Here is a 142,411-nt window from a genome sequence, read left to right as displayed (position 1 = left end):
GACGTTGTGGAGGATTGAGGGAAGGCAGCTGACAATGCTGTGGATTTAGGGAGACAACTTGTGAAACAGCAGGAAACCAAGGAGAGGACACCTGGACCTCCTGCACTCCTGCTTCATCTTCAATCTTCTGTTTTGTCTGCTGCTCTCTTATAAACAATGCTCTGTTTCCATTTGTAGCTGGACTTGGATAGCCATTGTTATTATAAACCAACATCATTTTTGGAGGGAAGTAACTGTTTGGAATCAGAGCTAAATGTATATGTATACAGCATGTGTGCGTGTATATATAAAATGTCAATGAATAATGGATTCTCATGACATTCAGCAGCATTTTCAATGAAAATCAAATGGAGAGAAGTGAATTAATACATTGAAGATTTTAACCTTTCACTTATTGTATATTTTCATGATTGCATATAATTGGTTGTCTTGGTTGTCGTTTCTCCTGACAATGACTCTTGCCACTTTAACTAAAATAAATGTTGTAGAGTCTTTCCAATTCTGAAAGACAAGGTATCAATGAAAAATCTAGAAATGGGATGAGCAACATCAACAAGTTCATACTTTATCCACTCTTCCATTGAAATCTATTTGTGGCAAAATGTGTGCCTCTTTGCATTCTAGTCTTTGTCAACCAGCCCAACATAAAGGTAGGTCTTCCTGGAAAAAATACAATGTGACAATATACATCTACAAATGGGTGACAAATTAAGGGAAAAAACCTGAATAAATGAGTAAACATAATGAATGAACATAACGGATGCAGATGCCTCCAAACAGGTGTACTGCATGATACAATTAAGCAATTAACATCCTATCATGCTCTGTGTCATGTATAAAGATGTTGAGCAGGCCCAGTTTACCTCAATTTTTGATCAAGATGGCAAGAGGAAAGGATCTGAGTTACTTTGAAAGACGGGTCATTATTGACGCATGAATGGCAGGAGCTTCAGTCGCAAAGACTGTTTAACTGGCTAGTGTTCTGAACAAGTGGGTGAGTGCATGTGTGGCGACACCAAGAAAACGGTACAGGCCTGACTGCTTGACCCCTACAGTGAAGGGGGTCTGGAAGCTCTATTATGCTGTTGGGGGGGCATTTTCCTGGCATGATTTGGGTCTACTTGTCCCCTTAGAGGGAAGGGTCACTGCAAATCATTACAAAGTGATCACCATTATCCTATGGTGAAACATTTCTATCCTGATGGGAGTGGTCTCTTCCAGGATGACAATGCCCCCATCCACAGGGCACAAGGGGTCACTGGATGGTTTAATGAGTATGAAAATTATGTGAATCATATGCTATGGCCTTTGCAGTCTCCAGATATCAACCCAATTTAGCACCCATCATCAAAACACCAAATGAGGGAATATCTTTTGGAAGATTGGCAGTGTGGCACTTTCCCCCAACAGAAAGATCGTGCACTTGACAGAGTTTTAGAGGACTCATTTGTGTTATGCTCGCCTTCTATATCTATGAGAATACTACAAAGCACATGCCCTATGCATACAGTTTTAAATGCATGTCTGTCAAGTTAGATTGTGAGTCTCTAACCATGGTGTAAGAAACGTGCCTTTTAGATTTAGCTTTTAGAGTGTATTTGTTTTTAGTTTAAACCTTAGCAGTGTGCTCTTGCTTCATTTAGCATTTTATTATTCTACATTCTATGTGTCTATTTAAGACTATAATTACTATTGGATTGCTATTAAGATCGGCCTTTCTTTTGATGTACAGCTCTGTATTAACTTAACACTCTGTAACCAGCTCTGTCTTTTAAAGGTTTTAAATTCTAGTTTGAACTTATTTTAGATTTCTTAATGGGAAAAGAGGAGTCAGTGTATAGAGCTTCATAAATTGGACTTGGGGAATCCAGACTTCTTATAATCTAGACTATTAGGAGAAATGTTTTATCGGGACGCCTTTTTGTATGATGAGCATGGGTTGTGTATTTAAGTTGGTGCCGGGTTTTGTGATTAGTGATTGAATTGAGTGGTGCATGTTACTGAAGGTTGTGTTCTAGGCTTAGACTGGAATATTGGATATCAAAGCACGTTTAGTGGCACTTGTTTTATTCTCCCCCATTGTCATCCTGGGTTCTGTCCTCTCCCCTTTGGAAGTCAAGGAGGACTCGCTAACCTTCAACTAGACTGCTGGGTGTTTATCATTAGCGTGGACTCTAGTCCTCCAGGACTCTCCTGTTTTATTATTTTTGTATTTTATCCCTTTGTATTAATTTGTTTATTATTGGTTTTAAATTGGTATCCATCCTGTGCATGTTGTTGTATTGTGGTCCTGATTCAACTAGGGATATTCGAACCAGAGGTGTGGAAGAGCAATCAAAACAAGCAAAGGTTCCTTTCTGGGTCCTAGTGCCCTAAATTCACTAGCTGGCATAGCCACAACTACAATCGGTTATTTATTTGTGTAAGGCTCCACTCGCCTTGTGATAGTACCCACCTCACCCCCGTCACACATGTAAACGCAAGATATTTTAATAACACCGTGAATTCAGTCTATAAAACCCTTCACTGGTTAATTGTTCAGATATGGTACACTATCAGGTCCCAAACAATCATTATTTTAGAATTGGTACAAAGCATTTCTTACATGTTACCATGTAACTGTTTTAGTGTTAGTAGTCTTTGCAGAAAACAATACACATTGGCCTGAATCCTCCTGTAAGGCAAGATCCAACTCATAGCCTTGAGTGAAACCAGTAACTGTAGGAGAAATGCAGACTCAAACAGTGGCTACACAGATGCTTGAAGTCGTATTTCAACAACCACTGAAAAAACATTTAAGATGCCTTTGGAATCTCTTTTAAAGGCTGCTGGTGTAAACCCACAAACGTCAGGAATGTGAACACAAAGGGTCACATTTACAAGCTTTGCAAGGATTTCTCAGAATGTTCCAATGCGCATTTATAAAAGGGAAACCAGACAATCTATTAAAGTTCCTAAACGAATGTTGAAGAACATGCCTGTTAAGCTGTTAAAACTTGCACAACAAACACATTGCGCACAGAGATGAGACGGAATGACCGATTGGTCTGATTATTAGCCATCTAAAAAATAAATGCATTGACATACACTCACCTAAAGGATTATTAGGAACACCATACTAATACTGTGTTTGACCCCCTTTCGCCTTCAGAACTGCCTTAATTCTACGTGGCATTGATTCAACAAGGTGCTGAAAGCATTCTTTAGAACTGTTGGCCCATATTGATAGGATAGCATCTTGCAGTTGATGGAGATTTGTGGGATGCACATCCAGGGCACGAAGCTCCCGTTCCACCACATCCCAAAGATGCTCTATTGGGTTGAGATCTGGTGACTGTGGGGGCCAGTTTAGTACAGTGAACTCATTGTCATGTTCAAGAAACCAATTTGAAATGATTCGACCTTTGTGACATGGTGCATTATCCTGCTGGAAGTAGCCATCAGAGGATGGGTACATGGTGGTCATAAAGGGATGGACATGGTCAGAAACAATGCTCAGGTAGGCCGTGGCATTTAAACGATGCCCAATTGGCACTAAGGGGCCTAAAGTGTGCCAAGAAAACATCCCCCCCACCATTACACCACCACCACCAGCCTGCACAGTGGTAACAAGGCATGATGGATCCATGTTCTCATTCTGTTTACGCCAAATTCTGACTCTACCATCTGAATGTCTCAACAGAAATCGAGACTCATCAGACCAGGCAACATTTTTCCAGTCTTCAACTGTCCAATTTTGGTGAGCTTGTGCAAATTGTAGCCTCTTTTTCCTATTTGTAGTGGAGATGAGTGGTACCCGGTGGGGTCTTCTGCTGTTGTAGGCCATCCGCCTCAAGGTTGTACGTGTTGTGGCTTCACAAATGCTTTGCTGCATACCTCGGTTGTAATGAGTAGTTATTTCAGTCAAAGTTGCTCTTCTATCAGCTTGAATCAGTCGGCCCATTCTCCTCTGACCTCTAGCATCAACAAGGCATTTTCGCCCACAGGACTGCCGCATACTGGATGTTTTTCCCTTTTCACACCATTCTTTGTAAACCCTAGAAATGGTTGTGCGTGAAAATCCCAGTAACTGAGCAGATTGTGAAATACTCAGACCGGCCCGTCTGGCACCAACAACCATGCCACGCTCAAAATTGCTTAAATCACCTTTCTTTCCCATTCAGACATTCAGTTTGGAGTTCAGGAGATTGTCTTGACCAGGACCACACCCCTAAATGCATTGAAGCAACTGCCATGTGATTGGTTGGTTAGATAATTGCATTAATGAGAAATTGAACAGGTGTTCCTAATAATCCTTTAGGTGAGTGTATGTGTGTACACATTCCAATCGTAGTTGGCAAAACATATTTCACACAATATTCACACCATTTTTAATGTTAAAAATATCAGGCCATAGTTAAACATATCTGAGGATATAATGTTAACACAATATAGTGTAGTTGCCAAGTATTTGTATTTTATGTGTCGGTGAAGTCTGTGTAATTGATTCAAAGACTATGCATTTTTGATTACATAGACGTTTGGTTAAATATAACACAGTGAAATTGCCATTTTCCAAAGGTGTATGTGAATTGCTTTGGGTGATTACTTTTTGTTCGTCTTTCTTCCCCTTTTTCAAATGAAAAACTACCAAACTCACTCTGTTATAACCTCTGAATGATGAAAGCAATTACACCCACGGCTTTTCATAGTCTCTTCACACTCCAAAGATTCTTTATGACATCTGCAGATTTTTAATTGAGTGTTTGATGTTCTGCAAATATATAACTCTCAGGAATAATAATGTTCATACCCATTTAGAAAAAGCTATTTGCAAACTCTGCAGAATTTCCACACACTTTATTTATGAGAAATATATTTATTAACACATTTTATGCCCCTGAACTTCCTTGACTAAAATAATCACGGAGATGACAATTTTGTGTCCCTGTTGAAGCACCTTACTAAACTGTTAAATTGTGGGTCATATGATTTGTACAAGAGATTGCAATCTTTGGGGTGGTCATATCATGTCAGCCCCAAATGACTATGCTTTGTGCTCGGTAGATGTGGTAAGACTAGGGATAACAGTTCAGATAGTTTAGATGGAAGGATGTATGGTCTCTGAGTTGGACGTGCGCCAGCTCCAGGACCCGGAGCCGTAGCGGAGCTGGACAGTTTTTGTTAGTTGTGCTCCGGAGCCGGAGCCGAGCTGGAGCTGGCATTGGTGGAGCCGGAGCAGAGCTCATCGGAGCACTCCGGAGCCTGGAGCCGGAGCTGAGGTCATGGATCTGCTCCACTCTTTCCCCTTCCCCTTCATTAAACTCACCCAGATATTAAGTCCAGTTTTCTTGAATTAACAAAATATATAACTTCATAGGTATTGTTGTTTGTTGGGGGTTATAAAATAAGATCAGTTCTCATTCCAGCTATTAGAACATAATACATTATTTTTTATTCATTGTAATATGACACCTTCACTTTCTCACTCTGTTCAAGAAATGATTCTATAATCTCAGGGCATGTCTCTCATAAACCACTTGCAAAAGAAGTAAAGTCCATTTTAGCTCTAAAGTTTTAAATATTTCCAGATTATTTTATTCCAACCAAATTCTTCATCTGCCTAAATTAACCTAATTTTATAGCCATCTGTTATCTGAAATGTCCTGACTAGTTTGTCCAAAAGTTGGTTTGCCAGGGAGTTAAGGTCACATGCAGAGTGGTACCTCCTGCACCTTGTTGGCCACTTTTGAGATACGAAATACCAGACCCCTGGTGGGGGGAGGTTTGCAAAATATCAACCTAGAAAGGGTGCTGGCAATTAGACAACGATGGGGGGAGGTCAAGGGCAAATTGTACACTGATAACATTTTTAAGGACATATCCAATAGATTACAGTACTTAAAATAACCAGACATCTTCCAAAAATACCAGACAGAGGGTCAAAGTACATACATTACATCACCAGAAGTATGTGGACACCTGCTCGTCAAACATCTCATTCCAAAATCATGGGCATTAATATGGAGTTGGTCCCCCCTTTGATGCAATAACAGCCTCCACTCTTCTGGGAAGGCTTTCCACTAGATGTTGGAACATTGTTGAGGGGATTTCAGCCACAAGAGCATTAGTGAGGTTGGGCACTGATGTTGGGCGATCAGGCCTGGCTCATAGTCTGCTTTTCCATTCATTCCAAAGGTGGGATGGGGTCAGGGCTCTGTGCAGGCCAGTCAAGTTCTTCTACACCAATCTCGACAAAATATTTCTGTAAGGATCTCACTTTGTGCACGGGTTGTCATGGTCAAACAGGAAAGGGCCTTCCCCAAACTGTTGCCACAAATTTGGAAGTGAAAAATCATCTAGAATGTCATTGTAGGCTGTAGCATTAAGATCTCCCTTCAGGGGGACTAAGGGGACGAGCCCTGAGACCATTATTCCTCCTCCAAACTTTACAGTTGGTCTATGCAATCGGGCAGGTAGTGTTCTCCTGGCATCTGCAAAACCCAGATTCCTCTGTCAGACTGCCAGATGGTTAAACGTGATCCATCACTCCAGAGATTGCATTTCCACTGCTCCCAGGTCAAATGGTTACACCACTCCAGCCGACGTTTGGCATTGCATATGAAGATCTTAGGCTTGTGTGGCTGCTCGGACATTGAAACCCATTTCATGAAGCTCACGAAGAACAGCTCTTCTGCTGACGTTGCTTCCAGAGGCAGTTTGGCACTCAGAAGTGATTGTTGCAACCAACAATAGACTATTTTTATGTGTTACATACTTCAGCACTCAACAGTCCCATTCTGTGAGCTTGTGTGGCCGACCACTTCATGACTGAGCTGTTGTTGCTCCTAGATGTTTCCTCTTAACAAAAACAGCACTTACAGCTCAACAGGACAGCTCTAGCAGGGCAGAAATTTGACAAACTGACTTGTTGGAAAGGTAACATCCTATGACGGTGCCACGTTGAAAGTCACTGAGCTCTTGAGTAAAGTCCATTCTACTGCCAATGCTTGTTTAAGGAGATTGCTGTGTGGCTTGATTTTACAGTGGCTCTCAAAAGTATTTACCTCTCTTGGACTTTTCCACATGTCATTGTGTTACAACATGAAATCAGAATGGATTAAATCGGGAGTTTTTCCCACTGATCAACACAAAAAATTTCCATAATGTCACAGTGAAAAATATAATCTGCAAATTGTCTAAATTAATGACAGAAAATAATTGAATGCATAAGTAATCACCCCCTTCAGTCAATATTTGGTAGAGGCACCTTTGGCAGCAATTACAGCCATGAGTCTATGTGTATAAGTCTCTACCAGCTTTGCACATCTGGACACAGCCTTTTCTGCAATTCTTCTTTGCACCATTGCTCAAGCTCCATCAAGTTGGATGGGTACCTTTGGTGAACAGAAATTTTCAACACTCTCCACATATTCTCAATTGGATTGAGGTCCGGGCTTTGACTGGGCCACTCCAGGACATTGACCTTTTTATTTTTAAGCCGCTCCAGTGTGGCTCTGGCTGTATGTTTGGGATTGCCCTGCTGGAAGATTAATCTTCTCCCAAGTCCCAGGTCTCTTGCAGACTTCAGCAGGTTTTCTTCCAGGATTTCTCTGTACTTTGTTGCATCCATTATGCGTGATGCTGCCACCACCATGTTTCATGGTAGGGATGGTGTTCTCGGGATGATGTGCGGTGTTAGGCTTGCACCAAATGTAGTGCTTAGCATTGAGGACAAAAAGCTCTATTTGGGTCTCATCAGACCATAGAATCTTCCTCTACTTGGTCTCAGAGTCTCCCACCTTCTGGCAAACTCTAGCTGAGATTTGATGCAAGTTTTTATAAACAATGGCTTTTGTTTTGCGACTCTCCCAAAAAGGCCACTTTTGTGAAGCACCGGGCTATTGTTGCAGTATGCAGATTCTCAGCCATATCTCTCCATTTCTTAATAATGGACTTTACTATGCTCCAGAGGATATTCAATGCCTTGGAAATGTTCTTATATCCTACCCCTGATTGGTGCTTTTGAAGAACCTTATTCCGAATTTGATTTTAATTTTCCTTCATCTTCATTATGTAGTTTTTGTTAGGAATTGTAATAACCAACTATGGGACCTCCCAGAGACAGGTGTATTTAATCTGAAATCATGTGACACACCTCAATTGTTGGATTATGTGACTGTGGAGACAACTGGTTTCACCACAGCTCAATCAGGTGTCATAGCAAAGGGGGTGATTACTTATGGCAAAAACTCCTGATTAAATCCATTCTGATTTCATGTTTTAGAACAATGACATGTGGAAAAGTCCAAGGGGGTGAATACTTTTGAGAGCTAAAATAGCCACATCCACAAATTAGAAGGGGTGTCGGCATACATTTGGCCATATACTGTACAAATACCGGACAGTCCAGTAAAATACTGGCTGGAGGGCAACCCTAATCGCCACAGACATCTTTACAATGTTCTACTTTTTCATGTTTGAATGGTTAAACAGATGTTTGTTATTCATATTTTGGTTTTGTTAAACAGTTATTTACATAAAAGTAAAAAAACAAACAAAAAAAAAAACATATAAATAATGATCCCATCCTAGTTTTTGTGGCTCAGAAGCTGGAGCTGGTTAAAAGCAGCTGGAGCCGGAGCTGCAGTGTGGAGCTGCACTGGAGCCACTCCGGAGCTGGAGCAGGGGGTCTCCATCAGCTCTGGAGCCAGCCTGGAGCTGGAGCTGAACCTCTGGAGCCACTCCAGAGCCGGAGCCAGCAAACCCGGAGCACTGCCAATGCTAACTGTGTGGACAGTAGCTTCTGCAGTAGAAACAGATTCACACAACAGGTTCTTGCTAGATGTCTGATCACAGGTCAGAGAACAGCAGGGACTATGGAAGATATGAAAACCAGACCAGTCAAAGAAAGGTTTGCTTTTGACTTTTCAGGGCACAGTGACCCCTACAGTCCTGAAAACAAACACGAATCCCCTTGGGACTTCAGAGAAATCTGATTTGGTTGATTTAATGATTATGTCTTATCACTTTCATAACATTTAACTTGTGTACTTGTTGGATAAAAGGATGAAAACAAGACATTACATATTACACATCCTTTATTATAAACAGGGCTTTCATATAATCAGCATTTATTTTTCCAGTTGTGTAACATGTCTTTAAATGTAGATTGGATCAATTAACTTTCTTCATTAATCTCAGAAAAGCAGTCAATGTACAAAGGTTTTACCTTTTTACCTCATCTGAGATGCCGATTCTTCACCCAGTAATGTAAAATCCTGTGGTCTGATCACAAATCTCTTAAAGAGTCTTTAAATAACACGTCTCTTGTCTGCTACAAAAATCCAAAACTCCTGGAAGCAATTAGCCTTTTTTTGTAGGTAGAAAGAAAACACTTTTTTGTCAATTTTTTATTTTACTGGGGCCATTGTATAGCAAGCCCCCGAAGGCCAGCTGATTGTTAGCCAGGGAGACAGTAGCCAACTGGAATCAAAGTCCTCCAAGTCCACTGTCTGCTGGCTCCCACTCCCCAGCTCAGACCTGTTGGCTTGGCTACCTGCCTTTTCAACAGCATCATTTTCACACCTAGTAGTGCAAACTTTATTTTGTCCAGCTATGTATTTTTGTAAAATGCTCTGCCTTCTTTTCACAATTGTCAAAAAAACTGTTTTCAGAACACTGGCTTTCATGTGGCGGCCAAGTCTAAAGCACTCTCAGCCTCCCCCCCCAACACACACACTCTTTCCCCCTCCTCCTCCCCACATGCCCACCAGAAGCCCATATGTTGCAAATAATGATCCGTCGCTGGCATATTGGGGTCACAGTTCCTACTATGCACACTGTCCATAAATCTTTCTGGATAAAAATGCAGAAGTGACTCTACAGTGAGCAGATGGGGAACAGTGTGCTCTTACTACCACTGTTGCACCACTGTGTGCAGGCATTGCTGTATTTACAGTTACAATCTGTCCATTTGCTCCCTCAGAATCTATGTGGACCTGTTTGGTTTCATTGTTAGGTAATGATAAAACAAAAATATCCAAAATCACACACTGTTACTCTGTAATCTCTGCACAGTTCTGGACAAAGGTTTGCACTGAAACTGACTGAGATGGCGGAGAGAAGCACAGTGTAGGCCAGTCAAACCATTTATAGAACAGTCAGCAATATTTGTTTACATGCATCTAATTATGATTGACATTGATGGACTAGTGTAAGAAATTCCATGCAAGATCTTTAAAATCTCAGTAAGCATTAGGAAAAAAAGCTTACTATCTTGTTTTATTTCCAGTTGGGAGGTTGCCAGTGTTGAAAATACCAAATTACCCTTAAGCACAACTCTGGTAAGAAAAACAAATAGAAAAAACTTCACTTCAAACCCACTTTGTCTTTCTTCAGTGAACTTTTTCTTTTTTGCGTCCCTCAGTATTCAAGTCTTCTCAAGACAGAGTTCAGAGTTGCACTGTGGGCTAAATAAGCTTTTTCAGCATACGAGAAGTGCTCATCTACGATAAGTGCTCTTTAAATGTCACCAAGCTCTCAGAACATAGGCTGCCACCTTGCCTGCCCTCCTATATTCAGCCAATTACTTTATTCTCAATGGTCTCTCAGACCTTACCTGCCAAGGGAAAACTGTGAATAATGATAAAAGGAGTTCCAGAAGCAAAAGTGATGTTCAAGATGTAGAAATACAACACTAACCATTTAATTGTTTAGCCAAAATACCCAACATGAAGGATCACTAGGACCCTAACACAGAATCAGGACAGTGGCAAAAGTTTCATTACAGATACGGATTTAGTTTAGCATCCAGTCAGTATTTGTATACCAACAAAAAGTTGTGTAAATTTGCCCCTTTGTCACCTTCCCTCACATATCTTTGTGTTGTATGTACCTTTCTCCATGCCTAAGTAGAGTTAAAACCGTGTCACCCAGCATGGCATCACAGTATATATAATGAGTGGATAAGCTACAAAAACATGGTATTCAAAGATTTTCTAAATATTTCTAAAATTATTTTTTTTGTTTCCAAATCAAACCTAGATGTAACAATGTCCGATATGCCTGGCATTTCAAGGACAACAGACGGTTCATTCTTTCAGCTTGGTAAATTACAGCTTAGATTTCCACTGAGATGCATTAGGAAAGAAAGACTGTGTGCCAAGGACAGTACCTGGCCAGGGGATAAGGAAAAACAATACATTTAACAATTATTTTTGTATTAATTAACAAATACATTTTTTTAAAGAAAGAATGAAAGGAAGAAACAGAAAGCAAGAAAATTAGTTAACGTCCTGGCTAGACCCCATAACCTTGATTCCTCTCTCAGTGCCTCTTCTTAAAAAATGGTCAACAAGCATATTTGAAAGATGATTTGATGTTTTCTACTGTGTGGAAAGGACAACAAGCAACATCAAGGGAACCACAACTTCTTACACTCGACTACACAGGTCTGAGTAAACATTGGCACAGTTTTTTTACACATTTTGTTTACTGTGAAAAATAATTGAACTTGACGCAAAACATGAGTGAAAAGACTTAGGGTGAAAACCAACAAAAAGTGTGTATCAATCATGTGTCTCAATTTTAAAAAGGCACACTCAATAAATCTGTGTCAATAAAGAGCAGAAATCAAAATCTGCACAGTTTGTGTCCATCAAAGCAAGTTCAGCTTGTAAGCCTGGCTGGTCTTTGAATACTCCTTTTAGGTGAAGATTTTACCTCACTATGCATTGTCTTTAAAGGCATTCCAAATTCAACTGCAGACTAACCAAGACAATTACAAATTCAGAATGTAACAGTCGAACACACATTAGAAGTTAATTCAGCCTAGAGAAAAAGAGAACTTGCCTTTATGATTGAACGCTTGTGCCAAATTACTGTAGAATCACATTTTAATTACAGCTGAATTTATCTGGGAGGTGGACTGCAGCTAATACGATATCTGGCCAGGTTTTACAGGACTGTTTGATTGGCAAAAGAACAAACGGAGCCCAGTACAGCCAGGGAGAAGAGTGCTCACCTTGGTAGAAGGTGGTCCACCCCTGTAAGAAGTGGCACACACTGTATTTGGAACAGCTTGGCACAGCTTCTAGTGGCTATTTTGCAGCCTGTGGATAAGAGTTCCAATCAAAGCAAAGCATTCATTTATTCATTCTACATAGCTGTTTGAAGGGCAGACTTTTTTTGTAACATTCCACTTCCTATCCACGGAAATCTGTTGGAGCACTGATGCTAGTGGGGGCACGCAGGTCTCTCATGGTTTGGTGCCAAGGCCATACCAGCCCTCCCCTTTGAAAAGAGAAGAGGGCCACTCTCTGTGTTTCTTGGCTTCGTCACTGAAGACATCTAGGAATGTTAGAAGCATTACCAGGCAGTATTTCATTTCATTTTATTACTATTATGATTACCCTTACCCTATGACTAACCCTTCATTTAGCTTTATTTTAAGAAGTCTTGCCATTTACGTGGAAAATTACTGGTTTTCCTTCCTTCTACGAAAATTGCCATTCATTACTGTCAAGGATTTATCAAGTGTGGTTAAATATTTTTACCGAACACAACAACAGTAAAAAATCCCACAACAAAACAAAACACGAAACACAATCTGTTGGAGTTAAATTACAATGCTGCAGTTTAACCATATGGTTAATGCAGAGATTCACAGAATTGTTTTGCTGTGTCCCACTTAAAATAGATAACTTTTTCCTGTACTACTGCGCCAACCAACAATCCCCAAGCGACGACCCCCCACCACCCATGACGGTGTTGTTTGTGTGGAAGTGCTTGCCAATAATAGCCTAAAACCAAATAAACTAACATGGTATCTTGAGACTAAACACCCTACCCTAAAAGATAAGCCACAGTATTAATTTAAATGAAAGGGCGTTATGTGCAGCGATATGTAACTGCATTCAGGCCATGTCTGTACTTGTTCTTTATTAAATATATCAGTTTATTTTCTATTGTCTTGACTGGCATTACATTATACCTTAATTTTGTTAGATATACCTAACTTTATGTTAAAAATAAAATGCTCAAAAAGTTTAGACTGTTTGGTGTGCAGTTAACAACACTAAGGAGAGTAGAAAGTCAAAGGGCGTGTTTATTTCTGAAAATAGGTTAGACGTGGAGATGCGGAGGTGAAGAATTGTCATTTAGTAGAATGTGCCTCTTACTTGATTATTTTTATAAACTGTAAAGCCACACCTCTGGTTTAACATCTATGTTTTAATCACTATTATTATTATTATTATTATTATTATTATTATTATTATTATTATTATTATTATTATTATTATTACTGTAGTATAAAGTTGTTATTATAATGATGACATTTTGATTCAAAATGAGACAAAGATTTAAAATTAACTAAAATGATCTACAGCTGGTGTAGAGACATTTACACACCCTTGATTAAATGTTTTATCAAAACGATGACATCCAAGGAGGTTTGAACCCACAAGTACAGGACCTGACTGTAACACAGAAACTCAGAGAACACACAGATCACTGAAAACCCTTTTTGTGCTATAACTCATTCAACTTTCTCTATAATATTGATCTATAATATTTTGATTTCTGGGTAGAATATTTAACCTTTAAACTCACATCAGACTGTACCTGTAATACACCAATCTAATCTCGTGGGCTGCTCAGCACTTGACAGAGTGACAGTGACACACCCAGAGCCAAGCTGCATATCGAATTTGCTTTTTGAGTTGGAGTATGCCAATTTAGCATGAATGGACACATTTTCTAAGCATACTTATATTAAAAGTTCTGTTATTCCAGTAGAGATCTGGTTATTGCAGATTCACAAGATAGTCACACATTGCAGGAAACAGCCAATCTAAATAGTCTACATGAATGTAACGGAAGCCTTATCATAATTTGTCTGTCTTCAACATTCACAGAACTATCAAATAAATACTTGCAGTAGGCTAGAACTAATAGAAACAGCTTAGTTAAAAACCTTAGTACTTGAAGACAAGCATTTCGACCTGTTTTTAATTAACTTCTGCCTATTTCTTTCTTTTTTAATTTTAAATTTTTCACTGTAATGGTTCCAAACCACATTTTTAGGGGAAGTGTGTAAACAGACCTTTAAAATGTTACTGCTAGAAACTAGAACATTTCTCATTCATGGAGAGTTTACCTTCTCAAGCTGACTTCAGAGAGTGACAGTGACACACTCAGAGTCAGGTACAATGGCGTGTCTGAGTGCCAGCCCAGCGCTGCTCCAATGACAGGAGAAGCACTGTTCTCAGGTTGTCAGCATTTGGCTTGCTTCTATCTGCTGTGCCATCTGCCTGCTCCTCACAATGGGAAACAATTAATCTCCTTCATCTCGCCAAACACAGTCAAGCCACTCTCCTGGACCCTGGCCGTGTGCTGGAAAAATTCAGGCTTCAACATCCGCTGACAGGTACTTCAACGGATTTTACTTTCAATGGCAGTGGAGGGCGATGTTTGGATCAGCTAGCGTGCTTGTTTATGGAAGCCTCTTCATGCATGTGTCTGGGAGCAGCGTGTTCCTCGGTGAACCCCAGAGTGACCTCTCACCTCTTAGGAAGCCCTTAATGGCAAGGGGCCTACTTCAACAGCCAGACTAAGCCACTGAAGAAAATTCAATACAATATTGTTTATTCTTTACTGTGGTTTGTGGTTTACTGTAATAAGTGCGCAAGATACTTTAGTAGTGGTGATATGCTAAACATGGTCCCCCCTGGTGTGTATCACAGTGTACTATTATTTTCCATAATTCTGCAGTGCTTGACTAGACTTTACTATGCTTTTACCACAGTATAGCACAGGAAGTATTTTGAAAGGAATACTAGATATGCACTACCTTTACACTCCTGAGATTGACTGTCACTGTAGTTATAACCCACTGTTCCCAAAGCTCCTTAGTCATGATATGTTCTAATTCATATATTTTCCACGTTAAATGTTTCCACTTCATTTAGCACAGTCTTAGCGTTCATTTACAGGACACAGATGTTCGCGCTCTCTTTCGGCAGAGGAGTCCTGAGCTGCGAGAAGCAGGCATTCGCTCTGTGCAGTTCTTGTTTCCCTGGGCTCTACAGCGTCCGACACCAAAGGTTGTCCTTCGCAGTGCAATGTCAGGGTGTGAAGTGATGCGCTGTGAATGAGGGAGCCATCCAGTTACATGTATCCTCCGTCTGACGTTTTAAAGATTTGCTCCAAATTGGGATGAATTGCTACATGTTACATGCTGCAGAGGCTTGACTGTACATCCATTTATATTCATTAGTAGGACACCAAGTCTTCCGGGGTGTGAGGATTACTTCTTGGGACAATAGAAGTATGAGAGTGCATGTATAAGGCTTCCCTTCCACTTCTACTAGGGTGAAAATCTAATAAGGACTGGTAGAGCTCTTCAATTGTAAGAATTGTCTACAGACATATACAGACTACAGATGTGGAGTAAACCCTGGTATATATGTAATATGTAAGGTCAAATAAAAGAGCAATGAGTCTGTGAAGGCAGTGACAAATCTCCAATATACTTCTTTTGAGTTGTATTTGGGAGAGAGTCTCTATAGGTGGTTTTACAGCTTTGTCAGTATTGGTTTCCGGGCTGTTATACAGAGTCTGTCAGTAAGTGATTGACAGCTGCTGACATGCGGTCACACTCTGGGCGGCAGCAGGGGGGTGGTGCCTAACAGCATGAACCTCCAGTCTCTATCCCTGTGCTCTCCAGCATCAAAAGCCAGCCTCACTTCATTCTATCAGGTCCAATTGTAAGGCATCTTATTAAGGCACATTTCCACACAGCTGTCAAAGACCCGTATTGTCTGGTGACAGCCTGCATGACATCTCATTTATATCACTCTGAGAGGAGCAGAGAGCATGACTCGATGCCTCAGTTAAATATAAAGTAAAAAAAAAGTTGCTTTTATTTAAAATGCGGAAGAATGCTTTTTTTTTTTTGTGTTGTTATAATGGGAGGCCTGACTCCCCACGACTCCCTCGTGAACAAGCAGGTTTAGAGGCAATCTTGTAGCCCTCCACAAACTATCTAGTTTTATTGCCTACTGTATACCGTTGCACTAATGGAGAAAAACCCTGTAGAACTGTTCACATCTGTACCATAGATCAGAATATAGATAGAGAGCTTATATTCTCTTTACAAGTTTACTGAGATTTGCATATACATATTCCTTTACATTTCCTGACTAGTAAATCTGTATCTGTATCTAAAGAGCTGATTTCCAAATCTATGTATCCTTTAAGAGGCTTTTCAAAAAATAATGAATTACTTCCAAGTCTTGAATTTGAGACTGTATTCTTTTCAAGGATATATTTTAACAAACAGTACTGGTACATTTTAATTAAAAAAAAAAAAAAAAAAAAAACAATTTTCTAAAGAATGTCTATTTTTTTTCTCTTTCACATTTTCTTTGGCACAGCACACAATATCCATGGAGGTTTCTTCACAAAAAATAATAGGGATTTCTTTGCCCTGTTTTAACTCACAAAGCAGTTCTGTGTTTCATTAATGCGTTTAATTCACTTAAACTGATCACTTGCTAGAATTAAACTACTATTAAACTAAACTGTCCTAGGAATTTCAGACAAAAACATTGTTTTATATATTTCCTTTGGCAAACTGCACCTTTATCAGTGCCAGTTTCCTCATAAAAAGTGTTACACGCACAGTCAATTCTGCAAACACTTATCTTTGTCACTGTGTTCATTGTTTTTGCATGCCACTGCAAAGACAATGGAAGAAACACATTATTTTGATCTTTGATCAATGAGCACAGACTGTAGCATATTCATTTTACTAATCTTGGAAATCCTAGTGTATGCCAATATCTGTGTAATAGTTGCAGTATTCACCAACATAATGTTCTAGAATCTTTAGATTATAGGCTCATGTACAGTAATGTTTTTGCAGTTTCTAATAATTGTTATACGCTATTGTGTCTAAGGAACTCATACGGGACTGGTATTGAACTCTATTGAATTAGCAACCTAATTCTTGGACACAGTTATTGCTGAGGCTATACAAGGAGCCTTCTCAGACAGATCTCAGCTTTCAGTATTGTGGAAAAGAAGAGTACTTCTACTGTTGAATCCACTTTTCAGTTCTTCGTCTTTAGAAAGGAGGTATTATCTGCTTTTCTCAAACTTTTATTGTGGTATTAGGTTTGCATAGTTTAATATTGATGATATAGAAGTGCGGAATATTCTTATAGTGTAGGCAGGGCTTTTGGGTCCCTGGTATCATCCATTTATTCCTAATTGAATGAATGATATGCCCACTGGACCTTTTTAATAGTTACACAGATCTGAAATGGTTAGGGATTCAAAATGATGTAAAAAACCTTGAAATGTGCAGTTTTGTAGCAGCTGAGAACAACAGAAAAAGTGTAATTACATAATTTAAGGTTTCCATTAAAAAATGTATTTAGCTCATTTGGAATCAAAAACTGAACTGACAATGTAGACCCAGGGACCGGGAAAGGGGGAAATCGTAGGGTAGTGCACTGAAATGCCTTGAAGAGGCCTGCAATCGGCCGGGCATTCATAATTTCTGATGGGCTGAGGCCTTGTCATTGTGTCATGAGATTTTTTTTTTACAGAAAAGAAATTAAAACCATCACTCTAAGGAATGGTAATGTATACCAAATATAAATCATAGCATGTGAACAGAGCTTGTGATATATTGTCTCCTCACTCTGATGAATGAAGATGATAAGTTATGGAATGTAACTTGGTGGTTCTCATTCCAAGAATCTCCAGTTTCTGTCAGCATTTTTCGTTCCGTGGTCCATCTTACATTTTCTTAATGTTAAGGAGGTTACATAATCAAAAAGATGAGGCAACAAAAAAAAGCCACATGAAGAAAGAACCAAGACCAGGATAATATGATATGGTCAAGTAGTCAATTCCAGTTCTGGGACACTTTTCACTCATCAAGATGTCATCAAGATTTCTCTGAATCAGTTTCACAGCCAATTTAAGTAATTCCAAACCCAGGCTTCTTATGTTCTGAATTTACTCTGAGTCACCTTTCAGACTCACTACACAGCTCTGGCCCATATTCCTGCACTGAAGTCAGTGCTGAGGTTAACAGCTAGCACATACTCGTATTTCCTAACAATGTGAAATCCGGATGTGCACACTCTGTATATCCTCTGTGCTGTGTTGATGTGGTTTACAAATTGACAGGCAATAAGCCAGCAACTAGGCATGGATGGCAGAACATGAGGGTATAATGGGAAATAGTTCAGAACCCACATGATTAGGCTGTAATGCAAACCCCCTCCTGCTCCATGCATTACATTTCCCCTCGGGTTCCATTTACACCTGAAGGAAAATACATCTGACTTACACCTTTTTAATGATCACAACTGCTAAATAATTTTATTTTCTTCATTTTCATTCAGTTTTGGTTTTCTGAATATCCCCTTCAGTCACTGTGTGTATTATTGTACTCACCACTTCTGTCAGGCTAAATGCTAACTGTGTGTCTGAAGGGGATATGCTCCTGGAATATCATCCCCTGTAATGAAATTAGTACGTAGATGACTACATAAAACAATCGCTGGATATTCACACACCCAACCAAGGGGGATTGTAGCATTAAGAACTTATATACCACACTTAAGAAGTAATAATGTGTAATTGTGCTTGAAAAGTTTCTTTTGTTTTGCCCATGGAATAAAACTTCTGAAACCTCTTCAAATTCAGTCCCCAAAGAAGCAGCTGCACAATTACATGCAAATGTGGAGAATTCAGCTTACAAAGCTGAAAAACAAAAACAGGAGAGCAGAGAGTCCTGCTATTACATAACAATTCACTGAACCATTTTTATGCAGGTTTTTAGAAAAGACCTTGAACACGTTTTACAGAGCATAATGTACACCACAGATCATTTGAAAAGGCCATATAAAAATCATTTATTGTACATTCCATCTAAGGAGGACAGCAGGGTTACATATTGTACCTATAGCACCCAAGTGAAAATGAACTGCAGAAAGTGGTTAAATGATACTATAAAAATGTATTCACTGATAAGCTCTTGGGGCGGTAGACTGGATTGAAATAAGAAGTGTGAACAAATCGACAGCATGTTCTTGGACTCCCAGGTATAATCGTAAAAAAGGTTAAGAAGGTAAGAACAGAAAACAAAACATGGAATCAGGGTCAAGCTGCATATTTCACGTGCAATGAGGAGGTGCAGAAAGCTTCCCGGAGCTCCTCTGGGAGTCATTAAGGAAATAGCGCAGGAAGAAGCAGGGACTTGGGGTCAGGCTCGGCTCATTTTTCTTCTTCAGGTTTTATGAGGGGCTTGGGGAGTTCTGCGGGAGGAAGCGAGCTGTGCCCCTGAGGAGCTGTAAGGTCTTAGTTATAAAACACTGAGCTGAAATCCACCTGCATCAGCCACCCGCTACAGTCAGCCAAAGCACTGCCAATAAAGCATATGTTTTCCGATGAAGACACATCTGCTTGGGCTACTTTTGCTCCAAAGCTCTTATTTTTCTTTTGTGTTTTCAATGGGCGTTCGACTGTGTGCTTACGTGCATATAGTTTCCGTTTTTCAAAGTTGTTCCATACATGAGAAACAGGTTTGGGTCATATATTTGGGGTTTGCAAAAACTAAAATACTATTGGACAGCAGAAGTGCTTCTTGGGCATCAGGCAGATTTCTCATGTTTTTTCTTGGTCAGTCAGATTCCAAAACCAGTTTGCAAGACTTGTTATTAAGAATGATAAATGCTTTGTAATAATATCAATAGAGCCCTTCTAAAGGCTTCTTGAGATGTCAGATGCCATGAATTGCTCAATGCAAGATCAGTAGATAACATCTCTCAATCTCTGTCAGAATCGTTTATACAGTATCCTTCTTTTACAGAACTGTCCTGCATCTCCAGATCTGTTTTGACAAATGAAAATAAAAAATCTAAGAAAACAGAAGAAAAGCATTTATTGAAACAACCGTGTTCTGTACTCAGTCTGTTTATGTCGGGACAGGCTGCTCAAATTGTAATTATTATTTGAACCTTATTATGAAGATGCATGTATCTGCCTATTTCTTAACCAAACCATGGTGGTGGTGGTGTGATGGTGTGGGGTGTGTTTTCATGGCACACATTGGGCCCCTTGATAAAAATGGAGCAACGTTTGAACGCCACAGGATATCTCAACATCATTGCCAATCAGGTGCATCCCTTCATGGCAGCAATGTATTCATCTGGGAATGAATGTTTTCAGCAGGATAATGCCCCATGTCACAAGGCTAGGATTGTCGAATGGTTCCATGCACATGACAGACAATTCAGCTTACTGCAGTAGCCTGCCCAGTCATCAGATCTCAATACACTACTCAATCCACCATCTTGACACAACCATATGAAGCATTAGAGTCAAAATCGGCCAGCTTCCCTGTGCAATTCTTTCGACACCTTGAGAGTCCATGCCTTGACGAATTGAGGCTGTTCTGAGGTCAAAAGGGGGAACAACTCAATATTAGGAAGGTGTATATATAAATATATATAGAGACCGGTGACAAATTAAAGGAAAACCTGAATAAATGAGTGGAGGAATGAATGCAGATGCCTCCAAACAGATGTACTGCATGATACAATTAAGCAATTAACATCCTATCATGTTCTGTGGCATGTATAAAAATGCTGAGCAGGCCCAGTTGACCTAAATTTTGGATCAAGATGGCAGTGCATAAACCCCTCATTACAAAGACAAATTCACATTTGAGAGTTCAGTGGTGCAAAAACCATAGACACTGGTCTACAGAGATGTGGAAAGAAATTATATGTTCAGATGAGACATCCTTCACCATATTCTTGACAAGTGGGTGACTTGGGGATCATCCTCAAAACACCAAATATCTTTTAGAATATCTTTTGGAAGAATGGTGTTCCATCCATCCAGTAGAGTTCCAGAGACTCATAGAATCTATGCCAAGGTGCATTGAAGCTGTTCTGATGGCTCGTGGTGCCTAACACCTTACTGAGACATTTTATATTGTTTTTTTCCTTTAATTTGTCACCTGTCTATACGTACAGTGGATTGCATAAGTATTCACCCTGCAAGGGCATTTGGACATTGTGTAGTGTTAATATCTGGAACTAAAACAGATTTAATTGGGATTTTCTGTCACTGATCTACACAAGGTATTACATAATGTTGATGATGGGAAATAAATATATATATATATATATATATATATATATATATATATATATACACTCACCTAAAGGATTATTAGGAACACCTGTTCAATTTCTCATTAATGCAATTATCTAACCAACCAATCACATGGCAGTTGCTTCAATGCATTTAGGGGTGTGGTCCTGGTCAAGACAATCTCCTGAACTCCAAACTGAATGTCTGAATGGGAAAGAAAGGTGATTTAAGCAATTTTGAGCGTGGCATGGTTGTTGGTGCCTGACGGGCCGGTCTGAGTATTTCACAATCTGCTCAGTTACTGGGATTTTCACGCACAACCATTTCTAGGGTTTACAAAGAATGGTGTGAAAAGGGAAAAACATCCACTATGCGGCAGTCCTGTGGGCGAAAATGCCTTGTTGATGCTAGAGGTCAGAGGAGAATGGGCCGACTGATTCAAGCTGATAGAAGAGCAACTTTGACTGAAATAACCACACGTTACAACCGAGGTATGCAGCAAAGCATTTGTGAAGCCACAACACGTACAACCTTGAGGCGGATGGGCTACAACAGCAGAAGACCCCACCGGGTACCACTCATCTCCACTACAAATAGGAAAAAGAGGCTACAATTTGCACAAGCTCACCAAAATTGGACAGTTGAAGACTGGAAAAATGTTGCCTGGTCTGATGAGTCTCGATTTCTGTTGAGACATTCAGATGGTAGAGTCAGAATTTGGCGTAAACAGAATGAGAACATGGATCCATCATGCCTTGTTACCACTGTGCAGGCTGGTGGTGGTGGTGTAATGGTGTGGGGGATGTTTTCTTGGCACACTTTAGGCCCCTTAGTGCCAATTGGGCATCGTTTAAATGCCACGACCTACCTGAGAATTGTTTCTGACCATGTCCATCCCTTTATGACCACCATGTACCCAACCTCTGATGGCTACTTCCAGCAGGATAATGCACCATGTCACAAAGGTCGAATCATTTCAAATTGGTTTCTTGAACATGACAATGAGTTCACTGTACTAAACTGGCCCCCACAGTCACCAGATCTCAACCCAATAGAGCATCTTTGGGATGTGGTGGAACGGGAGCTTCGTGCCCTGGATGTGCATCCCACAAATCTCCATCAACTGCAAGATGCTATCCTATCAATATGGGCCAACATTTCTAAAGAATGCTTTCAGCACCTTGTTGAATCAATGCCACGTAGAATTAAGGCAGTTCTGAAGGCGAAAGGGGGTCAAACACAGTATTAGTATGGTGTTCCTAATAATCCTTTAGGTGAGTGTATATTTTAAATTAACTACAAATAAAAAACTGAAAGGTCTTGATTGCATACGTATTGACCCCCTTTGCTATACACATAATAAGCTGTGGTGCAACCAATTGCCTTCAGAGGTCACACAGTTAGTTGAATAGAGTTGAATAGAGTACACCTGTATGCAATTAAAGTGTCAGATCTCAGGATCTCCGGGAAGCTCCACAAAACTGGGGTATGTGGAAGAGAAAGTCATTGCTGATAATCTGATATATACAGTATATCAGTCCCATTTAGATTCTGCCATAAGGCATGTGGAAAAATCAGCAAAGACTTCTCAGGTCAGATGAGACCAAAATGTGGCATAAATGCAAAACACTATATGTGGCACAAAGCTAACACTGGGCTGGCCTGGGGTGAAGGTTCACCTTTCAGCAAGACAATGATCCTAAACACACAGTCAAGGCTACACTGGAGTGGTTTAAAAACAGGAAGCTGAGTGTCCTAGAATGGCCCAGTCAAAACTCAGACCTCAATCCAACTGGGAATCTGTGGCAAGACATCAATGCCCATCCAATTTGAGAAAGCGTCAGCAATTTTGCCAAAAAGAGTGGGCAAAAATCACAGGAACCAGGAATGTGCAAATCTGGTAGAGAATTACACAAAAAGAATTGCAGCTGTAATTACTGCCAAAGGTGATTCTACCAAGTATTGATTCAGGGGGTGAATACTTATGCAGCTAACATAACAGGCTTAATTGACTGATTGGTCACCATGAGAATGCAACACATTGCGGTTCCCTTTATAGGAACCTTTTCCATACTGACAGAAGGAGCATCTTGGGAGTTTATTTGAGTTGTTTCAGGCGTATGTGCTGGTAGTTTTGTTTGGTGTTTAGTACAATAAAAGTACTTTATTTTCATTAATTCAATCTGCCATGGTGGCAGAGTGCACAACAGGGGAGGGAAACACCTGGGCTGTAGGAAGCAAGACCTTGTGGGGTGGCCTAGGGTGCCTGGCTCCACTGTACCAGTTTCCTCGGCCCTCCTGTAGGTGGTCATGGGTGCTGTACTCGTTGTGCTCCATTTTCCTCCTACCTGGCTCCGGGTAAGGAGTTGGGACTCTCTCGCCATCTTTTGGCTGGCTGCCTGCCTTGGCACTGCCACCTGCACTGCTGCCAGCTCACTCACTCACCCTTTGCTGTCTGCCAACTGTCCCCTTTTTCTCCGGTTTCTATGTCTGCTTCTTCTTCAACATGCTTCCTTTAGCCCTGATCTAATACAGCAGACCTGAAATGAACATAAATTAAGTAAACAAATCAATAAGTGCAGAGCAAACAAAAATAATGATACAGTGATTCAGGTCTGGTCTCTAGCACCTTACATGACACGTATATATACATATTGTTATAACATTTGATAACAAAACATTTAAACATATTATTACCAGATGATTCATGTAAACACATTATGGATTTTATTAAAGAAGTTAAGCTTTGTACCTATTAGTAATTTACTAGTTCTTTCCTGATCCCAAAACAATTTTAACCTAGAGTGAACTGTCTAACAGCTAAGAACAAAATGAGGTGAATGCCCCTTACCCTACATATTCAAGTTAAATTATTTGCCTAAGATTGTTTCTCTGACTTGTTTCTTAAGTTATTTGCCTCTTGCTTGGCTATTTCCCCTATTTAAAGAAATATATATTTTCAAAATTGTTTAATAAACATGTCCAAATACTGCTCAGTCCACAGAATACATCATTGTTCTTTGTAAATGATTGCAACATACCCTCAGTGTTTAGCATCTAGCCCTCTCTGTGAACTTGAACAGTTGACTGCCTATCAGGGCGCCCCTGTCCATACTGCCAGCTGCATGCAGCTGAGGTTCAGCACACAGACACTCCAGTCCACACTCAGACAGCTGTGAAATATTTTATCTACTCGCCATCTTGGTAGATCCATATTTTAAACCTCAAATTGTGATCACAGAATATCTTTGGCTAGGGCAGTCAGGGTTTGCTTTTCTTCTTCTTCTCTCTTTTTTGCTTTATTTATTTACAAAACCTTTATTTTTTTTACACTTTTAAGATTTATTTTTAAATGATAATATACAAATTGTTCCGTTTCCTTGTAAGTGTATTGCTTATTAAGGGCTTGTGAATTTCATATTAGAGGTAACATAAAACAAAATATATATGTACACTTAAGGGGACAATGTGTATATGTGCATGCTTTCTTGTGCTCTTGTGTCTCACTAGCTATTAAACCTTTGAAAGCACCGTTTTTTCATTTCCATGTTTAAAAATAAAAGTTAACCTCTCACAGCCGTTCTTCAATACCACTAGAATTACCTAAAAGACGTATGTGTTCAAGTCTCAGTCTGTCCCTACATATGGGAAACAGAAATTAATGATCCTCTGTGGAAGACTTTTTTAAGAACACTCTCCAGCACTGCTCATTTGATCACACACAACAGCAAAAAGAGTTAAAGTTCATGTTCTACTATCGGATCAAACAGGGCAAGAGATTTCACAATACAAAAAATAAGCTCTTACAGATTACATAAGATCACATAAGAGACAGAGAAAAAAAAAACATTATTAATTAAGCCTTCAATATACTGTAGTTTTCTAGAGAATATAATGCTTAATTAGTAACTCTGGTAACTTTATTGATAAGCATATATTTCATAACAACTGTTAGATCCCCTGGCTATGGGTGTCTACTATGAAATAACAACAAGAACAAAAAAACAGCAACAATGAATTAACTAAATAAATAATACTAATGAGCTGCTTATGGATTTTTATGGCTGTTTGGCTTCAAGTCACTGTAATTTGTGACAGGAAGATGGCTGAAAAAGCCAAGAGTTGGAAACAGTGGCAATCATATGCATCACATTGCAGAAATTACTAGTTATTAAAAAATATGTAATTCTACCTATTGACCTACAAAAACAGGTCATGTTGGTAGCGCTCAGTACATCAGTAGTAATGCTGCTTAAGTAATTTAAGTTGGGTCTGATTCATCACTGAGACACTTTTCAAAAGTTATTGAATTCCCCTTTGAAAGAATGAGTTGTATATTTTACTAGCAAATAACCTCTAGTTTGTAAAAAATATGGTTTCAGTCTAGGAAATCAAAGAATTTGTGGGGCACACTGCCTGCATATACAAATTGAAAGTTCATACATCTCTCGCAATCGTGTACTGCAAAGATGAAAGCCCTGTTTATACCACACAACTTGAGAGGGTTTACCAGAAAACGAGTACCAGCTTCAAAAATAATCAGTTGATATAAATTCACTTCCCCCCTCGACCTGCCATGAGATAGAAACGGGTGATAAATGAATGGAAGTGTAAATATTTGTTCTTCTGAGCTCTGAAAGAACTCTATTATGGAGTAGACAGGAGTTCTTTAGTGTAAAAAACTAAAAATAAATATCCCATAAAAAAATAAAAGCAAACTGCTTAAGATTTTGGCGCTCTTTTCCTGCCCAACAATGTCCGGATTCCACTCATCTGCAAATCCTTGGTAGCCACCGCGCATCCCAAATAACAGCTGCCCCTGGCTCAAACAACGGCCATCATTTTCTGTAAATGAATCAATGTAAATTCTTAGGATTATCATGATTACAATGTGTTCATATCGAGTTACATAATGAGTCTCTCTCTCTCTCTCTCTCTCTCTCTCTCTCTCTCTCTCTGCAGTCTCTCTCTCACTTCCAAAAAACCTGCAAGGACAGCTGCGGCCTGGCCAGGACTAGATCTTGGGCATTCCCAGGAAATCTGGATACACAAAGTGCACTACTATGTGCACACAGGGCTCTCTTTCCAAATCCTAATACTGCTCAAGTGATTTTTGTGTGAAAAGATTTTAGGAGGACCAAAGACTCAGAGAACTCTGATTGATAGCTGGTTCTGCTTCCCAGGCAAGCAGACATACCTGCAGGGTCACAATGAGAACAAATTAATTTAAGTTGGATCTTACTTTAAGTATAAAAGCCATATTGACATTGCACATGGATTGAGTAATATTTTACTTGTTTATAACATATCTATTAATATGTAATTGTATACTACTACTAAACATTCAACTTCATCAGCTGTGCATCATTCATTCAAACATGCTAGGCTGTTTTGATTAGGGATTCCATTCCGTGTCTTCCATGGCCTCAAATATGCAATTGAGTTCATCTAACAGAAATACTGCTGGTTATTATTGTTTCAGGATGGACACGTTCAGCAGTCCCAAATTGTTCCTCAAGCACTGTAGGGTCTTTTGTCATGCTCAGCCTGAGAAAATCCAATTCACAATGATTAACTCTCTGTGAAGAAGTGCTCCTTTTAATGCAAAAAATATTCAAAATACACTGATTTGGCATTCATGGGCTCTTCAGCCAGTAAGAAAACAAAATTATGTGTATATGTGTAACCACTGTTAATATCTGCCCGTGGCTGTTTATTGTAATGGAGCATTTTACAGTGTTAAGTACTAATTAAGAAAAGTAATATATTTTCTGCAAAATAAAAAAGGCATTCTAGAATATTTGTTTCAGTGGTAGAAATGTATAAGAATGATATGGCTTCTCTGTTCTCTAATAATGGGTGAAAATGTAAGAATTAAGGTAAATTATTTGTTGAATGGAATCACAGGTTAGGTCAGTAAGGCCAGAAGTATTTGATGTGATGCAGTGTTTGAGATGAGTGTCCACATACAGAAAGCTCCTCTACCAGCTGCCTCGTCTGTTTTGCAGCAGTTCTGAGTGGGTAATTGTGCAGTGAAGACTTTATGTGTTCCACTAATCACCCCGTGCTTGTGACACAGTACAGTTCAGTTCTCACTGATCCTAACCAACTGAAACCAACTGGGTCATTTGAGCTACCTTGGCAGTGGAAAAGTACTGCAATCAGCCTGGGAATCAAATTATATTATAACAGTATTATAACAATAACACGACTCAAGTAATGTAACTAAATAGTTCATATATACACTCACCTAAAGGATTATTAGGAACATCTGTTCAATTTCTCATTAATGCAATTATCTAACCAACCAATCACATGGCAGTTGCTTCAATGCATTTAGGGGTGTGGTCCTGGTCAAGACAATCTCCTGAACTCCAAACTGAATGTCTGAATGGGAAAGAAAGGTGATTTAAGCAATTTTGAGCGTGGCATGGTTGTTGGTGCCAGACGGGCCGGTCTGAGTATTTCACAATCTGCTCAGTTACTGGGATTTTCACGCACAACCATTTCTAGGGTTTACAAAGAATGGTGTGAAAAGGGAAAAACATCCAGTATGCGGCAGTCCTGTGGGCGAAAATGCCTTGTTGATGCTAGAGGTCAGAGGAGAATGGGCCGACTGATTCAAGCTGATAGAAGAGCAACTTTGACTGAAATAACCACTCGTTACAACCGAGGTATGCAGCAAAGCATTTGTGAAGCCACAATACGTACAACCTTGAGGCGGATGGGCTACAACAGCAGAAGACCCCACCGGGCACCACTCATCTCCACTACAAATAGGAAAAAGAGGCTACAATTTGCACAAGCTCACCAAAATTGGACAGTTGAAGACTGGAAAAATGTTGCCTGGTCTGATGAGTCTCGATTTCTGTTGAGACATTCAGATGGTAGAGTCAGAATTTGGCGTAAACAGAATGAGAACATGGATCCATCATGCCTTGTTACCACTGTGCAGGCTGGTGGTGGTAGTGTAATGGTGTGGGGGATGTTTTCTTGGCACACTTTAGGCCCCTTAGTGCCAATTGGGCATCGTTTAAATGCCACGGCCTACCTGAGCATTGTTTCTGACCATGTCCATCCCTTTATGACCACCATGTACCCATCCTCTGATGGCTACTTCCAGCAGGATAATGCACCATGTCACAAAGGTCGAATCATTTCAAATTGGTTTCTTGAACATGACAATGAGTTCACTGTACTAAACTGGCCCCCACAGTCACCAGATCTCAACCCAATAGAGCATCTTTGGGATGTGGTGGAACGGGAGCTTCGTGCCCTGGATGTGCATCCCACAAATCTCCATCAATTGCAAGATGCTATCCTATCAATATGGGCCAACAGTTCTAAAGAATGCTTTCAGCACCTTGTTGAATCAATGCCACGTAGAATTAAGGCAGTTCTGAAGGCGAAAGGGGGTCAAACACAGTATTAGTATGGTGTTCCTAATAATCCTTTAGGTGAGTGTATATATATATATATATATATATATATATATATATATATATATATATATATATATATGTTTTTAAGAATAATCCCTTAAAGCTGAAACAGAAGAAGGGCAGTGGTTCAGCATTATCCACAGCAGCTCTGAGTCAAATGAGTCAAAGACAATGTTGTCAGAAAAAGTGGGGGCCTTCTGCTTGTTTGGCTTCTGAGTCTCATGTTCTCACCACAAGTCCAGACATCCAGCACACAACTGCGTGGCTCTTTGCTGTGTGGTTTCTACTTGATGAATGAGTACTTTTGGTGTGGTGGAATCTGAAAATAACAGTGGTGCACAGAGTTCATCTAGTTTCCCAAAAATTGCTCAAGAATGACTGTCAGGGGAGCCTTCCTTTTTCTTTCATCCTCTCCTTTTCCCCCTTTTTAATATTCACACAACGTTACACAACTTTACATTCGTTATCATCAAAAATACCTGTCCCATTAAGTAGTCCACCCAAATTACTGACCATACAATAAACAAAATTAAATAAACACAAATATGGGATGTTACCTTTCCACCAGGAAGCAGTTGAAACTCTTGCCATGCAAACATTCCACACATGGTCATATGATTTGGTAACTCCTGTGGTGAATATTACTTTGATCATATGAAGAAATGTAAAACAATATTCTATTCTGTTTGTGCATGTGAAAATGATTCTATTCTGATCTTCCATGTTATCTTTTGGAAACTATTGCACATTGCCTCTGATTCAGTTTCCAGGATGTTACAATAAATTAAAACTCAGTAGGTAGCTTGCACCATTTACAAGAATTGACATTTATTTGGAGTTAAAATACAGAGGAGCAGTTCATAACAGTTAATTCTGTAAGTAAAAGTATAGCCTTCATAAAATGTGATTTAATGTCTATTATTATTACATTTCTTACAAGACACCCATATGGCAACTTACAACTGTATACAATATCACATTATTTTACATACAAATACTCTTGTATTTGAACTGGAGCACTCTAGGTCAGTGGTTCTCAAACTTTTTGGACTCAGGGACACCTTTGCCATCCAGATTTTGACTGAGGACCCCCACCTACCAACCTACCAAAGGATGACGGGGGGTGCTAATGGTAAAATTTCATGAGAGACGGGGGTGGGGGTCGGGTTTGTGCTGATGGTACGGACCTCGGGGGGTGCTGATGTTAAATTGTCGTGAGAGCGGGGGAGGGGCAGATGGTACATTTCTGTGAGAGTGTGTGGGGGTGCTGACGGTACAATTTCTTGAGAGCGGGGGTGGGTCAGGGTTTGTCCTCAGTTCACTCGCCCCAGTTTAAGAAACGCTGCTCTAGGTAAAGTACCTTGCTCATGGGTACAACAGCATTTTAATGAATTACACAAAATGTTAATTTTACAACATACAGTGAGGGAAAAAGTTTTTGATCCCCTGCTGATTTTGTACGTTTGGCCACTGACAAAGAAATTATCAGTCTATCATTTTAATGGTAGGTGTATTTTAACAGTGAGAGACAGAATAACAACAAAAAAATCCAGAAAAACACATTTCAAAAAAGTTATAAATTGATTTGCATGTTAATGAGTGAAATAAGTATTTGACCCCTTCGACTTAATACTTGGTGGCAAAACCCTTGTTGGTGTCACGGTCTCTCAGGGGAAGGACTGCAGAGCTTAGGGAGTTAAGACCCAGGTGCAGTTCACGTAGAGTGGGCAGACAAGACAAAGGGGCTAGGCAAAGACGTGGTCGAGGAAACAAGCAATGGTTGTGGGATCGGGCAGACAGACTAGCAAAGGCAAGACAGAATCGAAAACGGAAAGACAGGCAATGGTAATCAAAGAGGCGAGGAGACAAGGAAGCGAGGAGAAGGCTTGGAATCGTAGCAAATGCTGACGAGACTTCGCCCCGAGTGAGGGCAGTTAGGGGTTTAAGACAGGGAGCAGGAACTGGGAAGAAAGGTGCAGAGTCAATGGAAACAGAGGAAGAGTAAACAAGTGCACAAGGGAGACCAGAATGTTAATAGGGTGATAAACAGGTGAAAAAAGAACAATGAGGAGAAAAGAAAGACAGTGAGACAGCGGCCTCTAGTGGAGAGAGAGGGTGTGTACTGGGGAACCGTGACAGTTGGCAATCACAGAGGTCAGACATTTCTTGTAGTTGGCCACCAGGTTTGCACACATCTCAGGAGGGATTTTGTCCCACTCCTCTTTGCAGATCCTCTCCAAGTCATTAAGGTTTCGAGGCTGACGTTTGGCAACTCAAACCTTCAGCTCCCTCCACAGATTTTCTATGGGATTAAGGTCTGGAGACTGGTTAGGCCACTCCAGGACCTTAATGTGCTTCTTCTTGAGCCACTCCATGTTGCCTTGGCTGTGTGTTTTGGGTCATTGTCATGCTGGAATACCCATCCACGATCCATTTTCAATGCCCTGGCTGAGGGAAGGAGGTTCTCACCCAAGATTTGACGGTACATGGCCCCGTCCATCGTCTCTTTGATGCGGTGCAGTTGTCCTGTCCCCTTAGCAGAAAAACACCCCCAAAACATAATGTTTCCACCTCCATGTTTGACGGTGGGGATGGTGTTCTTGGGGTCATTCCTCCTCTTCTAAACACGACGAGTTGAGTTGATGCCAAAGAGCTTGATTTTGGTCCCATCTGACCACAACACTTTCACCCAGTTCTCCTCTGAATCATTTAGATGTTCATTGGCAAACTTCAGACGGGCCTGTACATGTGCTTTCTTGAGCAGGGTGAACTTGCGGGCGCTGCAGGATTTCAGTCCTTCACGGCGTAGTGTGTTACCAATTGTTTTCTTGGTGACTATGGTCCCAGCTGCCTTGAGATCATTAACAAGATCCTCCCGTGTAGATTCCTCACCGTTCTCATGATCATTGAAACTCCACGAGGTGAGATCCTGCATGGAGCCCCAGACCGAGGGAGACTGACAGTTATTTTGTGTTTCTTCCATTTGCGAATAATTGCACCAACTGTTGTCACCTTCTCACCAAGCTGCTTGGCAATGGTCTTGTAGCCCATTCCAGCCTTATGTAGGTCTACAATCTTGTCCCTGACATCCTTGGACAGCTCTTTGGTCTTGGCCATGGTGGAGAGTTTGGAATCTGATTGATTGATTGCTTCTGTGGACAGGTGTCTTTTATACAGGTAACGAGCTGAGATTAGGAGCACTCCCTTTAAGAGAGTGCTCCTAATCTCAGCTCGTTACCTGTATAAAAGACACGTGGGAGCCAGAAATCTTGCTGATTGATAGGGGATCAAATACTTATTTCCCTCATTAACATGCAAATCAATTTATAACTTTTTTGAAATGCGTTTTTCTGGATTTTTTTGTTCTTATTCTGTCTCTCACTGTTAAAATACACCTACCATTAAAATTATAGACTGATCATATCATTGTCAGTTGGCAAACATACAAAATCAGCAGGGGATCAAATACTTTTTTCCCTCACTGTATATAGCATCAGATTCCATTCACTATTCACCTACACCCATTTAAAGCCTTTAAGCTTTATTTACTAGATAATCCACATTAGCAAAATTACTAAACTTGTGTGGATTGTATATCCATGTCAGATTAATTAAAATAAAAACTGCTTTACTAAGGTAATTGCACTGCAATACAGGGAAAATGAAGGACTAAAGTCTTGAAATAAATTGCAGATTGACAATACAACCCTTAATTTACATTGTGCTTCAGCAGAGTTTGAAGTTCATACACTAGGCATTACACTCCATCATGCCTGGGTATGAAAAAGACAAATCATATTTAGCAAAAGTCTACTGATGCACAGAGAACTGCCTTCTAATCTCTGCCAGTCAGAGTCTTATTTTTTGTGGTTCAGGACAATAAATGAAAGTCGTCGTTTGTCCACAAAAAATAAGAAAATCACGGGCTGTATTGATATCTTTTTTAAATCCATTTTAATCATTCACATTAGTACACTCTCTGTAAGTTCCAAACCCCTTGGCCAAAAACTACTGTAGCCATAACTCAGTTTCAGTACTCAGCACATCTGAAATCCATGCCTTATGATGTATTTACTGGCAAGGAGCCATGTATGTTATGGATGACAGTGTACCTGGCCCCCGCAGAAAGTATACAAAACTGCTGGAAAGTTTACTGTACAGTGTATAATGTCAGTGTGGATTATACTGGGGTATCATATGGGAAAAGCACAGTAATAGCACCCAGCATGTTAAAACAACCACATGCCTGGCAATTAAACATTGTGTATTGATGTGTGAGTGACAAGAGTCTTTATGTGTATTGATATTTTTGTAATGTTTAATTTATGAAGAAAAAAAACAATTGGAAAGAACCCCATTTTGATTAATATGGAACAGAAAAACACAAAAACGAAATGCTTGACATTAAAATCATAATATTAGGGCTGAATTCCCACAGCCAGAACAGGTTGAGAAGGTAGAAAGTAACAATACTTGATTAGTGATGGTTTATTTAATTGCATTTATTGAATGTTAAGGTTGTAAATTAATTAATCCAATATTTGTTAGCAGACAGCAATTAATTATTGCTGATTTATTTCTGGTTTCTGTTAAGACTTACATTAACATAATAAACAATTTATGACATTTATTTATGGTATTTAGAAAACACTTGATATTAACTGTTAAAAGGTATTATAGAATTGTTTGTAGAAGTTTTAAAACCTCACTCAAAACCTAGAGAGAATTGGAATCAAATAATAAATAACTACCCTTTTACTAAAAATGAACAACAAAATGAATATGTATGTTAACATACATATTACATGATTATTATTAACTGATAAATGTCCCTTAAAATAAATCTTGATCACTTGCATTTACCTTTACGTTTTTATCCTACCAACACGTACTTAGATAAAATACCCATTTACAAGCTACCATGTTGCTTGAAAATAGCACATCTTTTGTGTGAGTTGAAATTCAGACACACCCCTCACTTCTAATGCTGAGGCTCCTGATATCTGACTATATAGGGATAGGAGCTGCTTGTCTGGTGAACCCAAGAACCGCCAGTGCCCTTCTGAAATGCTCAGCCTCAGTGCTAGTGGCATAGCGAGGCCTGAAACAGTTCTTTCAGCAGATTGAGCCACTTCATTTCTGGAGGACTGCCACACAGCCTACCCTCATAGTATACAGATGGAACTGAAAAAACAAAAGGTTTAAAATGACACTGTGACTTTTATTTCACAAATATGTACAGGTGTGTGGTACCTAATTATACTATTAAGTGTACTGCAGGCTTTCTGTTTTCCATTCGCCTGCTGTGTGCCCATGCACAATTTTTTTTTAATTCACAGCATTTCATATCGCAACCCTGCTTTACGCAGAGTAAATTGAGCTCTTGCTATGTGCAGATTCTCGCCAGATACAGCAGTCCTTAATGAGGCTTACTACACATTTCTGAATGCTGCTTTAGTATTCACTCTTTTCTCTCCTGTGTCACACAGTGGTCAAGGCAAATCAATGTGCTTATTTTTCCCGACTGCTGAGGGCTGATCTGTTAGCAGTCTGGGGGATAATTTGTTGATTCTGGAAGCTAAACAATCTCCCACCCTGTGCTGCAGCAGGTCAGGGTTGGGTTTACGTGCAAGGCTCGTTATGCTTGTGAGTCAGGGTGGCATGGCTGTGTGCGTGCGTGTAACAGACACTATTATATCTGAATATGAGTTGGACAAACCTCAGAGAGACAGGCTTAAATATTATTATTATTATTATTATTATTATTATTATTATTATTATGGTAACACTTTACAATAGGTCTCCCTAGTTACAGTGTATTTACATAGTAGGTACGCAGTAACTACATTTTAGTTACTCATAAGAACAGTGTAATTATGCATTTATTAACATGTACTTAATGTGTAATATAATATAATTCTGTAAAATCAAGAAAATACAATACACAACGCAAGTCCCAATTTAGGTAAATTAACTAAGATCAAGTAAATAATACAGTACAACATTCTATTAAGTGGAATTAAAGCAAAAAGCAGAAATGTGGGAATAATCCATCAGTCATGCAAACAAACCTTTAGGAACGTCTGCATGAATGTGGAGTTTGGTCTACTTCTTTTGTTCTTGTGCTTAAACTCAATGTAACTAATGCAGGTTAAACTGACTGACACCCAGCACTGGTAATTTACAATATGTGAAGCAATCTAATGCTGCTATGGTTGTCAGCTATGAACTAGCACTGGCTTTATTGCTAACAGCAAACTGCACCCAGCAGCCAACCAAGCCCAGTGGTCACCATTGGAGGTCTAGCAGCTGCTATTTCTCCAGGAAGACACGATATGAATTCCAAATAATGTTGCACGTTTAACTGGGAAAAATGCAATCTTCTGTGACTCTCAGGTGTACAATTTTAGGATTACTTTCAGAAACACTGCAGACAACTGTGCCCTTGAGCATGGAAATCACCCTGAAAGACACAAGGGAAAATTCAGTAATTTGCTTGGACTGCTTTTCATAATTTTCAACAGCACACACACACATTAATATATATATATATATATATATATATATATATATATATATATATATACATACATAATCTGTTACAGCATTCATACCTTCTTAACTGTGGCTGAATCCCTGCTTTGTAGCAAGATTTTCCTTGGAATCTAATTAAATACACAGACTGACAACTTACTTGGAGCTGCATTAATATTTCACTTTGTTCTGTCAGGATTATGTAAACAGGCCCTCTGCAGAGATATGTGACACCTACTGGCTCTAGGCAGATGCTGTATTAATAAAGGCTGATATTCTTCAACAGAGAGCCTTTGTGGAGAGCTTTCTCTGTGTGGTGATTGCAGTGCCTTTATCTTTGGTTTTTGCCCTCTAGATGTTAATGTAAGCTAATGGAGTATAGCTCAGGGCCTCCACTCCACACTCCTAATCCCCAAGTGTTGTTGTTCTCTCCCGATTTGCTTCTGAGGTGTAGCAAGATGAAACTTGTCTTGGGATGAGTTACAAGAAGCACTGTACTCCACTGTTGGGCCCTGTGATCAACCATGGAGCTGAGGATTTTCTCCAGGCATGGGAAAACTCCACCATGGCAAGCACATGCAATACAAAGAGAGAAGAGAAAAGCCCTCATGGATAATTGGCTATATACTCTAACACATTAGGTAGTCTCTTGAACTTATGTCCCATTGCATTTCTTTCACTTGAAGCTTTTGATCCTATTTACATTACACATTTAATTGTAGTGGAAATTGTAATTGTAAGTGGACTAATGTACATCAATAATGGACAGATGCATGGAACCCCTGGAGAGTCGATATCCTTCAGGTTTCTTGTGTTTAAACAATCAAGTCTTCTTAAAATGAGCAGTTTTGCATCATATTATGGCATATAGTATAAAGCATAGGGGCCCCAGTATGTGCAACATTGCTAGGCTGTTAGGTTGGATCATGGCATTAGCTCTCATTAAGCTTGAGAATAATTTATTTGGGAAGGTTTAGTTTTTAGTTATTTAGTATGGGAGTATTGAGTGTGCTGGCTCCTGATTGGTATGGTAGAGGTGAATTGTGGGAATTGTGAAGCAGAAGGCTGCAGCCAGGAAGATAAAAGCACCCAGTAAGAGGCAGGCAGGGATGCACGTTTTTTGCAGCCAAGGCGAATGACAGCAGCTGAAACACACCTAATTCAATGAAATTGTTTTTCATTGCACCAGTGGCTCAGGAAAAATAAATAAAAACAGGGCTATTTGCTTAAGTCTGAAGGCCAGTGATCTCAGCTGATACAGTCCACTGGATAGAAAACAGTGGAGCTAGTTGGGCACTCAAGGTTTCAAGTGATCCTGTACTTAAGTATGGACAAGCGCAAATATCTCTCCCTGATTTGCTGGCAAACAGAGCTGTAGCATGCCATTAGCCTTGATAAATGTCTGCAGTGTGCATGAAGGAGATTGAATGAATCCTTAATGGTGAATTGCATTAATTTCAAAGCTTATTCTTCTTTTAAATTAATTATTTTATGCTTGTCTTCTTTACTGCACTATATATATATATATATATATATATATATATATATGTGTGTGTGTGTGTGTGTGATGTATGGCTTTTCTGCTCCCTTTCTCTTTTGTTTATCTAATACCATCCCTTTGTTCATAAGAAAAGAAAACAAAATAAAAAAACTCAGCAGCTAATTAGCCATGTAATGAACCCAGTCTATAGTCCGCTGTGCAATTATTTCAATCATGCTTTTATTTCTGCCTGCCTGCCTGTGACTGTGGTATATAGTATGTCTCTAAGTAATGGGTAAGCAAAAAGACCAAAAACAGTAACAAAAAACCTCTTTGCTTAACAAAAGCTCTAGTTCAGCAGGGAGAGACAAGTTTGTGCACAGAGCATCCATGACACAGGTAATAGACACAGAAGCTACCTAGAAACAGTTTAATCTCTCGGGCGGTTTCCTCATTTCTAATTCTGTTTCTTATTTTCTTTTGTACATTTATTGAGATATACAGTATGACGAATCTAACTGGAATATGAAACTACCTAGAATGGAAACTACCTATATATCTATCTGTCTATTGATCCATATTAAATTGTCTACCTTTTCTGAACTGTAATACAATTATCGCAAAAGAAAATATTCTCTCTGCAAACTTTCAGACGGAATCCATTTTATATGCTGCTTTCTGTTTAATTTTGTCTAATAAGCTTGAGATCAATTCCTTTCACGAGATCCCTGAGACTGGCAGACACAGACTGAATGAGACACAGAGACAGAGTAAGAAGGAATACGTTCTAAGAGTCAGCAATGGTGAGGGGTGAGTTCATTGCCACAAGGTCAGGTAGTCAAGTGTCCAGATGATCTCTCTCAGCAGGTGCCGGATGTTTTGAAAGGGGCGGGAGGGGGCTAGGACTCTGCTGGGGGGTCGCAGGGTGCCAGATGCAGTGATTGTTCACAGTCGGGGGAGGTGGGGGGATGAGGGGGGATGTTTCAGCCCAAACTGAAGGGACAGAGCTGGCAGGGAGACATGAGCAGGAAGGAGGTGCCCCCCCCATCCCTCCCTCTTACCACCACCCCCTTTCCCCCGACCTCCTCCACCTCCCCCAGCCTCTTCAGTTGGTCCACATCTCAGGAAGCTGCGGCTGAATGGATTCTATTGACTGGGCCCTGCTGGATCACTATAACTCAGCAACAGTTGTCTGGGAGAGAGACACAAGAAGCTCGCAAACAGCAAACTGCCAGGGCGAACCTTTTCAAAGCACTTGGAAAGCCTGAGGGAGTCTCAGGAAGACCTCTGCATGCGTGAGAGGCAGTTTTCTGAGCTTTAAGCCCGGGTGTCAGGCTCACAATGAAGGGTTTCTGGCTTTCAGACTGTGTATTGATAAGGGGCTTGCTGTATGGATGTGTTTATGTACTTGCTCATTTGTTTAAAATGTAGACTTTTTTTGTGTGTGTGTTTGTGGACAGAATGAATCGGAGTCCACCGAAAACACACATTTTCCTGTATGGTGCAGCTCAGACACACTCAAACACCAGATACAAAAATAGAAAACACCATTGGATCCAACATTTTAGTAGCTAAGCCACCTGTGTTTTCACCGAAAGCATTACTCTTGGCGGCATGCACTGGCCCCCACCTCTCAGACACTTAGGCAAATACACTGACTGGACGCTGGAGTACAATCTCTCATTTACCCTGGCAGATTCTGCGGTGTGCTGAACAGAAGGGGCTCAAAATTGTGACCCAGCAGAACTATACAATAGCAGGAGATGCTATAATTTAATTGGCTAATCAACATTAGGCAAAAATGTATGTATTAGCCGCATTGTAGTATGTGTACTTCGTTTAGGTAACACCATAGCAATGAGAGGTGTATTTTGGTAGGTAGCTTTAGCTTGTGAGATAAATTATTAAACGTTTATCTTCTATATAACAGATGTATTGGACTGTAGCAAAGCTTTTAACTTCTCAGCTAGCGCATGATAATTAAAAAAAGAAGATTTTTAAAGCTGATATTTAATATGCTGCAGTTAAAAGCAGGTAATGTTGAAAGCTTGTTCAGTATATTCAGATTTAGAAATCATTTGATTACACTTAAATTCTTTTTCATACAAAACATCTGAAATATTAACTTTTTTCATTTTTATCTCCCCTTTGAAGGGCCTCGTATATAAAGAGGTGGAATATGTGAACTATATGAAATTCACATTCTTGTTTTTATTTCCATTAACTTGTAACCATTCTTGGTCCCTTTGAAGTTAACTCTAGTCCCAACACAAAGTCAACATTTCTCCCTTCAGAAATCTGTGGCTCTATTTTGAGGGAATGAATTCGTCATTTAGAAAGGGAGCTAATTCTGCAGCACGTACAGGCATGAATACAATTTTCACATCAATAAGATGTAACACATTTCCCTGAAGGGTTGTTAATGCCATCCTGAAGTGCTGACATCTTCAGCTGGTCTTTCTCACCCTTCATTTTCTTCCCTTTGGAAAGCAAAGCAATTACTTTGCAATCTGAAAAGGCATAAGTTCTGTCTGGGAGTCATGCTTCCCAATAACCTGCCGTCTTCTTCCTACCATTACTCTGTCAGTTTACAGGGTAAGGTGGAAAGTACTTTGGGTGAGTCTTGAATCAGCCTTCTTGAGTCAGACTTGAATCTAGAACCCTTGGAACCCAAAAAACACAGGGCCACCCATCTTCTAAATGTAAATATAGAAAAGTCACAGCAATTAAGAGGAAATACTCATGTGGAAAACGCACACATTTATTATGTTTACATATTTATAATTATACTGTAAACATATTACAGATATATGGAAATACAAATCAAATCAAACAAAACCAGTCAAGAACACAGTGACCTGTCTCAGTTAAATACAATATCAAACAGTGTGTTTGTCCACCAATTTAAAAAATCTAAACAAACATAGCAAGCACAGCTGAACATGTTTTTTTGTTTAAATAATTTTAACTACTTTTAATAATAATAATAACTACTTTTCTTTATTTATTTTTCCTGTTTCTAGATTGATTTAAATTACACCTCTTATATGTAATGAGGGTGAATGGGACCTAGCTTTGTTGGCATTCATTCATATAGAAACAAAATGCATGTAGGAGCTGCATCTGTTTGATTCCCACACAGGCTTTTAGCTGCTAAGAGAAAGATTTGTGTTGAGACACTGACATACAAGAGACAAATGCATGGATTATAACAGGATATGGCAGAATTTCATGCATGCCTTGCAATTATTTGCATCCTTGAGTCCTTGACACATCTTGCAGCCAATGAGTACAGGCTGTCAATGCTTCTGAGTGATGCCTGCCCCCTCTGCATCATATCAGTAGTGTCCTTTCACCTTCTCTGCTTTGAGGACAATTTCCTGATATTCACTTCTTGTTCAGTGGAAGAGACTTGCAGTGTAAGTGAAAGTATTTGTTTTTTTATGTCTGCAGATTTTACCTACTGCCACAAAACCTCCCAGTGAAGCCTGTTACATTATTTAAACATATAACATTTAGTTATCAATATGTAGCAGTTTAATCAGACACAGTAAATCCTATCTGGCTTGCTCCAGTTTTAAAAGAGTGGGTGCAGTGGAGTGGGATTAGGAGTGTCAATCAAGCATTCTGTTTTGGTTAAGTATTTTTCCTTATTTTTAATTCACATAGTACTTCATATGGTGAAACATAGCCCTGCAATAGTATGAAGGGCCACAACCACTCCACTTAAACACACCCCTGACCAAACATATGGCAGTGTAAAATAAAAATGTACCACATAATATTCATGTTTTTGGAAATACTATCAAAATATTGTCATATAGAAGAACAGAATGTTTCAGACAAAAAGCAACACTTCCTTTTGCTAGTGCTGTTGGAATTATTTATGTTGCATTTAGTGCTTTGTAGTATCTTTGTCACACACACATATAACAAAATATATGTATTAAACAAGATTCTCTAGTTTGCCGAATCATCTTTCATTGATCGGTTCTCCGTTTTGGGCTGGTCAGGATGCCCATGCAGGGGGGATTTCCTGTTCTTGTTTATGATGTACAAAACTGACCCGTGACTGAGGCCAACAATACATAACATCAAAATTAGATTTTATCAAGTATCTAACTGGTCTAAGGTTTCTGTGAATTAAGCCACCACAGCACATCTGTTCTAGGCCTATGCATCTTAGTCTGTCATGATCTGCTTGCTCCTGTTCTCTCTTGGGGTTGATTTCTGGCTGGCACCACCAGTTCATGACCACTTGTCATAATTTTCTCAATGGACCTGCTGTTCAGTGAAGCTTTTACATGGGGGGTGGACATGTAAGGAGCCATTGGGAAGATACGTTTTGTGCTTAGTTGTACATTGAAGACAGTGAGTGAGGATTGAACCTGGATCATGTAGCGATATCTACATATATAACAGAACCAAAGCTCTATTTGCCAAGCAAGAGACACTCTGATGTATTACTTAGCTGCAGGGGACTTCATTTAAAGCTGCAGACAACCAATAGAAAACCTCTTGTGAAATTCCAGCAGTTATTCCATGCACATGATTGCTGTTAAACAGTTATAGAATATTCTCAAACAGCTTATAAAGGGTGTATTTTTCAGTCTCAACAGGTCTGCCTAGTTACAGTGTATTAACATAATATTAACATCTTAGTTACTCATAAGAACAGTGTGATTATGCATTTGTTATCATGTACTTAATGTGTAAAAATGATTAACGTTATGTAAGTGCACATTTCATTGTGTGGTAAGGATGCCTTTGGAGCTATACCGGGCCACCTCCTGTTCTCTCTCTACACTCGCTCCCTGGGCCCCTTCATCACATCCCATGGTTTCTTTTACCATTTTTACACAGATGATGCCGAGTTCTTCCTGTATTGTCACTCCTCTGACGCTCATTCCCTCTCGCATCTCTTCCTGTTCTGGGGTGTAAAGTAACGAAGTACAAATACTTCGTTTCTGTACTTAAGTACGTTTTTCGAGTATTTGTACTTAAGTTTTTTTTTTGTGGTACTTTTACTACTCCACTACATTTATGAACAAAATAATGTACTTTTTACTCCACTACATTTCCCACAGACGACTGGTTACTGTTATTATAATTGGAGAGAGGAATAGCATACATATAGGTGGAATTAACATGTTTCAGGTTTGCTAGATACTTGTGACTAATCACGGTGTAGCATAATGAGCAGCGCTGTAGTGAGCCAATCAGTGAACTGGTTCCGCGGCACAGACACGCCCCTCTCTCGTCCAGTAGCGCATCAGCTTTGTTTTCCTGATCAAAGATGGACTCGAACCCGCGGCCGGACCGGATACTCCGCACTGAGCGACACACGGTATAACCTTTCAGAGGCAGGGTCTCTATTTTCTGAAGGACCCAGCAGAGTGAGTTACTGATTGTTCTGATGCATCTGCATTCGGCAACAAAGGCTGTTTTTGAGCATTCAGAGGCTGTTGGGGGGTTTGAAATAGATCAGCTACATTGTCCCTAATTTGGTTCATGTCTCCGACCTTAACAGTTTCATTAAATGAGTAAGTTCCGCATCCTTCTAAAGGCTCGTCCTGCGTCAGACATGAATATAAAGTGTGTTGGTGGTTCAGCGCAAATCGTAGAGCTGCCTGTATTTCAGTAGGAGCGTCACACTGCTTTAGGGAGAACTAGCATCGCTCACATGTAAACGGTCTACTGTCGTGATTATTGCGCCGCGACTGGAAAGAGTCTGACCAATCAGAAGTGAATTAATGACTCCGCAATATCCATGACTGCGTCACTGCACTGTAAACCCAAACACATCCATTAAAATACATTGCATGGGTGAACATCACAGCAGCTCTACTTTAATGTCAGCTGTGCGTAACATATACAGTATTAATTAATAATTACATTTGATTTTTATTTTACATATTAACTTTATTATTCACTTTATGATTTCAGTACAGTTGTATATGAGAAAAGGTCCTGAAAACTTGTCCATGGTGATATTTACTGTATATAAAACAAATGTTGTTTAAGATGGCATGCGTAAAATCAAATTTATATATATATATAATGAAAAAATGATTTTGTAGCCGTACTCTCACATATTAGGTATTTATAGCCCTGATGATAACACAGTATTGTCGAAAGGCGATGTTATTCAATATAATGAAACTTTTGTAATACAAGAGTCGTATTTCATTTAATATTTTTGCCTTATTTGGGCCAGCAGCTCATGGGAGTGAAGACGCTGCAGTGCACGGATGCTTTAAGTTATACTCAGATACAGGGGCATATCGAGACGCTGCCCCTTTTCATTCCCCTGTCTTTTTTTCCTAAGTGCCCCCTTTGTATCTTCAAGATAAATTTGATGAACTGTAAAAATACCTTGATAATTTATGGAAAATAAAATGTTGGAAGTTCCCCCTTCATAAGGCTCACATACAAACACTTTCACTTTATTACTAAAATCACACTTTACTTTTACTTTTGATTTTAGTTTTACCAGAGTAAGTTTTTGATAGAATATGCTTACTTTTACTCAAGTATGACTTCCGAATACTTTTTACACCTCTGTTCCTGTTTATCTGATATCTCTGCCTGGATACACTCGCACCACCTCAAGCTCAACCTCTCTAATTCTGATCTCCTATTTTTTCCCCCCTCTTCCTCACCTTATGCTGATCTGTCCATCTCGATCCCCTTGGAATCTATGACACTCTCTTTTTCTTCTTCCACTAAGAACCTAGGAGTCACCCTCGAACTTGCGCTCTCCTAGCAATGTAACAGTAACAGCTACACCGAGCACATCACCATGCTGACACGCACCTGCAGATTCTTCCTGAGCAACATACGCCGTATCCGACCCTTCCTCACCAACTACTCGACTCAGCTGCTCGTCCAGTCCCTGGTCCTCTGCAACGCCCTCCTGGCCTGCCTGCCTGCAGGCTCTGCCCCGATTCGCACACGCTACTCCACTGCTCCTCTCCCTCCACTGGCTCCCGTTACCTGCACGCATTCAGTTCAAGATACTGACCCTCACCTACTGCTGTCTCGACCAGACTGCACCGAGTTACCTTCAGACCCTGACCTTTCCGTATGTCCCCTCCAGATCTCACCGGTCTAACAGTGCCAGAAGACTATTATTGCCTCCTCTCCACTCCCCTTCCTCCAGAGCCTGCTCCCTTTCATCCCTGGCCCCTAAGTGGTGTAGCAACCTTCCTATTGAAGTTAAGACAGCTGAGTCCCAGACCTCCTTCCAACGATTACTCAAGACACACCTATTCAGACTGTACCTGTAACTTAGCTTTCCTCTGTGGGGCTCAGCTCTACTGTTAAATTGCACTTTATCTAGTTTTCATCGTACAACTTACTGTTACATTGCTAGTACTTGTGTTGTTTATATTACTTGCTCATATGTCCCCTTCCCCTGAGCTATTAACTATGACTTCACATCTTGTCTGCAATTATTAGCTCACAATCTAGGATGTAGGACTTGTATTAACTGTATATTTCTCTTATGCACTTGTGTTATTTTGAACTTGTAATTTCTACTATGCTTTGATCTGTAATTCTAGACTGTATTGCACTTTTAAAATGCTCTTATGTTTTGTAAGTCACCATGGATAAGGGTGTCTGCTAAGAAATAAATAATAATTATTATTAAACATTAAGCCACATTTACACATACATGTTAACAAATGCATAATTACACTGTTCTTATGAGTAACTAAGATGTAGTTGCTGTGTACCTACTATGTTAATACACTGTAATTATGGAGACCTATTGTAAAGTGTTACCAATACCTTTGTCCTTAATAAGATAGAACATGCCATTTCCACATGCCATTTCATTTATTTAATTTTAGAAACACAAATCTTACTTAGGGCAAGATTAAATCAAAACATTGACCCACCCACTAATAGTGCAAAGTAAACAAACAAACAAAACCAAACTAAATGATGTATGTAGTATAAGAATACAATGATGTTGTCAATTACTTTAATGACTAAATAGCTTTTGTTTCCATTGCACAGCAAATACTCTGCAACAATGTCCCATAAGGAAACATTACCATACAATCAGTCATTAAATTACTCCTTTTTTATTCGTCTTTCACTCTTCACTGAACTCAGAGATGTTTAAACCCATCAATAACAAAACAATTGCAAACTTTTCCTATAGATATCCACAACCATGTATTTGTTCAATATTTATAATCCTCTAATGTTTATAAGCATATGGATTACTCCCCAGGGTGGAAGTGAAATGCAGCTTCAAAGTAGGTGCCAACAAAGATAAATAAATTAAACAAAAGAAAAAAAAAGTTACGTTTATTTTTTCTTTAATGTTATCAGGGAGTTCCTGCTTTACATCAAATGTGAGTGTCCTGTCCTGCTTCACTGGAGCTGAAATAACAGCTCTCTCCTGGCTGGCTCAGTCACGCCAGTGGTCCCCAGCAACCTTAACACTGCACACTGGCACTACAGGGCTGCTTTAACAAACAACACACGGACCAGGGTTCGTGATTAGAGTTCTCTCACAAATGTTTTTATTTAGGGATGGTTTGATTCAAATGTGCACAGTGCCGTGGAAACGTGAATCAAGTGTTTGTTTGGCTAACCAAGTGATATCCATACAGGAAAAGGAGGTTAGGAGTTGGTCAAATGTAGAAGTGCAAAGCTTCAACTGGGAGAAAACAGTCATTCTAAGGCTACTTTTTCAGCTAAATGCACCTGGGTGATAGAGAAGGTGACAAATGAGGAAATAGAAATGAATAGAAATTAACTCACATAGTTACACTTTCCAGTATCAAAAAAGTCTGAAAACAGTTTTTTAAATTCAGTTATCATTTTGTAACTGTTGAAACCATTCTAGTTTCTGTACTGTTCACTCCAGGTCACGCCATTCAAACAGGTCCAATGAAGACCTGCTTCACAGCTGTGAAGAATATACCTGAGAAATGTAATTAGCTTTGATCAGCTAGATTCTTTCATTGGATCACATTATCCAGGCACCTCACTGCTGCTTTCAGATTGTGCCTCTGGGTGGCTTAAGCCTTTACTTTTCCAGGCCCAATACTTGCACAAGTGACTCTGTCATTCCTCCTTTATATTATGTTCTATATATTATTAGTTGTGTCAAATACAAACTGTGCAGTAATTGCAGCAATGAGTGTGTGGCAGAAAAAGGCAGCTAAATTCCTTGTTGTTTACCTTAGGAGAGGAGAAAGCAATGGGCTACACATATGGAACCACTTTACTTCTAATGATGCATAATTTAACAGCAAATAAGTAAATAATTATGTCTTTGAATTACACACCATTTAAGATGGGTCTCTAACAACATTCCTCAAACTAATTTCTTTGTCACATAAAAGTTCAAACAAGGGCTGCCTGTTTCTTATCTCTCCTGATACTTAAGAACTATGGAAACATTTATCTGGTTTGAAGGTGATTTTTACTTTGTCTCTCTTTCTTTCATTTGGAAAACAATTACGTACATTCCTTGTTCTAAATGAAACAGCTACTGGGCAATTCGACATACAACAGAGTAAATGATGAAGAAAGTATTGTGACAGACAATAATAATAATACATGCAATAAGACAATTCTGTTTATCTTCTGTCATGTTTCGACTTCTTTGTGAAACACTATCTTTTTTAAATGTTTTATCTTTTTACGTCTTATCTATCCTTTGAAGTAAATTCAGAGTCAGTGGTCTATTGTTAGAGAAGCTTGCTCTTATTGGCTTGGAGTTCGGAGACAAAGGAAGAGGCATGCAGCTTCAGATAACAGGAAAATTAGATTTTTACAGAACAATCTCTGAGCAAGCACAAGGTGATATTTATCACATACACAAGGCACATGATTCCTATATTAGAGTTCCCTCCCTCCAAAACAACACTAGAGGAATCTATACCTCAGATCAGCAGTGAACTCATTGGCACTCATCCAGATATGTAGTCTTTTGATCAGAGTCCCTTGGACACTTGCTGAAGACATTTGCCAGCTTTCCATTGCACTCATCTTAAGTGCTCACATGACACCATGCCATAGAACTGTTGCTATTTTGTTTCACCTGGTTAATCATCAGTCTAAGATGAATTTTCAACAGCTTGGAATTGTCCTGTGTTTCTGCTGCTTGCCTCACCACTGTGGTCAGTCAAACACAGGGAGCAAAAGACAAACTCAGACCATCCTCCTAGACAGAGCAATCTCAGGCTTTCCATTCACTTTACGTCATAGTGAAGCACGACGGAAAACAGTGGAAGTTGGTTCATTTTCAGTTGGAGGACAGACAGTGCTTTCACTGTCACTGCCCACTCCTACTGTCTCTCCCAAACATGAGCCTTCCACGGGCCCTGGGCCAGCTCAGTACCACGATCCCACAGGCAGCCAGCAGGACAGTCTAAATTCACAATGGCATTGTCCAACTGCACAAACCATCAGACTCAGATCATAGTAAAATGTGGGAGCAATCAGATACTTTTAAGTAAAAAGTGCGCTACAAAGTTTTGATGTTGAGTTCCAAGCAAGAGAAGTGAAGTTATAATGTAACTGCACACAGATTCAGTGGTTAAATACAAGAGAAACATCTTCATGATAAAATGCTGGTTGTGTAAAGAATAAACTGCGGTGTCAGCATTTTGTACACACGTTGATTCAATAAACAATTTCCTGGGATTATTAAACCACTAATAAGCAGACAAGTAGGATGGGCAGCACAGCCCCTTCACTTTGGCAAGTTTTCTTATGATCTGGTGTTCTTATTTATATCATAGGCAAACAAGCCAAAACATCTGAGAGACCTTCACAACGAATAGTGCATTTGCATATCACCCCACAACTCAGTTCTTAGTTAAAAGCAAGGGAAAGAACAGATGTTCCTTCATTTAGAAAGATTTTGAGAGTCAGCTTTCCTTCCATCTCCTGGTGTGTTATCTGAGAATGATGGACTGAAGCATTCAGAACAGGCTCCCTGGGTCCTGTCTGGAGGAAGACACAGACAGACAGCAAAGGGAAGGTAGAAGAAAAATGTTATCTCATACTACAATGCAAAAACATAAACGTGACAAAAGTGTCTATTTAAGCTCTCTGTCTCATATGGAACAAACATATAATTTGAATGTATGCTATACATGTAAGATCCTTATATTATCAATATGGCAAAATTGACCCTGTTTTGTCAATTTAATGGGCTATGGGTTACATTCTAGTCTGTAATCCATATGTTAACTGTATGACCACATCAGAGTTACCTCTATTTATTACACTGAGCAGGGTATTACATTTCTCTCCTCGATAATCCTTTTTCTTTGATAATGCACAGGAAAATGCAAAATCTTAGCACCCAGAAACTACATTTTAAGACATGAGTGAGATTCATAATTTCTAGACTATTCTGCCTGGTAAGAGAAATTCACGGGCCTCTACATCCTGCTACTGCTACATTATTTTCACCAACGTTCTCAAATTAACATCTTTTATGTCACATCTTCTCTCTTCCTTACCTTTAGTTTCCCCATTGTCAACCCCTGACCACTGAAAAAAACAGTGGTGCTTATTCTTCACATTGGGCAATCTTCATAGTGAATGTATCGGATGGGACACTTTCTCTTAAGAAAAGGAAAAAATTGTGTTGAATGTCTTTTTTAATTGAGCTTTCCTATAGCTGAGGTGACTGGAATTTTGGTAAAGTATATACTCTCCATGATGTAGAATCCGACTGTGCTTGCATAAGAACAATAGATATTTGGTTATATGTTCCTGTCCTGTAAGACTGAAAGACTGCTTTAGTAATTACAGAAGCTGAAACAGTGTGTCTTTTCTAGAATTTGAATGCCATAACCTTTTAATTCAACAAAATTAAGTAATGAAAGGCTTGTATTGTTAATGTATTTTTTAATAATAACTTTTGTGTCCCCTGACACTGTTTTTATCTCAGAATTAAGAATCTCATCAATGACAATTCTAGGTATGGTCGACACATCTGGCACTTACTGTGAGTTATTGCTAGAAAGTATTAATATTCAGTAAAATCTGTAGTAAATTGCCTTTCACTTTCTCTTTGATTGGGGCTAATTCTGTGAAATCACAAGTAATTCAATGTACTTTCTCTCTCTCTTTTTCTTATTTTTTTCTGGAAACTTGCATGTATGCATTTGATACAGACTAGAGATATGGAGCTAAACCCAGCATCTGGGGGACCAATGCCATAGAATCAGTGTGGGTCATTCTTGTGCCTGGTTTTCAAGCGTTTCAGCACTCTGGGGTTGGAACACTAGTGTGTTATTCTAATTTGTGTGTGTGTGTGGGAACCATGGCTCTGACTAATAGACAGACTGTCTGCACTAGGTCATGGCAAAAGTCTTTAAGAGATTGCATCTGACACCTGACTGAGTTAAGTATATTAATGCCCTTTGCCTCACCCCAGAAAGAACTCAGAATACTTAAATTGACCCAAAAAGTATATGTTTCTGCTCACTATAGTTCCCATTAATCCTGTCAGAAAAATAAGGTATTACAAACAAAGGGGGCTTTTGACATGGGATTAGATGGAAATGTAACTCAGTAACCATTCTACACCAGCACACTATAGAGCAGCAATATCATAAAAATAAAACAACAAATATTGCAGAATAAATGGAGGGGAGAAAGTGTTATGCGGATGTAGACAGACTGCCTTTTAATAAACTACCCTGTGATTCTCTAACACACTTTTGATTTACAGTAAAGAATGGTACTCCAGGGTGGAGCTAAAGCCAAGCCACAGGGATTTTAAATAAAATCACATTCAATGTATGTTGTCCATCAGCTTCATAGCACTTTTCAATTTGATGAACATGTGTTGCGTGAGCCCATCGAAACATGCTAATGCCTGTTTTGCAAAAAATAGTATCTTATGCTGTTCTTCAAACTGTTGCAGGCCTTTCTGAATATTGTTCATTAAATTCTCCAGCACCACATTGATTTTGAAGAATCCTGCCTGCCATGCACTAGAACCAGCTTCCCCCTCTCTTCTTGAATTATCGCTTACCTGGGAAGAAAAAAATATTATTTGTATTCAAAATCCCTATGTGGTGTGATTTTTTGTTCCACCCCAGTATATCAGGTATTATGACATAATATTCTATCACCTGTATAAGGGCTGCAGGTTTTATGTTGACATCCCCAGCTAGGGATGTATTCCAGAGATGTATTTCCACTCAGATTCTCACTCTCACTGTACAATATAGGAATAAGGACCACCTGTAATTGAGACCATGCTGTTTTATGAACTATGCCCATTATGTTAAAAGAACTTCTTTGCAGCTTCTGATATTAAATCTGATAACTTAACCTGGAAATGCCCAGAGTTACAGGAGAGCTGTGTCTACAAAGAAATACATAGGAATGAAGCAATGTAAAAACAAATGAGGAGTTAAATTAAGTGACCTGATTTAGACAAAAATATTGGTCTATTTGTTGTTTTATCCAGCTACATTTCTTTAAACATAAGGCAGTTCTTAAAATCTGTACTACATCAATATGAATATATATACACTCACCTAAAGGATTATTAGGAACACCATACTAATACTGTGTTTGACCCCCTTTCGCCTTCAGAACTGCCTTAATTCTACGTGGCATTGATTCAACAAGGTGCTGAAAGCATTCTTTAGAAATGTTGGCCCATATTGATAGGATAGCATCTTGCAGTTGATGGAGATTTGTGGGATGCACATTCAGGGCACGAAGCTCCCGTTCCACCACATCCCAAAGATGCTCTATTGGGTTGAGATCTGGTGACTGTGGGGGCCAGTTTAGTACAGTGAACTCATTGTCATGTTCAAGAAACCAATTTGAAATGATTCGACTTTTGTGACATGGTGCATTATCCTGCTGGAAGTAGCCATCAGAGGATGGGTACATGGTGGTCATAAAGGGATGGACATGGTCAGAAACAATGCTCAGGTAGGCCGTGGCATTTAAACGATGCCCAATTGGCACTAAGGGGCCTAAAGTGTGCCAAGAAAACATCCCCCACACCATTACACCACCACCACCAGCCTGCACAGTGGTAACAAGGCATGATGGATCCATGTTCTCATTCTGTTTACGCCAAATTCTGACTCTACCATCTGAATGTCTCAACAGAAATCGAGACTCATCAGACCAGGCAACATTTTTCCAGTCTTCAACTGTCCAATTTTGGTGAGCTTGAGCAAATTGTAGCCTCTTTTTCCTATTTGTAGTGGAGATGAGTGGTACCCGGTGGGGTCTTCTGCTGTTGTAGCCCATCCGCCTCAAGGTTGTAGGTGTTGTGGCTTCACAAATGCTTTGCTGCATACCTTGGTTGTAACGAGTGGTTATTTCAGTCAAAGTTGCTCTTCTATCAGCTTGAATCAGTCGGCCCATTCTCCTCTGACCTCTAGCATCAACAAGGCATTTTCGCCCACAGGACTGCCGCATACTGGATGTTTTTCCCTTTTCACACCATTCTTTGTAAACCCTAGAAATGGTTGTGCGTGAAAATCCCAGTAACTGAGCAGATTGTGAAATACTCAGACCGGCCCGTCTGGCACCAACAACCATGCCACGCTCAAAATTGCTTAAATCACCTTTCTTTCCCATTCAGACATTCAGTTTGGAGTTCAGGAGATTGTCTTGACCAGGACCACACCCCTAAATGCATTGAAGCAACTGCCATGTGATAAAAAAAAACTATATTAACTATATTAAAATACAAACCAGACAGTTATTTTAGTGGATTTAAAGGGTTAAGAATGCAATTAAAGGGGAAATCAGCTGTAAGACGTATGAGCCACTACTGCAGGCTGATTCATATAAAAAATTGCCTGACTTGGTACACTTAGATTCTGTGGAGGCAATTTGTTCCAGGTAAATGGAGCTTGAAAGTAAAAGGATTTTCACCAATGGATGAGTGCATTCTGAGAGCTATTAGAAGTCTGGACATGGAGATTTTGTAACCTTGTGGACTATACCAATATATTTCTTACAATTTGATATGCCAGATTTGCTCATTTATATGCTTGGAATAAGTTACTAGGTACAAACAATCAGGAGGTAAGATTCCAGTCCATTAAACTGAAGCAAAGATTGAGAACAGTTAAACAATTGGTGTTTCTTTTCATTGAAGGAAATTAAATATATCCCTTTTGTAGTAATACACTAAAGTGTGTATTAGATTTGAGAATGCAACACACAACAGCTCATAGCTAAGTAAACATAGCTTAATGAATAATATTTATCAAATTAAGTGAATCACTGAACTACATTGTTTGATGTTTTTATATACTGAATACATTATTCATATTTAACATTTTCAAATAAGTATCTTTAGCTTGCAGCAAAATGTGCTATGGGTGTGCACAGAAGTTGAATAAATTGTAACAACAACAACAACAACAACAACAGCAATAAAAAAAAACAATAATAAAGGAATTCTGATGCTGTGTGAAATAATTTGTTTCAGAAGTGAGTGAAGGTTCTAGAGTGGTGTTAATTTACGGGCTGGCTGGCAATTTTGGCAATCCATGCCGAGAAGAAAGCTTGCAGCAACCAATGTCTCACTTTTTGTTTTCATAATTAAAAGAACCACTCAAAGATTCCCTCTCAATACCAAAAAAATAAATCAGGCCAGCTGTTTGGTTCATTTTAGTTTTTATTCATGTCATAAAAAATAATTGTCCATTCGTATTTTCGGGTTCTTTCGTGAAACATTGTTAATAAAAAAACATATATTTTAAACCTCAATATACAGATGCCAGTTTAGTAATAATTTTCTCTGAGTTAAGTAGTGTAATACCATGTACTTTTCAGTCTTAGATAAACCAAACAAGAAAACAAAACAAACAGAGTGAGAAACAAAGCAGAACAGCAACAACATCTGCTTTTGTCTTTGTGAACATACATTCAGAGCTGGCCAAATATGATTATTACTCTTGTTTTCTTTTGCTGCAGCAGAGAAAGATTGACTCGCTGATCAAGTCAGGTAAGCATAAAATTGCCTGCATCACAAAAGTTGATACTACCAAATCTGTGTGGTTGGCTTAATTGTAAAAGCCCTAATGAGCAAAACTGCGATTATCCTTTAGAGGAAACAATTCATTTAAGTGTTAAGAAAACCATGCAGCGACTATTACTGAAATTGTGTTCAGATTTCTTTCCCTCTTTCTTTCAATTCTGATATTAATATTCCTAATTGTATTATTTTAAACGGTTATTTACTTAAAATGCCTTTGACAACTCTTAAGAGGCCCCAGTCTGTCTACAGTACATTCTGAGTCAAGCAAGTGGAGATTATTTTATTTATTCAAGGGATAAACCAGAAAACTCCCTTTGGTTCCCAATCAGCCATGTAGTCATGAAAGTAATTTCCATCAATTGATTGTACAGAACCCTAAAACCCACTCTGGTGCTGTGTTTAACCCAGCTTTTTTTTATTTTTTTATTTTTTTATGCGAGACTGATCCTACAACTTGAATCTGAAAAAGGGAAGGATTTCCGATTTTCTCCTTGATACACATTCTCTGCCATTCCACTTCACTTCACGTCTACCCAATTAGATTTGAAATTGCTCTAAACTAAAGATGCAAAGCAGGTCAGTCATGCTGTGAAACACGTCATCCTAGCAGTACTTCATAGGAAATAGCACAGCTGGAGAGAAAGTACTGTGGAGGAAGATTCACCAACAGCTACCATAATTTGAATGAGTTATGGCAGTGGGCAAAAAATAACCAAGTGACACTGTACTAAGGGGAGTCTGCGAGTTGGTGTGTTAACAGTGATAGAGTGCTGAGACTCCTACAAAGACAGCTGGGTAATGTTTAGTGAGACAATCTTTCTATGTCTTTCTAACTAAACAACATCTACAATTAAAAACTTTCAAGCCAGCTGTCATTAGAAAACTGTAAAGATTCCGTCTGTTAAAATGTAAGATGTGTAAAACATCTGACTCCATTGATTTCTAAATTATTTTAGCTGAAATCTGAAATCTGAATTTTCCTGTAGGCTGATTCAGTAGAAACTGTGAATAGATATCATTGGCGACATTGTATAGTTGAATGAATGGTATTGATCAAATGTAATGAATTACCACACAACATTGTTTCAAATGGTGCAAATACTTTAATCTTCAACTGTACAGGGAAAATGTGCTTAAAAGAAAAATTAAACTGCCAGAATGGGACTGGAAGTTCTGAAAAACATGAGTGATCAATTTTTGTTGTTTAGGCTTGTATTGTATTTCTAAACTTAGCTTTCAGGTTAAAAAGGTTGTGCCTGGTCTTCAAATAGCAATAACGTGTTGTGTCTGAAAGAAAATGTCAGGCAGCTATGGGACATAGGTTCAACTGAACAATTACTGAAACTGAAATACCAAGATTTACAATACTTTCAAATCAAAATGCAATATCCCCATTACCAACCAATCTGCCACTATATTACCTTATTGGGTACATTTGCTGTTTTCTGAGAGGATATCCAAGATTTTGATGTGTAAGAGTAAGTAATGTATGTAATAAGTAGAGACCATGGGCTCCTCTTGCTCATTTGGTTACCAGGAGTTTAATGGTCAAAGAATCTCATGACGCCATCTCTTGGATAACCTCAGTGACTCAGATCCCAGAATATAGCACTGTAGTTGGTCTCATACTCTTTCAGCTCAGTGAAAGAAGTGTCTCTCATTCTCAGACCTCAATTAACATACACTTTCCATGGCTGGCATTTTGGGGTTTTGAGTTTGGATTGATACTGGGTACACCTAAGTGGTTTGTCTTGAAATCAGGGAGGGCTTGTGCTCTTTTTCTGGAACAGATAGGGGGGGTTGTTCAAGACATCTTTGTAAAGAGTTTCACAACATCCTTGTCTTCTGTAACAGACTGTGAGTAAACATGATGTCTGGCCACCTAAAGTCATTTGCCAAGAGTTTCTGGTCTTTCAGTGCATTCTTGCAGCACTGAAATAATTTCAGATTTAAAAAAATTAGAATTTAGGCAGCCCCTCCTTTTCTCGACCAGATTGAAACAATTAATTCTATTGAATACACCAAATGGAGACAGTTTGTAAATACACAAAACCACACAATTTTGTGGCTTTAGTAAACTCGACATAATTAAAATCCAGCTTGGCAGCACTTAAAGGGATTGTAAGCCACAGCTATTAAAGTTATTGTGAGGTCACACATTTGGGATCTTAGCAAATCATAAGATGCTTTTTTCTGGACTTCTAATTCAGACAACCCCTCTCTATTTGTTGTAGACTTTCTTTTCTTTTTCATCAGGAAATGTTTTTTTCTCTTGTTTACTTAAAGTTTATAGAGCACTCACCAAAATAAGTAGTTTCTTTTGTGCAACACTGCACACTGATACTTGCATTGACTGAAGTATCAGCATCTGAAGTACAACAGATTACCACGTGTTGGAACTGATGAAAACAGTTTTGTTTTGTGTCACAACATATAAATAAAACATGTTGGGGAATTAGGTTATACTAACAAATAACATGAGAAATATTAATACAATCTTATATATATATATATATATATATATATATATATATATATATATATATATATATATATATATATATATATATATATATATATATATATATATATATATATATATATATATAAAGTCAGAAGGTGAACATTCCTTCTCATTTTGTGATCTAAACTTGAGTCAAAAATTAAACCCAATAAAATAACCAGCTTTTATCATGCTTGTTACCAATAAGACCTAACAAAGAGATGGCATAAGTTAGGAAGCGTAAATCCTTCAAACCAACCACTGGAACACATTTATTCACATGTGTGCAAGACGGTGAAAGCATGAGGCAGCCAGTTATCACTGAAGGATCTGTGGAGGATTTAATCACCCAGCTAGTAAGAGTGATCCCCAAACCCAGTGCTCCAGGGTTCTTTAAGAGGCAGGGAAAAAGTGAGGTATGGAAAACCTTTGTTGACACAAAATGTGTCTCACAGAAACAGCCATGGAGCTGGAAGAACAAGCCAGTCTTAGACTTTTTCCTAGTCAATGGCCCACTTCAGTTCTACTAGGAGCTCCCACTGAAACACAGGATGTACAAGTCAGGACACACTTCAGACAGGAGCACTTCCAACTCTCTGAAATACAGACCTGTTCACAATCGTCCTTCTGCTGGCACTAGCTATGCTTTCATGAGTTCAGGACACTGTGCAAAAAAGCACCAATTGAGCAATTTAAAGTTCTTCTGAGAATTATTTCAAATACAGAAGAAACTGCATGAGACTACTTAATCATTAAAATTACAACCTCAAAACACAATACAGCAATCAAACCATGCACAATCTCAGTACTAAGGACATAGAATAGTTAGTGTTAATATATAAATATATATATATATATATATATATATATATATATATATATATATATATATATATATATATATAATTAAAGTGTGTAATTTTTACAATTTTTACACAGGAATTATTGCTTCTCTGATTAGTGAAAACTATAGTGGATGACAGTACACTATACATCAGCATTGAATGTGAAAACTTATTCAAACTAAAATTAGGAATAAGTAGTAGCAAATTACTATGGTATTTAATTAAGGAGTCTGTAATCAGCTTTCCATAATGATTCCAAGGGTTGTTTCTAACAATTGGGTTTTTGTAAGAAACACAAGGAAACGAAAGGAAATGTAGGACAGAAAACAAACAAACACTTTAAAAAAAAATCTGTGTTGACTGTATCGAAGACATTGTCCATCTGTGTGTGTGTAATGTAATTGACTATATTTGTAAGAAAGATCTTGATGTTTTTTGATCAATAAACAACTTAAAATAAATTGTAAAAACAGACCAAATACCATCCTCTCCATTTATGGTTTCATAATATGCCCCTATTTATGTTTTACCGATATTCTGATTTGTATTACAGGTTGACTTTCTAAGATACTTTAGAAACCCAGCATAAGGGTTAAAAAACAAAGACAAAATAGACAATTTATCAAGTCAACAACATAAAACAATTTAAATGACTGCGTTTTGTTTAGTGTTTATTTAACTCTTCTGACAGCAAAGTTTTTCAGGCACAGAGAATGATATGAAAATAAAGAAAAAAAAATTTTTCTCACCAAACTGAAGTTATGCACTTCTGTGGAATGTGTCGTAACATCGCACTCAAAGTTTTATGCAGATGTTTAAATGCTGCAAACAACAGTAATGAAAATTACAAAAACACTGTATACGAAAAGTTATGTTTGCTTTTCTACAACATCTTGTAAAAAAAAAAAAAAGAAACAAAACAAAAAATAAATTATATAGATATCTAGTTGAATTCTTTCAAAAACCTGCACAAATATGCAATTTCATCTCTTTTTAAAACATTGGAAACAGGTACATGGAATGGATTTTGTAAGAAAATATTGTAACGAAAATCTTTTGTTTCTATAATTTTACAAAAAAAAAAAAAAAATCACACAGCTATATAAAATCTACTCAATGTACAACAATCACTTATGTAACTTCAAACTATAAATTATTATTTTTTTTCTATTTAGTAAGAGCTTCATGGCACTAATAAAATACTTTCAAAAACAAACAAAAAATAAACAGAGAAAAAGGTTGTTATCCCAGTATTGCTAAGTGTACAAACTTGGAAAATTAAAACAAAAATAAAAATAATAAAACAAAAACAACAGCACACACAAGGGTGAACTGATTATCTTATTGCGCTACTGTGAACTGACTGGCACTTTACTTTGTAGTGGGTTCAAAAATTGACACCTGGATTATAAAGCACTGCCTAATTAAATCCAGGGATGCCCAAATCTCTCTTTAGGTCAAAGGTAGCCATGCAGGCTATTAAACTGGACCTCTGTTTAAAGAGCTGTCAGATATTAATTATCACAAAATATTCTGTGATGGACTCAACTAAATGATTTATTTTCTTTGAAAGGAGTCATTTTCTTGCTTGTTTATACAACTGGATTGATAGGTCAACAGTGCACATCTTCACAATTCATGTATAATGTGTAAAGCTGTTCAATACAAATGAATAGAAGAGCTACCACCTCAGCCCCAGCCTTTGTGGGGTGTTAAATCTCTATACGTTCTGGTATCAAGAAAAAGAAAGGGTTGGGCACCCCTACTTCGGCCACAAATGACACAATCAAAGTGAATCAGCAGGATGCAAGAGTTCCGATACTGACAAAGGAACATTCAACCCTAGAAATGGTTCTAAACAAGCAGGGTAGAAAATTACCTAAAAAGAAAAGACTGTACTACACATTCTCTGAAGTGACAGCTGGTTACTAAAGAGGGAAAACTGAAGGAATAAAAAATACTCTCACCATAGGGAAAGCTTTTACCCTTCTTCAAAAATATATATATTTGTATAGCAGACCAAGATTACACAAGAGAAGTGCCCTACAGTTTATTTATATAAATCCAAGTATTTAAAGACACCCCCCCGCCCCACACACACACACACATCTCCTACATCTCCTTGTTTGGCAGACATTAATGGCTGTTACATTCAAGTGGGATTAAAATTAAATTCATAAAAGCCCCCCTCCCCCATCCCCATGGTAATGAGTCCGAGGCACTTTGCAGACAAGAACAAAATAGGGCCAACTAAGTCGCATTTGGGGAGGACGGACAGGTCAGTTTTGAATCACTGCATTTGGGGTAACAATTGCAGTTAGTTTTAGCAGCAACTGGAGAGTTTTACTTTTACACAAGCCATTTGGTTTTCCCTGCTTCTTAACATCTACTGGATAGTACAGTACTTGGATCCAAGAAAAGAAAAAAAAGTAAATAAGGAGATAATCGTTGCACCCTATTGAACACACTAAGCTGGAAGGTAAAAGCAATCTTCCTGTTTTTTGTGCATTGGCATTGTTAAACCAGATACTGTGGCAACTCTGCCACAACTACAGAACTTATAAATAAAAATTGAGAGTTTGTTTTTGTTGCATTGTGGAATACTTGTTCTTAAGTAAACCTCAATACATGCCTTCATTTAAAAGAGAAACACTATCAGGCAGTGATTAAATCTCTAAAGCACGAAGCCTAAATTTTGAAGATGTTTCCCGTTACTCTATTGGTAGTGATTGAAACACAACCCCTTTTTCTTTCCCCCCAAAAACAAATCATTGCTTACAGAGCAATGAGGGCTGGTGTTCTCAGAGATTTAATCACTGCTTTTACATTGCAAAACTTCACCATTCACTGCAATCCAGGATAATACTCACACAGTTTCCTTTTCTTTTTTTTTAAGTTTTCTTTTTCTATATAAATTGCTTATTCATTTAAAGAACCAACTTTGTTAAAAGTATTTTTTTTTAATTTGTATACATTCTTTCAACTGTAAACAAAACAAAAAAGTCAAACAAATTGTGAGGGAGAAAAAAAAAAAAGACTAATTTCTGTTGTTAATAAGTTAAAAATTACGTTGTTTACAGTACCAACAATTCTAGGCTAGTAATTTCAACCTATGAACATATATGTTAAAAGTCTATAAATAACTTTACAAATATACATGTTAATTATTCAAATAAACTTACTTTTTATAACACTTCAAAAGATTAATGTTTATATGACCACAACAGTATATCCTAGATTGCAATGTTGTATGTTTAAAAAACAAAACAAAAAAAACTTAAAAATGTATATTTCATTTAAGTACACTGCTGCTCTCAGCCATATGATACATATTTTATTTATATATTTACAATATAAACCTTTTAGATATAAGTTAAAAAAGCAACAGCCTTAAGGTTCCTCTGGTTAAATCCTTCTGTAACTGGAAGCTGATGGAGGAGTGGGATTTGCTGTATTTTATAGCAACAAAATGTCCCTGCCTTTTGGATTTTTTGTCTCCCCATCAACATCATAATACTAATGGAATAACAAGCACTGAGCACTATGTCTGACATTAAGATCCAGTCCTTATGGAAGATTCTGGAAAGCATTTTTTTTTTTTTTTAAGAAGATCCTGCTCTGTCCTTGAGGTTCTTCTTTTGATGAGCACTTGAAAGAATGCAAGATGCAGCAGCCAGGCCCAACCAGCTCTCTTTGCGATGCTGACTTTTCCTGGACTCCTACAACACACTACAGGCCTGGAAAGTGTTTATGAGCACACATACCTGCGCGCTCCTCCATGCAGTTGTATATATTTCACAACACTTCAGATACTGACCAGAGGAGCATCTAGTGCCATACAGGTTTCAGGAGACTAAGCTTTCTTGGAAAGGGATAATGCCACCTTCACACCTTCACACACAAGCATCTTATGCCAAACTGTTAGATTTCTATAGGAACTCCCTTATGGGTCCCCTTCTCTCTTTTGAGCGCATAGGCACGGAATGGTTTCTGCTGGGACTCTGTGCTCTCATATGTTACACAGCGAGCCAGAATGCTGCGTCCCTTTGATAATATCATGTAAGAAAAAAAAAAAAAAAAAAAAAAAAAAAAAAAACTCCCTTAAAAAAAGAATGGAATCATTGTCTTGGTAAAAGAGAAGGAAGAACAATTCCTTTGAGTCAAACAGTGCTTTTTGACTTTGTATACAGCATTTCGGAAAATAAAATAATAAAACAAAACAAAACAAAAAATAATTGTAAGGCTCAAGATTATTTGTTTTTGTTTTGTTTTTGAGTACTGCTTATATATTGTACATTTCCTTCTTCATTCGCGTCTCAGTGGAGGCTCCAGGCCTATGTTCTGGGAAGTTTCTAGAAAGCGGCCCAAGTGTTCATGTCCTGATGACACCGTTACCCTGATGCTGTTTGAGAAGGCAAGGCTCGTCGGGCAAGGGGTCATGAGCAAACACAGAGTCATCCCCCGAGGAGCAAGTACTGTTGGAGTCCTGACACGTGGGGGAGTACTGTTCAAACGGCACCGACAGATCCAGGTACTCCTGCCAACAACAAACAGCACAACACATTGATTAACTCTCAGTCAGGATGTTGGGGGGAAAAAGATAAGGGGACACAAGTAAACTATACAGGGGCCCACACGCAGGGATAACCTTGTCTGTTAATCCTTTCAAGAAAGCCTCTGAGACTCGACACAACGTGAAAGATCCTTTGGTTTCGAACGTTTGAGAAAGACAAGCACATATTTATTTTAATGAAAGTTTGGATACCATTTTGGACACTCGCTTACAAAGCTCATTAAATACAGAACAGAAACAGGCTATCGGTTCCTGACTGTATACATCTCGTCTCTCTGAACGTCTCTGTCTCTGTCCTGCTCTGTGCGGTTCTGGGCAGTGTGCAGTGCCGAGTGCCGACTGTACTCACGTCAGTGGAGGTCATAGACAGCACCCTGTCGTGGTCCTCTACGAGCTGTCGGAAGGTCGGCCTCTGCGACGGAACGGCATGCCAGCACTCTCTCATAATCATGTACCTGAAAACATTGAACAGATTGGCCTTGCATTATTTAAACAGTAAAACAAAAATCGAAATGTGTTCCTCAATCTGATAGCTAATATACTCAAAATATCAGTACCATAAAAACCATGAAAACAAAACTAGACCTGTTTTCTTCGCCATTATAACAGATATTAGTCTATAGACACTAGATTTCAGATTAGTGAAAAGGGGTGTATCTTGGCATCGTTAGCTAATTGCATGATTGCTGCGAGTCATTAGGGTGAATCAGCACTGTCCCATACACCTCCTAAACTCTTGATGGGAGCCAGAAGCCTGTATGATGCTGATAATCAATGTATCTGAATACAGCTATCCAAGCTCACGTATACAAAGGGCACCACAGATGGGGACCTACAGCTCATGTGTGCAGTTTGCAGGCTTGTCCATGCGGTGGCCTTCCTTCAGCAGCTTGAATAACTCCTCCACTGGGATCCCTGGGTAGGGTGACCCGCCCAGAGTGAAGATCTCCCACAACAAGACACCATAGGACCATCTGGAGGGGCAGGAAAACACATGCCAACATCACATCTGCATCCTCAGTCACCCATGGACAGACAAGAGAACCTATAGAGGGCATCACTAATTATACCACCCTCGACATTCTTGTCGATCAGTTTTAATTCCCATTGTCCAACACCCCCACACAACACCCAGCCAAGCACTTTCCTGTCAGTGCAAGAGAACAGTGTGGCAAAGTCAGAGCTCAAAATGAGCATTTAATCAGATAGGTGACAGGGCCATCTATTAACCGGGTGCTCATTGTTAGATGGCCCCCGCCCCCCCTCTCCTTTCTCTGGCAGCACTGCTGAGCAGAGCTAATCGAATTATACATGCACAGCTTCATGAGACCAGAAAACAGGAGACACAGTCTGGTTTCAGCACTAATTGTTGTAAAGTGATCCTTAGTATTGCTTATCGTTGAATTGTTACAGCCCTGTAAACCCTGCTGCCTGAGACCAGAACTTAAGTGAATAATCGCCTATCATCATTTGCCCTTTGTGTCTGTGACTATTCATTATCATTGAGTTACAGTCAAAACAAACAGGCCTCATGTCAGAACCTATTGATGTAATTTTGTGTCTGATTCCCAAAGTGCGCCCCAAAGTGATATCAGCCAGGTCCGTATGATGAGAAATGAAAAATTAATTTAGATTTAGATTTAGTGAGCTTCCACTCATCTCGGTCTCCCTCTGATGTGTATGTGTGACACACTTTACCCGGCTAATTCAAACAGTAGCTCCATTCCATGCTGCTAAAATTAAAATAACACTTCTTTCTCTACAAGTCACACACACACACACACACACACACACACACACACACACATAAAATGACAGTGCTGACTTGATGCGAGTTTGGTTTGGATGTAAGCAGCCAAATTATAAAAAAAATCTATAAAAGTGACAGTTGGCTTTTGATTGCTCCATTACCTTCCCTACTGATTCAGTAAATCTAGAAAACAGACTGGACAGAATCACATTTATTAAAGCTCTCATTAGAAATGCAGATCCTGCTATTTAAAGCCCAGTAATTAAATTCAGTGGTGTAGGAGTTCAGGTTTAATAGAGGCTCAGTTCCAGGCTGCTCCTGCTGGCAGTTTCACATAGAGCTTCAGATAAACACATCAAAGATCAAACGCAACATCCCTCCAGAGGAAAATCTTTTTCTTTTACAGGCACAAAATTGTAAATGTGTAGAAATTACAAATGTTAGTGAAAATCATCTTATCTTTGCTCTCCGTTTTCATTGGTCCAATACGAGATGAAATGTCTGCTTGTATAAAAGCCTTCTGCACAGGGAACCGATATAAAAGTGTATTTGTTTTGTTTACTGTGAAGTAGAGATCTGCTTTTCCACTTTCATGTTTAAAATTCTCGAGTTGCAATTGCTACTAGATAACTACTGAACCAGTGATAAAGAAAACATTGAAAGGCTTGTGGAGTTGTGAATGAGCCGTCAAATCTAAGTGAAGGGAAAGTAATCTGAAATAGAAACCCACTACACAGTTGCCCTTTAAACATTTCTTTATGCACACAGTATATTCTCTTTTTCCTTTTGTTAGGACTCTCAGCAGATTTATGTTGTCTAAATTAATAGATACAGTCCATTTGGAAAGCCACGGTTATCAAAAGGCAAAACCCATGGGTCTGGAAGCCCTAGTTATATCACAATGACAAAAGACCATAAGCCAATTCCAAATCTCCTGACTTGAAACTAGGAAAGCCATATCAATTCATTCCTCTTCCACATGAGAAATACAAAGGGCGGCAATGGCTTCATAAACCCAGCCGTGAATGAAAAGGATAAAATTCCCTTTCTTTTCATGCCAAACACCCACACCCACACAAAATGAAGTTGTCATAAATAGGTGTCTCTTCCCTGATGGCTGAAATCCACCCCTCTGTACACTTTTACATGAGCATTAAGCAGAATAAATTATTGACACACAAATACTGCTGACTGCAGTAGTTTCTCCCAACTTACACATCGCTCTGGTGCGTGTAGACCCGGTCAAACAATGCCTCCGGAGCCATCCATTTCACAGGCAGCCGACCCTGTAATTAGCAGAGAACAAAATAAGTGATCTATCAGCATGTCCAGTCAGGCTCTGTGGCACCAGCCGAATCCCCCCACCAGCCTCCCAATGTGATCCCACTGTAACATCTCATCCTGATGACCACGTCTGTCTGCCCGGCAGCTGCATGCTACAGCAACCCAGCTCAGTCTCGCGGAAGCCCGGCCTCACAGAGCTCCAGCAGTCCCCACCTCCCATCATATACAGTCCTAACATGTCGCAGGTTTGTCCATAGTGACCAGTATAAAAGGAGAAAGGCAATCACCTGGGCAAAGCCTCCGATGTCCCCTAGTTTTGGGGGAAGGGTGAAGTTGTAGTAACTGCGGTGTTGGACATTAAACAGGTAACAGAAGCCATATAGGGTATAATTTTAAATGCACTGGTTGACATGCTTATTAGGCATTTACTATTTCCACAGTAATATGCCAACAGTTTGTTTGAAAAACTGCAAAAACTCTGGGGGAAAAAAATGATTGTAACTCCCCTCTCAGGATGATATATTAGCAGCTTTTCTTATTTCACTTTCACTGAAAGGAGAAACCCATTGCACAGCTGACCCAACTGGACCTAGTCTATCTATGCAGCTTCCAATTTCCCTATAACAATATGTCAGGTCAAGTACTTTAACATTCGTCTTTGTCATCATTTTAAATTAACTCCATAAAATACTGAAACTGTAGGAAGGCCAAGTGGTTGTTGATCTAAGTTGCTGTCTACCAGTTGTAAATTAAAATAAATACCAGGCTGTGAAGTTATGGATTAACTCTGCATTCATTAGTCACTTCTACTTGCTATCTGCTGAGACATTTGTTTTGCAATGTATTGAAAATGAAACGAGAACAGCTCAGAGCAACTTTTAAAAAAAGGAGAAAAAAAGACAATGAAAAGCTTAAGCAACCAGCTTCTATTAGAAGAATCGCTGTACATTTTTTCTATTGATTGGAAGGATCTGGTTCTCTTTTGCAAACAGTTCAGATTTCTCTCAAGCCCACTTCCATAAGGATGTATTAAGTGTTTTTTTTACTTACATTTGTTGTTTTTTTGTAGTAGTCGATATTATGTACGTCCCTTGCCAGACCGAAATCTGCTATTTTCATCACATTGTCATCAGTAACCAACACATTCCTGGCTGCCAAGTCTCGATGAATACACTAAGGAGAGGAATGCATAAAAACAACAAGGACAGGTTTATTTAAGATTAACACCTAAAAAGCATTCTAACCACCTGAGCTAACTGAAATATTTTGATATTGGTTTCAGCCTTTACCCATTAATTCACTATTGCTAACTTCTGAGTAAAACTATATACTGAACATAGCGATTAGTACAGCATAGTTTAATCTCAAAAGAACAGGATAGTATTCAGTAACTAACTGCTTACATACTGACTAACATACTTCACTGATTTCACATGAATTACTTTGTCAAATGGATTAATCTTCCACTCAGTAATTCCTCTGAAACCTCAACAGTATTACACTCAGTATATAAAGAAGTCTCTAATGCCTGACTCAATCCTGTCCTGCTATTATCATATCTTGTACTGACTTTGACTCGTGTGTAGAGTCAAATTTGACTGTCAAATTCTACTTCCATTGTCTGCTGAAAGGCAGTTTTGGGGTTTGGGAATTCAAATCTTGGTTTTCTTCCACACATTTTATTGATTCCACTATTTAATTTCTGGCTTAATCCTGGTGTCTTTCTTTTTCCACAAAAATGGCCACATCCATGTGAACAATTTTGTGTCTAGGTTCAATTGCAAACAACTCTCTGGATTGCCAATTCCCTTCCCCAGTTCAGAAATGTTTGCTTTTAGTTGAGACATCTCCTGTGTAATTTGACAAAAGTATTGGGGGTAAGCACTTGTGCATCAAAAACAGGAGTGAAGGGGACAGCTCTCTCACCTTTTGGGATGCGAGGTACTCCATTCCTCTTGCCACTTGATAGGCGCAAGACACCAAGTCTTTGAAGGTCAGCTGCTCGTCTGGGATCTTGCAGGTGTCAAAGGAATAGTCCATGCCAGGAGGGCGCCGCGCCCTGAGATACTCCCTTAAATTGCCTTTTGATGCATATTCCACCAAGACATATAGTGGACCTGTAAACCCAAACTGCTGGTTAACCAGAGAGCCTGCAAAGCTTGTGGCCTGGCAAAGCATTTAGGATCATCATCAAGCAAAGGCCATCCATTTAATCTCCTCAGGTATTCATGCAAACTGAGCTCATACTGTCCCAATCAACTCTCTATCGGTTTAATTAGAGCTACATCATAACAGGATGGACAGTTGATTCAGAGAATCAAATCTGATTGATCTGCAGCCAACCACCACTGAAGTGGTGAGACTGATACAGCAGTTTTTAGGAGCTGTCCCTTTAAGACTTAATGTCTAATCTGTAAACCTGTTAAGAGAGCAAACTGTCATCTAATTAGGTGAATTATGGAACTGAACTCTCAGCGGGGCTCATTAATCATAATGCAGCTTTTGATGATGAAGATTTTGCGGAGAGCCTCTCTGAATGCAGTGCCATCGGAGTGTTCATTCCGGTTATATTATTAACTTACAGTCAATAGCATAAACTTTAAACTCCTCCACCTACGAGTGCTATCGCCTTGAACTTACCATCTTGAGTGCAGGCTCCTAGAAGGTTAATGATGTTTTTGTGCTTTCCAATCATTTTCATCATTTCCATCTCTGACACCAGATCTGAGAGGTCTTTGTCTGTGGCGTCATCTGGTGAGGCAAACAGGAGGAGTTAAAAAAGGACAGATCTATCGTCCATCACAGCAACAAGGAAATCACCTAGCTTATAAAGAAAGATGCTGTTTAAACAGTTTCAATGCAGTCCTTATGTATCTATCTATCTTTCCATCTGTCTATTTTCATTTTTTAAAAGACTGACCTTTCAACATCTTGACAGCGACAGTTAGCGGCTTATTTGGTTTTTCCTTGTCTATTCCAATTGCCTCTGCCATGACCACTTGGCCAAAGCAGCCTTCTCCCAGGGGTTTCCCCAGCGTCAGCCTGAAACAGAGCAGGTGAGACTTGATTTTAGCACCACAGACAGACAGCAAGGTTGAAGACTGCAGTGTGTAAGACGGACAAGAAGTCCTACACACTGGCCCCACCAAGGACAAACAGTGCACATGAAGATTCGGTCAATCTATTGTTTTAAAATTGGACCTTTCACTCTCAGCTCGATTCCAATTTAATCTCAGAAGTGCCAATTCACTTGAAGGTTAGTATTGATCAATGAACGTCCTTCAGGGGCTCTATCTAGGCAAGTCCTCTTTACATGAGGTAGAGCAGATCAATGGAGAAGGCAGAGCTAATCCACACCAAACTCTGGTACTCCAAAACGCATCCTTCTTGTTTATAATAGTATAAAAACATGTTTATACTCATATCCACACATTTCGTGCAATCACTTTGGTTTTCAATGCTTTAAAACAAACTGCAGCGTAGTCAGACTTCTCCTCTCCTCCTTACCTTGTTCGAGGGAATTCCCACTTTGGATCAGCAGGGAGCTCCAGCTCAGACACATTGGCCAGCACTGGTCCATCGCTTGATGACAGACGTGCGATTCTCACCAGTGGAGTATTCGAATTCATGGACGAATTGGACTCCAAGGACACCTGCTTGAATGCAAAGAACACAAACTGTTATAGACTCTGAAGAAGAACAGTTACCATTTCATAACCTCAGTAAAGGCGATAGTTTTCAAGCCATACATGATTAAGAGAAAATAATATGACTTGTATTGTAATCTGTTATTTTCTTCACTTACTTATTTCTAAAGAAATAAAACCTTTACCATAATAAAGGATGGCACTGTGTCTGTGTTTTCCTACCATTCAGTGATTTGTTTTATAGTTATATATCAGTGGTTAACCACACACAAAAGGTGTAATGAAGCACAGATGTATCCATAATAGTTTACAATTCGTCAGTACTGGCCACTCACAGTGCCTTAGGCCTCATCTCCCTTGTCTATTTTAACTCCATTCTGGTTTTCTGGTTGAACTGATACACAAAATGACAACTTACCCATTTATTTGTGGTGTGTATTGTGCAGCTGAAAGATAACTTGCAAAAGCCAGCACAACCAACCACCACCCCCACCTTCACTAACCTCTCCATCTCTCTAGCTTGTACTGTGCAGTTTTAAGGAGTATGGCAGGCATACATGCTTTCAGGATACACAGTGCTTGTGCACATCAGTCTTTCTCTAATTTATCAAATCACCTCTGGGGTAGAAGTCCTAGAAATGTATGGGGCTTCAGTAGATGTGGTTTGTCAGGAATTAGTCCCTCTAACTCTCTAAGAACAATATAAGCACCCGGAATTTCTCTGTTGCATATTGATAGGAGACTTCAGGTTTCTCACATATTGCCCCCACAGGAAATTAATTCATGCATTAAAATACTGTAGAAAAGTGAAATACGATTGTATTTTGCAGCAAAACATCAGATATTCCCCTCCTCCCACACAACGCGCTTCCTTCCTCTCATTAAAAAGAAATTGCATTCTTAAAAAGACTTGGCAGACCCTGACATTTCCTATGCGTTGTTCAATCTATACAGATTAGAATTTTCCAGCAAAACTGAAAACGCAGTGGTTTGAATACAGGTGAGTGAAAAATAATCAATAGTAATAGGTAATCAAAAGCGACTACTTTGAAAGGAATTTGGACGGACTGAGAGGGACTCTTGAGGGGAGCAAACGCAATACAAAAATGTAAGGCCAGAACAAACTGGCATTACAGAAACAATGATCCACTATACACTAGATTGTGCTTGAGAAAGAGAGGGAAAAGAAAAGAGGTCTGTGGTAATCTTGTATCTACTTTCTGTTACCTGTCTTTTGAGTGGGAATTTGGAGAGCTTTTGAACAGGAGGAGTGGTTAGAGTGTTCTTAGTGGTCATCCGCATTCGACACAGGATGATGATGACCACGGTGAGGATGAAAAGCACACAGCCTGTCACGTAAATGAGGATGTCGGCGTAGTCATCATCCTTTTCAATCTCTTCTATAGCTGGGAGGGTCAGAGGATAAAGGTGAAGAGAGCTCTATGTGCACTGGTTTTCACAGTTACTGGACACCAGTTAGTAATCAAGTTAGGAGATGGACAGAATAACAGAATAACTTTGACACCCTGTATTTTGTATATAAGTAACTTCAGATGTGGCTGGCATTTAAAAATAGTTTGCATTATATATATTTTTTGCATCATATAGAATCCTAGCTTCTTAAACTATTTTAACCAGACTGTTTTCAATAAGCTTGCTGGAGTGCCACAGTGCACCAACCACCTGTTGCTCAGTAGCATTAACTGGAATAATGTAACCGTGATTTTGAATCCCTCTTTTTTTTTTTTTTTTTTTTTACTTACAAACAGATAAACCCGGAGACCACAGAATTTCAAGATAGCGATAGGGTTTGTGAAAGGGAATGCATTATTTATAAATGCCAGTTTATGAAATATTAAATTTATGTTGGTATGCAGGAACAGAATAAATAAAATGAGCCTGGCCATACCCTACAGGGTAAACTACTTGAAGCAATGTAAATGAGGACTGCATAAATTACTAAAAAAAGTGCTCTGTTGACCCAAGAAAATAAATTTAAACTTTCAGAACAGAAGAGCTTAGTAGCACTATTTTTGAATTGTTAATGCAATGTCAAGCTGCATTTATTTCTCTTTTGATGAATGAAAGGACTATGATGATGGACTCACTACAGATCCATAATGTCTGTATGTATGGTTACACAGACATAATTATGAAATGCTAAGACCACTGAAAAAGATGGGTATAAGTAATGCCATGCGAATAATACATTCTCAGTGAAAAAGAGGAAACCGCATATGAGGAATGCCTCATATGGACAAAGTCCATCAGGCCTAATTACAGATAATTTGCCTACTCATTAAGCAAGGCATTTGTCCTTTTTTATGTTTTCCCTGCAGGTTACTGCAAAAAACAGTGTGCGGACCGCTCTCATGCCAGCGTATGGTTTCTCTCTAGGGAAGTCATTACACTATTCACTGTCTTAATAAGAGCATACAGCAACACACTGCTTTTGGGAGGTATGAAACAATTTGATGCTACTTTGGTAGGATGCTTAAAAAATAAGAAAAAATAAGAAAAAAATAAGCTGGAGTAGCAGTAATTAAGGAGCTGAAGGTAATGGGATTATTCTGTTTTTTTCCCCACAACTGGGTAGCACCACATGTGGCACACTATCCTTTATGAGTAATTAGTTTCTTTGCCTTCATCCCCTACTGAATGGTCTGATATTTTCAGCATTTTGGAAATGGCTTGGGTCATGTGTTCTGTTATGAAGCTCCACTTTTTATGAAAGCATCTTTTGGATGTATTTTATTGTTCAGAACTTTTAATTCATACTGGCCCTTTGACAGTGTTGAGGAAATGTAATTTAGTCCTCCTATTTGTACCACATCAGAGAGAAATCAAAGAAAGTGGCTTGGAATCACCCTTATACAAATGATTTAAACCTCATTAAAGATTACTGGTAACAATGTAGAAGGCATTACTCTAGGTAACTGATTATCTTTGCATTTCAATAAACTAAGGTGAGACTCATAAACAATTCCTGCAAAAGCTTTTCCCATTCACTTGTTCGTTTTTTAATTTTAATTAGGAATTGTAATAAAAGTAGCTAATTAAAATAATTTGGAATAACACCAGCAGGACTGAAGTGTAATTGAATGGTTACTGTTTCAAAATCATTAAAATCATTAAATATAACACATTGAGGAGATTTAATGAACAATTCCCAGCCTCTCTGAGACACGTGTTTGACAACGTTGGACAGAAATTGGAGTATCTGAAGAGCAGCAGCGTTCCCTTGCACTGCCCAGCAGGTACAGCGAGACTCTGATTACACTATGCCTTGCCAGGGACAATGTTTTCACTGCACATCATCGAAGCACTCTGGAAATGCTGAAACAACGGAGCGCTTTTCATCGCAAACCACAAGGACTGCTAACACCAGGTTTGAGGACGTTCTTAATTTTCAAACTGTAAACGTGTCTGCAGGTCATTAAACTGAGACGTTAAAATGGGTTCAAAGCACCTGCATTGCACTAAGTGGCACTTGAAATCTAGGATACTTCCACTCGGCAACTGTTAATGATCAGTTTTAATATGTTCACGTTAATATGCGATAATATCCACATGCTCCAGAAAAGTACTGCTTAGTCTGGCAATTAGATTATAAATGAAGAAAGAGGGATTTTAAGTTTAAAGACCAAAACATCTCCCCTACACGTTCAGTTCAGGATTTTCTTTGGGTCTCCAACACGTTATTTCATGTTATCACCTTCTCTATGTCCAAAGTCAACCAAGTTCCAGTTAATGTTACTGAGCAGCTAGATAACCATGAGCTGCTCTTTGTCCAAAATATATTTACATATTCATTCATTGATTAAATTCAGTAGACAAAATATGAATAAAGCTATAGCCAAGACATATATTCACATTTAAAAAAGGCTTTCGATCCCAAGCCTAGCCACACTGCACTGAACCAACACGTCAGAATTGCAAATAACAAAAATGATTAATTAAAGGACTCTGGGGGTTCTGGTTCAGATCTGTGGTTGTAAACATGGATATCATCTCCTTTTCATTAGAATTGGCACAAAATACACTTGTTAAGAACAAAGACTTTGATACATCTTGGCAAACATTTCTTGAAAAAGAAAGCAATATTACCATAGCAATGGGAAGAAAAATCTATAAGGGAAACTGTCACCATAGATAAAAAGCATAATCATAACTGTAAGAAAAAAAAAAAGAAAACCTTGTATGGAGAAAGGAAATACCTGGTAGGACTGTCAGCCATGCAGAGTGGTAAGCATACCCAATAGAATTCCCAGCCAGGCAAGTATACTCCCCTGCATCTTCAAAAGAAACATTTGGCAAGAACAGAATCTCTAGTTCCTTATCCGTTGTGTTAATACCTGCCGTCTGGGACAGAGAAGACAGGGAGAAAGAGAGAGAGAGAGGGAGAGGTAGAGAAAAAATAAGCCTAGAATCCCAAGTGAAATGTACCACACCACCAGTCCCCCGAAAAAACAAAGAAGCAGGAATTTATTTATTGCGCATTTTATCTCCATGTAAAGCCCCTTTCCAAGTGCTGTGATGACCAGCTGTGCACTTTCACCCCCTGTGCCCTAGCAGTAAAGCAATAAGGTCCCTTCACCAGGCTTTTTTTTTATTTGATTTGGTTTTTAATTCTCACTCTGTCCCATCACAAAGCATGCAAAGAAAGAGCATTTGATTAAAAAAAGCAAACACACTCACTATATGCCTTGACTTGCTTCATAGAAGATGATTAGGTGAAGAAGAGAAGAATGGCAGAAGCCAAATGAATTTAGTTGTTTTTCACAAATGTTAAGAGAAAGGCTTTCTACAGCAAAACAAGCACTTTCATGTTAATGTGCAAATGTAGCTTCATGACTTCTGATTTAGGTATCTACCACAAAGTTTTCTGTGGGGTTCTAAATAAACTAAATAACGTTATCCATTGAGCTCCAAACCATTATGAAAAAAAAACCTATCCATTGTCTTTACTGAAATGTAAACAAATACATACCTGGTTGTAATTTATTTTCACAAGTTCTTAAAGTAATTAACATGGAGCTTGGACCAGTCTTCCGACAGCCATGTTATGCATATAATGAGTATCTAAAGATGCTGGTAAATAAAGATGGTTTATTCTAGTTGAACCAAATACAGCTCACCAGTGGCACCAGTGATTATTACTGGAGCTTTAAATCTGTCTTTAATGTGGTGACTACACTGGATAATAAGTTTAAATTCTGGTAAGCTCTTAATTAATATAGTTTAAAATCTCAGCTTAATGCGCTTCAGCACAAGGAGGTGTAACAAGACCTTGTGATTTCATGGTCCATTTCCCCCAAGGAATATGGACTTCAAAAGCAGTAAATATATCAGTAATGATGCATTTAAAAATATGTTGCATGTTTGTTGTTATGCTGTAGAATGAGTTCTCATAGAAGTCAATAAGAGGTGGGATAAGGAAGCTGACACTGAGGTCAGATTGCAAGTAGAGGTGTTTGGCTGTGGTTACTGGCCTTTGTAAAAGCAACAGACATTAATTGGTAGCGGCCAAAGTTCATCATAAGGAATTCGAATTGTAACTTCTCCTTGTTTGGTTATTGTGAAGATTGTTTTCCTTGCTTATGCACATGCAGTTAGATCTATTGCAAAGCTCCATAAAGAGAAGAGCGGCTGGTGTTTATAAGCTGTTAGGTGGACGATGAAAAGGAAGTGCAGCAAATAGAGATTTTCAGGCTTACAAGCTAATTAGATCCTGGGACAGAGTTCTGAGTTTACCTGATTTCGGGGTGCGTATAAAAAGCCAGAAGGGGTTTTCAGATGTGCCTACGAAATTAATGGCTCGACACCAATATTTTCCCTCGTCTTTCTTTGTCACATTGTACAGAGTCAGTTTATCATGGGCTTCAGTGCTTTTACTTATCCGGGACTGCAGAAACAGACAGATAATTCAGTGAACACACTGTACACCTAGAATCAGAACACTGAGTGCAGTAGTGCTCCTCTGGAACAACGTTCAGTGTGAAAATTCTTATGAAAGTATACATTTGTAATTCTCTCCTTTTTTTTCAAAAAAAGAAAAGATTATTTTATGTGTGAATAAAAAGAACACAAATTAAGCCAAAATACATTAGGAAAATACATTAGTACATAACGTGAATGTTTTTTTCTTTTTCCAGATTTTACTTAAAATAAAGATTTCTCCTAGTACATTTGAATAAGTGCAGAATACAATATTCTTTAGTGACTAAAGGGGATAAAGGATCAGCTATCAAAAGATAAAGGGGCTGTAAATGTAAAATCACACCCCTTTCTGGAAAAAAAAAGCTTATTTTCAATGACATACTTCAAAAAGCTGACATAATGTGGTGAGAAACATTTGATTGCCAGGCTTTTTGTTAGGATTATAGTCTTAATTTGAGAAGGGGTGAATCTAAATCTCCATTATTTATAACATTACATGCCACCAGGGTAAACTATGTTTGGCATTCCAATTAACAGCAGAACCCAGGTCTCATCTCCATTGATTTTACACCATTAATTCCGTATTGATTCTAAAATAAAACACATTAGCATCAACATTTTTTTTTTTTTTTAATTAAAAACATATCACATAAATATTAACATACATTATGTGTATGTGCGTCTGGGATATATTTTTCCATTACTTCTTCAGGCACAATTGTGCTATATATAATTATATATACATTTTTTAAATAGGTCAGTTTTGTCTTGTTTTCTTTTATCCATCTGGCATTGAGACTTTTTAAGTCACCCACTCATCCAATAACCCTGCCCTTATATTATGCTTTTTTCCTTTTTTTCGGTTCTTGCCACATATTAAACGTCATAAGTTGTCAAAAAGTTAAAAAAAGAAAGAAAAAAGAAAAATCCCTCCAAGCAAATGCTGTTTCAATTATCCAGGAGTCCAAAATAGACTGCGGAGACAGAATGCGAGCAGTCAGTGGTCTGTCTTCTGTGCTGACTCTGCCCTTCATTGGTTGGTTGTAATTTTTTCCATGGCTTTTCAGGAGACTCTTCTCCACTAAATTAAGCAGTGCATCTGAATTAAATGAATTTCAGACTGCTAATGGGGGTTTCTCAAAGCCGCCACTGAGGCGTTTTAGTTATTTCAAACCAGATGTTTGCGTTTTTCGCTCAGTTTGAAAAAAACAGGCCAGCTTGACTTTCTTCTTTGGGAATTATCATGATTTTGAAAAGAAAGAAAAAAGGAAAGGAAAAGCACTGCACCTTCAATGTTTATTCTCTTTTAAACTGTGATGTGTATATATATGTATGTATATCACAAGGGATAGGGGGTCTAAATAAATCAAAAGCCTGTGATTATTTGAACATGTGGAAATAAACTAATTCTAAGTTATGTATTTGAAATTTAAGGGATAAAGGATCATTTTGATCTCCTATATATCTTTACACTGAGAAGGTGGCAGTGATACAAAAAATAAAAGAATTCTACTGTTTCTCGCGGTGGAATCTTAGAGTAAGTGTGAGAAGGCAGTATTATAATATAGCGACATCAGTGTTTATGCTAGAACAAGGCATGCATCTGGAAAATACTAATCTGGCATGTAGAACACATTCCTCTGTGTATCCTGCCCAAATCCCTAGCTCTTGATCTCCATTGTCCTCTGTGAATCGAGTTTAAAAACCTGCCATGTTCAACCAATGGAAAAAGCTTAAGTCTACTTTTCTGAACTCCACAGTTTAAGGTATTTATCTAGTCAGCTCTAGCTAAGTGCCCACACAAAGGATTTAATGATTTTGTGTTTCTGAATGTATGCCACAATAGACATTACTTAATATTAATGATGTTGATGCAAACGACAGTGAAGGTTATGCATTAGGACTGATGCAAATGAGATAGCTTTTCAGCTCTGCTACACAATGGGTTTCACAAAATCACTAGCATTCTGGTGGTGTTTTATACCTGAGCTTTATTAATTTGAAATAAATAAGTCAGCTCTCTTTCCTCTTCCAAAACTCGCTATGGTACACAGGTTTAATTTTTGTATGTACCTTTAGGGTGCCTGTATATGTTAGTCCTGATTTACAACCTATGCCATACCTCTGTACTATTTTGTAACCAAGGTTTCCTTGTTGTACACATAACTAAGTAACTGAGTTTTGCATACCATAGGCTTGGGCATGATTTACTAACAGGCACCCTCGAAGGCAGAGAGGAAAAAAAAAAAAAACAGTAATACAAAGGGATTATTTTCAATGAGTTTGTAGAACACTGAACCCTTGGTCTAGGAATTGCAGTTTCTTTAATGCAGCTCCTGGTGGCAGTAGTTCTAAATCCTCATCACAGCACTCCTTCGGTATGTGACGGGGGAAGGATCGTGAATGGTTGCTTACCTTGAGGATGTTGACGTAAGGCACACCGTCGTTAGCGTATCTGCTGCCATTGACCTCTATGTGTTTGAGCCACTGAATGTGAGGCTGAGCGTCGCTGTACACTTTGCAATGGAACTCCACATCGCTGCCAACCACCACCGTCTGGTTAGCCGGTAAGCCAGCCTGCAGGATAGGCCTGTGGGGTGACCGCTCTGCATGTCGGGGTGGCAGGAGAGGGTAGGGGAAAGAACAAACAAAATCCATTTGGCAGCGGTTCATGCACTCCAGTGACCTTCAGTGTACTTTACAACAAAACTACACTCATGTCAACAAAAATGTTTTAACATACACCAATACAAACACACTTTGTAGCACTGAAGCTAGTGTTTGAAAGATACATGACCAGAATAAGTTTGTTTTGGCCTTCTACTCTTTTAAGGTGTTGTTTTAAGAAGTATGCATAAGAGAGATATTGCTTACACATTTTGTCATAAGCTATATATATATATTTATATATATATTGTTTTTTGTTTTTTTTGTTTAAATAAACCAGATAAATAAAATGTGCAAGGTGCAGGTATCTTGATTTCAGTAGAACTGTATCCAGAGCAGAATTTAATCAGAGCAGCCAGGGAATGATATTAATACCACTGAGGCAGAGTTCTTAGTGAAAATACTGACAGTAACAGTGGTTCAGTGACAAGGAAAGAGTGCCCCTTATGTGATGGCTTCTTGTAGCCCCTGATTTCGCTCTGAAACAAGCACTGCCCTGGCCGATTTTTCCCTTCTTTCTCTTTCGTTTTTTTTTTTTTAACTGACAGGATTGGTCTCCTAGGTAGTGTGGCCTCATGCCAATCCCTTCAGCAACCAAATCACTTTAGTTACTAGTGTGGCTGGAAGGCAGCAGCCGTTTTGCCCCAGTACACTTCAACAGCAGATGGTGCTTGCATGAGCACCGAGACTGACACACTCCCGACAAGGTGTGTCCGTCTGAGGCAGTGTGAGTGGCGGGGGTGTGTGGTGGATATTATTTTAGCTTCTCTCTGCCAAGCCCTCTCTGCATGTGTGCCGTTATTTAAAAAAAGTCTGTCAAAGCCCAAACGTTTAATCTATACATGACTGTAAAAGGAAAACTTGGAAAATACATTTTCGCAAGAATGCGGTCATGGTCTTACCGAGGACATCAAGCTGGTATGTGTGGACAATAGTGCCATATTTGTTCTGCACTACACAGGTGTAGTTCCCCCGGTCAGAAGGCACCGCACTCTCCATCACCAGGCTCCACTGCTGGTGTCTCAGCTGCCAGGTGAAAAACATTATTAGAAAAGGCAGTGCCAAATGAATGTCTAAAAAAATGTATTAGTATAAAGCTGCTAGGTTTTAGGTTTCCTTTCTGCACACCTTCAGAGGTGAAAGTCCTCTTGCAGTGCACTAGTTAGGCTGTGGAAATTTCCACACAAACACATGGACAAAAATGAATGAAAGAAAATAACTACAGGGATCACTTGTTACACACTCCACAAGTTGTTTTGTAACAGCCTTAAATAAAACAGCAACAACATAAAACAACAAATAAAATATTCAAAATAGAACTCGAGTCCTTGCAAAGGAACAAGAAGCACAAAGCAAACCATTACTCTAGGACAACTCTGATCCTGTCTTACTGAACACTCTGTAATAAGGTACTTTCTCTGCCTGGGAACCAATTTAGCAAAGTTCCACTGGGAATAGAATAAATATGGAATTTACTGAAAGCTTGTCATCTTTATAATGTGCACACACTGAATTTATGCTTATACTGACACTGTTTAATGAGATGACAATGATTTTCTTTCAATAGTGTGCTTTTTTGAACTAGGTGTGTGCTTCCTGCATAGAACTTCCATTATGTGAGCAGCAGGAAAACCTGGACCTGGAACTATGCATTATAACACTATGGACATTGCTCAAATATAGCAACCTAACTGGTCGGAACTTAAAACAAAAAAACTCCTCATAGTGGCAACATAGATATAGTTACTATTCAACAGTGGTGTTCCAATTCATAATGAACTGTAGCACCTGAATTAAGTTTGTGTACTTTTTTCCTCATACCGTTCAAAATGAAATCATGCTGAGTTACTGACAATTCATTTAAAGGCTCTGGAATGTGGCCCGTGGTTTGAAATTGGTAATACAGGCATAAGTGAGCTACTGCCACAAGGCACCAGATGTGTGATGATTGAAAACGGGCACTTCACAAGCCTTCCTATTCATTACACCTTCACCACTCTCCATGGGGCCTGCAGTAAGACAGTGGATGGGCCAATAGCTCATCAGGCTTTATGCCAGTGGAGACTTTCCTCTCTTAAGTCATAGAGAGCTAGCCTGAAACACATTTATGAAAATCTCAATGCATCACAAAGTTCCCAGAGCGATTTTTGTGCTTGTATGGCACACAATTTGAATGCTTTCTTTAACACAGTCAAAGGTGTGACTTCACACTGATTATGTATAGCTTACATGCAGACTTGAGTCATTGAACAGGTCCTACTTGAATATCTATTTGCAACACCTCTTACCACACACTGAAAGCCTTTGCAGCAAAAAAGTGAAAGGGGACTGAGTTTTCATGTATTAGTTTATCATATGCAGTCATGTATAGATGCATGTCAACATAATACAGAGATTGTGCCATATTTATTGTTTTATTTGTTGCAATACTGTTAAAACAAAAACCTTGTATTGCTTGTGCAAGAGTACACACATTTTCCCATCATCTTAGAAATAAATTATTATGTAATGGAATCTCTGCAAACGCCCTGACTCCAAATCTGATAAGATCAACACAAACAAAGATGCTTTATCTTAGGCAAACAAGAAGTTTGAGAAACAAAATAAAATGGATAGCAAACAATACTGTGACTTAGGTCTTCAGTCTCATTGCCAAAGATGACAAAAGTTCATGTTTTAACCAACTGCTCCATCTTGGCATTTACATAAACAATGGTTGTAAAACGATATAGGCTAATTCAAGATATTTATGTTACAAATGAGATACATCATGTGCGTACTGCATCAGTACACAGGAAACCCTAGGACATTTGCAGTGCCTTTGGAATTTGTTTTCTTTTCAGAATGGACACTAAGCGTTTACTTTTGGTGCTAACAGAGAGCTATATATATATATATATATATATATATATATATATATATATATATATATATATATATTTTTTTTTTTCTTCTTGGTGTTCTTGACATTGTAAGAATTTAACAATTCATTGTAACAATTTCCATGGAGCACAGAGGATTAAGCAGTTTGTTTTTCACAATGTTTGTTTAATGCTGAGCTCCTGTCCCAGTGAACAAGGTTGTTACATGTATCCAAACTACTACAGAGTGTCTTAAGGGTTGTATCTAAGGAACAAAAACTATTCCCCATTTCCGTGGTTACAAAGCTGCGGATCATTTATTCTCAGAAATTACAACAAATTAGTTGCGTAGTTAGTTTGAATCTGAGAACATATTTCAACAAAAATGCAAAAAAAGGAATTTTTGAAAAGAGGAAATATTTGCTTTCCCCCTTTGATAACTTTAATAAAAAAAAAACAACTGCTGAAGTTTCTCTGCAACTCTGAAAGGAGCAGTGCAGCTTAGGTCTGGATTTTCCGTCTTCTCGTATTTAGTGCTGAAGTTCCTGTTTCAGAGGTCTCGTTATTCTAAAAAGCCACTTAAAAACAACACATTAAAATTATATATTTGTCAGCTGTTGGTAAAAACAGGATTTTTTACATTAGGAATCACACTGAATTGCAACAAATACCATAAATTCTTAAGCAGAACTCTTTATAAATGCAGCGGCTTTATTTATTTATTTATTTATTTATTTATTTATTTATTTATTTATTAGCAGAAACCCTTACTTTCAGGTGAAATGTTTGCAGTATGACTATAGAACTATATATCTTGCTGCAGACTAAGCTAAACCAAATAAAGCTGAGTCAATTGGAGTCTAAGTTGAGTCAAGGGCAAAATAAAAAGTCAAGTAATAATTAAAAAAAAAAATACTTGGTCCAGATGAAGGAAAAGACAACGTCACATTGGTATTTAATTAGCTGCTAATGTTTTCAAACTTTTAACCCTGGTGCTTAGATATTACTATGCGTATGTCAGAGCATACGATGTAGTGAGAGACATAGTGCACTTTCCCTCTCAGTTGCATAAATCCATATGGAAAAAAGAAACACCTCTGTGTAAATATTATGCCTGATGTTGTTCACAGTTGCGTAGATACACTACTGAGACGCCAGACCTGCCCCAGATCATTAGAAAGTGTGGTGCACATTGCTGTAACAACTAATGAAATCGTGGAACTGAGTGTGACACTTGCAATGGTGGGTGACAGATTTGTCCAATTATTTAGTGGAAACCAAATGATGACCATTTCAGTATTTCCATGGTAAGAACCCAGTCACAAGCGACACATCATGGTCTTTTTTCTTTGCCTGCTTTGCATTCCATCTTATAGTAAGTACAGTTCTGGAAAGCCTTCTTTGGAACTGTATCAACTCTGAAGTATTCTTGGTGTCTTAAACACCGTCAACATACATGACCCTTCTGCGGCCTATTCTGGCTGCCCTCTCGTCTCACTAGGTATTAAGGTCTGAGAAGGATAATCCCAAACTGCTGAATTACCCGGGGATTACCTAATGTGTAAATAGGCCTCATGCGATATTAAAGATTCCAAACAGGATTAAAATATTAATAAGTCACATGGGTTGAAGATTAAAGACTATGGGGGTTGTGTATAAGTCACTTGGGAATACTTGGGTTTGGGCGCTTTTAGGAATATAGGACGCCTTGTACTACTTAAAGAAAACAGGTCTTCAATCTTATTTGAACCAGACAGCTTTATTAAAAATAAAAACTGAGGCTATTACTGGAATGTATCCCTTCATCAATCTGGGTATGGCCTGTGACTATAATAGGGTTTAATCTGACCAAGGCAGAGGAAATAGAAATGAGTAGTGACCCTGAGTTTGTATGGCTTGGTCATTAAAACTGCAGCTCCAAACTGGATTCCTTGACATTTATTTTCCTGCAGTTGCCAGTTCTGCTCTCTTGACCACTGTTTTCACCACATAGGATATTATTTCATTAAAAACAGCCCATTCACTTTGAGAGTAAGGAATACATTAATTTGCTCCAAAACAATTAATTATTTTTTCAGAACCTTGTTATGATTCACTACCTGCTGGTTCAAAGGGGAAATGCAGTGATGTCTGTAGCTGAACAGGGCCATTGAAAGAGGGCCTAGATACAGAGACTTTTTGGGCCTTTTCTAATAATGTACAATTGAACATAGCAGATAACAATGCACTGTGCTAATGGTGAATGGACTGGTGTGTAGAGTGATTAGGTGTGAATGGCATTCTAATTCCCCCTGCCCTGGTTTAGTGGTATAGTAGATTTCTAGCTGTTCATCTAGTTAAATCTGCCACTCAGACCTGGGATCCACTCACCTAATGCTCACAAATCTCCACAAGTCTCCAGTAATAATATAGGTGGTAGTAGCTTGTCATGCTATACTATATACACAATATAATATTACAGTATAACAGTATATTATATTGCACAAATGTTTGGTAAGCAAAGACATCCTTGGTTTCAATAATGACTACAAAACAAAACCTCCTTGATCCATCATCTGAACTTTCCATCTCTTCTAAATGATAATGTTTACAAAGACTCTTCCATGAAATCTGAATTTTGATCTGTTGGCTTCATTAGTAAACCTAACTTTGCAATAAATAATCATACCCTTTAACCATTGATAAACATAGCACATTGCAAATAATGTATATACAAGGGCTGTTTGACAAAAACAACTGTTTACCTTTTCTTCCATTTGGAATGTTTCTATTAGGTGACTAATATCCAAATAAACCTTTCCATCAGTTTACTCAGTGTTTTAAGTAGTAATGGGGCCTTCCAAACTTGACAGTTCCGCTTAAAATTAAGTAAAATTTTGAAGAAGGCTTTGGAAATATTGAATATGTCCTAAACACATTAACAACTGCTGAATTAAATGATTCAGAGATCCTTTCTTGTGACTGGGGAAGGTCATGGAAAATGAGCAAAGTGAGCAAAATGGAAAAGGAAACAGTAACAATATATATATATATATATTTTAAAGTTTTTTTGTTTTCTAGACTTCAAATACAATAAAATATTTAGCACAGAGGTACAGAATGAAATTAATACAAAGATTGTGTTATGTTAATCTTGCTCCCATTTGCTCACTGCTGTGGTGTTTCCTTATCATCCCATCTAAAAATCTCTATTTAATCTCATGATGTAGTGAGACTCTGGCCAATCACTCAACTTCAGTCCAGTAGATGTTCAGATCAAATCATGCCTAAGCCAAAGATTAAGGGCACCTAGCACAGTGCTGAACTAGCAAATGCTTTGTCTGAAAGAAAGAACAAGCTCCTATTATTAAATTTACTTTCTTTTACTAAAAATACTTATGTTCAGTAGGGGTCTTTGGCTCAACTACCTGATATGTTAACAATAAGCTTTTTCTCAAAACTCTGTTGGTTTTATCATTACTTTTTAAATCAAAATGATTAAGGTACTTAGTACTTCACACTGGCTCCAACAATTGGTACAGCATGTCTATGCACACTCATTAGCACTACTGTGGAATTCACAGGTAGAAGAGAATGGGAAAACTCACAAGAGGCACGTATTACAATCAAGATATTAATGACAAGTGACAGCTCCTTCCTCACTGTAAGCCTCAATCACTACCTTTGACAACTCGACTGTATATTTTGTTTAACATCTTTCCCACACATTTCCAAATTCTGTAATTTTTTGTAATATGTTTTGTTGTTTGTTTATTTTATACCCACTGCAGATGGTTTTGTATCATTATCTAAAGATTGCACTTTTACCCCAATAGAAATTAATTATGCACAGGACCTAATCAGGTGCAACGTATGCGCTACATAAACTGGAAGCGTAGGTTTCTGTTTTTCACCCTGCCACATTTGCCTTGCCAATGCAATTATCACTTAATTTTGTGATAAATATTTATATACAATCAAAAAAAGAAAGAATTTAACTGTTAAAAGGACATTGTCCAACCATCAGAACTTGTCTTGAAACCATCCGGAGGTTCAAATAAACGTATCACCCCGACAGACATTCGGTCCTGCTGCTCAGATTGTCCGTAATGACAGCTTTTGTCCAGAGAAAGTAAAGCCTGTCATTTTGTGCACTGACCCTAATCCTTTGGAAGTGACACAGGCCTTGTCAACCAATCACATTAGCTCGCCTGTCACTGTGACTACCATAGGGGTCAGAGGTCAGCCACTTCTTTCTCAAGGTCAACACTGGGCATGCAGGGAATGCTAATGGCTTCAAACAGTGCATGTATGGGGGGCATGTAAACACACAATTAACTTTCCTCCATCTGCAAAGAACCTGAGGCATGTCATCTTTTGAATTTCTTGTGTTTGGCATTAAATTGAATATAATAGTATAGCAATATGTGAAGCGTCTGTTGAAAGATCTGAAGAACAGAGCAGGATGGTGTAAACAAGCAAACTTCTTCATAAGAAATCTGCAGCTGTTGTGATATTTCACACCTACATATTGCTGGCTGGCTTATCAATGGCTAAATTTGACATTTAAACAAAAAGCCAAAGTAAATAAATATCAGGAACTACTGCAAAAGGTTACTGCCCCACATAGCATGGAGCAGTTCTGTTAGTCTGGAGGCCCTCATATACCATTTCTACTACACTTGCCAGCTTATGCTGCAGTCCTCTCTTCTCAGCAATCAGGAGCCGAGGTTTGACCCCTATCGGCTCTCACAGGCTTCAACGGGCAGGGACAAACAGCATTGTACCGAGAAAGACCTTCTAGGTAGTTCTGGTGTCACATTAGAATATTGACAGTCACTTTAAAGAAAACAAATGCAGCAACGTAAGACCTTAATCTCTCCCTGCATCGCCACCAAAGTGGATTCAGACAATTATTTTATTTATTTTTCCCCTCTCTCAACGAGGGATATCCACCTAATCAAACAGAAGTGCTGTGAGTGACAGGAGAAAGCAATTGCCCCTCACCTTGATGCCACCCATCCTCTGCTCTCCCTTGAACTCTTTGCCATTCTTCAACCAGTGGATGGTGGGCATGGGGTTCCCAGCAGCCGCACAGCGGAATTTCACTGTATTCGCAGCTGGAACGGCAAGCAGCTTCTTTTCCATTCGGTCCGGGCGGGTCCAGTATGGGGCTTCTGCAGAGGCAAAGGCAGGGTTAATTATACAGAATGTGCTGAAATTCCATTTAAAGAAATAAGGTGTGCATAGTCTTGTGGGGGCATTTTACAGTTATTGTTCTCTTGATAAACGATCACTGGGGAACTAGACTGACACCACTACTTCACTGCCCTTCTGACCAGACCTGCAACTAAAACCCAGTTTTCAAAAAAGTTAAAAAGGTTTCACTCCCTGTGGAAACAATCCTCTATTTGATCTCTACTACTGGTAGCACAGAAGGGCATTGAGTCCTGCTTGCTGCAACAACAAACTACACACTAAAGAAGCTTGCTCTATGTTTGTGGATTTGAAGGAGGAAAGCTGTCTCAAAGCAGTCTTCACGAAACACAAACCTTAAACAGGCTTTTAAAGGTCATCACTTACTAGTTAATTTCCAGTGGGTTTCAAACAGAAAGGACCCAGACCTTGCCATTTACAAGCTTCATTTGAATAAACCATGAATGCATTTTTTTTTTTTAAAGTGTTGGTTAACAGATTCCTATGGTTCATAAAGGGGGCATTTACAACTTTTAAGTACTGGCAGTGGGCCTAAAATAACTGGAAACAGTGATATGATCACCTAAATGACTGTTTGTGTCAGTGGAACGTCCCCTGAAAACACTGCTGCCTCTCTCCAGGGCTATGGACGTCTATGTTGTAGCGTACCCCACAATTTTCCATAAAGAACTGCCTGTTTGTTTTAACAACCCTCAAATATAAACAAATGAACTGGGCTGAGATCAGATATCAGATGTTTTTAAACTGAACCCAAAAACATTAACAAATGGGGGGGGGGGGGGAATGATGCATTAGTGAGAGGAAATAAAATAAATTAAAACAATTTCAATGTTAAACTAATGCCCTTGGCTATATTTTCACAATTAATTGAACTCTTCAATTTACTCCAGCAAACTAGATTAAATGTCCATCCAGATAATATCCAATAAAAAAAAACCCTGATGAAATCTAGGAAATTAATCTAGTAAAATGACAAATGACAATCTCAATTACTTCTGTAATAATTCTTTACAATTTCAGTATGATCTGCCTTTCCTCCTTTCCAATTTACTTGACTGAGACATTCAATAATTTCAAGACACTAATTACAACCATGAATGCAGTGATTAATAAAGTGGCAGCAATGCAGGATTTTGTTTTGACTATCAGCTGCCTGTCATTATGGAATGTACATCATTTCAATACTTGAAAAACCTCAGGGTAATATTTGGGAGTCATTTTTCAGACAATGAATTTCATACACACACACACCTCATATGCAGGACAAATGTTTTCAAGTGACAGGTACTCACTGGAAAGGAAAATATAACATTTAACGTATACCTCACTTTTTAGTGGGTAATAAAGAAAATGCTTTAGTAGATTATACACTTATGCTGTAGTGAGTATGCTTTTAACTGAAAATACAGCATACAAAATGAAAATGGTTTTTATTACTTAGCGGCAAAATGTCATTAAAAAAAAAGATCTGAATGGAAGCAAGTGTCAGTGAAAGGAGACAACATGAATTATACAGTCAAATAAAAGCTGGTAATTTTGTCATTTAAAAAATAAAAGGGTCAGTGCATTCCTCCCATTTTTGTATTATGGTTAAAGGAACACCTCTGTATAATATATAATGAAACAGCAGAAGTGTTTAGGCTGTGGATAAAATAGCCCACTGTGGAAGGCCTTCATTATGACTGATTAGAGGTACATGAAAAATAAATGAAACTAAAAGTTGTATGAATGAGTAGTTTCCCACTCTTGATTTTTGAGCTCAAAGTATTGTGTGGTGTCTGAGCTCTGATGCTATGTGAAGCTTATAGCTTTTAATTATATATTTTTTAGAAAAACAAATCCTCTCATGTCCCCTCAGTTTAAATGTAAACGTTATTTGTGAACAGAAAGTAATCTAGTATGGACAGTTCTTGCTTAAATGAAGAAAAAATTTCGAAACAGAAAACTTCCATGGTCCTTAACTGATGTTGACCCTCCTTCCTATTCTGCTGATTAGACACTGCCCAGCCCTTCCTTTCTCCACCTTTAGAATGTCCCTGGCAACTGCAATATTAGCCTGTATTTAGGAACAGGTTGTTATACTTGCTTTATTGTGTAAGTAGTGATGGGAACTCTCCCCCACTGAAAAAAAACAACCCAACTAAATATACTTAGTAGGGTAGGTTGAAGTTGTGTTTATCATTTGACAGCCTTGATTTTCTTCCCTAGCACACTTAGGACAAAATGTACATCTGGAGAGCCCCACTTCTCCAAACATATTTCTATTTGTAATTTTCTCTGTCTCTCTCAGAAAAGCAAACACACACTCACATACATTATTTAAATTCACTGTGAAAAATCCAATGTGTTTGAAAAAAGCCCATTTCTAATCCTCCTGTGTTGCTGGCACTTTTCTGTCCAGTTACAAAACTCCCTCTCCTTCCAGCAGCCCACCTCTGTGCATCGTTAAACCAACATCCCAGAGCTACGCACCAGCAGCCGACATCAAGTCTCGTTTTCTTTTCTGGGCGGAGCTGGACAGGGGAACTCACACAGTGTGAACAAGCTTGATAAATGGCACGCCTGTCATGTGATGTCTTTCTCACCCGGCATGTGGGCAGAAGTGTAAAACTAATTAGTTTTCACAGCTCCGAGGCTGTCCCGGCACAGCCAGATGAAAACAGACCTGCAACAGGTCACTATGATGCAGAGTGTCAGTGAAGGCCTGCCTTTTTCTACTAGTCACAAACATCTCCGTAGAGGTTTTCAGAGTCGCGCCTTCAGTGAATGCAGCCTGTTTGCAAAGCCCTCTGGGGGTGATACAATGTTAGGAGGGAGCATTTATTGTTTATGGAAAGACTTTCTAGTGCCTATGTGGTCATGGGCAGAAAGCCTAATTTCAGCTCTGAATAGTGATTTGTTTGAAAAAGAAAACAGTACACAGGAGCCAGTCAAAAGCACCTTCTTAATGGCTTATGTTCTTAGGGCCCTATTTAAAGACCAAATGCCCCCCTCCCTCCTTTTTTATCCCCAGAGGAATAAAATGGGTTTTACATAATAATACCAGCAGCACACAGCTTTACAACAGTTTTAAAAGCTTTTGTATTTACAAAAGATGGAATGTGAGAAGTGTATTACTTTAAACAGATATCCCATTTTCATGAAATGCCTAAATAATGTTTCCTTCGTATATATTAGTTCATATATATTGACTCTGGTCAGGCAGCACCATTCAACTCTAGGACATTTTAAGTTGCTTTCTGTAATTGTGGCATTGTTTCTGTGCTGTGTTGGGGAGGAACAGTAGTATCAACAGCATCAATTGGCACAGGAAAAAGACCGATCAACAGCACAAGCATTTAATTAATGTAAATAGATTAGACTATAACATAATTATCTGTAAGATATTTTTAGTTTTTTGTACTATTTGAATGCTGTGACTGAGTTTTGGATATTCCAAATCCCAAGGATGTGAAAATATTATATCTTATTATATTATACTTGCAATGTACTGCCAAATTGGCTATAGATAGACTCCAGGAAATTAGTCTAGTGGTGGGAGGTGAGCATTGCCTTCTGGGTTATGAACCTTTCAATCACTTTTCTTTTTTAAACTGTATTTTTCTCCTTGACACTTGACTGTGATAGAGAGCAGGAGCGTGTACAGTTAATGGCTGAATTGTGTAGGCAATGTGCTTTCAAAGTGTCTGGGACTCTGCTGCAGGCTAATATAAAGCAGCTGAGCTGGGTATTTACACTGCCTGTTGCCATACAAGGAAAATCTTTATCAACTATCAGCTGCTTCTTTTCTCTTACATAGCATGACATTGAAATTAGAACAGAGAGGGAGTGAGAGTAAAATAAAGCCTCCAGTTCTTCTGTCGTCTTTAGTTTCTCACAGAGAGGGACTGCCTATACACAAGGAGCCATGCCTCTGAGAGTGGGGATACAAGCTCAGAGAAAACAGTGCAATAATACATATACATGGATGGCAGAACACTCCATGGGCTATGTAATCTGTCAGACAGATGACCTCTACAGATAGATGGGATTTTTTCTGTCTTTACTATGTAGTTTCTCTACTTTGGTTTGAGGTTAAAAATTCAGATGCATTCTGCACAGTCATGCTTTCCCAGGACTCCTGCTTTCCCACCACTTTGACTGTTGAAGCTCGAGGGCTGTCGGTGTCCTTGCCTGCCAACATCACTGCAAAATTTGTGTCACTGTTCTACACCACGGCTCGCTTGTATACTTCACTGCGTTTTCAGGACGTGTCTGTCGCAACAAGAAAAGGGACTACTGCAAGACTGTGGACGTTATGAACTTCAGATGCTTGATTTATAATATGTCATCCCTTGTATAGTAGGTGGCCACCCTTATTTGTTTTGATTGGTGATGAACAGCAGATCATGAAGACATTACATCACGTAGTCTGTGGCAGGGGGCAGCAAGCAGTAGGATACAATCTAATGAGGAGTTTAGTAGATCAAAGACCTTTGCTTGTGGATCTCAAACCTCATAAGGGAAACTAGAGGAGGGATTGCCTGTAACATCTACTTAACTGGGAGAACAAGATATTTTCAAGAAACCAGCACATGGGGGTTCAAAACAACTCTGCTTGCCTCTCCCCCACAAAAACACATGATTTACAATTTCAGCATAGTAGCAAACCTCCCCTTTCCAGCACACACAAAGTCATAAATTAGAAATACATGGTTTTCTGTAATATGGAGGAATGAGCTGCAGTTGGTATATTGAAAACAATCTCTTCTGGTATAATCTGAAAAACTGTGTTAGACGGAGTCAGATTTGAAGCAGCCTTCTTCTATAGCAATTAACCTGTGAAATAATTATATCAAATAACATCCATCCATCTTTGAAACCAATTATCCTGGTGAGGGTTGCGGGGAAGCCAGAGCTGATTCCAGCAGGCATAGGGCACAAGGCAAGAATACACCTGGGACAGGATGTCAGTCCATTGCTGGGCAACTCACACACACAGCAATTTAGCATGGCCAATTAACCTAACCTGCATGTCTTTGAACAGTGGGAGGAAACCAGAGCACCCAGAGAAAATCCACACAGACAGGGGGAGAACATGCACACTCCACACAGACAGGCACCCTGAGCTGAGACTTGAAATTGGGAACCCTGGAGCTGTGAGACAGCAGTGCTAACCACCATGCCACCATTATCAAATAATATCACTGAACACAATTTTGTATTGATAGAGCATGGTTATGGTGGCGTTGGGAGTTACTGAGTTTCCTTGTTCTTGAAAGCAGGAAAGAGCTCTACACATTCATGTTTCACACACTGCTTGTGTAAACTGTGTGTAATCCAGTGCCTTTTATAAACTACTATAAAAAAAGCTGTTAAACTGCTAAAGGATAATTTAATATTTAGATAAAAATGTTGATGCTTTTCACAAAATAATGTTCTGTAATAGTTATGCTTCGGCATGATTATCAGGTATTTGCGTCCTGCTGATGGCTTACTCCAGTTAAGGCACCAACACTGTAGGCCCTTCGTAGCCACTTATTCAGAGTAATTAACAAGACCGGGACACTGGCTCAGGACTAGGTCTTGTCATGAAGATTTGCAGCAGACGGAATCAGGAGTAATTGTGTAATTTGCCTAGCTGACGCCTGTGAGTACACAGCCAGATTTAATTAGAGATTACATTGGCTCTTTGAAGGAGCGCAGTCCAGTCTGCAGGGACACAATGCAAACAGTGCAGTCAATGAACACGCAGCATTTTGTTTTTGCTGTCTGGCCAGGAAAAACAGAGGAGTGCATAACTGAGGTACAGAGAAGTACAGATTAAAACTTGTTAGTGTTCCAGATATTTTAATGATGGAAATATATAGGGGCTTTGAGAAATGGTAGCATGAACTACTTTCATTTTTGTCACAGTCTTCTTTTAAGTAGGGGATGAAAATTTGGAGCAGCAGAATTCAGTTTTAGAGTTGATTTTGTGAAAGGGCCACAGTTTCTGTGCCAAGTAGGGAAGTGATTTTCACACGCCATAAATTTAAAGAAAGAAAAAAGCTACACAGACTTGGAATTACATGTGTAGGATTGATAGGTGCAAAAATGAAAATAACTTGTGTGTGCAGACTTTTAAAAGCTACATTCACCTGAGATACATCATTGTTCCCTGATCATTCACTGAAGGAAATGTTAAAATTTGGAAAGTTCATTTGTTGCATTTTTGTTTTTTTAAATCCATGATTAAGCTAGTGACTAATGGATTTGTGATTTTGAGCAGTGGAGGCACTTTGCTCACATTTACTGTGGCTTCCAAGTCACATGTGGCAGAACCTGCTTTTTCTCTGCAAACTAATTAGGAATGGATTAGTGGACATTAAACACAAAAGGTTTAAAGTTTTTACTAATCCGTTGTTTAAAATGCCAATGCCCTGTGACACCAGAAAAATTACTGTCACGAGGAAGGCTGGTATTTAGGATTACAAGTGTGTTGCTTTGCTAAAGGGCACTTCTGGGGCACAAAATAATAATAATAATAAAAACAACAACAATAATAATGTATGTCCTATAACTGCACTAATGTAATGTTGTTACTTTATAAAATATTCTATTATGATTTTTGTGTAAACGTAAGTTGTCTTTCATTGTTTCAGTGCAATGGGAGTGCTTACAGGTTGGTAAAAAGGGCAAGAGGGTATTCTTCTCAAGATCCATTTCAGTGCCCTGTGCATCTGTTTCAAGCCACACTGGCCTAGAGGCTAATACTATTCACCTTAGGAGCCATGCCTCACTCATAACTGAGCAATACACTCTCCTGTTCTTAGACATCCCATTAATCCCAGCACATTTAAGCATCTTCCTGCACACATGCTTTCAATGTTGTCATTGCACTTTCGCTGTAACACATTATTGCTGCCTTTCAGCAGTGTAGCCTTTTGCCCGTTATTCCCTGAACATCACTGAAAATAAATAAATATCCCCCCCAAAAAAAGCTAAGTGCATGCTTTTGGTTTTCAATAAATTACCACAAAAAAGCTGAAATACTGCTGAGAGTTAAGGACGTTTTGCTTCCAAAATGAGGACAGAATCGTTAAACTTTAAACCAATGCTACAATCCACCTTGAAATGGACCAGATTCAAACTCATAAAGGAAAATCAAAAAAGCAAGAGACAATTTATTTGACAAAACTGTATTGCAGAAACCTGAAGGTCTGCCAAAGTCTGCTGAAACGTGGAGCAACACCCATAGCTAGCATCATTCACACCAATTATTACTATTGAATCTACTGGGTAAGAATATCAAAGTTTCAGTTACTCAGACAATCCCTGGTCAGGCTCAGTTTTTATAGCTGAAATTAACAGCTGAGGTGGGAAGTTAAATGCAGTGTCAGGCAAGTATATCGGAGCAATCAGCACAAGCTCAAGAAACAGATTGGTAGTACAAAAATGAAATGACATCCACAGAAAGGGGAAATTCTAATTCCATTTATTCTAACTTGATGAGGTGTAGTGTCCAGTACATTGCCTCTATTTCAAGCTCTTTCTGAGCTATAGCACCCCTAACCAAAACCCATAGAGTTGGTACTCAGCTATAATAAGCATTTAACCGTAGGATACTAAAGAATCATATCAAAATTTAAGAGTTCATCACGAGAGGAGTAAAAGTGATACTGTAGTGTATAAAGGATAGGAATAAGGAAAACAGCTCTAATTGCATCCTGCTCCACCTTGAATGCCGAGAGAGGTTCTCTCTTAACCTGCAGATCAACTACGCAAAGGCTTAATGTCACTACCTATCTGGGTCTTACAGAAACAAATGACAAAATACTCCAGAGCAGGTGATTTTTGAGAAATTAGAGCAAATTGAAACAAAAATATAACATTATAACATATAGAGTAAAGAACAAACCTGTACCTGCATCATCAGCCTCCTCATCATAGTCTTCGTCGTCACCGGATGACAAGGAATCTTTGGGGGGAAAAACAGACATACAGAGAAGGTGTTACATTACTGAGTATTAAGTCACAGTACTGAACATACCTATAAGACTCAATTTCTTCTACACATCTACATAATTATGTGCCACTATCACCTGAATGGGCTAAGATGACAATACTGTCCATTTAAGTTGATTAATTCCAAAATACAGAAGCATTGAGAAGGATATGCCCTGGAATGATAATGAAGTGAACAGTTAATTCATACACTTTGGGGCTTTTTAAATCTCTGGAATTGAGAAAGAAGTAATTATTGTAATAATAATAATAATAATAATAATAATAATAATAATAATTAAAATTATATATATATATATATAATTTTAATTATTATTATTATTACAATAATATATAATATTGTATATTATTATTAATAATATTATTAATATTGTTAATATATATTGTATATTATTATTACAATAATATACAATAATAATATATATATATATATATATATATATAGATATATATATATATATATATATATATATATATATATATATATATATATATATATATAGATATACATGTATTTTTGTTAACAGCTGCTTGTCTGCCCTTAGGACAATATTTTATTTTTAGCTCAGAAATATTTTCTAATCCAAATATGTCTTGGCTTTGGGGCTTCTTCTCATTACCAGTACCGACATGCAGTGAACAGGAAAATCTTTTAAGGGACAAGAAACACCACAATACTTTAATTGATCTGACCTTGAGGTTTCTGGTGTAATTTCACATGAAGGTTAATGAAAGCCAGATGTTATCACAGTTTTGCTCTGTTAAGTTTTTCCTTCAGAGTGACTTGAACATTATTGACATTTGATTTTGAAAATGTGAACAAGATCCCAGAAACAAGTACATTTATTTATTTATTTTAAGTTGAATTTAGGGAACACAAAATCTTTGACAATACACTGTAATGACATATCGGCATATGGTCCCGAAACCACAGAGACTGAAGTGAATGCAAACTGATTTAGCAGTAAAAAGTACCTGGACTTTCCCACATTGTTCTTCATGTAAAAATAAGGCCGGAGACTGCTTTTAAAAATTTGACAACTTTCCTGCATATTTATACAAGAACTCTGTATATTAAAATAATTGTGATGTTTAAGCTAAGGCAAAAGAGATGGTGTTGGTACAATGCTCTCTTAAAACAATAACTTGGCACTTTCTTGATCCAAGCAAGGGAGATTTGTAGTGTCTTTGATCAATGGTGGTAAAGTCTAATTTATCTTGGCACACACGAGCGAAAGTGAAGTTCCTAATTCCTCACCACCCCATCTGTTTCCAATAATGAAGCGTTTCAAGCTAATTGCTTTGTAATTAGTTGTCAATAACGGACTCAGCTGGTACCTTGGATTTATGGCAAAATGAGTGAAACTAGCATTTATCCTCCCCTTGTTTTTCCTTAAACAAAGTCTGGCATGATAGGTCCAGAATAATTCATTCCTTTCACACACACACACACACAAGCATATTGCTCTTTATCATAAAATAAAAAAGGCCTCTAAAATGTATCTTGACTATACCTGGGAGGTCCAGCCTTTAGCAAATTGATCAAAAGTGACTTGGCAGCAACACTACGGTAGCCTGTTACCTGAGTTCTGGGCTTCTTCCAGAGAACAGGCAGCTTATTGCAATGACTATGTGTGCAGCAGGTTTAAAACCCAACACAGTTCATACAATAAGACCCATTTTCTAATAAAAAAGCAGTAAGCTTCCATGGAGCTGCACGAGACTGAAGCTCTGTTACAGCGCCAAGAGCAGAAACATCTAAAAGGAATTATATAGGGTGGCACTTTAATTGTTGTAAGGCGTAGTTGCACATTTAATCAGCCCTTAGTCATAAGCATGGCCTCCACCACCCACTTTACTAAGATTTGTTTGTTTTGCCTTTAATTAGCAAAGGATTTTCATGACAGTGAGCCTGAGCTAACCGATTTGCACAGGTATTTCAGGTACGAGGGAATTCAATAGTTTCTCTTAAAGATACAGATACATGGATTTACAATGTCATGCCAAAACTAACTGCTTTCAGGACAGCCAGCAAACTGAAGAATTTTGTTATATGGGACCAGTGCTTTACAAAGTGCTGCTGCTGCCTGGAGGCTCTGCCATTGATGACTGACTATTTTTTTTATGTTTAATTTTTGTTATCAGGATGTACACAAACACTGACAAAAGAGTACAACACTCCAGACCCATTCCAACTCTCGTTAAAAAGATGTTCATAAAGAAATACTTTTTTTCCCCCTGCCTAACATACATTCCAATTTGCACAACACGTAACAAGGCTGCCCTGAAATGTATTTAATTCAGTGCTGTTAATAGTTTCATATCAACGAAAAACTACCAACGGCTGTGATGAGAGTGACAGTCTGGAGAGTTTTACGACGTGCAGCTTCACAGCAGCTGCTGGGTGCTGCGTATTTTGATGCAAATAACAGACTCTGTTGGTCAAGCAAACCATTTGTGAGATATCTGGTTACTGTGGAGTGTATAGCGGCTGGAGGGTGGTTTCCTCCAACAAGAGACTCAATGGGTATTATCTCATACAGAGTTTTTTAGGTGTCCTCGGGGGCTTGTCTGAATGGCTTAGTGGTTTTCTTAAACATAACTCCTTTGTTTCCCAGGAATAACTTTATTAAAAAAAAATCCCCATTAGAGCCATTTGTGTCCTCATCCATTTCAACATCACATGCCTTGGTTACCTCCTGACCGGGAGGGAGAAACATCACACTGCAGACAGTACAGACATGCGAGTCTGCAGACCCTTTCCTACATTAGAAACAATATTTCTCTCAGACCTGAGAAATTCAGTTGGCTGTACATCATTGCAGGTCTAGGCTACTCAATTTAAAGCCCTGCCGATCCACTCCAGTGAGAACTTTTGTAAATATACAACTAACTCGTTATTATCAAAGATTCATTAAAACAAATGCTTTGTATTTTAATCTTCCTATTCCGGCCTACAAACGAGTCACATTTATGTACCAGTTCTGCCAAAAAGTCATCAGGAGCCCCCCATGGATTACCTGCATGTATGTTTAGATACGTGTCAACAATTTAGAGATCAAAAGTTCAAAACACTAAAATGTATCTTAAGGTACTACATTCAGCAATCCTCCTGTCATCATTCCCAAAATACTATGTTTTAAAACAAAAAATATACAGTAAATAACTCTCAGCATCCCTATTGTGCATTAGAATACATTCTGATATAAACAACTGAAATCAGAACACTAACGTCTCAGTTCGACTGTGTGTCAGTTGTTATTGGAGCAATGGGGGAATCCCCCAACAGCCAGTGACTTTAATGAAGTGTCTCACCTGATACTTTGACTGTGTAGTTGCTGATCACCTCATTGCTCTGTACCAGTCTACAGGTGTAGACCCCAGAATCCTCGTACGACACATTAATGATATGCAGTGTCTTAGATCCAACACTGGTCCTGTTGTTCGACAGCACCACCGCCCCATCTTTGAACCAGGCCACCTGCTGGGTGATTCCATGTGGTCCACAGGGCAGGTCTAGAGGCTCTCCGATCCCAAGAACAAAATCCTCAAGGAAGGCCGTCTCACTTGATAAAGATTCTGGAAAACATAAAAGGAAGGAAAAAAGTGAGACTAAGCTTCAGAGGATTTGAAATCTTTTTTTTAATTAGGTAACACTGAATCATGGGTATGCTGCCCATTTAAGCCTAGAGTTTTAATGATGGCTGAAAGCATGGACCAAATATCCCCTCAGGATGCAATTCATCCACTCACTTTCAGTTGCTTGTGTTGCTTTCGCACTTTTGTTTATCACACCAAAGTCTCTCATAGGTGATTTAGATGTCAAAGTCAGTTATTATTTAACATTGGATGCAGATAACAAGAATGGATTTATGTGAATCTCTAATTTGGCGAGTTTTGTAACAAGGACCCATTCTGGAAAAATGTGGCATGTGGTACATGTTTTGTGTGTATATATATATATATATATATATATATATATAAATATATATATATAAATAAACAAAAATATAAACACAACATGCAACAATTTCAAAGATTTTACAGTTCATATAAGGAAATCAGTCAATTGAATTAAATTCACTAGGCCCTAATCAATGGAATTCAAGTGTCAAGTTTTGAGGGAGCATGCACTCGGCCTGCTGACTGCAGGAATGTCCACCAGAGCTGTAGTCGGGTCAAGACCCTGGTGAGGATGATGAGCCGCAGATGAGCTTTCCTAAGACGCTTTCTGACAGTCTGTACAGAAATTCTGTGGTTGTGCAAACCCACAGTTTCATGCTCCCTCAAAACTTGACAAATCTGTGGTATTGTGGTTGTGTGAGAAAACTGCACATTTTAGAGTGGCATTTTATTGTCCCCAACACTTGCACCTGTGTAATGTTCGTGCTGTTTAATCAGCTTCTTGATATGCCACACCTGTCAGGTGTATGTATTATCTTGGCAAAAGAGAAATGCTCATGATTTTTTTGTGCAAAAAAGTTGAGAAATCAGCTTTGTGTGTGTATGGAAAATAACTGGGATTTTTCATTTCAGCTCAATAAACATGGGACCAACACATTACATGTTGTGTTTATATTTTTGTACGGTGTATATAATTTATAAAAGCCACTGTATCCATGCATTTTAATCTTTCCCATGGCCAACTCAAGGTAAATGTTTACCAGGACTGTTCTGTGTTCTCTGCTTCAATATAGCCAAAGAAAGGCTGTGTTTGCCCTAATCTGGGTATCGGGCAGGTGTTAGAGAATGGGAGCCTTGTTTCCAGAACTTTTCCTCTGCATTGCTAGATATATTCATGTGTGTAAGTGAATGTATACTGATTGGGCAAACCCCTACCACCCCTTTCCCTTTTACACAAACTAGGCAACACCTGGTGGTGTATCAGAAACCTACACTGAAAGATTAGAAATCACATTTAAGATTTAAAAAAAAACCTATCTAAACAAAGATTAGTTTCAAACATGTCACGATCTGTAAGCTACAAAGAACCCGATGTGAAGAAATATGCACAAACGCAGCACTGTTTCCACACTCAAAGCTACTGGTGTGAAGTATCAAGGTATCAGAATACGTTTTCTTAAGGAAAAAAAAAAAGTCTTCAAAGGCATTGACACAACTTTTTATGGACACTTGTCTGATATTTATGTTTAAGGTAATAACGAACACAAATGGTGTCAGTGTTACACAGAGAGCAGTGGTGCAGATCTGAAAGCATTGGCAACTTCTCAGTCTTTGGCCATCTCTTTCTTTATGTTTCACCACTGTCTGCAATCAAGATACATTTTTTTGCAGAGATAATCTGAGAATGTTTGCACGTGAGTGACAATTGCAGTGAGGGCACCAGATTTCAGTGAATTTTGCTTTGAGATACGTAGGAAAGTTATGGAAGTTTAGAATGCTGTAGACTGCTGGAGGATCTTGTTTCTATATGAGATTTCCACAAACTGTTCATTGCCTTCTTGAACGGCAAACACTAGAATCATTTTAATTCAAAACAAGTTCAACTGTAGGATTCCAAAACTGGTATGAAGCTTACTTAACTACAAAAAGGCAGAATAAAATACACCATTGTTTAAATATCTGGAATAGGAGCTTGAATTAAGTGTGTCTAGAATTCATATTAGACTAGGTAGAGTAAAAGGGAACCCTTCTTTTAAAAAAATGCTGTATTTAAAGTTAAACCAGTTAACAAATTACAGTTTTTTCTTAATTCCTGTTGTCTTGCAATAAAACAATTACAATAAAATAAAAGGTTAATCTCAGAATAGGTGAGGATAGGGGTACCAAGGATGAAAAATGCAAATTGCTGTTATTGTGTATTTAAAAATGATCTGAAAAAAATCCTCTCTCACTATTAAGTTGAAATGTTCAGGGCTCCATTGGTTTAAAAAAAAATCAATGCCAATGGTTTGTCATGTACTACACAAAATACCAGCTGGCTTCTCTAACGGTGCCCAGTTTGTCCACAATCAAGCTGCATCTCAAGCAAGCATTCAACCACACTGAACATTTCTGTGCACAGACCCCACTTCAGTTTATTCAAGGTGGCAAGTTGTGGAAAAAAAAAAAATGTTTACTTGCTTTTCAAACTAAAAGAATCGCTTGAGAACTAACTTGGCCAGTTTCAACACATTCACACACAAAAAAAGAGACTTGGAGAAATTCATCACTGTCACATGCTGGCAAACTTTTTCTACAGAGACTGAAAACTGATTTCATACAGTTTCTGCCTGTGGTTGGCCCTAAAACAGCAAATTAAGAGGTAGGTAAGAGGTTAACAGGAATGCTTTACAGTAACTACCATAGATTGAGCAGTTGAAAATATATTTAAAACGGGCACATTCAAAAGGTACAATATGGAGGCCTTAAAAGATATACCTCTCTGTGCATCTCACAAATGTAAGTAAACATCGGTATCTGTTACATCTGAGGTTATTTTTCTGATTAATATATGTGGACATTATATGAGGCAATTTTAAAAATTAGAGTATATTTCAGCTGGTATACTGTGAGTTTAAACTGACTTCAGTTGTTTAAACTGAAATGGTACTCACTATGAAAAGGTGCTATACATAGTTACTGACTTTATTTATTAATTGATTCACTATTAAAAGTTTACAAACATTCAACAGTGAGAAAAGTAGAATAGACTAGATTCCATTACTTTTCTATTTCAACATTTTGTCGGGACTGAAACCACTAGTGTCATGTAATTCAGGACTCGTGTGTAAAGCCCTTTCCCGTCTTCACCTTTCCCCTTGTCCTGAACTTGGCCAGACAGTTAAAAGGCAAAGAACCCATGGAAACAAAGACCTGCGTCTTCCAGTACAGAAGCCAATTAAGAACCGTACCAAATACGTACCGAATGACGCGAGTGATAAGCACACAGCTACTTAACACCAGCAAAGCAGCTCAGTACTTTCCTCAGTCAAATGAAACTGATTGACCAAAGCCCCTTAATTAAATTTAACAAATTAATTAAGCAAAATGCTTAGGACTGCTCCCAGGGGACTGCCTGCTAAAAATATTTTCACACCTCCACACCCCGTTATACACATTCACACTGAACTGAAAAATATGTTTTCAAATTTGCTCTCAGATATATCCATCCATCCATCTTTGAAACCACTTATCCATGTGGGTCACAGGGGATGCTGGAGCTGATCCCAGCAAGCATAGGGCACAAGGCAGGAATACACCAGTCCATCACTGGGCGCGCACACACACACAAACAGGACAACTTAATGTGGCCAATTAACCTAACCAGCATGTCTTTCAATGGTGGGAGGAAACAGGAGTACCCAGAGGAAACCAATGCAGACAGAGGGAGAACATGCAAACTCCACACAGACAGACACCCTGAGCTGAGACTCAAACCCAGGACCCCTGGAGCTGTGAGGCAGCAGCGCTAACCACTGCGCCACCGTGCCGCCCCTCAGGGGATGCCGGAGCCGATGCTGGCAAGCATGGGCGCAAGGCAGGAACACACCCATGATGGGAGGCCAGTCCATCGCTGGGCTCTCAGATATACCTCATGTTCAACCTGCATTGCAAGACATTCTACTTGTGCTTTTAAGATGTTTATCACCAAGCCTGATAGAGATTTGGAAGCCCAGAGGTAAATGCTCAAGGAGTTGTTTCACACAAAACACAGCATGTGGCCTTCCTAAACATGCCACACTCAGCAACACCAGGCAAGCTAGAGTGGTTCCCTTGCCATTATCATCTTGCTGTTATCACCCGTTTCCTCTGGCCTTCTAGGCACAGGAGGAACATCTGAACTCTATTTAAAGACCTCAGTGCACTCTCAGTTATCTTGTTCTGAGCACATGTAAATGTTATCGACTGCTTGTGACAATGGAGGCACTGCCTTTAACCAAGAGTTGGCTGCAGATGTTGTTTGTAGAGATAATGTGCCCACTTCAGTAGTAGTGTATGCTGAGGTAACACCACAAGCTTGGATACTGCTCTGCTTCAGAAGGAATTATAGCAATATCAAAATACATATTCCTTCAACTGGTGGAGGAAGAAAATAAGCACACAAACACAATCAACATAAATAGATATATTTATAAGGTATAACTGTCATGTAAAAACCAGGTCCCAGATTAATCCTTTCCTAACACAGCAGTTTATTTATTCAGTGGAAAGGCTCCTTCTGGTGCTGATTGAAGGCTTCATAAGAGAATAATGTGCTCTATGAAAGAAGCTTTTTTGTGGCAGGGCCTCCTTGCTGCCTTCTTGGGTACACTCCTGCACAAGAGGCGCTCAAGATTGTTTGAGGTTCGTGGTGCTGGAGGAAGCAAAGAAAACTAGCTTAGTATTTCAATTTTAATGAAAAAGAAAGAGGTCCATATGTTTTGCATTTTTGTGCTAACATTCCTGATAATCCCCAGTATGGTGTTTCCCGGCAAATGATTTAATTGAAAATAAATTCAACTTATGAAGGTGGAGGATGAGGTTCAGGATTTGCTCAAAGACCCGCTGTCTTTCTTTCTTGTCTTGAGCAAATACGGCCCTGACTGTAGTTCAAGGAGTAATGGGATCGTATTCTGTCCTTGGATCCTGTGAAGCCTTACAGTAGAGCAATGTTTATGGAAAGGTCATGATTTTTTTGCTGAACTTAAGGTGTGACCAGGACTTGGTAAATTACATTATAAATGCTGCACTGTGGAGCCCCTGGACTCTTTTCCAATAATACAGTATGAGAACCGGAGGACTAAAATACAGCTTTCAGGCAAAGACTATAAATCAGGAAAATCTTTAGTTTACCAAGAAACGATACATAAATGACATTCAAATGTTTCCGATACTGTTTATTTCCAATTTTCACAGAACTTTCATTTCAGAACAATCCTCATTGTGACTTTTAACTGCATCATGACACATAAAATTAAGGAGCTTGTCTTCAACCACTTTCACTACATAAAAAAATAACCGTTACATGAGAAAGAAGGTGTATAGAACATTTACGGTAAAGAATGTTTATTTTTCAGGAGTAAATTGTATATTTTACATATATATGTAACGAACATTGAGTTTTTTATATTTACTATGCATTATATTATATTAGGAGACCCGTTGTCTAGCAGCATAAAGACTATTGTTAATGAAAATCATGTCTGTTTATTGCCAGGTTTGCTCTGCATGATGCAATAAGGCAGGTTAAAACAAGCCAACAAGGAGACATAAAATACTATCAGCCTTCCATTTGCTTTTACGGGTTTAGCAGGTACTTTATTGAGCCAATTCCAAAACTAGCAAAACATACCTTTTAAGACAGCTTTATATGTAAACCAGTTACAAATGTGATGGATTCCAGATGGATAACACAGGCATTCATCTTTATCAAACCACTTTCTGCTACAGTGAGCTAATCTACACTCAGATCTTGAACATCTGCACAGAAAGGTATCTTGAAATAATCAGCTACAAACAATCTGGCTGCTAATAGCTTTTTTTTTTTTTTTTTTTTTTTAATTCACAGTAATTAGTCTTTAATTCCATCTGTGTTTTGTTTTTTGTGAACTTCTCCCCAAAATATTTTGAATCCAAATAACATCTGATTAGATTATTTTATACATATTTGGAAGACAAGTAAAAACAAGCCGGTCTTCTACTTACAAAAGTGAAACAATATAAGTGGCTATGAAATTCGAGGAAACAGATTCCTGAAATGAATGCACTACATGGAAAACTCTTCCAGCAGGTTTGTAAATACCCAAAACTCTTTCATTTGTTACGCAAAATGCAGCTGCACTTGCCAGCTTTGGAGAACCACAAACTACAGAGTCACATGACCATCAAACAAAATTCACCACAAAGTGCAAATTTCTTTCTCTTCATTTCACAGCTATGCAGATTCTAAATCCCATCTCATTTGGATTGCTCCTACTTTTAATGTGTGCGCCCTAATCTCGGTTTAATACTCCTTGGCCGGATGTAAATAGCTCAGAACAATGTCTTTAATCTCAGGCAGCCTGACAACCTCACACTATCAAAAGAGTGCTAAAAAAAACCAAAAAAAAAACAGGGTTCATCATAGCGAGATCAAAAAAAGGGTTTTGTGGTTGTTGCTTCTTTTCTCCTCTGTAGTGCACGGCATGTTATCAAAGCCCAAAGTAAAGATAGTTGTAGCTTCAAAACATCCATCTTTTTTTCCCCCTTGCACGGAACCACTAATTAACATCGGAAGCTACTGTACATCCAAAGTGCCTTGTTAAAGCCAAACAGTCTTCACTCTTTTCAACACCCCCCCCAGCCTCCAACTGGGACTGTATTTAGTCAGCGGTAATTGTCATTCCAAAGACGACTGGCCTAGTTTCAACACTAGAAATGCACTGTAAGAGTTTGTCTTGGAAGAATGATCTGTCTCTCTAACTTAAGAGCATAATATAACATAAGAGTTATGAATACAAGGGAGCCAACATGCTTGTCCGGTTGCTAATGGCTTGCTGATATAAGAACTGCAGCAAAATGGTCAAGACATGAAAGATGACTTAAACGGAACAAACAAGGCCATTTGGCCCATCATGCTCATCTGACTGGCAGGACCTTGTTATTCCAGATTCTCCATCAAGCTGCACATCATTTGGAAATTTGTTCCACGCACCCACTGTTAATTCTTCACATCATTTTCAGCTATATCGACTAGTCCACAGTTCTCTGTTCAAAGGTGTGATCAGGATTGGCTATGTCAGTCCCCTGCAGCATTTTGGAGACCTGACCACCATCTCTTCAAAGCCTTCTTTGTTCTCGTCTAAAGGGATTCAATTGACCTGTTCACTTATGAAACACCGTTCAGTCTGGAATGCATTGCATATGCATTTTGTGTGCCAATAGAAAAGCCTTGTAAGCTCTGAAATTTGTAAACTGTATAAGTAAGTACAGTAATACTAGCAACGACTTTGAAGGCTTAAGAGTTTTAACAATTATATAATCGCACAATCTAAAAAAAAACCTGTTCAGGAGTTAGGCTTTTTAGTACCTTCTTAAAAACACTTATTTTCTTTGAAGATGTAAAAGACAGTTAAACATGTTAGTTTTCATTAAAAAAAAAAAAACTTTACAAGCAAGCCCAATAAAGCTGATGACAATAAAAATACTTCATAACACAAAGACAAAAACTGAATAACGTAACAATACAGATTAGAAAAAAAAAAAACGAAATCCAAAAGAGCAGCATTGACCATGAAATGGAGGGGGAGGGCACATTTCCAGCTGTGGAGCAGCAAGTACCCACTTGAACTCAGTCAAGACATTGTGATTTGATTGAAACATCTTCCAAAGTGAAAAAAGATTCCCCTTTCACCTTGCTGACCCTACTATGAACCCTGCTGTGTGTTTCTCAGGCCCGCGTGGGGCTGGGGCAATGGGGCAAACCCTGCTCTTCACATGCTGTCTGACCAGGACCCAACACCCCCGGAACAGCCAGCTCCACACAGTGTTGCAGGTCAGGAGGTCAAGGGACCCTGCCGGGACGCATGAAGGCTCTCTAACATAGATATCAAAAGTGTCCCAAGGGACACGTACAGAATGCTCGCTCACTGATATCGCAGAGCTCAGAGGCAATTCTCCTCCCTGGCCGTCTTTAACATTCTTTTCAAAAAGACCGATAGAAAAACATTCCTAAAAACCTTTCAAGGAAGAAATAAAGAAAACAAATAAAAAGCACAAAAGTAAGAGCAACACATTATTATGAAACTGTTACTGAACTTTGCATACATTTTGTAGGAGACTGAAGCAACTACAAGTTGCTAATTTTAAGACGCGTATGAACAAGGACTATTGATTTTACTTCCTGAGGTGCTTATGATCAAAGCAAACTCAGTGGTGAACACTCTCTCATGGGTGTTTCGACATCTCTCTTCATTAATCTAACACTACTGATGAAGATGCACCAATTTGATAGCAGCAGGGTGGTACATTCAATTAAGTAACATTTATTACCATCAAAGAGTTTGGTTACTTTTAATGGTATTGTGACATTGAAACTATGTAGCAAACTAATGAAGAAAATGTACTACCTACCCTTCTGCCTAATTAACTAAACATATACATCACACCCCACCAATAAAATATATATAATTGAAAAAATACATTTTTGCAACAAAGTGACAAGTCTTTTTCAAAACCTGTCTGTAATTGCCCACTTTAGTCCGGATCTGACACTAACTGCTGATTTCATTCTCGGGGGAAAGTCTTTCTTTGCTCACAAACACAGAAGAAACAAAAGGCTCAGGCAGTTTAGCTGCAGTGAAAGTGGCATTGAATGGCGGCTCTACAGGGATCTGCAGTGATAAGCTCCCCTCGCCACCCATACACCCCCAAAGCTCCCGGAGTCCCAGTGCCTCAGCACATACTCATTTCCATTTGTAGACTTGTGTTTACTTTCAGTCTGCCCTGACAATCACAGGAAAGACATATATACCCATGGCAGCTGTGGAATGCTACACTAGAGGACCTCATCACAGAGGGGTCAGGACCCTTTAACAGCTACAGTAACAGGACTATGCATCATCTCACCCGTGTTTGTATGAGCCTGAATGGGGATTATCTAGAATACTACAGACCCACAATTATACTGTGAATGGACACTCATGGTCATAGACTGATTGCAACATACTTCTTTTTTATGATACTACTACCACCACTATCACTACTACCCCTCCTTCATATTATTATTGAAAAAAACGAATGATGATTCATGCAGAGTGGCCGACAAATCATTCAACAAACAGTTTATTCTAAGACAATGAACACAACAAAGGCAATCAACGAAAACAAAATAAAAAATGAACAAATGAACAAAAAACAAAACACACAGTCTCTATAGAGAAACAGCTTCCTTTTAGCTGGTAGGATATCATAAAAGGAGGCGGTTATACACAAAGCCATTCTCTTTTCTTCAGTGATGCATTTTCGCCAGTAGGTAACAATTAGAACCTGCTAATCATTTGGAATAAATTAAAAGCACAAACTATTTTCTAATTGAATTCAATGACATAATTCGAACTTCCTTAATAACTTCCATGGGGAAGTAATCTTTTAGGAGGTGACTATTTTCGGAGTCTTCCTGTGTCAGACAGATGCCTGTTATTCTTTATTGTCCCTTTCTTTCTTACTATGAGAACTGAGGGGAGTCTTGAAAGATGGCTAATGTCAACCACTGAGCTCATGTTCTGTGAAAGGTATATAAAACATAATTTATTAAGTTGCCAGACCAAGCCTCCCCTCACACACCATTTATCGCTCTTTTGTTATGCATTTGGGAGTTTATTTCCCAGATGTTTTTAATTACTGCCAGCTCAAATTCACTGGCTGCTCTGTTCATTGCTTCAGTTGGCTCCTGGTTAAGCTTGCTTTGACTTGAGCTACTTGTTGTATTTATCCTCCTTCACATTACTTTATACAATAAAGCAATAATTAGTTGTTAAATACATAGATAATGATTGATCAGTTGTTGGAAAAAGTGAATCTTTTTTTTTTTTTAATAAATTGCTGCCTCACACAGACATCCACAACACATTAAATCTAATTATGTGAAAGCATTCACAGTGAACATGTATTTTCATATATCATAGGAAATATTAACAGCACGAGCATAGACATAGACATTCCTCCCAGCCACCCCGACTCCCCTACCAACATAAACCAAAAAACAACAGGGGCTAGAGAGAGGGCCTTTTGCTTAAAGTAACAATTGCGTACAGTTGGTACAGGACGTCTTCGCAAGCTGCTTTGAACATTAGCACCCACTTTATTTATTTTTTTAGGCCACAGCCTTGTTAGGGAATCCCAGCAGAGTTACACACTACTGACCTTCCTCCTTTTATGATTACTAAGAACTGCAGGCCAGCTCAATATTGTTGATCAGAAATTGATCTATACAACCTCAACAGCAAACTCTTCATACCCTAATGTGTCTTACAGTTGAAACCTAAAACAATTAGGACCCGAATTTGAACAACTGAACTTAGTTCATCTTGAAGAAGAAAAAAAAGGTTTTGTCTTTTGCGAAATGAAACTTTAGATGCATTTCCAGTTATAACCAAGAGCTTGTTTGACAATCAGCCAATCAATTTTCATACCAGTAAAAGCAATAATCCTATATTTCAGACTGGAAACAAAAAAAAAAGCAATGGAAAATTTCTAACAACTGTTTCTTGCGGTCGACTTACTGTACAGTACTATATAATTGGTGGCTGCAGCTACAGCACAGCACCCTAGCTGGGTTCAAAGGAAAGCAATGTGATGATGTTATAGATCATAACTGGAGATACTGATAGATAGGTTTGCATCTTGGAGTTTAAGAAGAAGAACCAGTGATCTGTAAAATATACATTCATGTCTAAGGAAGACCAGGCAATTAAGACTTTGTGACAAAATACAGGGGGAAATGTGATTTGTGAATACAGCAATATAGTTTTGGTAATTATTATGCAGTTGTAGATATAATTCCTGATTAGGTTCATCACTAGAGAGAAATATCCCTGTGTTCTTGTCTGTCCTCTGAGTATTTAGTAAGTCTGATAACTATTACACATTTCTTTATGTACTTATTATGTAGTGCTTTCTTAAAAAATCTAAATCTACACTCACCTAAAGGATTATTAGGAACACCTGTTCAATTTCTCATTAATGCAATTATCTAACCAACCAATCACATGGCAGTTGCTTCAATGCATTTAGGGGTGTGGTCCTGGTCAAGACAATCTCCTGAACTCCAAACTGAATGTCTGAATGGGAAAGAAAGGTGATTTAAGCAATTTTGAGCGTGGCATGGTTGTTGGTGCCAGACGGGCCGGTCTGAGTATTTCACAATCTGCTCAGTTACTGGGATTTTCACGCACAACCATTTCTAGGGTTTACAAAGAATGGTGTGAAAAGGGAAAAACATCCAGTATGCGGCAGTCCTGTGTTGGCGAAAATGCCTTGTTGATGCTAAAGGTCAGAGGAGAATGGGCCGACTGATTCAAGCTGATAGAAGAGCAACTTTGACGGAAATAACCACTCGTTACAACCGAGGTATGCAGCAAAGCATTTGTGAAGCCACAACACGTACAACCTTGAGGCGGATGGGCTACAACAGCAGAAGACCCCACCGGGTACCACTCATCTCCACTACAAATAGGAAAAAGAGGCTACAATTTGCACAAGCTCACCAAAATTGGACAGTTGAAGACTGGAAAAATGTTGCCTGGTCTGATGAGTCTCGATTTCTGTTGAGACATTCAGATGGTAGAGTCAGAATTTGGCGTAAACAGAATGAGAACATGGATCCATCATGCCTTGTTACCACTGTGCAGGCTGGTGGTGGTGGTGTAATGGTGTGGGGGATGTTTTCTTGGCACACTTTAGGCCCCTTAGTGCCAATTGGGCATCGTTTAAATGCCACGGCCTACCTGAGCATTGTTTCTGACCATGTCCATCCCTTTATGACCACCATGTACCCATCCTCTGATGGCTACTTCCAGCAGGATAATGCACCATGTCACAAAGGTCGAATCATTTCAAATTGGTTTCTTGAACATGACAATGAGTTCACTGTACTAAACTGGCCCCCACAGTCACCAGATCTCAACCCAATAGAGCATCTTTGGGATGTGGTGGAACGGGAGCTTCGTGCCCTGGATGTGCATCCCACAAATCTCCATCAACTGCAAGATGCTATCCTATCAATATGGGCCAACATTTCTAAAGAATGCTTTCAGCACCTTGTTGAATCAATGCCACGTAGAATTAAGGCAGTTCTGAAGGCGAAAGGGGGTCAAACACAGTATTAGTATGGTGTTCCTAATAATCCTTTAGGTGAGTGTATATTACTTTGACACGGCATAGAAACCTTGGAGGAAAAAAAAACATGAATAATGAATGAAAGCTAGAAAAAGGTCAACTCCATCTCAACACCATGTGAGACTGTAGATTTGCATGACTGGACCTGACATTTTTGGTTCTTCGATGCATCTTCTTAACAGTAAGTGTATCAGCTTTAATATTTGAGAAACAATCTAAGAGAACATTTCAAATACATTTTTTTGTGGGTCTCCTGGCAAAATAACCATAACAATCTGAGAAATAGAACAGGCTTGTGGTTTCAATACTAGGACCATCAACCCCAGCATAAACAAAAGCACATGTCAAAAAGGCACTTTCTCCTTTGAAAGCAAACTTAACTTAATCACCCTACAGTGCCTGTTAGATTTGAATTATAAAAATAATTATGAATGGAGGAGGCTGGAGGTTAGTCTGACCTGACCACAAGGTTCTAATCTAGGCAATACAAAAATAACGTAATCTGGAAAAATAATAACAGCAATGAATTCCCCAGTCACCCCCCAATGAGCCAGTTGGAATCTACATTGGAGCTCTCTCTTTCCGTAGCTTTCATTCACAAAACACACAAAATAAACTGGACTGGAACATGGCTGCAGTGGAAGGGTGAAGGCGGTGGGGGTTCTGGTCAAGAACTACAGATGAGGCCTCTGTTGTTTTCTGTTTGGACTGTGTACAGCTCACAACTTGCCATCTGCCTTCTCCCTGCCAAGAGCAGAACACCTCCCAGTGGGGCTGTCTAATAGCTGTGGCGCTATCAAACACCTCCTGTGAGATAGCGCTGACTGTATACGCACATGCTGCTACTCCAACAGGCCTTGCTCCTTAATGGGGGCTTTTGTTTATGGAAGGGTACACCACACCAACACAAACAAAGGCTGTGGCTGTTCAGGCCCCATCAGTGGCTGCTCCTAAGCCAAATTCATTTGATACAGTTCTCTCTCTATATTTAGTAATAATCTACTTCATAATTCTACTTAATCATCAATTTGTTTTCAGTTTTGCTCCATCGTTGTTATGTTTTCTAGGAATATAGCCCCCTTGATATGAGGTAATAAGACTGGATATTTTAGGAAATAAACTATCAAATTGGTTTCTTGGCCCCAGTAAGGAAACAAAATATCCTAAAAAGTCAAAGGCAGGCACAGACACAGAACTCTAACGTCAGAGGAGCTGTTAGGACTATGAATGTTCTCAACATGTTTAGCATGTTTTACCACCATCTACCCCACAGTGAGTACACAGATCATCGACCCGGGGGGAAGTTCAAGCAAATCATCCCCGGGAAGGAATGGGGGACAGCGAATTGTCGAACGTGGAGGTTTCACAGTGAATGAAACCTGTAAACATGTATGACTGTTTCAAATATTATGGTTTGTGCAAGGCTTGTCAATAATTTAATTCTGTTATTTATGTCAGGTGAATAATAAAACAATAAAACTGGACTTGACCTGTCAACAACTTCTAACTAAAGCGCCCTTACTCTACAACAGTCACAGAACTACACCATATTCCACCACAGTACTTGCTGTACATTACATAAAAATAGCCTAATCAAGCCCAGCAGTCATTTTAGGAAGGAACCCTTCATGGAATTACTAAATACTAAAAAGAGTTATTAAATAAAAATGCTACAGATTAATTTTTGATTCTCCATATGTTAATATGCTTTTAGCAATTATGGGGATGAAATGTCAATGAAAAAATCTGGAAACTAATATGAACATGAGGAGACGTGGCTGATTCTTGAAAGCAATAAGCATATGATTACAAGCAAATGTTAAATTCTATGTCTGCAATTATGGAATAATTCTGCACTGGATGAAACAGAATGACAGCCCTTATCCTTATTAAATGACTCATCCCTCAGTATAATTAATTACTGGTAAGGATTGGTAAGCAACACAATTTTTATGTGAACATAAAAAATAAAGAAGAAAATGGGTTATATAGAGCTGAGCCTGTAGCCTTTCTTTTTTTTTTTTTGTTTGGGGATATCTTTCCTGCTGTATGCACAGTTGCTGAGCGTGTAGCTTTAAGGAATCATTTGAAGTACTAGAGCTCAACACACCTTATTTTCCATTTAGAAGCAAGCTCTTCAGCAGCGACTGTGTGAGCCATGCTGAGGTGTTGTCGGACATAAATCAGCTCATTTACGCTGTGAAAAACAACCCCTGGTGTGATTTATAGTGTTAATTGAAGGAGGGGTTTAAAGGTAATGCCTCCTGCTCTTCCACGACACACACACACACAAAACACACACATACACATACAAAACACAGACACACACACACTCACCCATCAGCATACAGAATTACGCTCACACACAAACACTCACACACTAACATACATACACATACACACACACATACGCAGACACACATGTACACGCACACACACAGAAACCATTACATTAACTAACACAAACACCTTCTTGGCCCCCTGAAATGATAGCATAAGAAGGTAAATGTATTGGACTGTCAGTTTCCATTCTAGCAAATCCATTGAAGAACTAGATTTACATTTCTTTCAGAAAGATTTAAGGGGATTGTTCTTTACAATAAAAAATATATAGCATGAAAATTGAAAGAAAGAAAGAAAACAGTTCCCTGCTCATATCATGCGTTTTTAGAAATCCACCCAACTAGGTGTTTTCTGGGTTAAAAATCTGCATGTTATACTTACAAGTTGTTTTTTTTACCACCATGCAATTGGGTGTTTTGTTTTGCTTGCTTGTGTTGTTCCATCATTATTTGGGTTTAATAGATTTATTTAATAATGTGATAAAATACGCTGCCTGCTGCAGTAATTCAGTCAAACACAGTAAACATTTATTCACATAAGGGGTGTAAGAAGAGACTCACATAAATAAAAAGGCCCTGTACTGAAGCAGTTTGCATTAATGAAGAATAAAGGATTTTTCACACAGAGTCAATACCACTGAAATGTGTAAGTAGGCTATGTCTAAACTACATTTAATAATTTACATAAGTGGATCCCAGCAGGGTAGAAGGACTTCAGGGTTCATTTATCTTGTTTTTAGATTCAAGCAATCAGTTACAGAGCATAACCTTGTGTTTTCAGATTTGCCAAAAGATTACTTTTTAAAATTGTATTCCCCACTGACTCACTAAATGACGCGAGTCAGAGAAGTGAATGGAGCTAGTGTGCGGAGGTGTGCACGCTTGAATGTTAGCTCTGTCACAACTGCACTGAAAATACAAGCCATATACTCATGGGGCAGTACTCATGAGGAACACTAAATAAGACCTTGCACTCCACATGACAGCCAGCACAAAACTGACATACAAAACCCAAAGGTCCTCTTTTTCTATTGAGCGGCATACGAATCCTTGCAAGATATTTAGTTAATGTCAGCTTGACAACTCTTCCACTCTGGTACTAAGATAAGGGAAACACACATGTAGTTGTATCACATATCTTAATCACAACCAAAATTAGTTTGAAAAAAATGCATGAAACCTCAACCACATTGATTTTACAATAAGGACCTCCAGGTTTAACCTTCTCTTCCATTTTCCAGTTCTTAAAACTAGAATTACAAGCAATGTTTGCCATATGTCAATAAGTGATTGTCACTTTATTCCCACTGATATTCCATCTGTGTACATGCAACACCCCACTGGATACATTAAGCTTCAAGAGAGCTGATGAATGGCCAGTTCACCACCCTACACACTCTTCTCCACTGACTGTATTAATAAAAATAGTTACAATAAAATCTGCACACTGGCACTACTTCACTTACCTGCAGAGACAACGATCGGACAGAGAAAGACAGAGCAGAAAACTAATACCACAATCAGCAGAGTATCTCTTCACGGTTCTCTAAATGAACCATTTGTGGCCCTGTTCCAAGGCCTTATCTCTAAGCCATGGGGCTCTTCTCTTTTTCACACAATGGTTTAACCATAGCACTAAATCTGATTTCAAAGAAGACAACTTAACTCTGATGAAAAGCCAGCAGCAAGTTTGCCATCTGATTGGATGCACTGCACACCACAAAAAGATCCGGCTAATGTAGTTGCTGACTAGTATGCAGGGCATGAATGCTGAAACAGGTACTGAAGATCAAATTAACATTATTAAATTGTACAGAAAGAACAAATAACCTTTTGGAAAGAGCAGAACCACGGGAGAAGGCAAGTAAGAATCGGATTATGAGTTGAACTTGTTCAGGATTAAATTTCTGTTTATTACTGTAAAGTAACTAGAATGCAGTGGCACTGTGGTGAGCGCTGATGACAGGGAGCCTATTTTTCTGCCCTTTAATCTCAGCTGCATATGGAGCTGTTTGAAGGGAGACCGACTGTGCCATGTGGACAAAACTTGATGAGGGAGGTTTTACAACTGTCCTTCAACTGGGCAATCCTACATGTGTTCTTCAGTGCTCATGTAACAGGGCTCAAAGTGTGTGAGACGAGCCTGCATTGTTGACGTTGTTCCTTCTAGAGTTATTAGAGTGTTCAAACCCTCCAACAATAGGCTACCTGTCTCTTGGCATTGTGGGTTTTGTTGCTCTGTTTGGGCTCAGTTTGAATCCGTGTGGAGGTCTGACTGCATATGCTATATTCAGGGCAGTAAAAAGGTTTTTATTTAATTTACTTGTTGAATATGAGATTAAATGTTGAGTATGTTTTGGTATCTGTTGTCTTAAGATCGAAATGCTAACCTAAATATTTGAAGCAATAAAAATTAGGTTTTATATCATCCATTATATATCATTCCCATGATCCATTTTCAAATATAATATTTGGCTATTTTTGCACTGTTTCATTTTCTCGTTTTGTTCCTACTTCTTCCATCTTTGACTGGCAATTAGTTTCTTTATCAGAAAAGCCACCCTTACCTGTAGGCTTGCTTGTCGTCTTCTCTGCAGGCTGAGCAGTGGGCAGCCGGGCAGCAGAAATGCCATTGACAGTGACAAAACAGAAGCAGAGTGTGCACCACAAGGCAATCATTCCTCTGAAGGTAGCGGAGAGACGTCTACTGCTGCAGCCCCACCTGACTTCAGACATCCTCCGGGTGCATGCTTGTCACGGACTGGAGCGCCACTTCCACACCCCAATCTGGCTGCTCTCACTCGCCTGCAAAACGCAAGAAAACAGAGGGGGTTTACAATCACAAGTGCCCCAGAAGCATTTTATAATTTTTCTACCTGAAGCTGTTTACTACATAGAAGGACTGGTTTCTGTGTAAGAGACGATGTGCAACTTCCAAATGAGTTTGAAAGATGAATGTCATAACAGTGTTTTTTAAACATTATACACATAGATTTTTAATGTTTAAATGTCCACTTAAAAGAACAGGCAGTTGCTTAGAATTGTTTTATGTATTTGTTTTTGCAGTAAAGTTGCTCTAGCATTTTATTTCCCTATTCCTCCCTTGGATTAAATGAAGCACAGACCCCAACCAGGCTTATTTATACAACGGGATAAGACCGCTAAAGCTTCTCCCCAAGAATTTGATAGAGGAACCTTGAACAAAGCTTTTCTCCAGACACATTAGTCAATTTAATTCCACCAGTAAACTGACACCATTTTCAGGCAGATTTATCTAATCTCAAAAAAGCACCATGTGTAGAGCAACTATCCTTCCAATAGCACTTACATCAGCATTCAAAATGCCTTATTGCCCTGCAACAGATAACCTAAAAATCCCTCTCAAGGCCGCACTTTGCACAGTGCAGGCCAAAGGCTAATTTTCCTCAGGAAGGAAAAATACCCTCTTTAATAGCAAAGTAACTAACTTGGCTGTAGATAATAAGCAAGTTAATTGTGTATCTTGAAGGTTTCTTACTACCCAGAGTAAAACGTGTTCTTATTTTTGTCAATAAACAACACAAAAGTGGGAACATGTTGTTATTTCAGAGGAGTGTTGGGAGTGAAGGAACATAATTAAAGCAATTGGAGCCACTGCACACTTTGCCTATATCAGCCATAGAAAACATACTAATACCTCTGAAAAAAAATATTCAAAGATTTGCTGTGAACAAAAGATGCACATGACATTTATTCTAAACCAACAATAATTAAGGCCAATTATAAGATGGGCATTTCAATCCTGAACTTGCAATTTAATTGTAGTTAATGTCAATCATGCTTCTAATTGCGCTACAATCTGAGATTTGTTTTCAATACAGCACTGTAATTGTTATATTCCTTTTAAGAAAGTTACTACTGTAGTTTTTTCTGCTTATTTACATGGAATAAATTTTAGTATTGCCACCATTACTATTACTGCTGCTAAAATTAATACCCACAAAATAATTGTGCAAAGAAAAGACCTACATGTTGCGAAGAAGTCGACTAAGCTTTGACTCAGAGGAAAACAGAGTCCTGCTTCAGGAGGACCATTTGTCTTCCCTGGTTGTGCCCGATAAAGACCATCTGTCTCACCAGGAACCCTTGCACTGCAGCACTGGGGACTGTCTTTGTCCTCCCATCAGCCTCCTAGTGAGGTCACCCCCAGCCAGTCAGGTCAAGAACCCAGAGGGGCTTTTGTTTGGAGAGATTCACTTAAGAGAGAAAGTGAGATCCCTACAGATTAACAAGAGCCCAGAGACTAGCTCACAGCACTGGCTATTGCACAAATCAGACGGTAAACACTAAACATTAAACTCTCTACCCATGTCTCTGTGTTTGGATGACAAACGCAAGAGGAACAATGAACTGCAGACAACTGTCCGTGCTAGTCAGACACAGTAAATTGCTTTTACTTTATTTTCAATTAAGGAATCAGAAATTCTACTGATGTGTCACCTAGTCAGGAGCAGTGTGTCTTTTGATATTTGACAGTTGATACTTTGAATGGCTTTAGTCCGTAGTATTTATCCTGATATGTACTGCATGCCCATTCATCCATTAATTGCTACAAAACGCAAATTACTGCAATAAGTGAAACTATTTTTTGGAAGACTGGTAACACAAAATACCCATAACAGTATCTACAAAATAACTTGAAGATTCCATGCAGGATAATTATATTTTTCTTACCGACTCATTTGCTTTGTATGTACAGCAATTACAAGATTTGCTCAAAGGTGTAAAATACAATGCAGTGAGTTTACCTGTATAATACAACCACAATATTTTTGACAATTGGTCTCAGCATACTTAAGTACTACTGTCTTTACCAAACAATTCTTGAACTGGTTACTCACTTCTGGACTGCGTGTGTTCGAGAAGATGGTGGTGATGTTTTTGTGAGAAGGGTGTCAGTTCTAATCAAATATAAGTACAGAAGCACAAGTTTTATATGTATATAAAGGATGGAGGCTCCATATTTTAAAGCTAATTTCCTATCCCTCTGGTTTGTTGAGCTAATTTTCTACTCACAATTTATCTGATCAGGAAAATAATAAATTGAATTAGCAAAGGATTTCCTGACCCAGGACACTGCAAATCAACTTTGTGTGATCAATTAAACAGATTGGCAAAATCTGGAAGCCCAGTGACCTCATCTCACTGCTTACTGTTATCACTTATAAAGACATTTTTCTCATTCATAATGATTTCAGGGGGGAAAATATAAAGGGTGGTCTATCACAGGCTATCATTAACATAGAAAAAGAATCTCATCTCCAAGTTCACAAGTACAAGATGGTCACAGTTTAAAACATCAGCCGTTACTTCTATTCAATTTCACTCCAATCTGGAAAATTTGTTTTGCCCCTGTTTATTTTAATGGATGGCAGCTGAAGGGTTTTGAATTGGCGGTGGTTATTCTAATCTGAAACACCAACGCCAACTGCCCATTAAACCCTGTTTAGCTTCAGTCTTCGGTGTTGTTATGGCGGGCCTCATTGTCTCTTGGAAGCAGCTGCAGTGAGAAAAGTTAATTGAAAACAGCTATTTTAAATGTACTTCTGTTTCAACTAGTAAGAGCAAATCTGGAGTGTTCCACTGACACACCATTATGAGCAGAAAAAAAAAAAGCAGTTGTGTCCTTTTCATTTCATTTAATGTCTTCCATCTGTGATGCACAACTTACGTACAAAACACAAGTATAATCATTTATAAATCATATCCACAAAGAGCCTTTTATAAAATATGTATTTTATAGAGCTCAAGTGTGATTCGATTCGATTCAACCAATTAATTAACATTCATTTATTCAGTCATCAAATATAGATGATCAAGTGTAAACATATTAGTTCTGAATTCTTCAGTGAGAAATGTATGAAAAGTATTTTTGTGAAGCATGACTATTTTGTTAAGGCTATACATTTTTATTTTTTTATTTTTCAGTCAAAGACATGATAATGTCCCAGAATATTCTGTTTTAACTCTCCCTGTGTTGTGAATTACAGAATGAGATAGAGTGGAGGTATGATGACAAACTGAACAATGAATAAATCCTCTCCGGTGCATTTTAGACTTCCCTGTTCAATTTTGTTTATATATTTTAATTTGCTGTGCTTAAGACCAACACTACCCGCATCTAGTTCCCACAAGACGACATGCATCTTCACAAGCCAAGTTAATTTACTGTATACTGTTAAAACTATGCTGGCTACACTTTACATTTCTTCTTTTTTTACCTGACGGTTTCTTACACGGATTACTCTGATATTATATTACAGCTGGAGGTAATTCCTCTTGTTAGCTCCCCTTAACACCCCTATGTGGTGGAGTTACTGGCTTTGAAGGAGGCAATGATTTTCATATGAGACCACGATTAATACCACTCCACGCCTTAAAATAACCTTGTCACTCTTGATTCACCCAGGCCGTAATATACTGCACTCCAAGAAGACTATAAATAAAAAGCATTTAATTAATGATGCATTGTACAGAAGATGGGGAGTTAAGTATTTTCTATAGCACTGGAAACGTCATAAGAGTCATATGGGATACAATGTACATTTCTAGGGGCTAATTAAAATATAACCCACTGACCTCGCGTTACAGAACGAGCAATTGCATATGAATTTATTCTGTAATACGATTCCACAAATGTATGGAATATTATTAGTATTATGTATATATCCCTCTGAATGAAAGTATAAGCTTTAACCCGTTTCAAACTTCTGTCAGGTGCGATGCCATTACTGTAGACTACCTTTAGCATTGACATAACTTTATTTGATTATTTGTCCACACGACATTGTTTTTTGGTTGTGTGTTTTTTCCAGTTATGAGTGAGCATAATAGATTAAAAGAGAAGATACCTTTTTGTAAAAAACTACAACAAAACTTTCAGCAGCATACTTTACATGATTAAATCTACTTGGAGAAACTTCAGGTCACTGATCTTGGTAACCTGCGTAATGCGTGCTGAAGTGGACAAGCTGGGCGCCGTGTAACTGCTGACCCCTCCAACTCCCTGAGTTTACAGTACTGCAGCCAAGATCTGCCTCTTTGGATAAACTTCAGCTTTATATACACATAAGACAATACGACTGAACAGAAAGGGCGCCTTCTTTTACACTATTTGGTCACAGTGAGAGACATCTAAAAGGGATATTTTCACACCTTTTGTGTTTTTCCCTTCCCTCTTTTACTGCTGATGCATATTTACCTAAAGTCTACTGCAGTGTGACAGTTAAATATACAAATATGAAGATGCGCAGCCAATAGGACGCAGCACTTCACAAAAATGCAGATGTACAGACAGATGTTTAAACACTGTCCATTAAAATCGAGTACAATACCAAGGAACAAAGCTTTTCTCCACCGACAGTGAAATCCCACACTTTAAACAACAGTTAATTGCGTGATTTCAAAAACTAAAGACCCATAGCTACTAAATTATAGATACAATTACATATGTACTGGTTACTACTACTGTTACTTGCGTGCTTTATATGACAATGGAGACGAACAACCATTCACAATCGATTGAAAGAAGGCAAAATGCAGACGTCCTTGATGCTACTATGTCAAATGATCAAATTAATTTACACTACACTTGGTTTTTAATGTCAATCCACGCACAACCTGTGGTGTATGCTGGCTTTACTACGGGCTGTGCCACCCTGGTTTTGCAGGCACTCCATAGCAAAGACCAACACATGAAGTTTGCTGGCACTCAGTCTGACGTTTGGCATCACCCTGATCTGTTTACAATACATCGTTAAACCATGAGACTACAAAATATGACTGGCAAATGACATACCATATACAATTGCCAAGCCACAAAAACGACGGAAGTACATACAAACATTTCTGCAAGCTAACCCGTGTGATTTTATGTTAAATCAAAACAACTTTAACTTAAAATAAAAATAATTATGCCACTACTACTACTACTACTACTACTACTACTACTAATAATAATAATAATAATAATAATAATAATAATAAATCACAATAATAATCATAATAAAAGTACTAACCTGAGGATGGCCAATACCAGTCTTGCCAGATGAACTCCAAATTGTCAGAATTCCTGTTCAACTGGTCTGAATGTGCACACGAAATGCCTGTCAGTCACAAATGTAGGCTACTTTACAACAACAGCGGCAAACAAATCAATGTTTCAAAATCCCGTCCCCGGGAACAGAAGAAAGCTCGGCACCAGCGATCAATTAAAAACAAGATAATTGAAATAAATCCAACAGGCGCGTGCTCAGCCGGTGAAAGGAACGTTCCAAATTCAGGCGCGCGGCGCACCAATTTCTGCCGCAACAACAGCGCTTAATTTGCTAATTATTGTGCGGTGTGTTTTATGTCCACGCTATTATTATTATTTTTTTTATCAAAGATGTGCTCCAATACAACTGTTCACTCCTAAAGTTGAAGTTGCGCTCCCGTGTCCTGTTTCGGAGAGCAGCGTTGGTCGGTGGTATTGATGCTAGCCTCCCCTCGCTGTATTCCCTGCCGTTGCTCTGCGAGTATGAATGCCTGCCTGCGTGCTCTGGTTACTTGGGAAGTGTGAGCGCTGTTATTGGTGCGTCTGTCTGTGTGTGAAAGCTTGGCTTACAGACCTGTACTGGCAGCCTGAAGCTGTAGGCACCAGAAAGAAAAAAGAAAAAAAAATTAGCAAGGATCAGATTTCAGGCTCTAGACCCGCTACGAGTGCTCTGCTTGTCCCAGCCCCCTTGAGAGTTAAAGGCAGCATGCAAGAGAAATTTGGGGGAGAAACGGGGTGGAGGCTGTGACACTAGCACCTCCCCTCAACCCGCTTTCTCAAAATCCAGTTACTGAGTAAATGGATGTTCAGCCGTAGGACAGTTTAACCTATTCGTCTCCAACCATTTGAACACTCTTTTTAAAACGATTCATATAAGGTGTTTGCCTTCCTTAAGTAGCCTAACGTAAGCAGGTGAAATTGTATTGCAAATTAAAGCATATTGTGAAAAATGATTAATTGCCACATCCTTTACACCCCGCTAAAACATACACCTCAGTTTTGATAATTCTCATCTCCCTGCAGCCTTTCAACACCCAATTGCATAACGTTTGACTAAATGTAGGCTATCATACGCACTTTCCAAAGTTGAGCATTGTCTTGCACGGTTCACTCCGTCACAACTCAATTAAAAGACAATGGTCTATGGGATTGTCCACGAATTATTTTAGATATTTTGGCAGCATTTGTTATTAATATGTAATTAATGGTTAATGGTTAAAAACACACAGGTGAATTAAGCTTCACTAGCTTTAAATTGACCCTTGCGAGTCTCCTTTATTCTTTAGTCTTCGCTAAAGAATCAACCTTCAAGAAGTAATCTAGCCTGCATATTTCATTTTGTTTAAATATTTCTCAACTTTTTGTTTAGTACATTAAAAACAGAAACAACTAAGGCATAGGACACACACACAATTGAATAATCTTAAAAATAATTAGGGAGATCCACACATTTGTCCAGTGAAATTAAACTATTTATTGAACCCACATAACTTAGTTTAGTTTTTTGTATGCTTTAAATATAAGATTTGAGTGCGTGTATGTATGTATATATACTCAATATGACGCCCCAATAAAATTACCAATATTTGCAAAACGGTAAAAATAAATAAATAAGTAAATGCCACTAGCAAGAACCGTTTGCCAAACACATGAAGACCTCCTGAGCCCTAGTGCTTCTATGCCTTTTCTGTGTCCTCCAATTTAAACATTAATAGCTGTCTCCTTTTCCCTCTCCATTCCATTCAACGTGCCAACCAATTCGTCAACTTTTCAGATACTTATTTTAAATTCTTTTTTAATAGGCGTAATGAAATGTGTAATAATTGGGAATTTGAATTAATCCACGGTGGGGCAGAGTTTGAACACAAAGCAATAAGGCAGTGATTTTCGCGATTAGCATATTTTGTAAATGAGAGCCCTCCCTTTCTCAGGCCCTGGGCAGATGGCCTCTGCCACTCAGCACACACGCAGCCCCACCACTCCGACCGTATTTGCTCCGGCAGCTAGGAGAATACACATTCATACAACTGGGCCCCTTTTCAAGCAAGCCAGTCACTATTCTTCTCTCTGCAAATAACACTGCACGACCACCGCTAATACACAACGTCACCAGGGAAAGGAAAACACATAATTGTGTTTAACACCGTTTTACATAGGCTATATGGTTTTATTAGTTAACACCACCATAACACATTAACAGCCGAAGTAATGACAAACGTATTGAAAACATGACATTAATTAGCAAACGAGTTGAAGAAACAATTAAAAATGCATTAGTGTTTAGAGGCATGCTTTTCATATTGCATACAATACTTGCAATTGCAATTGAAAAGAGACTATTTTAGATATAATATGGAACTCATGGAATAATATGATTTTCAGATCTTAGCACAACCAGCAAGAATATGTTCAGTGTTGGGGTTTTCTAGAAAGAAGCTGTTCCTCACCTTGGTGGAACAAAATTAAACTTGTTTTTGCTGAGTTATACCTCCAGAAACCAAAACTTTTTTCCAGGGAGGTAATTTGGTTGATTGAGCTGATTTGGTAGCCACAGATGAGAGAAGGTCATTGTGAGGATTAAAGGTGACTAATTAAACAAATTTAAGGCATATATATTTCAAATAAAGTAAAAATAATAGTTATAAATACAACTTCATGAATAATAGTTGTGGAAAATAACTGAGATACACATAGCTGTACTGATCGTATCGGTTCATCGGTTCCTTGTCTTATTCATATTCAGGTAACTGCAAGGTATATCATGTCTAATTATCATTTTATCCTATATAATAATAATTAAAGGACTAAAACACCAAACAATGACAGTCAGGAACTTAAACTATGAAAACATTTCCATACATATAAAATGTGATTCTGCTGACATGTGGGACATTTCAGTCCCTCTATATGTAAATTATATCCCCCTCATTGGCCTTTGCTTGAACTTTAAATTGAGTTTTGTTGTTTGCATGCTATGGCTACTGTATAATTATTATGACACCTGTTTTTGTTCACCATTCTGCAGGGGGTGCCCTAGTGTCAGAGTGAGTCTGGGTGCACGTGATATGCATACGGTCTTTCTCATTTACTTAATAGATTCACACTAACTGATCAAATACAAGAGCACTTAGAAAACAAAAAGTGCAGATCTATAAGGGCGATTTGCTGTACAGGCACTTCAGCTCCATTAGTGCTTTCAGCAGATTGCACACCATACAGATGTAGTGTATAAGAACTGATTTCACATACAGAGTGCCAGGGCTGGTTCCACAGACCCAGATAAGCACTAGTCTTGGGCTACCTAATAGCCCATCATTTTGGATAAAGAGTAGTGCTAATCAAGGCCTGTGAAACCAGCTCTACACTGGAAAAGTGAAATTGCATAATTTGGCTCTTGCATCACAGGTACATTTATAACCCAGATCCAAATCATAGGTATCCAAGAATAATATATCTGCAGAATAGATGTATTCATTTTTAAGTATTGCATTGCAGAGCTTCTCGTGTTGGAGAACATGGATTGACTAATGTAATTTAAAATATTGAACTCTCAATACCCTGGCATTTCGCAAAGGCCAGCACCTCCCGAAAAAGACAAAGGTTCCACACTGGCATGGGTGGGGGGGGGGGGGTGGTTGCAAAAGAAGCCCTTAGAAAATCTTGGGAAGCAAACTACAAAGTGCCAACCAATGACAGTTTTACAGCCCGCCAAACAATGGTCAGAATCCCTGTACTGATGAGTCTAATTTAGGATGCCTGAGACCCAGCTGACCCCCTGCCGCTCCAGCGAACATTAGACTCCCCCTCCTTCTGCCAGACTCTCTCTCTCTCTCTCTCTCTCTCTCTCTCTCTCTCTCTCTCATAATATAGCAAAGATTCAAATTAAAGACAGTAAATCACCTTGGAGGATTTGTATTTATTTAAATAAAGTTTATGTGGACATCATCTGGCCACCATTTAGGCTAGATTAGTGAAATGAGAAACAGTTGAAAAGCAAAGGTAATGTCAAACTGCTTTTATGTACCGACATTTATTGAACAAAAAATAAATACAATCAACGCCGTCCCGTTTGACTTGGAAACCTCAATGACGAGTCTATATTTAATGAAATACGTCGCTGCACACAACTGATGAGTTCAATATTTACCCATGCCAGAAATATTGTGTGGCTTACGGGCGACGTGTTTGTTCTGCAAGGCTAGAACTTCACAGGCAATAAGACGACTTAGGTGGTTAGGTGACTCAACAGCTTGGCAAACAACCGAAGATACATTTTTTCGTTTGTTTTAAAAATAACAAATATTAATAAAAAATAATTACATACTAAACAGTGTAAAGGCTTCTCTCCAAATTATATAATTTAAGTTTCACATTCGTTTTTCACCCTTTTAGGTAAGAGCCGCATGGTAATTTAGCAATATGTTTAGAATGTGGCAACGAGGTGGCCTTGTGAATCCTAATCATTGCTCGTTTGTGTAAACCTATCATGTCCTCATTTAGCTTACAAGCCAATTAGCGGAGTAAAACTGAAGGGACTGTGCCACTGATTCAGTAAAATAAGCTGTAAAACAGCGTCAATGAGTATCATTTCTCTAGGCTGTTTTGACAGAGCAACTTTATGACACAATAAAGGTCGGAGACTTCGTTTAAATCATCTGGGGGGTGAGGGGCTGGAACTGACACAAGCTTTCTGTTTGTCCTCCTCGTTGTTTGCACCTTGCAACCCTACACAGAACTGTGTATTTAACAATTCATATCAATCAAACGTTTAAGAGCACAAATAACATAGAGCTATAAAGAGTTGTGGCAATGACTCATAAAAGGTAGGTTTCCACCCAGTGTGTATATATATTAGTCACTAATTAATTCACTTTTTTTGTTGCCTTCCATGTAGATATTAGGGTTTCATTTAGATCATACAACCATAACTGCGCCGATCTCTTACATGGTTTAAAATACAACGTTTTCGACTTCAAAAGGAAGTAAAACTTGTAATATTATAATTAATAAAATAACTCGAGATCGCATAAATGGGGTCGAACTACAGTACCTTGAAACATGCACATCACGTTTGTAGCCTTCATTTCACCCCATTTCTGCTGAAAGATGCTGCATTGTTTCTCCACAACGAGATCAAAGGAAATGTTATCTGCAAACTTTATCGAACCGGTCCACTCCTGTGCCCTTCTCCACAACAGTGCCCACACAGACAGGGCTGAGAGATGGTGGGTTTTACTTTAAGCTTTGTAATTAGCCACCATATATAACAAAATATATAATATGTGTCTGTTTATATTGTTAATGAGACAAAAGTGTCTTAATGGCTTCCAATTCAAACATCTTTATGATTGATTAGTCACGCATAGGTTATTGTAGAACTGCAACGTTTTATAAAAAGGACTGTAACAAACATGAACATATATCTGCAACAAGAATGTTTGACTACAAAGAAAAATTATAAGAGAAAGGGCTTTATTGCAATCAACTACACACAGATTCATATTCACCCAAGACCCATGACATGCAGCATAAGCCTCTGATGGGTAGCCTGTCTGCTGTTGTCTTATGTTTCATGTGGCCATACAAACCTTTTCACAAGGAATGGTATTGTGTAAGGCACTTTGCCAGAAAAGTAAATAGAGTGCACACTACAATCAACAGCTAAAAGGCCAACCGATTGTTAGACTTTTTCTAATCAGGTCTCAACTACATTCCATGTTTAATCTCTTATAAAAGAATATACTAGACATAGATGGGACAGGAAATACAGTAAAGACAGGAGGCACACACAGGTAAACTAATAATATCATGCAATCCATTCTGAACAAACAACTGGACGAAACCTTCATTACCAGTTCTTCATTTAGGTGAAATGAAACAAGGGTATGAAATGAATCACTGCCCCCTCAGATATGAAACCTTAACCCCTTTGAAATCATATGGGATGAGCTTGACAGACAAAGATTGTGACCAGAATAGTTGTGCTCCCGGAGATGATTAGGACTGCACAGGCAACAATAAATGGTGGTTTACAGCTTATGTATGAGAGAAGAATATGTTTGGTGCCGAGGGCTAAGGTGCTTGGGATATGTTATTTTTAAGATAAAGGTTTTCAGAATTATTTTCTGTATTTGTGCTTGAGAAAGCTTTTGAAAATGTTGATCAATGCTGAATTGTCCTTTCTTCGTTATTTTGTTACAAGATACTTTTGACAGATGTCATACTTTAGTTTGTAAAAGGTAGATGGAGATAGTGGGGTAATTCCTTGCAAATTAAATTATTTATTCTGCTAATCAAATTAGCTTTCCATACTGTAATAACTGTATAATAACTTCGAAGCACAAAAAAGGCATTACTTAACATAACATAACATAAGAACATAAGAAAGTGTACAATCGAGAGGAGGCCATTTGCCCCATTGTGCTTGTTTGGTGTCCATTAGTAACTAAGTTCTTTCAAGGATCCTATTCAGTCTATTTTTGTTCCCAAATTGTCGCTTCAACCACATCGCTGGGGAGTTGTGACGCTTCGCTGTGTGAAGAAGTGACTCCTGTTTTATAATAATAATAATTTAAAAACAAAAGAGGAAAATCACCAATCTGGTTCTGGCTGTATATCAGACACATTTCCATCAGCACCATAACTCTGAATTATCAGTGTCCTGATTGTTATTGTAACACATATTGAAAACAAAAGTGACATACATATTGAAATCAAGTGGAAATAGAACGGAAATTACTACTTTTTGGCACATAACAAAAAGGCCTTTTAGTACAGAAACTGTAGGGTTATAGGGAAACCAGTGACAGTATTGAGAAATCCCCCCTTCTCTTCCCCATCCATCTTCATCATCGATAAAGAGATAAGTTCACTTACAATTATCCACCAGTCGATAGAACCTAATCGGGGGAATCAACTGGAAATGTTGTTATTAGGATCCCCTTTCTAGATACACAGAGAAAATCAAAGAATGCATTAACATCCACAAATACAAATGCAATTAGAAAGGTCATATATAGGAGATAAAGTCCAAGAGCCGAGGATGGAGATATAATGCTACTTGATGAGCAAACTGGTGATCCCCATTGCTTTTTAAATCACTGCTTACCACCCCCTCCCAAAAAAAAAATAAAAAAAATTGAGAAGCAACCTGCAGTTTGTTGGTTTTGACAGTCAATTCTCATATGAGACATTTGCTTTGCTTTAGATTTTTTCTGTGAAAGAAGAATAGATTTCATAAAATTAATTACATACTGTATTTCAAGTGTCGTAGAAATTGTAATAGTTGTAGCTTACCAAACTACTCCCTAATTACTTTTTTTATAAGCATGTAAATGAATAAATGAAAGCATCAGTATTAATATGCATTTTAAATCCCATGCTTTTGTTTTAGCCTTAAGTGAAAATTTAGAATTTCTCAGTTACTTTATGGACATGAAAGATATACATACTTGCTTTAAGTGTACTTGACAGAGTGGAAGGCCAAAACAACATCAAGTCCAGTAGTGGCTTTATTAAGCAGCATCATTGCAGTATCAAAGTGCCAAGATCTTAGCAACCTTTGAAGTTCTCTAGTGGCATGATATCTGAGGATTTAATTGGTCGAGTTACATTGCTGAACCGAGAGCTGCAAGCAGATGGCTCCTCTTATCAGTGCTTTGTTGCCTACTGATTTACAAGCACACACACACATACACTCACACACATGCACGCACACGTATACACACATACACATGCACACACAATATCCTGCTAGAGTATTTATTTTAATTTGATTATCAGGGAACATATACTGACACCGATCATTTGAAACATCAATAGTTCTGTTCTCTTCTTGTATCTTCTCCGTTTCTCTGTGTTGAGGGCAGGTAGAGCGTGCCAGCAGATCAGGACAATGGGTGAATGATGACGTCTGATGCAAACAACCCTTGTGTAGGCACACCACCGAGCCAGCACACCCATGATTGATGTGAAACACTTTCAAGTGCCTTTTAACCTTGGCTGCTGCAGAGAGACACCAAATTCTGGAAATTCCTTAGTTTCCCACTGAGATGCTGAACTAGAGGCTTACAACAGCCTGGGAGCTCATTACCGACAGTAGGAGCCTTACCCGAATCACTGGCCCTCTGAACTGACCTATTTTTAATTTATCATTGCACTCAAACAACTTTCAAGAGAGGAGCTGGAGTGCCTGATTAGCGGTAATATAGAGTGTAGTGGGAGATCCCTCTGGGAAAAAGTGACAGGTTTCTGAAGCAATCTTAATGTGCTTCTCATAGTTACAGCAAAACTGCTACCACAAGCAAAGTCAGAATTAACAAACAAGTATGCTACAGGTATACGCAGACGATTGGAAAGTTGATCCTGAAAACGTGCCCTGTAATGTGTAATGGTTTTGTGAAATTGTGCAGTGATATAAAGAAGACTCTAAATGTTCTGGTCAGAGTAAAGTGGGAAGAGTCTGTTAGGTAGGTAGGGCCATGGACTCTGGCAGTGACAGAGAACAAATGGTTATTAGCCTCTGAGAAGCCAAGGGCAAACTCATTTCTGCTGTACCTTTTGTCACTGCAGTTCCTGCAAAGCAGAACAAGCAAGACAGTTCAATCTCCAATGCCCAGATCATGGGGAGTTAACAAATTGAACAATACATAATAAAACTACACATCAAATTACATTCTAAATACAAGTAGCCTATCATCAAAACTATTATTTTTGATTGAGCAAATTCATTGTACGTGCAAGTTTCATTTTTGTTTTAGAAGAGAAGGAATACACACATGCAATATATTAGAGCCTAGCCTGCTCCCAACAAGGGCTTGTAAAACTTTTCAAATCGAATACTCTGATTGCCATGTCTGTAAGACGATGTGCACAAATCTCAGTAAAGATTCACTTACACAAGCCACCTTGTTTTCCTGTCCTGCAACTTTGAGGCCACCCCCTCTGTCACTCACTGGCTCAGGCTGCGTTTTCTCAGCTACCTGCTTCACTTGTGTTGACACCCACCCCCCTGCGGTTTCTGAAATTACTTGGAAGAGGTGCAAAAGTGAAAGCAAACTGATTTAAAAAAAACCTCTCAGCTGTATTTATACTCACAGTTAAAGTAAACAATGCCCTTAAGCAAGTGAAAGCACAATATCCTTAGCTGTGTACAACAACTGTTTATGGCTGTTTAAAGGAAAGATTAAAGTCTATGGATGAGATGATGTTTTTGTTGAAAATGTTATTGTAGCAGAGCTGATTGGGAGCCTGAAGTAAGGCCTATTAAATGGAATAAAAACTTCTGTTTCAGGACAGCAAACAGCCGGATTAACCATTCTGAATGAAATGTTTTGTCTCAGTTGAGTCAGGTCATGCAGAGGGAATGAGATTTGGGTGTTTGTTTGTGTGTGCGTGGTTGTGTGTGTGTGTGTGTGTGTGTGTGTGTGTGTGTGTGTGTGTGTGTAAGTGAGAGAGAGAGAGAGATAAGGAAGTAATTAAAACTTTTCTTTTTCCTTTCCTCTCCCTTTCAACTTCATCTTTTATTGTGAGACATTTTTTAAGCTGATGGTTGTACAAACACAACTGGTTCAACATTGTAATCTAATCACTGGGACCCAAAAGTCTACAGTAATATCTGCATCAAACAGGCAAATGTGAACACATGCTATTGAATTTAAAATCAAGTTATCAGGCTCCGCATATCAGCAGTGGGTGTCACAGAGGAGGGTTGGTTGCATTCAATGTATCGATATCACAGCTATCTACTCTATTTAGATTAAGATAGAGGCTGAATAGTTTGTGAAAAAAGAGCCATTCCCACACAGAAATACGCTACTATGCAGTAATTTAGCCCTCATTATTTAAACATAATCCATCTTTACCAGTTGCACATTTTTATTTTATTTTAATACTAGTGCTGCCAATGCTATACACAGTAAAAGAAGTAGGGCTATTATCAGTAAATACAGTCACAGAATACCTTATCTTGGATGTATCTAAGGTGCTGAACCAGGCAGGTCATGAGGTATATTGTGCAATTATGAAAGAAGTCAGGGTGGTAACAGGAGCTGGGTTTGTTTAACTGCAGTGTAGAGGACCCTTGTGATCCAGGGATAATGTCCAGACCTTCTGCCTTCTGTCCAGAACTTCATCTCAGGATTTGCAATTCTCACATGTGTGCCATCGGTGAATATCGTTAAGGGTTCCTTTGTGACACCATGTGAGCAGGTTCCAACCTAGGAACTGCCATGGGATGTAGGTTACCAAAAAACAGGGGAACAATAATTCAGGCCTGGTTTTAGTGTAGCTTGCTTAAAAGAGCTTGTGAATCAAAGCAGACAGGTTTGCCCAGATAACACTGGAATCAAGGCAAATACATGTTTGATGTCTTTAGGGTCCCCAGTCCAAAATGTAGTCACAGATACACAGCTGACCTTCAGGAAAGTGATCATGATGTTGAGGGAAAGTGAGTAGTAATGGCAGGAAATGCATTGAAATGCAGTTCTTATTTTGGAAGAGAATCTGGTTATACTGGTGCAAATTCACATTAATATATGGCAGTAAACTTCCCAAAAATTTAAACTTGGGCAGTAAACGTCCCACAGACCACTCGGCCCCCCACCCCTGCTATCTCTAAATAACAGTAATACAAAATTATTCATATTACCTGTACATAAAGACATTTTTTAGAAACACAACTATACATTTTTTTTTTGGGGGGGGGGGGGGGCATTACATATAACCCTTAAATCGCCACTGCACTTAAGAACATAAGAACATAAGAAAGTTTACAAACGAGAGGAGGCCATTCAACCCATCATGCTCGTTTGGTGTCCATTAATAACTAAGTGATCCAAGGATCCTATCCAGTCTGTTTTTAAATGTTCCCAAATTTTCAGCATCTACCACAATGCTGGGGAGTTTGTTCCAGATTGTGACAACTCTCTGTGTAAAGAAGCATCTCCTGTTTTCCGTTTTGAATGCCTTGAAGCCCAATTTCCATTTGTGTCCCCGGGTGCGTGTGTCCCTGCTGATCTGAAAAAGCTCCTCTGGTTTGATGTGGTCGATGCCTTTCATGATTTTGAAGACTTGAATCAAGTCCACACGTAGTCTCCTCTGTTCCAGGGTGAAAAGGTTCAGTTCCTCAGTCTCTCAGTAGGACATTCCCTTCAGACCTGGAATAAGTCTGGTTGCTCTCCTCTGAACTGCCTCTAGCGCAGCAATATCTTTCTTGAAGTGTGGTGCCCAGAACTGTACACAGTATTCCAGATGAGCTCTAACTAGTGCATTGTACAGTCTGAACATCACTGCCCTTGTTTTAAATTCTACACTTTTGACAATATACCCTAACATTCTGTTTGCCTTTTTTATTGCTTCCCCACACTGTTTGGATGGAGAAAGTGAGGAGTCCACATAGACTCCTAGGTCTTTCTCATGCGATACTTCATCTAGTTCTATTCCTCCCATAGTGTAATTATAGTGGACATTTTTGTTACCTGCATGTAATACCTTGCACTTGTCCACATAGAATTTCATCTGCCAGGTGTCGGCCCACAACTGAATATTATCTAAGTCCCTTTGAATACCATGTGCTGCCGAGATTGTATCTGCTGAGCCACCCATTTTAGTATCATCTGCAAATTTGACAAGTTTGCTATCTATCCCAGATTCCAGATCATTAATATAGATTAGAAAAAGCAAAGGCCCTAGTACTGATCCCTGTGGAACTCCACTAACTACCTCACTCCAGTTAGAAGCGACTCCTCTAATCGACACCCTCTGTTTCCTATACATCAACCAGTTCATAATCCATCTAGTTACATTACCCTGATTGCCTACAGCTTCCAATTTGAGGATCAGTCTTTGGTGTGGAACCTTATCAAAAGCTTTCTGAAAATCTAAGTATATCATATCATATCATATGCTTTCACGTGATCTACAGCTGCAGTTGCATGTTCAAAGAACTCTAATAGATTAGTAAGACATGATCTGCCTCGTCTAAACCCATGTTGACTATCTCCAAGAATATGGTTTTCATTAAGATGCTCCTCTATTTTCTGTCTAATCATTTTTTCCAACATTTTACAGGTGATGCAGGTGAGACTGATTAGTCTGTAATTTCCTGGCTCAGTTTTGTCCCCTTTCTTGTGGATTGGTATGACATTTGCCGTCTTCCAGTCAGTTGGCACATCCCCTGTTCTAAGTGTCATTTGGAATATTTGAGTTAGCGGCCTATAAATAATTTCTCTAATTTCTTTAAGTACTGTTGGAAATATCCCATCTGGCCCAGGTGATTTGTTTGTTTTTAATTCTGCTGGTCCCTTTAGTACCTCCTCCTCATTTACCCTGATCTCTCTTAGGATTTGACTGGACTGATTGTTAACCTGTGGCATGTTATCTGTCTTTTCTTTTGTAAAGACCTCTGTGAAATACTCATTTAGAACATTTGCTACATCTTGTTCGTTTTCCAAGATACTTCAATTTTTGCCCTTTATCTGTTTCACTTCCTCCTTTATTGACCACTTGCTGTTGTAATATTGAAAAAAGCTTTTTGCATCAGTTTTAGCTCAAAGAGCTATGTTTCTTTTTATTTCCCTTTTTGCTTTCCTGATCCCTTTCTTAATATCTCTTTGCAGCTCAACATATTCTATGTATTTTGTTTCGTCTCCGTCCCTTTTGTATGCGCTATACAACATTTTCTTCCTCTTTATATTTTTCTGCATACCTCTATTAAACCATTTTGGCCAATGATTTTTGGTCCTCAATTTGCTAAGTTTTGGTACAAATTTCTCCTGAGCCTCAAGTAGTATATTCTTAAAATATAACCATCCATTTTCAACTGACTCTGTATCCAATGTGCTCCACTCTTCTAAGTGCCGCCTCATACCTTCAAGGTTTGCTTTTCTGAAATTGTAGACCATTGTTTTGGACTTGGGCCTTGTTCTTTGAAAGAATGCCTCAAAGCTAACCATGTTGTGATCACACTTACATTATCCTCTGCCATTTGTTATCCTAATGGGATTAATAATGAGACACAGGTATAATAATTATTCATTTAATTTAAAGATAAAGAAAATGCACCGTTTATAATTATGTTTAGACATGAGTGCACTTTCACCAAGTCCTAACTGTGGATGTCATTTTCAAGTGCATACCAGACAGTGTTTCCAAGTTTTTATTTTACATTACTTAATTGGGAAGTGTATCTGACCAAACTCAGTCTGTGCCACGAAACCACCACATGATCTGGAATCTCTGTAGGTCTCCAGAACTGCAGGGGGAGCGAGACTACACTTCTCTGTGTACATGGGTGGTCGCTCCAGAGCAGGGAGGAGGCACATTGCTACATTGGCTGGGGCAGTGGGGTGGTATTACCAAATGACAGCTGTCTGTGATTTTGTGGATTGAACCAGGAATTATATTTTCACTGCTGTTTATTTACTTTATTTTATTTAGTTGAGAATGTTCAACTGAGTGTTCTAGAACCCTTTTTGTTTTTTTCAACACTCAGTTGAACATTCACTCTCTGGGAAGTGGTTAACTACTCTAGAGATGTGCTAGTAATCATGAAAGTGATCAACACATCTAATACGCATCCCCTTGCTGTGTGGAGACTGTAAGGCTTAATTAGTACATTGCGTGCTGCTGTGGAGGCCTCAATTAATTTGCTTGCTCCTTCCCTGGGTGTTCTCTTTCTTTTATTGCAAACAACAACACCAAACAAAAAGAGTGTTAAAATAAAATGTTTGAAAAAGCACCCCCAGGACACCAAATATAATTAAACAGATACTGAATTATTTAGTTTCACTAGATTATTTTTTGTCATTGGAATCCTAACTGCTATTTATTTATTTATTTTTATTGATTTGGAGTACATATTTTGTGCCAATCCCTGCTTTTGTGTCTGCCTGGATTCTTTACCAAGCTGACACACGATCACAGAAAATGTAGTCTCTGCTTCTTATAGCTCATTGCCAGAAGGTGTATAGCCAAAGTATGTTATTGTCACACCATATGTTCTTCCAGCCTTTGATGAAGCACAATATTTTTGCACTGACTCCATTTCCTCTTTTCCAGAATCCATGCAGACCCCACATGATAGGACATGCAGCAAGTATAGCAAATTCGAAGCATATATGTTAAAACAACTTTCTTAATTTTCCTACAATGTGGAATCTGAGAAGAGCATTGACTAGACTAGATTTCTAACACCAAGGTGACTTCTGATGTGGACAAATTACTTTTTAAAGAGATTTGAATATCTCTCATTTTCTGGGAGTGTGGGTGCAGATCTAGCTGAGATGTAGGTTGCTCCACACTTTAAGTTAATTCCAAATAGTTGAATAATGCAGGTTATTAAGAGCAGGTTAAGGATGACATGAAAATGTTATGTTGATGAGACAACTCTGCCCTGTGTCACAGAGTTAAGAAGGTGAACCCAAGTCTAAGTTTAATGTTGCTTTCCGTTTAGGAGATTGATTTTGGGTTCTCTCCTGCCTGTTAAATTCACCTGTCAGACCTATTTGCGTTCCGGTTTAACTTGGAACATTTACTTATCAAGAGCATCAAAATAACCTCTGATGGTCAACTTTGTCAGTGCCAATACATGTGACCCATAACATTTATTTCAGACAGAATTAATACTTAATCATTATGTAAATTTACACACCAGCATTTTCCTTTATTCTCAGTCCAGGCTCCACAGAACGGAAGGTTCCAGATGATGAAAGCCATTTTTCTGCTTCCATTTAATCTGTGAGGCGAATTTATTATAGCATCACATTTGAACAATCTAGCAAACAAGTAATAATGAAGCATTTATATTTGCTTGGATGAAGTGGAGAAAGCTCCTGTTTCAATTAGGTTTTCATCATTCATTCTTTCATTCATTCATTCATTCATTCAATTCATTTTTTCAGCCAATCAAATTCTGTACTGCAATGACACTTTTCATTTAAAATTTTAAATAATTTGAATGTAAAAATGGAGCAATTACATTTTTAAAATCAGACCAGTTTGAAAGAAGATGACAAAGGGAGTTTCAAGTCCTTTGATTAATCTCAGTGCTGCCAGAGATATTTTTAAACTCACTTTTGAATGACTGCGGGGGTGGGAAGACTCACACACTGTAGCCTACACTTCGTTGTGAGAATCATTTAACTAGTGCTAGCAGTGCTACAGGCATGGCAATTACATCTAGTCAAACCAGTTTCACACCACACTTGTAAATCACAACTACACTTCCTCATATGTTTGTGCTGCTTACAGTAACTGAAAGACAACATCATTATCTTTTCATCATATCTAAGATAAAGAACATTTCTGGACGAACACCACAGCAAGAATGTAAATCAGCTCCTTCTGCAAACAGTCAGAGAAGTGAGACATCTTTCCTTAGCACTTTCATGTTTACAAGAAATGGAAAATTAGTTGCACCTTTGTACAAAGTGTTTAGATTCTTTTTACGAAACAAAAACAAAACACGACAGAGGTTTACTAAGATTTACATCTTGTGTTGTGATGAAACCTGTCAGGAAACAATGTCTGACTCTTCAGGGTTCATTTCCAACAGTATGTGTAAAGTTATTAATCTTACTCACAAACTGGTGTGATAAAGCAATTTCCGCTTTAATAGAACATCACAAACATGTTAAAAGCCGATCTTAACAACATGTTAATACAACATTTAACAGATGGATAAGAAATATGGCAATAGCACCATTCTTCAATTGTCTTTATCAATGTGTCAAGTTTGACCAGAAATCTGCCAGTAACACTGAAGAAGAGTTTTTCTATGTAGTCTATGCATGTTAAGCATGACATTGGTAGTCACCAGTTGTCGTGTTTTTATGTTATGTATAGAGCATCCAATCATATCATTGAGATATTATAAGAGGGCAGAGGAGCTACTCTACAAGCTATATAGGATATACAATTAAGAAATCAACACATTTTAAAAAACAAACGTTCTGGAGTTAGGAACAGCTATAGATTATGTGATGAAGGACCATAAATCTAGACTGTAAACTCTGCTCAATCTGGAAGGAAGAAAGGTACAGGGGTCTTATAGGCACATCTTCAGAATAATCCAGAGTAATGCAGTCACATGCATACCAAACCTATTATTATTATTATTATTATTATTATTATTATTATTATTATTATTATTATGTTTTGGTTATTAACTGCCTTTCACAGATTAATCTAATTCCAGCTAAGCTTTATTCAAATTAAAAAGTTATCTGAACTTTTCTTCATATTGTTTCCCACATAATGATTAATAGATTGATTACGAACACAGACAACTCCTACTAGTTTAGGACCAACTATATAGGTACAATAAATCTGCAAGTTCCTATTACCATTTATGTGTAACACACTTAAACACACATGTATGCACACTTACTCATACACACACCGACACACATATATGTATATATTCAAATATATTGAAATGTAGAAGATTTCATACTCTCCTATTTATTCCAATTGTGTATATATGACTCAAAATATATTGTACATGCATTTTTCCTAACAGTAGCTCAGATTAATTTCAGTTTGATTAATTTACAGGATTAGCTGTGTACAGTAGATACTCTTAACTGTCCTAAAGACAGTCTGACGCATGACTGAAAACAGTGTATTGATTGTTTGAAGCCTGCAGGAGCACTGAACAATGTTGCTCTTTGAAGCAGTTTGAATTCAGAAATGATATATTTTTAAAAATATTTCCAGGAGAGAAGTTCTATGCTCATGAAAATCTGCAATTAATTATTTTAAAAGTGAGTGCAGTATTATGTGCCAATTGCTTCCTTACCTTTGTACCAAACATTTACGTCTTTTTTTTTTTTTTTTTTTTTTCTGTACACCACGAGGGAATTGCAAACATAGGTAACGAGTTGTTTTGTTCTAATGATCTGTTTTGGAGGCAATTCAGTTCAGTAGTTGGGGGTAATAGAAAATATATAAGCAGTCTGTGCTTGCCATTCATTTACAGTGCCAACCACATTGGTGAGTTTATTAAAGAAAAGTGAGAGAGGAAAAAGGCCCCCTTGCAGATATTGAAGTCATCCACTAGTCAGAGGCTAAATGCCTGAAACAACTATGGCAAGCTTCACTTCAAGCCATTACCGTCAACAGCATCAAAAGGCAAACAGCTTGGTGAGATGACTAAGAAGCCAGAAGGGGCTTGGCCTAACTGCAGCATAGCAATAAATGAGCCTTTCCAAGAACAAACTACCATGAGGTGAATAATTCTCTCTCTTTCCACAACCCCCATCTTCATCCACCCCTTGGCCTGACCACCCCCCATCCCTCCTCTTGTCTTTCTTAAAAATGCAAGGGGACAAAGAGTCGCCTCTCACGAGGAAGCCTTTCTGGAGGATTAAGCCGCCTTTGTTGGCAAAATACAAATTACAAGTCTTTTACAGAGGTCTCCTCCCTCTCAGCTGGGGTGTAATCCCAGGGGGAAGGGCTGAGAAGGCCCTATTATCCAGGCTGCGATGAAGAGCTCAGGGAACGCAGATGTAATTATTAGGACCTTTCAGAGGGGTTGTCTTTTTGAGTTCTCAATTAAAATTGTCTACTGTTTTCTTGCTCTCTGAGGATAAAGAGTGGGCTTTAGGGCTGATAGAGTTATATTTACGCTTCACCGGCTCTCTGCTGTTGTGTTTTGAGGGAATACATTTTGCATCCCAAGTTCTTATATTCTGCCAGTCCAATCCCTCTGTCTCAGCATGGTATGCACAATAAATATAATGCAAAAAGGAAGAAAAGAACTATACATAAATAAAAGAAAGATGCATATTATTTTGAAATGATGACAACATCATATCAATATTATAAAGATGTTGTTTTTTCAATTTCAATTTCAATTTCAATACATCAGTTTTACAATTTTAAAAATGTGATGTAATTTTCTTTAATTAAACCATATGGCATATCATTGTTGAAACATCGCGTAACTTTGAAACTTTGAGGTTGTGCTTATAATTTCAATCTCTACTTGATTAGCTTTTCTTTAATTTTTAACAGCCACCTTGAAATAAACTAAATATTTGAATGATTGTTCATGTAAATCTATAGGCCACACCATTATTTCACTTTTGACATTTTTTTAAAATCAAGCCTGTGTCATATAGGTGCTGTATAAAATGGTTCAGATTCTTTCTAGAATTGGTGGGAAACCTATTCATTGACTAATAATGTTTTAAAGGCACAGAAACACCAAAGTGTAGCAACTTCATCTCCCTGTTCCATTTTGCGAGAATGTTATTAGCTCTGGTTTTACAACTCTTTCTGGCAGCTTCAGCTTATAGTGCAAGAGTGACCAGATTATAGCTTTTTGATTGATACCATTTCCAAATAATTATCTAATTTATTTTAATGCTGTTTGTAGATCTACAGACTGTAAATGAAAGGCAAACAGTGTGAATGCTTAGTTGTTATGCTTTCAGCACTTGTATCAGTGTCCTACACATTTCAATTATATGATGCTCAGTGTATACAAGAAGAAAACCAATCCATATCCCTGAGCAACATAAAAAGAGTTTCTGCATAATTTCCTTATAAAGGTTTATGAATTCAGTGACGTCTGTTCCATGTGTGATTGTTCTTAGCTGCATTATTTATACATCCCCTCTTCTTTATTTTAACGATAGGTGATTATTTTGAGCTTGACTGGTGTTATAAAAATGCAGTCAGAAAACGTATCTTAGTAGTCTTATCCCATGAAACAGCAATGGTCAGCTCCGAAACCAATCAGAATCCCTTATACACTGATGTGCAGCCTTTAATTTCATGCCACTAATGAGCAGGTTTTTTTTGGTCTTCTGTTTTAGGGAGCTTTCTTACATTTAAGTCAGAGCACACAGACACAGGCTCAGAGCTCAGAACTGACACAGCAGAAGACGATAATGTTGAGGGAGCATGAATTCAGCAGTGGGACTCCAATGGGGCACTCTTTATTGTCTGTCAATCAACACTTTTTGCACAGCTGAGGGAACAGGAGGTGAACCAGAAGGCGATGAACCAGTAAGGTCATGACAGCAGGCAGAGAGCCTTCATTGATCTTATGGCATGTGTCCATTTAAGAGCTACAACACTCATGTACATAGATTTTTATACACACATGCCCAAACGCCAACACCTAAACCTACCCCAAATTACAGCCTGGAACATTTATCTACACACCCTACCCCACATCTTCCAAGTATATTCTACAAATCTGTCAAAAATATATTCAAAATAATGGATATAGCTTTGTTGGATAAGTGTCCACCCCCCTTGTAATAGCAATCCTAAATTAGCTCAGGTGTAAGCAACTGGCTTCAATATCACACACCAACCAATGCATCCACCTGTGTTAAATTGTAGTGATTCACATAATTTCAGGATAAATTCAGCAGTTCCAGTAGGTTTCATCTGTTGGATAGTGGATTTCAAAGCAAAGACTCAACCATGAACATCAAGGAGCATTCAAAATAACTCAAGTTTGTTGAAAGGCACAGATACGTGGATGGGTATAAAAAATATCAAAGGCCTTATATCCTTTAGAGCATGGCAAAGACTGTTATTAAGAAGTTGAAGGTGTATGGCAGCATCAAGAGCCTGCTTATATGAGGTCGTCCCTACAAACTGGATGACCGAGCAAGAAAGGAGACCAATGGCAACTTTGCAAGAGCTACAGGCTTTTTTTTTTTTGGCTAAGACTGTTTAAAGTGTGCATGTGACAGCACTATTCCAGATGGAATGTTTTGGACTAAATGTACAGCACTATGTTTGGCACAAACCAATTTCTTTGAAATAAAGAAAGAAACAGATACAAATTTCTGAAATAAAGACTCAGCTGTGCATTTTACTGCAGTTTCACATTTCTATATAACAACAATAAGAAGAATAACAATAATTATACAAACATTATAGTATTATATATTTAATTTAGTTTAAAACTGGTGAAAGCAATTGCTAATTGTGGAAAGTGTCCTATATCCAGTCAACCAAACACAGCAGATTCTGGTGAAGTCATGTACCATTGCTAAATTGTGCCATAGAAGTCAATGTGATTGGGTGACAGTGATAGTGATTACCCCCTGTTAAGTTTCAGTAAATCAGTTTTTAGGACTACAGTGATTCAAGTTTCTTGACAAAATTGGTGCTTCCAACAGAATAACTGCCAGTAACTTTCATTGACACTTGTTTTATTTATGTTGTCCTATGGCAGTCTTTAAATTCACCCTGTTTTTAAATGAATCCTGACAGTGGAAAATAAGCAAATGCTTGGCAATACTTCTGGGTATGTAGCATTTTGACTAAAAGTATTTCGAAGAAAAAAGAAAAATAGTTTTGTGTAAAATTATGAACCTAATGTTTTTTTTTTTCCATACATAATGTATTTCTTCAGCAAGGTTTCTAATATCATAGAGATTTCATTAAAGCTGCAAAAAAGCACCAACTGTAAAAAAGTATTATTTTAATATGATATGATATGAAAGCATTATTCTCACTTCAGTTTGTAGACTATTTTATTTCAGTAATGAGGGAAGCAATCCTAGGGTTTTGATGGATCTGATCAAAGACTCCTGAGAACAACGACAGGCATTATAATTATGGGCAATGAGCAAGGTGTAGCAAATGTTCTGAATGTGTATTTCACAGAGGTGTTTACTAAGGGAGAAACTAATAACATGCACCAGGTTAGCAAGCAATCCTTCCCAAGTTTAAGTGATATCAAAATAGAGGAGGATGAGGTATTAAAACTTGTAATAAACATATCACCTAGGACAGAGATATATTCCCAATTGTACTCAAATAATTTAGTGAAGTTATTCACAGACCTCTAACTAAAATATTAAAACTGGTTATGAAAACAAGGCTTGTACCTAAAAATTGCAAATGTCATACCTATACATAAGAAAGGGGAGATCACTGAACCAGGGACTTACAGACCAATCAGCTTTACCTCCATGACTTGTAAAATCATAGAAAAATAAGACAAAAAGAGAGGAACATCTGAATGGAAACTGTATTCTTGAAGACAGTCAACATGGATTTAGATGAGGTAGGCAAGCAAGTGCAGCAGTAGATCATTTAAAAGCATACAATTTGTGTGATTTTGATTTTCAGAAAGCTTTTGACAGTTCCACACTAAAGACGCTCTAAAATTAGAATCTATAGGAGTCCAATGTAATGTAAATGAGTGGATTAAGAATTGGTTAATGAATAGTAAACAAAGAGTAATGTTAAGGGGAGATGTCTCAGACTAGAGTGAGGTAGTAAGTGGGGTTCCTCAAGTATCAGTATTAGGGTCTCAGCTTTTCCTAATTTATATTAATGATCTAAACTGATATAGTCAGTAAACTTGTCAAATTTGCAGTTGACAGGAAAAAGAACATAGATAATATTCAGCTATGGACTGACACCTGGCAAATTATATTTAATATGGATAGATAGAAGGAATTACATGCAGGTAATAAAAATGTAAACTGCAAATATACAATGGGAGATACAGAACAAGAGGAAGCCACATATGAAAAAGATCTAGGATTTTATGTACACTTGTTGCTTTCTCTATCTTTCTCTGTGACCGGGGCACACAAATGGAAACTGAGCTCAAAGCCCTTTTGAACAGAAAACAGGAGATAATTGTTCACACACAGAGTTGTGGCAGTATATGGAATAACCTCACAAGCCACATTGTTGAAGCCGACTCCATGATAGACTGATAGGCTGGAGGTGCACCCAACATGCACAGCAATCCTTATGTCAGCAGTATAATCTTAGAAAGTGTTCATATGAATCTAATTTCCCCTCCTTCTGCCCTTTCACAACTAAGCATCTCCAGAGAGTTCACTGTTCTCTGCTTCAAGAACAAATAAACTCTTTCTTTCAAGACTGGATACTGCATAATAATTTTAATAGAGAATTCATAAACCTGCAAGTGAAATATTTTGGAATAGACATTCACATTCAAAGATGACAGCCTTCTGGCGGTTCTGTGTGGTCTGAGCTGAAACGTCTGTGATCTGTTACTTGAAAGCATCGTATTCAAAACTGGTGATGGAGTACCCTTTTAAAATCTAAAAATAGTTATTTACTGAAAATGTGTAGGCCTTGAAGGCCGGTTGATTCACAGACAATCGAGAGAAAGAGTAGTAGACATATATCGGTGGACTTCATTAAACATGGCCTGTTTTCTATTACTGTTACACAGGGCTGGATTAAGAGGATTCAGGTATTTCTAGTTTTGATTTAATACAATCGTGGGAAAAAAATGTAATAAGGAAAGAGATTTCTGGAATAATTTGTCATGTTAAGGCAATGGAAGCTTACAACCTGATTGGTGGGAAGAAAACAGGGTTCATAACCTCCCTGGGAACTTTTAACCAGAAGCTGGGATCAATTTCTACACAAAACCCCCATGAAAACAAAGTGTGGAAGAAAAACAAGCATCATATAAAGAGGTTAGTTTTTGCTAAGCTTGTTTTTGAAGTCACTCTCTTCCATGTCCAAAAATCTGCCAGTTTAGTCCCCTCAGTTGTAGACACAGAATGATTTAAATATATTGTTTTTTTAAATAAATTGTTTAAGTTAGACAATGTATTATATATACATAATATTATTTAAATAGTTATATATAAACTTGGATGATTAGCTGGTACATATTTCCAATATTGACTACTAATTGGTTTCTAGTCTAAATAATTTTAGAACCAAATATAACAATGATCCATGCATTTTTGCATGCATATTTCTGTTATATAGTTATATTCTTATTGTCACAATTAAGAAGTAATTCTGTTCTGAGTCCATATATTTTAAATGTGTGTTTATTTTTGACATAACAATAATTCAATTAACACAGATATGAAGAAAATTCAGATCAAGGACATTCTAAATCATTAAGAACTATTACTCCTACCAAGGCTACCTGGTATTAATTTTCAATTATCTTTAATGTGAATTCAAGCAAATGTTACCTGATGTGGCTCTCACAAAGGTAAAACTCTGAGTGGACTGGCTGGGCAAGTGCTCCAGCTTCCTCCCCAGAAACCCAAGCTGTGCATGACTGCATTTTGTGGTCTGCATAGCTTTGGTAGAGAGAAAGTATGGTGATGCTTCACAAATGTCTTGAATGCTTTAGGATACTCTCAAACAATCTTAATTTTTCACATTTCTGGCAAGGCAATAAGAGAAATACATTTGAATTTAAATTCTTGGTTACGTACTTTGTGTTTGGGTCTTGCATTTGGTACTCTTTGCTGCCCTGAATTGTTCAGCTTCTATGTTGTATAATTACAGTATATTACTCAAAATGTTACATTAAAACCTATTTAATCAACTTAAATCTTTGCATTAATTGTTCAAATGTATGTATGCACATTAAATTAAACTAAATGAAAAGAAGGTTTTCTCAGTAAGCATATTTCTGGTTTAATTTAAGAGCTCCCTGCCCTCTGGAATGGACTTATGTAAACATTGAGAACAAACGTGAAAAATGTTGTGCATTTTGAAACTGATTCTCCTGGTTGGATGTCCATGTGGATTTTGCATATCTCGAAGGAATACTGTACTGCCAAAAGGAGGTTGAGATATTTACATATATTTGTGCTGTTTCTGGCAATAGCAACCCCGACATTGGTGAAGATAAGCCAAAAGGGTGTACTGGCCTCGGCACAAATATGAGGAGCTCATCAATGAGCAAATTGTGTCTAGGTATGGTCTTAACCGAGACATGCTGAATGATCTACGTTACATGCTGCATAATGACCTGGCCAGAACAATCCTGCATACCACTGCATTATCTGAACAGCTGATAGTGTCCATCTGTATATGTGTCCTGGCTACCGGGATCTTCCAGACAGTAGCAGGTTATACTTTATTTTTGTGTGTGTGATCTGTCCAACCTTTCTGTTAGATTTCTAAATCGCTGTCATGCATTTGCTGCTGGCTCCTCTTTGTTCCTGCTGCTTGCACTCTGCCCTGAAATTGTTATGATTTCCATCACCGTATTTTCTCCAGACCAACTATTACTCCCCACTTGATCTCTGCCGTCTGAATACTAACTTTTGCCTTTCCGCTGATGTCCCTGTGCCTGCCCACTCATCAGGCATCTTACATAGATGTCACTACCTTCATCGTGGCTCACGTCACAACTGGTCTGTCAATTATACCAATGGGAGCAACATTAACTCTGTTGGATCTCACTCTCCCCCTGCACGCATTCTATCATCTTGTACTGTTAACCATGACTGTCTACGCCCCCTTCAATCTACTACTATCCACAAACTCACCTCTCAGTTTCACAATATTAACCTTGCTCTCCTG

At 38.5% G+C, this 142,411-nt stretch overlaps 1 protein-coding gene across 6 annotated transcripts; it reads right to left on the bottom strand.

Moving 5' to 3' along the window:
• Positions 1-56,641: 56,641 nt before the first annotated feature.
• On the bottom strand, positions 56,642-118,852 carry fgfr3 (fibroblast growth factor receptor 3). 6 transcript variants are annotated; one of them, XM_066719722.1, is made up of 18 exons: positions 118,089-118,852; positions 112,599-112,836; positions 95,207-95,470; positions 91,785-91,844; positions 83,696-83,865; positions 76,751-76,874; positions 75,597-75,787; positions 72,996-73,146; positions 68,469-68,647; positions 67,102-67,247; positions 66,515-66,636; positions 66,235-66,345; positions 65,521-65,711; positions 64,645-64,767; positions 63,526-63,596; positions 61,397-61,534; positions 60,910-61,015; positions 56,642-60,524 (listed from the first exon to the last, which is right to left on the bottom strand). In XM_066719722.1, exons 2-18 carry the CDS (start codon positions 112,765-112,767, stop codon positions 60,360-60,362), a joined length of 2,481 nt encoding a protein of 826 aa, XP_066575819.1. In that variant the 5' UTR covers positions 112,768-112,836; positions 118,089-118,852; the 3' UTR covers positions 56,642-60,359. The 6 variants fall into 6 exon arrangements, with proteins under 6 accessions (XP_066575819.1, XP_066575818.1, XP_066575823.1 ...); XM_066719721.1 differs by having other exon boundaries at positions 67,102-67,250; positions 118,089-118,848; XM_066719726.1 differs by lacking the exon at positions 72,996-73,146 and adding an exon at positions 71,459-71,603 and having other exon boundaries at positions 118,089-118,847.
• Positions 118,853-142,411: the final 23,559 nt, after the last annotated feature.

This window comes from Amia ocellicauda, chromosome 13 (genome assembly GCF_036373705.1).
Source record: "Amia ocellicauda isolate fAmiCal2 chromosome 13, fAmiCal2.hap1, whole genome shotgun sequence".
Classification (NCBI taxonomy): domain Eukaryota; kingdom Metazoa; phylum Chordata; class Actinopteri; order Amiiformes; family Amiidae; genus Amia; species Amia ocellicauda.
Note: the sequence above shows the minus strand (reverse complement) of the source record. Positions and strands in the feature narration are given on the sequence as shown.

Bases quoted from the DNA above. Each gene is read 5' to 3' on its own strand.
- fgfr3 (XM_066719721.1), bottom strand. From the start codon at position 112,767: ATGTCTGAAGTCAGGTGGGGCTGCAGCAGTAGACGTCTCTCCGCTACC. The intron at 66,637-67,101 runs GTAAGGAGGAGA...GCTCTGTTTCAG, and splicing joins TGGGAATTCCCTCGAACAAG to GCTGACGCTGGGGAAACCCC. The intron at 66,346-66,514 runs GTCAGTCTTTTA...TTGCCTCACCAG, and splicing joins CGCTGTCAAGATGTTGAAAG to ATGACGCCACAGACAAAGAC.